Source organism: Scyliorhinus torazame, chromosome 18 (genome assembly GCF_047496885.1).
Source record: "Scyliorhinus torazame isolate Kashiwa2021f chromosome 18, sScyTor2.1, whole genome shotgun sequence".
NCBI classification, from domain to species: Eukaryota; Metazoa; Chordata; class Chondrichthyes; order Carcharhiniformes; family Scyliorhinidae; genus Scyliorhinus; species Scyliorhinus torazame.
The window spans coordinates 41668970-41813148 of NC_092724.1; the positions used below are offsets into that span (position 1 = coordinate 41668970).

The 144179-nt window shown below is 51.3% G+C and overlaps 2 protein-coding genes and 1 non-coding gene across 4 annotated transcripts; all 3 read left to right on the plus strand.

Moving 5' to 3' along the window:
* Positions 1 to 2936: 2936 nt before the first annotated feature.
* LOC140394729 (cation channel sperm-associated auxiliary subunit delta-like) lies at positions 2937 to 99645 on the plus strand. The gene is made up of 7 exons (XM_072481947.1): positions 2937 to 2944; positions 8131 to 8188; positions 25230 to 25306; positions 44858 to 44930; positions 74998 to 75112; positions 95767 to 95834; positions 99574 to 99645. Exons 1-7 carry the CDS (start codon positions 2937 to 2939, stop codon positions 99643 to 99645), a joined length of 471 nt encoding a protein of 156 aa, XP_072338048.1.
* LOC140394801 (large ribosomal subunit protein P1-like) lies at positions 42291 to 42620 on the plus strand. 2 transcript variants are annotated; one of them, XM_072481990.1, is made up of 2 exons: positions 42291 to 42361; positions 42437 to 42620. In XM_072481990.1, exons 1-2 carry the CDS (start codon positions 42291 to 42293, stop codon positions 42618 to 42620), a joined length of 255 nt encoding a protein of 84 aa, XP_072338091.1. The 2 variants fall into 2 exon arrangements, with proteins under 2 accessions (XP_072338091.1, XP_072338090.1); XM_072481989.1 differs by having other exon boundaries at positions 42291 to 42620.
* Positions 67364 to 67435, plus strand: trnae-cuc (transfer RNA glutamic acid (anticodon CUC)). Its single transcript has one exon. It is a non-coding gene; the product is annotated as a tRNA-Glu (tRNA).
* Positions 99646 to 144179: the final 44534 nt, after the last annotated feature.

Here is a 144179-nt window from a genome sequence, read left to right on the forward strand (position 1 = left end):
TAAAGAACTTAAACGCTGATGTGGTGTTTTTGCAGGAGACCCATTTGTGGATGAGGGATCCGATCAGGCTCCGGAGGGTGTGGATAGGGCACTTGTATTTCAATGGTAGAGCCCAAGGTGCAGCAATTTTGATTAATAAGCGAGTGCCCTTATCGACACCAGAATTGTGGCAGACCTCAATGGTGGCAATGTGATAGTAAGTGGGTCCTTGGCAGATACTTTGGTAGTAATGGTAAATGTATATGCTGGTAGTTATGGTAAATGTATGTGCCCCCTAACTTGGACGATGCTGGCCTCCTCTATCCCTGATTTTGATACACACCAGTTGGTCTTGGACACACACACACACACTTTGATTGTGTGCCACACTCCAATTGTGTGCTGGAACCCAAAATGGATCGATCGAAGTCTACATCTCTGGCTCCATTAGAGATGGTGAAGGTGCTTCGTACCTACATGGAGCAGATGGGGGTGTGTGGACTGTTGGAGATACCTGCACCCACAAAACTGGGAATTTTTTTTTCACACGTGGACAAGGTCTACTCAAGGATAGACTATTTTTAAGTTCCTGCTCCTGGGTGTCAGAGTATTCGGCGATGGTAATCTCTGACCATGCTCCACATTTTGTGGACCTTCAACTGGGTCAGATCCCATCCGACGGGAACTATTGCGATTAGATGGGGTGCTACTGGCCGAGAGGTGATTCTGTGAACACATAGCCATGGCCATTGAAGAGTACATTGGGTTTAACAGGAATGGATCAGTCTCTCCCTCCACGTTATGGGAAACACGATGGTAAGAGGACAGGTGATCTCGTATAAAGTGCACTCTTCAAACCCGATGGATTTATCCACTTAAAAAATATGGAGGCAACCCCGGCAGCATTTCCGGCTGGGATCAGCGTCAAGGTGGGCCCCTATTTGTACGAACCACTTGTTCGAACCGGGATCGTTGGATGCCACATTTGGAGGGTGGAAACGGAAGAGAATAAGGGATTTATTTGTGGATGGGTGGTTTGCCAACCTTGAGGAGCTGAAAAGTTGGGCTTTTGAGGGGATGCGTTGACCGACTTTAATGATGGCGCCGCCTTCAAACCTTTTTTCATAGTATTCTTTCCTATTCGGGGTCGGAAGAGGGTGATATGTCTGGCATCTATAGATGGATTTTGGGGGACGAGCTGATCTCGGTGGAGGGTGTGAAAGTGAGATTGGAGGAGAAGCTGGGACCCATGCTGAATGAGGAGATGTGGAGTGAGCTCCTCCGCAAGGTGAAAGCCACACCATCCAGTGCATAGCTGAGCCTGATCCAGCTCAAGGTAGTGTTTAGGGCGCACGTCACCAAGGCCAGAATGTGTTGTTTCTTTTGAGGGGATTGAAGATAGGTTGAGAGGGCCTGCAAATCACATGCAGGTTCTGGTCTTGTCCCAAGTTTGTGGGTTTCTCGGCCCCTTTTCTTTCAGCACCATATTGGCAATCCTGAATATTGACATGGAACCCTTTCCTTTAGTGGCTATATTTGGGGTATTGAACCTGCTGGAGTTGCAGACGGGGGCAGGTTGCTTGGAGGCGAATCCTCCTGAGTTGGAGAATGGTGATGCCCCCGTAGCGCCTTTGCGTGGCTAGGCGACTTAATGGAGCTTTTGCACTTCGAAGGTCAAATATACCTTGAGGGGGTCAATTCAAGGGATGGCAACCATTCATATTGTACTTTAAGGAATTGGTCACTGTTAGCTGTTGGGGGGGGGTGGTAGAGGAAGAGGGTTGGGGTGGTGGATTTATTGGGTTATGTTCTTATTATTTGGTTTACTGTTGTATGTAATTTTTGTACTTTTTGTATTCTTTGGGTATAAAATTATAAGTTTAGTAAAAATATTTTCAAAAATAATTAATGGTAGATATGTTCAACGACGCTTTAGGCCTGATATACTTTCGCAGGCTTCCATCTTCCTCATTTTAAGAAAGATAAAGCCCCTACAGAGTGTGGTTCTTGCAGGCCCATTTAGTTGCTGAATGTGGATACCCAGGTATTGGCTAAGGTGCGGGCTTTGCATTTGGAGCTTTATGTTTAGTTGGAAAAGACCAGACAGGATTTGTGAAGGGGGCGGCAACCCCCTTCACAACTTTGAATGTTGTCCTCTCGCCTCCTTCGGCCTCTGAGCAGGAGGTGATTATATCTCCGCCTCCGGCTCCGCCCACCTGGGATTCATATATAAGGGGCCGCCTTGAAGGCGGCACCCAGTAAGCACCCGTCTCGGCACCAGGCTAGTTCTTAGGTTATTAAATTGTTGTTCCCTCAATAACGACGCTAGAGAGTAAAACGGTAAAGAAGGCTTTAATAAGCTAAGAACTAGCCTGGTGCCGAGACGGGTGCGTACTGGGTGCCGCCTGCAAGGCGGCCCCTTATATACGACTCCCAGATGGGCAGAGCCGGAGGCGGAGTCCCCCAGGGTTCCAAGCCCAGACTTAAAGGGGAATCACCTTACATGATGATAAGGGTACAGTAATACAATAACTGTTCATCATAGGGGGCATAGGGTATCTCCATGTGATGATGACCTGCTATTATAAGTCACAGATCCGGTCTCCTCAATAGACGTGATTATGAAGCTGCTGAGGAGCTTTGGCTCCTTTTCTAGTTGTAAGTTAAATGTGGGAGAGAGTGAATATTTTCCAGTTAATCTGAGGGTATGACCCTTCTGCCGGACCAGAGGTAGCTTCTGGTATCTGGGTATCCAAGTGGCACATAATTGGCCTAGGCTTCATAAGTTAAACTTTACCAGTCAGTTGGGTAGGGTGGGATCTGATTTGAAGAGGTGGGGCAGTCTCCTGTTGCCCCTGGCAGGTAGAGTCCAGACGATCAAGATGAATATTCTGCCGAGGTTGCTGTTTTTGTTTCAATGCTTCCTTATTTTTTTTGTTAAATCGTTGTTTGCGAAGATGAACAAGTAAGTGAATTCCTTTATATGGACAGATAAGGAACCAAGAATTCACAGGGTGTACCTCCAGAGGGGCCAGCAGTTGGGGGCTTGGCGCTGCCTAATTTCCTCATGTATTACTGGGCGGCCAATGTGGAGACGATGTTGGGGTGGTATAAGGAATCGGATACCATATGGGGAAAGATGGAGGCAAGTTCGTGTAAGGAATAAAGCCTCTGGGCTCTTGATGACGCCACTCCCATTCTCTCCAGCGAAGTCTACCTCAAACCCGGTGGTGATTTCTACTTTGAAGATATGAAGGCAGCTGAGACAACATTACAAGCTGAGTGCCATGTGATTATTGGCCACTATATCTGGTAACCCATTTGTTTGTGCCATCGGGTTTAGATTCGACTTTTAAGGTATGGGAAGGAGCTAGAAAATAAAACCTGTTTATTGAGGGGCGGTTCGCCAAATGGGAGGAATTTTCTGCAAATTTCCAACCATCAGGGGCAAACCTGTTCTGATACTTTCAATTGGGAACTTAGTTTGTGCAGCTTCTCCTGCTTTTCCCTTGGCATGCGGCCCTCCTTGTTGGAGGAAATCTTACGGTTGGCGAGGGCTGGGGGGGGCGGGGGGAGGAGAAAGTTCTCAAATATCTATGAGCGGGTCATCTCATTGGAATCTGCGCCGCTTAATCGGGTGAAGGCGAAATGGGAGGAGGAGTTGAGACCCATCCTGGATGAGGATGTGTGGAATGGAAACCCTTTGTAGGGTAAATTTCACTTCCTCTTGTGCACGGCTCAGCCTGATCCAACTCAAAGTGGTACGTAGAGCTCATCTAACCAAAATTAGGATGAGCCTGTTTCTTGCTGAAGTGCAGGACAGGTGTGAGAGGTGCTCTTGTGGGCCCGGTAATCATACCCACATGCTCTGGTCATGTCCAAAGATGGTAAGCTTTTGGGCCTCCTTCTTTAGCACCATATCATCAATTCTTAACATCGATCTGGAACCTTGTCCGTTGGTGGCCATTTTTGGGGTATTGGACTTGTAGGGGCTGCAAACAGGGGTGAAGGTGGATGCTCTTGCCTTTGCTTTGCTGATACCCCAAAGTCAGGTTCTGCTGGGATGGAGAGCTTCTGCTCCGCCTAGTGCCTCGTCCTGGTTGGATGACCTCCTGGACTTTTACACCTGGAAAAGGGTCAAGTACCCTGTTAGGGAATTGGCGGAAGGATTCTACCTGTGGTGGCAGCCATTTATCTCATACTTCAGAGTTAATTACTATCAGCTGTTGGGGGAGGTAGGGTTTGGTTGTGGGACTTGGGGGAGGGGAGTTGGTTGTAAGTTGCTTTTTCTCTGATCTTTTGTGTTATTAGCACGACAAATGTACCATATATGAACCGTTTTCAGAGTTGTGTTCTAGTTTAGATCATTTTCACAGTAACTTCATTGCAGTCTTAATGTAAACCTACTTTGACACTAATAAAGATTACATATATGTCATCTATGAAATCTTTCATAATATATTTTTTTAAATCAAATTGATAAAGGTGGCAGACCCTTAAAGGAGCACTGTAACAAAAAACAAATCTGTGAAAGGAAACTTAATCAAAATGGTGTTTCCCAGTGCCAATCTTTCTTTACACTCTTTTTAAAAAAACAAATCAATAAATTAAACAAAAATGAGTGGGGTTAGCAGCCCCTGGTACAGCACTAACTAAAACTACATGTCAAAAGGAATGTTTTTTATATGCACTGAAGAAAATCAGTGAGCTACACATTTGTTACTTTAATCTTGATGTGGAGATGCCGGCGTTGGACTGGGGTGAGCACAGTAAGAAGTTTTACAACACCAGGTTAAAGTCCAACAGGTTTGTTTCGATGTCACTAGCTTTCGGAGCGCTCCTCCTTCCTCAGGTGAATCAAGAGGTATGTTCCAGAAACATATATATAGACAGATTCAAAGATGCCAGACAATGTTTGGAATGCGAGCATTAGCAGGTGATTAAATCTTTACAGATCCAGAGATGGGGTAACCCCAGGTTAAAGAGGTGTGAATTGTGTCAAGCCAGGACAGTTGGTAGGATTTCGCAGGCCAGATGGTGGGGGATGAATGTAATGCGACATGAATCCCAGGTCCTGGTTGAGGCCGCACTCGTGTGCGGAACTTGGCTTCAAACAACTGCGCAACCTCAAACAAACCATTGTTTGCAGCAAACTACCCAGCCTTCAGAACAGTGACCACGACACCACACAACCCTGCCATGGCAATCTCTGCAAGACGTGCCAGATCATCGACATGGATACCACCATTATACGTGAGAACACCACCCACCAGGTACGCGGTACATACTCGTGCGACTCGGCCAACGTTGTCTACCTCATACGCTGCAGGAAAGGATGTCCCGAAGCGTGGTACATTGGCGAGACCATGCAGACGCTGCGACAACGAATGAACGGACATCGTGCGACAATCACCAGGCAGGAATGTTCCCTTCCAGTCGGGGAACACTTCAGCAGTCAAGGGCATTCAGCCTCTGATCTCCGGGTAAGCATTCTCCAAGGCGGCCTTCAGGACGCGCGACAACGCAGAATCGCCGAGCAGAAGCTTATAGCCAAGTTCCGCACACATGAGTGCGGCCTCAACCGGGACCTGGGTCAACCGGGACCTGGGATTCATGTCGCATTACATTCATCCCCCACCATCTGGCCTGCAAAATCCTACCAACTGTCCTGGCTTGACACAATTCACACCTCTTTAACCTGGGGTTACCCCATCTCTGGATCTGTAAAGATTTAATCACCTGCTAATGCTTGCATTCCAAGCATTGTCTGGCATCTTTGAATCTGTCTATATATATATATGGAACATACCTCTTCATTCACCTGAGGAAGGAGCAGCGCTCCGAAAGCTAGTGACATCGAAACAAACTTGTTGGACTTTAACCTGGTGTTGTAAAACTTCTTACTGTCTTTAATCTTGGTAATGCATTTAATAACACTTAACAGGTTTTAGCATACTGGTCCGTTGTTGCTGATTTATTTATGCAACCAAATATCAGCAATGTAGTGCGTTTATTTATGGGTAATGAATATATTGCGTATACGTTCTAAATTTGTAACAACATAACATTTTCACATTGTGAGAAACACCGCTCACTTGATAATAATTTACACTTAGTCAAATTCTGAAGAAGTATTTATTTCAGTCGATCTTGCAAGAATGGGTGCCGCCGGTAAGCAATAGCAGACACAAAGAATTCATACAGCATCACTTTGTTATATACAATCTGTGAGAAACACATCCCACAAACTGCCGAAAGGGCAGTTTCCTTATCAGTGATTCCTTATTTGGACTTGTTATGTTCATTTTGTCTTCCCCCTTGCATAGTGGTTTCTGTTAGCTCCTGGTATATCCTTGGACTGTCAATTAAAAGATAAGAATGAGGCCTCCTGCTTGCACATGCTATCTTCCCCCTTGCTTAGTGATTTATGTTATTGTACATCCCGTTCTTCCCCGAAGGTCAGTCCTGTACATAGTTACAACAACTTGCTCACTGTAGCTTACACAGAACTTGACATCTTAATTTTCCATCAGGCATTATTGTTGACATCTTAATTGTGAACCAGAGTTATACATGTAAAAACAACACAAAATGCTCACTTCTCACAACATTAATCTCTGAGACTGAAAAGGACATTATACTAGCTCATATTTCTCGCTCCCGAAAATGTGATTGCTCAGTAATTCAAAACCTTAATTGCACTAAAATGAGACCGTAATCCTTTGTGTGATTTGAATTATAATTTAAATTAAATAGATATGATGTAACAGAAATTGGTGGATATACTTCAGTTGGATTTCCAGAAGGCATTTGATCCAGAAGGCATTTGATAAGATGTCATATTAAAGATTTTTGTGAAAAATGAAAACTTACTGTATAAGAAGTAACATTTTGGCATGTATGAAAGGTGGGTAACCTAATGGGAAACACGGGTAGCCGTAATTGGGTCTTTTTCTGGTTTGCAGGATGCAGTGGCTGATGTGCCACAGGGATTAGTGTTGGGATAATTGTTTCACAATTTATGTAATGACTTGGGTGAAGGGACCAAAGGTATGGTTGCTGAATTTGCTGATGACACAAAGATAGGTAGGAAAGTAAATTGAGAAGAAGACTTAAGGAGGCTACAAAGGGATATGGGTGGGTTAAGTGAGTGGGCAAAGACTTGGCAAATGGAGCAGTGTGGGAAAGTGTTAAATTGTCCATTTTGGCAGGAAAAATAAAAAAGAAGCATATTACCTAAATGATGAGGGATTGCAGAGCTCTTGAGATGCAGAGGGATCAAAGTGTTCTGGTACATGAAATGCAAAAGGTTAGTATGCAGGTGCAGCAAGTAATTAGGGATGCTAGTGGGATGTTATTACTTATTGTGAGGGGAATTGAATACAAAATTAGGGTGATTATGTTTCAGTCATATGGGGCATAGGTGAGACCACATTTGGAATACTGTGTACAGTATTGGTCCCCTTTTTTAAAGAAGGATATAAATGTGTTGGAAGCAGTTCAGAGAAGGTGTACTAAAGTAATACCTGGATTGGATGGGTTGGCTTATGAAGAAAGGTTAGACAGGCCAGGATTGCATCCTCTGGAGTTTAGAAGAGCAAGAGGATTCTTGATTAAAGCATACAAGATCCTGAGGGCACTTGACAGAATTGATGTGGAGAGGATGTTTCCTTTTGTGGGAGAGTCTAGCACTAGGAGCCTCTGTTTAAAAATAAGGGATCGCCCTTTAGGACAGAGCTGATGAGAATTATTTTCTCTTTGAGAGTTGAGAGTCGTTGGACTGTCTTCCTCAAAAGGTGGTGGGAGCAGAATCTTTGAATATATTTAAAGCAGAGGTAAAAAGATTCTTGATTAGCAAGGGAATGAACGGTTGTCAGGGGTAAGAGAGAATATGGATAATCTGATCAGCAATGATTTCATTAAATGGTAGAGCAGCTGAAAGCGCTGAGTGGCCTTCTGCTCCTAATTTGCATGTTTGCAACAGAAGACTAGGTTACAAAAAATGCCCACACAGTATCTTTTTGTGAAATGAAAGTTAATGGAAAAACATTGATCTCAAGGCTGAAATTGTTTAGTGGGTTTTAAAGGAAAATATAAACTTTCAGATGTGTAGTTTACAAATTGTTATTGGTTTATGTGTTTTCTTAATAGTGAAATAAAACTTGCTTATTCTTTGAACTTTGAAGATGGTGAAATCCCAATAGATCATGTAAGTAAACAAGTCTTTATTTTGGGATATCCTTTTATGCTTAATGAAATGTGTGCGGTTACTCCTGGGGAATAGAACTGTTCACGTTTAAGATATCTGGTGTCAACATTAAGTACTTCTAATTGAGCTGTAGCCTAGCCAGCCAGTTATATAGTAAAGTTCATTGTGTTGTGCTAAAACAGAGTGACTCTGCTCCAGCTGTAAAAACTCCACCGTGAAAGCAGCCACCTTTAAAATGCTAATTTTCCCACACCCTCCGTCTTGGCAATTTCAGTTTCCATGCTGTATCAACTTCATGATCTCTATCACAAGCAAAGCAATCTCCATGGACTTCTTTGCATCTCTCACCACCAACTTCCTCCACCTGCTTCCAACACTACTACCTGTAATGATATGCATAATGTAAGGAGAGTAAAGGGTTAACAAGATGATGTTCATGTATCTCAACACTAGATGGCATCACGGAGTAGTCTTATAAAAGGCTGCGTCTCTAAGCATTCTGGGAGAAGCTGATGTTGAAGGATAGTGTGAGGTTGAGTTAAGAGTGTTGGTTGTATTAGAGAGATAATAGATTACTGCAACATAGATTCAATACTATTATTTTGTTAGCCATTACCCAGTAGAGTGTGCAAACCATTTAAAGTAGTGTGAAATAAACTAGCTTTGTTTTAAATACATAGCTTGATGTTCTTTGTAAACACTATGACTTTTAGCTATCTTGGAGAACAATACAAGGAACATCACACTACCTCCACTATCTGTTTTTGGGAAAAAATTATTTTGAAATACAAGCTACTGCGCCTTGATCCTCCATTTACTACAAACTTAGCAGCCATCAATCTGTTGACTACTCTCTCGTGTTCATTTTGTAATGCCCACAGCAAAACCTTTGTCCGCTCCCATCCTAGTTGATCAATTTGGCATGTTACCATTGCTGTTCCATCATCTCCAACTGCAGATGTGAATATATCTGATGCACTGTACCATATCTAGAGCTATCCTCTGCCAAAACTATAAATATTCCAAGATTGCCATGGAGATCAAAGATAATGTGAAAATACGAACAAAGGAGGGCCAATTTCAGTACGACAAAAGAAGATTTGGCCCAGATGTGTTGGAGTAACAGCAAATGAACAATGGGAGACCTTTGAATAGGAGATAATTTGGGAAAATAATAGACACATTTCCACAAGGCAGAAGAAGGGCGTCAGAAGCCAGAGGTGCCTGGATAATTTGAAAATATAGGAAATAGAAAATGAGACTTATTAAAAATGTTTGAATCATGATACAGTAGAGAATAGAATACAGAGGGTGCGATCTTCTGAAAAAATTTCCAAGTGTTGTAGCAAGCGGGAACTGCCGCGAGTTTCCCGGCACTCGGCCCAGCGAAATCGACAACACAATTCAACGTTAATTGGTCCACATAACGAGGCCTAGTTGGCTTCTTTTCCCGAATGCCAGTTTGCCAGCTGATTCACCGGGACCGTGTTCGCCAACCCCTTTCCAACAAGGTTGAGCTGCACTTGCTCAACCAACCCCAGCCAGCTCGCAACAATGGCACCGAGGAGACCAGCCCCAAGATTTGGAGATGCTGACCTGGGTAAGGCTCCTGGACGCGGTGGAGGCCTGGAGGGATGTCCTGTTCCCCAAAGGTCCCAGAGGGTGAGCCACAAGGCAGCCAGTGCTGCCTGGGACGAGGTGGCGGCAGCAGTCAGCTCGGGCAGTGTGACCAGGAGGACTGGCCTTCAGTGTCGGAAGGTCAATGACCTATACCTGGCAGCATGTGTGAGTAGACAGGAATGTTTCCCCCCAACCCTCCTTCCACCCACTGCTTCAACCCTCCCTCCACCCAACCCTCCCTCCACCCAGCGGCTGGTTCAGCACAGTGGGCTAAACAGCTGGCTTGTAATGCAGAACAAGGCAGCAGCGCGGGTTCAATTCCCGTACTGGCCTCCTCGAACAGGCGCCGGAATGTGGCGACTAGGGGCTTTTCACAGTAACTTCATTGAAGCCTACTTGTGACAATAAGCAACTATTATTATTATTCACACCCCCTCCACCACTGTGAACCACGAGTGTGGCTAACGATACCAAATAGAAAATCTCAGCAGGTCTGGCAGCATCTGTCAGGAGAGAAAAGAGCTAAAGTTTCGAGTCCAGCTGATTCTTTGTCAAAGCTGATGTTCAGCTGTCTGGTCATGGTCCAGGGGGAGGTAGGAGGAAGTATCTGAGAGTTGGCGCTCAGTCTCTGCGAGATAGAAGTCAGTACGCCAGACGATAACAGCACCCCTTTGTCGGCAGGTTTGATGACAATGTCGGGGTTAGACCTGATGGAGTGAAGAGCAGAAAGTTCGGAAGGAGAGAGGTTGAAATGGGTGAGGGGGGGGCAGAAAAATTAAGACGGCCCGTTGACACTTCTCAATGAAAAGATCGAGGCAGGTAATTTTCTCGGCTTGGAGCCAGAATGTTGGAGGCACATGAAAGGATCAGTGGAACGGGTGAAGGACTCTTGCCCAAAGAAGAGTCAACATCATGTTGAGCCCGGAATTTATTGAGGTGGGGACATAAGGGTACAAAACAGTCCTTTGCTGTGAACAGCACGCTCATCCTCCGAGTGGGGAAGGTTGGAGGGTATGGTGAACACGCGGCAAGGGCTGGGGCTGGGAGAAATGGGGTACGAGGGATTGGGACTGGTGGAGGGCCTAGGATGGGCAGTGGGTTGATAAGTTGTTGAAGCTTGCTTTCCTTAACATCTGCAAAAAAACAGGAAAAGATTTTTGTTAAGGTGTCGCATGATGCAAAGGATGAAATGAAACTGGGGACAGGGACAGCTTTGAGAGAGAGTAAGACAGTGCTGCTGGAGAGAGATGTCAAGTGTCTTTATGTGGCGGCGCATGGCACTGAGTGTGACTTTCAGGATGCGGAGAGGGCAGCAGTTGGAAGAATGTAGTATATCCTGGAGGTACCTGTAATCCTGGAGGTTACATGCAGGTGGAATTTAAGTTGAAATCCCCGTGGGGTAATTCGGAGACGAAAACAGTCACAGAGGAAGGAAATATGGCTGTGGAAGTGGGTCTTGGTAAACACCTTGGCAGGGATTCTCCAATCCTGTGGTCAAGTTCTGATGCCGGTGTGAAAAGTGACGCGAGCCAATCGGCGTCAACGGGCCTCAACTGGCAGCTATCCACCCCTTCCTAGGGGGCTAGTACGGCACCGGAGTGGTGTCCGCAGCTCCGGTGCCCGAAAACAGGCGCTCCACGGGCGTCGAGAGTCCGCGTATGCGCGCCACGACCGGCACGAGTTCTCACGTGCGCTTGGGTTCCTGTCTCCGCGCCGGCCCCTGGGCAATATTGCGGAGCCCTACAGGGGCCCGGGGTGGAGGAACATAGGCCCCACGGAACTAACCATCCCGCCGATCGGTAGGCCCCGATTGCGGACCAGGCCACGATGGAGGCCGCCCTCCGGGGTCGGATCCTCGCGCCCCCCCACCAGGACGGCCCCCGCAGACAGGACTCCGAGGTCCCGCCGGGTGGGACCATAGGCAACCCACGCCGACGGGACTCGGCCTAACACGGTGAGCACTTGGCCCGTCGAGGCCCGGAGAATCGCCGGGGGCCGCTTTCAATGGCCCCCGACCGGCGAGGCGGTAATCCCGAAAATTGGCGCCGGAGAATCGGGGCGTCAGGGTGGCGTGGCGCGATTCTCGCGCGCCCCCCCCCGGGCGGGTCTCCGACCCGGCGCAGGGTCGGAGAATCCCGGCACTTGTCCAGCACTAAGAGAGCAATGGAAAGCAGTGAAGTTGGATAGTGGGGGAGGGACATATGGAAATCCTGTCGGAGAGAAGAGCAGTACTTCTTCATGGTAGGCGTTCCTGGAAGAGAAGTCGCAGTGAGTTAAACACTGGATAATAGCAAATTACTGCGGATGCTGGAATCTGAAACCGAAGAGAAAATACTGGAAAATCTCAGCAGGTCTGGCAGCATCTGTTGGGAGAGAAAAGAGCTAACATTTCGAGTCCAGGTGACACTTTGTCAAAGCTGACAAAGTGTGTCATCGTGCTGACTATATGTGTGGCTAACAATGCCCTCTCTGTGTCTCCTCAGGAAAAGCTCTCCGGCAGGACAGGGCCCAGACTGGCGGTTGGTTGCTGGACTTGAGAATCCTCACCTACTTCGAGGGGCAGGCTCTGGAGGTGACGGTGTGGCCAAGGACAGGGTGGTCACCAACGTGGAGGCTGGCGGACATCGCACAGGTGAGGAACCACCAGGCTCCACCCGGAGGATCTGTCAAACGTGAGTAGTGATTGCCTTACCGACTGACCCATCCTTCCCACTGACCACAAGTCCATTCTCCCGCAGGTCCAGCAGCCGGTGGTAGCAGCCTATCCCGGGCGGCACCCTCTCCCGATCCCGAGGAGAATACCTCGGAGAGCTCAGAGGGTGCAACTGTTACAGTCGTGGCACAGCTGTCATTCCCACCCTCCACCAGCGCAGATACACACAGCTCGTTGGGACATGTTAGTGGTCAGGCGTCTGGGGCACAATCTGGTGAGCATCACACTGTTGACGATGCACATCTGGTGCAGGTAGGAAGCCCCAGGCGAGACAGTAGTTGGAGGTCTGCTGGATCCCTGGACCCAGCTGATCCCAGCTTGATGCTGAGCCTCTGGAACAGGGTTACCCGGAGCTGATGGAGACAATAGGGAGTGGCTGCAACATTCAGAGGGAGATGTCAGCGTCACTCCAGCAGATCCAGAGCCACTTTGAAGAGTCCCGGAGGCTACAGGAGATGACGCCGGCAATGAGTGGCACCGAGGCCTACATTGCTGGGGTGGCGACCCCAGTGGAGAGCCTGGAGCAAGACGCAGCTCCATGAGTGAAGGTGTACAAGGCGTTGCGCAGTCGGTGCCGGCCATGGCTGAGGGTCTCAGCAGTATGTCTGCCTTGCTTGGAATGTCATCCAGTACCAGGCCGACCTTGATGAAGTTCTACGGGCCATATCCCGCTCTCAGATGGGCAAGGCCAAGGCACGGCGGAGCTTGTCCCAGTCGCAGGTGGGCATTGCCGAGGCACTGCAGAGCATGGCCCAATCACTAAGGAACATCGCCGAAGGTGTCGACACGATGGTGCGGACCTTGGGGAACTGCCAGGCCTGGCAGAGCCAGATGATGCAGTGCCAGCTGGGGCTCGAACCAGTTACCCCTCTGTCCCAAGGTGAACCCCAGGGCCCTACGGGCACAGACCGGGAAGAGAGGGTCGCTGAGTGCCAACCCGGTCCCATACCATGGGACGGTGACGGTGGCCACCAGCTCTCCCGAGTTCCACCCCTTTGTTGAGGCTGCGTCTCGGAGTCAGCATCCGAGACACGGCGGCACAGCTGTGTATGAACCGTCGACAAGTGAGCCGGGGCCCTCTGGCCCCAGAGGACACCCGCCAAGGCATTGAGGGCCATGGGACTAGGTAAGCAGGTCGCTACCGCCACCTTAGATCAGCATCCTGGGGAAACACCAAGACTTAGTGGTAGAGCTAGGAGCCAGGCATGTTGAGGAGCACTGAGGGCAGCAGGGTAGGGGGGAGGGAGTAGGAGGCAGGAGTGTAGTACTATCGAAAATGGGGTATTGTACAGCACATTAAACAACTTTTTGCATAACCATTATGATGCCTCTGTCACTTTCTTCCGCAATGCGGGCTGATCCCCGGATCCTTTGCCCATCTCTCCAGGCAATCTCTCACTTACCCACGATTGGCAATTCCCTATTAGTGATAGCCTTCAGCCGCATGTCCAGAGACCTCGGCAGTCAGTGGGCGTTATGGATGATCAGTGGGGTGGACGGGCAAGGACAAGGGATGCCCCCGGAATGGGGTTGGGATCAGTGGTTGGCATTGTAGTGCCACAAGCGATTGCCCACCACTGCAGAGGGCCCTCCCACTCCAGCCTAGGATCCCCAATCCCCCGCTGAGCACTGGGGCTCTTTGCCTGTGAGCAAAGGTGGCTCCTCACCTCTCTACTCCCCACAGAACCCCTTACGTCAGGTTCACGTTTGTAAAAAGGAATACTAATCTGCACCAGCGTGTCCACTTGCTGGGGAGGCTGCTGAATGACGGGAGGCCTTTGGATAAGGGATGGCTCTCGTTAATTGTATGGAAATGGGAGATAATTGGTTTCTCGCCATGCTACGGCGAGATTCCGATTTCGTCTATGGGAGCAGGCCGGTTGCATCGCAAACTGTTCGGTGCAAGGCGCGGTTCCCGCTTTTGGCCTCTCCTGCTATTCACCGGCCTCGTTACGGTTGAGCATCGCTGTAACGAGGCCGGAAGCTCACACCCAGAAACTACAGAAGATAACTGAAAAAGAAATTGATCAACTGGTTACCTGGAAAGATCTCTTTCAAAAGCATCAATACTAGAAATATGCGGCAGTTTAGAAACTAAAGAGATGATTTCCTACTGGAGGCACAGAACATGATTGAGATGCATACAGAGTCTTTGCATCTCTTTCATTAAAGAGGTTGTTTCCTCAGGTCTGAGAATCTAGAACTAAGGATCACTGTTTTAAAATACGGGGAGGGATTCTCTGTTTGCTGACGGCAAAATCAGCACGTGCGATCGGGCGGAGAATAGCTCCCGACGCCGAAATCACGGCAGGTGCTGGTTTGATGCTGAATCATGATGCTCCGCCTCCCCGAAAACGGCATCCATGCGATGCACACCGCGCATAGTTGGAATACCGTTTGCATATCATTAGTGGGCCCACCCGTGATTCTCCGCCTCCGATGGACCGAGTTCCCGATGGTGCGGTCCACGTGTGCTCTCCCAAATTGTGAACCTGGCTGCTGAGAGAGAGAGAGAGGACGTATGGACAGTGTCATACTTCGCCGACAGTCGTGCCGCTGGCTGGGCGGCTTCTGCCAGGGCTGGGGGTAGTAGTGGAGGGTGGCCAGGAGGTGGGCTGTGGGGTCAGGGTGGACAGTTCCGCAACACCATTACCGCAGCCGGCAAGGCAGCCGTACAGCTGTGCATGCCGCTGATAGCCCACTTTAAACCTGGTGTCCTGTGTCGTATAGGTGACCCCCCCCGCGGGCCCCAGCCAATCCATTAGCTGTATGGGCACGCTCCAGCACAACCTGTCCCATATTTTTGGTCCCGATCAGTGTGTGTAGGGGTTGTATTGTTTAAACGCAGCTGCAGCTTGTCAGCCCTGAGAGTGTCCATCATGGACCTGGCGATTCCTGCACCATTTTTCTTTGGTTTCGATGGTGTTCCACACGGTGCCGGTGCTAGCCTCTCACCAGTAGCAGAATCTGTGCAGGTGTGGCGCCAATTTTTCTGACGTGTAAGTCCACAGATTCTCCGTTGGCGTCAGCTCTTAGACTCCGAAATGGAGAATATGGCCCAAATGGTCACTCATTTAAGACCAAGATGAAGAGAACTTTTTTCTCTCTGGGTTGAGAGTCTCTGGGCCTCTTCTTCAAAAGGCAGTGGTAGCAGGTGAGTATTTTTAAGGCATAGGGAGATAGATTATTGATTAATAAAGGGGTGAAAGGTTATTGATTAATAAAGGGGTGAAAGGTTATCGGGAGTAGGCAGGAATATGGAGTTAAAGTTACAATCAGATTAGCCATGATCGTATTGAATGGTGGAGAAGGCTTGAGTGGCCGACTCCTGTTAAACATATAAAGAGAATGTACTTGAAAGTTGATCATACAGGTTGAGCGTCCCTTATCCGAAATCAGCCTTTTTTTTTGAGCGCCGACGTAATGTCGTGAGTGGGAAATCCCACAAGGCTCCCGGGCGATGCGCAGTTCCCAATGCGCGCCACACATGCGCAGTATATTCTGAAATCCAAAGAATTTCGAAATCCGATACTCACTTGGCTTCAAGCATTTCGTATAAGGGATTTTCAACCTGTACTCACAATAGATACAGTAAGAAGTCTTACAACACCAGGTTGAAGTCCAACAGGTTTGTTTGGAGTCACTAGCTTCCGCGCACTCCTTCATCAGGTGAGTCCCTAATGAAGGAGCTGCGCTTCGAAAGCTAGTGACTCCAAACAAACCTGTTGGACTTTAACCTGGTGTTGTAAGACTTCTTACTGTGCCCACCCAGTTTAAGGGCAGCATGGTAGCACAGTGGTTAGCACAGTTGTTTCACAGCTCCAGAGTCCAAGGTTCGATTCCCGGCTTGGGTCACTGTCTGTGCGGAGTCTGCATGTTCTCCCTGTGTCTGCGTCGGTTTCCTCCGGGTGCTCTGATTTTCTCTCACAGTCCAAAGATATGCAGGTTAGGTGGATTGGCCATGATAAATTGCCCTTAGTGTCCAAAAAGTTTAGGTGGGTTACTAGGTTAGGGGAATATGGTGGAAGCGTGGGCTTGAGTAGGGGGCTCTTTCCAAGAGCCAGTGCAGACTCAATGGGCCTAATGGCCTCCTTCTGCACTGTAAATTCTGTGATTCTGTGAACACCGGCATCTCCACATCATCGCAATCGATAAAACACCCAGTTTGGATGGGATGCATCCTGTGTTGTTGAGAGAAGTAGGAGATTAATTAAAGGCCACAATCTTCTAATATTGCTTGGATATGCAATGGCATCCCCTTAAGGAGTTGGTATCAGCACTCTTTTTGATATACATTAATGATCTGGACAGAGCATAATTTCAAAATTTGCAGGTGATAGGAAGCTCAAATCTAGTAAACTACAGGAGATACCACCAGACTTCAGGAGGGCATAAACTGTTTTGGGAGGAGCAATGAGAAGTGACATTGTCAATCAAATGATACAATTTCAAGGGGTGCAACAACAGAGACTTTGATGTGCATACCGTAGTCTAAATGTCTGTCATACTGCCCACAGAGTGATCCAAGAGGGTACATGACCCACACCCTGAGTCAGTGTAGTGTTGAGCAGAGACATGTATAGACCTAAGCATGGAAACAGCACCTAACCTGCACCCCTTGATGTACATGTGTAAATAGTTATAGTAGTTAATAAAAACGTAAATTAAAAAAATATTAAATTTAGAGTGCCCAATTCATTTTTTCCAAGGGGCAATTTAGTGTGGCCAATCCAACTAACCGGCACATCGTTGGGTTGTGGGAGCGAAACCCACACAAATACGGGGAGAATGTGCAAACTCCACTCGGACAGTGACCCGGAGCCGGGATCGAACCTGGGACCTCGGTGCTGTGAGACAGCAGTGCTAACCACTGCACCACCGTGCTGCCATAAATACTTAAAGTTACCTACATAAGATTACGGAGACTTCTTTAATACATATCGATCTGTAACCAATGCCCTTCTAATATGGTGATAACAAATGGGACAAAAACCCAAGACTTCCCGAAAATGCAGACAAACCAAAATGCTGGAAGACTGAGAAATTCAATGAAGCACTTTGATGTGAAAACAAGCTCCTCAAGAAGCAGAGGCGCAGAAAAATAAAATCAAGAAAACGCTTCTGAGAAAGCCCTGGAAGCTGAGGCAGATATTTAAAATTCCTTTCTGCAGCAGAAGGCTCCATCAAATTTCAGCTTCAGTGTGGCGTCGACATGAGGAATTCTGACCTGGATATTCCGTCGGCTGATGCAGGAATCGGGGAACTCAATTGGGCGGAGAATCGGTTCCGGTGCCAAAATCGCGGGGGGGGGGGCGCCGGTTTCATGCCAAATCGCAATTCCTCACCAGTGGCATCAATGCGTTCCAGAATGCACGTACAGTAAACAGTGTTGACATATCATTAGCGAGCCCGATCCGGTATTCTCCAGGGTTTCCGCGATTCTCCGCCTCCAGTGGGTCGAATTCCCGACGGCGAGGTTCCCTTGTGCTTTTAAAAATTGTGAAACTGGCACCGTGGCTGATGAGGGAGGGATAGTAGTTAGGGAGGTAGGAGACTGGCTGGGGGAGGGTCAACGGGGGAACGGGTCGTGCGGCCAAGGCGAGCCCCCACAGGACTGGGGCAGCGTCCAGGCATGGACCATTGCCGCGTCCTGCAAGGTAGCCATCTTGCACACCTCACTGACCACCCACCTTGGCCCATGGGTCTGCAGAGTGACACCGGAGTATCTGTGCCCCCAACCTCCGCCATACCAAAACCCCCCCTCGGCCGCCACCCGCCAGTGGGGCATCATGCGGCCCACCCAACGGCAACTGCCACAATAGACCCTACGGGGGCACTGGAATGGGGCCGTGGAACCTACCGCTAGCAAGGGTAGCACCAGTTGATGTTACCCCTGGCAGCAGAGACATAATCAGGACCAGAGGCCCCCATGGTGCCGGGCACTGACGGGGTCAGGGGTGCGGATGGGGGTAGAGAGAACATAAAAAGGACAGAGTCCACAATGCCAACCGGGGCCACTGTTTAGCCCGTTGAACGTGGTTGAGCACGGGGGTACACATCATGCTAAAATATCGGCCTTTCAACCCCTGCGAACAATGGATATTGGAATTCACCCAACAATGGTGTCCTTCCTGCAATTGCCGCAGCTTTGGGGGGTGCACTGCAGCTGTATGAAGCTGCAGTAGCGGAGCATACCGCAGCGGAGACTGCCCCAGGAAGAACCGGAGGCAGTCGCCCAGGGTGGAGAGCCGGCGGCCCAACAGATCGGGGAGGAGGTGCAAAGGAGGCGCCACATGAGGCCTCGCATGTACCAGCAGCACTTGTCATTCGAGGACCTGCCGGATCAGGCATGCTGTCGAAGACTGCAGCTGAACTGGGTGACACTGTGACATATCTGCCAGATCATAGCGCACTTGGCACAGCGGGGAAATGGGAGAGGACACAGGTTCCTACTGGCCGTCAAGGTGACGGTCGCGCTGAACCTTTACGCCACGGACTCCTTCCACGCGCCGAGTGCAGACCTGGCTGGACTGTCACAGAGCTTGGTGCACAGGTACAACAGCGCCGTCACGGAAGCCCTATATGCCCAGTTAGCACAATACATCAAATTCAATGTAGACTGAGCCCACCAGGATGCCAGAGCAGAAGGTTCGCCTCCATCAACTGGATGCCCTGGGTCCAGGGGGTGATCAAGGGGATGCATGTCCCCCTACGAGCACCTGCAGATGACAGGCCGCTCTCCACAAACGAAAAGGGTTCCACTCGATGAATGTGCAGCACATATGTGACCATCAGATGCGAATCATGAATGTCTGTGCCTGATACCAGGACAGCGTGAAAGACTCCTTCATCCTGGCACACGCGCGATTCTTTACTTGTTCAAGACGTCCCCCAGCTGGGGGGTTGGTTCCTGAGTGACAGGAGCTATCCACTGCGATCATGGCTGATGACGCTTATCCAGAGGCCACAGACTGACGCCTGGTGCTCTGGCCACGACAGCCGGTATTGGGTACCGGCACATGTTACTGCTGGGGGCAAACGTGCGTGGCTCCACCATGCCAACCCCTGGATCGTGTGTACCCCTTCCGGGGGCAACTCCTGTCCCTGCCTGTCTGCCCCACCGACTACCCATAACCCCCACTGGAGAGGCCTCTGGTCATCCGACTGAAGGCTATTGCTAATATGGAATTGGCAATCGTGGTCAAGTGAGCACTTCACACATTCACGTGGGTGGGCCATGTAGCATGTGGGAGTCATTCCCTAGCACCCCAATCACACCTTGATGCCTGCACACCGTGCTTGAACACTGCGGGAGGCAACACCACACACGTAACAGCCAACATCCGAACACCCATGGGATGGGACACAGCTCTGGGGACATGTCCACGGTCAGAGGGTAGGTGAGTGCCAACAGGAGGGGGAGATGTCTGGAGAGATGGGCCAAGGGTTCGGAGGTTGGGCCGCTTTGAGGAAGAAAGTGATAGAGGCATCATACTAGTTGTGCTTAAAGGTGTCTATTGTGTTTTACAATTCCCCTACCTCCCCCCATCCCCCTCCTCGATGCCCCAGTGACCTCCATGATCCTCGATGTGCTTGGTCCTCCTAGCTCTACCACCATGTCTAGGTGTGTCCCCAGGCTGCACATCTGAGTTGGAGGCAACCAGCTGCTTACCACCTCCCGTGGCCTTCCATGCCGCTGGTGGGTGTTCTCTGGCGGTTTGAGCCTCGAGGACCCCGACTCACTTGTCCTGGCACATGCACAGCCGTGCCGCTCTGTCCTGTGTGCTGGCTGTGAGACACAGCCACATCAGAGAGGTGGAACCCGGGGGAGCTGGTGGCCAACGTGGCCACTCCATGGGATGGGTACGGGTTGCCATCCATAGGGCCATGGAGTTCACCTTGAGATGGAGGGGCAGCTGGCTCGAGTCCCAGCTGCCTCTCCATCCTGGCTCTGCTAGCACTGGCGGTTCCCCATGGACTGCATCATCGTATCAATGCTCTCGACAATGCTCCTCAGTGACTGGGAAATGCTTTTCAATGCCTCGGCAATGCCAACCTGTGACTGGGCCAAGCTCCGCAACACCTCGGCCATGTCCATCTGAGAGCAGGCCATGTCCCACAGCACCTCATCAAGGTCAGCCTGATACTGGGTCACGTCACCCAGTGAGTCGGACATTCTGCTGAGGCCCTTAGCCATGACTGTCACCAACTGCGCCATGCCTTGGACATGTTCACTTATGCTGCTGACATTGTGCACCAGGCTCTCCACTGCGGTTGGCACCCTAGCAATGTTGGTCTCGGTGCCACGCATTGCCATCAACATATCTTGCGTCCGTAGTTTCTGGGACTTCTCCAATCGGCTATGGACCTGCTGGAGTGTCGCTGATATCTCCCTCTGAATGTACTGGCCTCACCCTATCGTCTCTGTCAGCTCTGGATAACCCTGTACCAGAGGTTCAGCGTCTGACTGTGACCCGGCTGGGTCCTGGGATCCAGCAGCCCGCCTACTGCTGTCTCGCCTGGGTGTTCCTGCGTCCACCTGATATGCATCAGCAGCTATGTGGTGCTCACCAGATGAGTCCCAGAAGACTGTCCACTAATGTTTCCCACCTAGGTGCATGTATCTGCGCTGGTAGAGGGTGGGGATGACACTGTGACACATCAATAGTGTCTTCCTCGGAGCTCTCCTCTGAGGTGTTGTCCTGGGAGACAGGAGAGGGGACCACCCAGGATGGCCAGGCGCCGTTGGCTGGAGGAGCTGCGGGGAAATGGACATGTGGTCAGTGGGAGGAATGGGTCAGTCAGTATGGCAATACCAACTCACGTTTGACATTTCCTCCGGGTGGGACCCAGTGGATCCTCATCTCTGCGGATTCTGCCAATCTCTGCGTTGGTGACCTCTCTGCCCTCGGCCACCCCAGTCACCTCCAGGGCATGGTCTCGAAGGCGATGAGGATTCTTAAGTCCAGCACTCTCTGCCAGTCTGGGCCCTCTCCCAGCGATTGTCCGAGAGCTTCTCCTGCAGAGACACCGAGAGAGCATTGTTAGCCACATGCCTGGTCCACAGTGGTGGGATTGGGGGGGTGTGAAGGAAGGGTTGTAGGGTGGATGAGGGAGAGAGTTGTAGGGGGGTTGAGGGAGAGGGGTGTAAAGGAAGAGGGTTGGGGTTGAAGGGAGAGGGAGGGTGAAGGGACGGTTGGGGTCGCATGGAGAATTGGGGGGAAGGATGCTTTCTTCGGGACGGAAAGATCGGGGAGGGGGCATTGATGTCAACTTGCCCGTGCTGGCCGGTGTAGGTCATTGACATTCTTACGACACTGGAGTCCAGTCCTCCTGGTCACACTCCCTGAGCTTTTGGCTGCCGCCACATCGTCCCAGGTGGCACTGGCTGCCCTGTGGCTCACCCTCAGGGAGCAGGACATCCCTCCTGACCTCCACTGCATCTAGGAGCCTCCCCGTGTCCGCATCGCCGAATCTTGTGGCTGGTCTTCTCGGCGCCATGGCTGCGAGCTGACTGGAGTTGGCTGTGCAAGTGCTGTTTAAGTGCCGCTCGACCTTGTTAGCAGGGGGCTGGCGAGTGCGGTCCTGGTGAATCAGCTGGAGAGCCTCCATTTCGATGAGAAGCCCTTGGAGTCTTGTTAAGTGGAAATTAAAGATGAATAGCGTTGCTGGCCCAGATGGGCCGAGCGCCAGGAAGTTTGCGGCAGTTCCCGCTTGCTACCACACTAAGAAATCTTTCTGGAGAATCGCGCCCTACACATCTTTCTCCCCCCCCCCCCCCCCGCTGACGATTAATTCTCCGCGAAGAAGTCAATGAATGGTTGCCACCTCCGGGCGAACCCTAACATGACCCTCTCAAGGCGAACTTGATTTTCTCTAAGCCCAGGAAATTTGCCATGTCTGACAGGCAGGCTTCCGACTTCGGGGGCTTTGAGTCCCACCAAGCTAGAAGTATCCGTCTCCGGGCTACCAGGGAAGCAAAGGCCAAGACGTCGGCCTCTCCCCCTGGACATCGGGGGCCTCTGAAACCCCAAAAATCACCACCTCTGGACTCATTGCCACCCTCAGGTTCAGTACTCTAGACATGACGTCCTCGAACCCCTGCCAGTATCTCCTAAGTTTTGGACAAGCCCAAAACATGTGGACATGGTCTGCCGGTCCTCTCAGACACTTTACACACCTGTCCTCTACGCCAAAGAATCTTCTCATCCGGGACACGGTCATGTGGGCCCGATGAACGACCTTAAATTGAATCAGGCCAAGCCTGGCACATGTTGCAGTCCCATTGACCCTGCTCAGCGTGTCCGCCCACAGGCCTTCCTCAATCTCCCGTCCCAACTCCTCCTCCTATTTATGCCTCAGCTCCTCGGTCTGCGCCTCCTCTGCCCCCATGAGCTCCTTGTAAATATCCGAGACACTTCCCTCTCCCACCCATCATCTAGACACTACCCTATCTTGGAACCCCCTGAGTGGCAAGAGTGGAAAAGATGGCACCTGCCTACGCAAAACGTCCTGCACCTGAATATACCGGAATTCATTCCCCCTCGTCAACCCAAACTTGGCCTCCAGCGCCCTCAACCTCGGGAAGATCTCTTCCAAAAACAAACCTCCCATCCGCTCAATCCCTGCCCTCGCCATACCCGAAACCCCCCGTCCAACCTCCCCGGGGCAAACCGATGGTTGTCACATATCGGGGACCAGGCCGATGCTCCCACGTGCCTCCTCCACTGTCCCCAGATCCGAAGGGCTGCCACCACTACAGGACTGGTGGAGATGTGCGCCGGCGGGAACGACAGAGGCGCCGTCACCAACGCCCCCAGACTGGTACCCCTACATGAGGCTGCCTCAACCTGCTCCCAAGCCGACCACCCCCACCACCCACTTCCTTATCATGACTATGTTAGCCGCCCAATAATAGTTGTTGAAATTCGGCAGTGCCAGCCCCCTTCCCCTCCGGTTCCGCTCGAGCATCACCCTCTTCACTCGCAGGGACTTGCCCGCCTATACAAAGCCCAAAATGATCTTGCTTACCCTCTTAAAAAAGGAACGTGGAATGAAAATGGGGAGACACTGGAACACGAATAAGAACCTCGGTAGGACCGTCATTTTAACTGTCTGTACTCTCCCAGCTAACGACAGCGGGAGCGCATCCCACCTCCGGAACTCTCCTCGCATTTGATCTACCAGCCGGGACAGGTTCAGCTTGTGCAGTCGACCCCAATCCCGCGCCACTTGTATTCCCAGGGACCTGAAACTGTCCCCAACTAACCGGAACGGCAGCTCCCTCAGCCGGTTCCCTTGGCCCCTCTCCTGAACTACAAACATTTCACTTTTTGTCATATTCAATTTGTATCCCGAAAACCGGCCGAATTTCCCCAGGATCGCCATGATTCCGTCCATCCCCGCCATTGGGTCCGAAGCGTACAAGAGCAGGTCATCTACATACAATGAAGCTCTCTTCACTCACCTGTAGCTCGACCCAATGCGGGGCATGGTCGGAAATGGTGATTGCCGACTGTAACTTCATATTTTAACTTCTCCAATCGGGTTTCCTTGCCGCAGTTCTGAAATGGCTCTAATCAAAGTCACAAATGTTACTGTCACCATTGTGCATTATCTTTCTTAATCCTCTTCCACCTCATTTCAGCCTTTGGTGTGACCTATCACACTAATCTCTTTCACACCTCTACTCAGTTGTCCATCTCTGTTGGTCCCACTCACCTCTCTGATCATATTTCGAGCCTCTCCAGCAATTACTTTTTTTGCTAGCCATGTAGCTTTACTCCTCTAAGTCCCAGATATGTCCCAGTGAGAAAGAAGGATTCTAGAAAGGGGATAAATCAACCATGATTAACCAAGGAAGTTAAGGATAGTATTAGACTGCAAAAAAAACCCATATAATGTGGCTAAAGTTAGTGGTAAGCTAGAGGATTGGGAAAGTTTTAAAAACCAACAAAAGATGACCAAAAAATAATGAAGAGTGGGACAATAAACTGAGGGTAAACTAACAAGTAATATAAAAAGACGCGCAACAACAACGACAGTGAAACGCATCCGGGAGAAGCACGTAACAACACCAACACAAAATAATGAAGAGTGAGACAATAAACTGAGGGTAAACTAACAAGTAATATAAAAACACGCGTAACAACATGTGCCTACTTATTTGGTAACTAACTGTACAGAGTTGCTGTTTTTGAGCTGGTGTACAACATCCTACCAGTTCTATTTTTTAATATACATTTCAATCTGTGTACATAACTGTAAACATACTCTGTTCAAAACCCAATAAAAAACATTTATAAAAAAAAGTAATATAAAAACAGACAATTAGAACCTCTTTAAATATATAAAAAAGAAGAAAGAGGCCAAACACAGGAATCAACATGAAGAGTGATACCTAGTGCCTGTCTTGCTGTCAGGAATGGCACACCACAGTTAATGTAACTGTTTAAAAGAAAACATTTTGGTCACAGTTATGTCATGCTGCCTATTATAAGCAGAAATGCACAGCATATCAGGTGGGTAGCCCATGAATTGCACTGACCTATCCTCAGATTAATGTAGAGGGATGATCTATGTTAGAACTAAATCATAATATTTTCCTAAAACAGGCAAACGAAGATTGACATTATTTTTTATTGGTAAAGTTTGCATAATTTTGGTGTTGGTTACTTATATTCCATCTCTATGTTTTACTTTGGGCAGGATTTATTAGAAGCGTCATATAATTTTCTACAGATAGTTAGCCATCCATGTGACCAAGATGTGGCTCTATATATAAAGTAAGAATTTATTCTGAAGTATTAAAGCTAGAATTAGATTTTGTGTATGATGTGGTGTTATAATGAAATTTTTAAAAATAAATAAATTGATGCTTGAACTTTTAGTATAAAATGGAGAGTGTTTGGTTTTAATGCTATAATCTCCCTCAATGGAAGCTACATGTCTTAACTGAAAGAGAGCAACTGGTGAGTGGAGGTCAGTTGCTTCTCAAAGGAATGGATGGTTATTGAGGATGGTATGGTGGCACAGTGATTCGCACTGCTGTCTCACTGCGCCGAGGATCCGGGTTCAATCCCTTTTTAAAATAAATTTAAAGTGCCCAATTCTTTTTTCCCTCAATTAAGGGGCAATTTAGTGGGGCCAATCCACCTACCCTGCACATCTTTTGAGTTGTGGGGATGAGACGCCTGCAGCCATGGGGGGGAATGTGCAAACTCCACACGGACATTGACCCGGGGCCAGGATGGAACCTGGGTCCTCGTCGCCGTGAGGCAGCAGTGCTAACTACTGCGCCGCTTTGCTTCCTCATGATTAGCTAATCTACTGTGTTGAAAAAGGACTTAGGGAAGTAGAGCGCGATTTACCGGCTGTTCACGCCGGTGGGATATTCCAGTCCCATGCCGGCGCATGGATTTCCCAGCGACTAGGGGTGCTGTCACCGTGAAATCCCGTTGACAATGGCTGGGTCCGCTAGGGGGCTGCCACCGAAAAAAAGTCGGAGGGTTAGTCAGCAGGTTCCTCTTGATCGTCTGCACTCTCCCTGCAAGGGAGATTGGGAGTGAGCCCCACCTCTGCAGGTCTTTTTTTAGTTTCTCCACCAGACTCGTCGGTTCCACTTGTGGATCAGTGTCCAGTCGTGGGCGATTTGGATCCCAGGTAGTGGAATTTCATCTGGGCCAGTTTGAACGGTAGTCCCCCCAGCTCTGCTCCTCCCCACTGCGGGTTCACAGGGAAGATTTTGATCTTACTCCGGTTACGTTTGTAACTTGAGAAGGCTCCGAACTCCATCAGGAGTTTCATTATTCCTTCCTTGCTGGCCAGGGAGTTGGCGATGTAGAGGAGCAGGTCACGTGCATAGAGTGAGACTCATGCTCCCTGTCTCTCCTTTTGGTACCTCCCCATCCCTTTGCCGCTCTGAGGGTGATTGCCAGTGGCTTAATTGGCAGGGCAAACAGCAACAGGCATAGCAGGCATGCCTGCCTCGTACCTCTGTGTAGCCGGAAGTATTCAGAGCTGGTGGTGTTTGTCCGTAGGCTCGCCATGGGAGCGCTGTACAGTAGTTTCACCCAGGAGGTGAACCCTGGCCCAAATCCAAACCGTTCCAACAACTGGGCGGCACGGTAATACAGTGGTTAGCACAGTTGCTTCACAGCTCCAGGGCCCCAGGTTCGATTCCCGGCTTGAGTCACTGTCTGTGCGGAGTCTGCACGTTTTCCCCGTGTCTGCGTGGGTTTCCTCCCACAGTCCAAAGATGTGCAGGTTAGGTGAATTGGCCATGCTAAATTGCACTTGGTGTCCAAAAAAGGTTGGATGGGGTTGCGGGGATAGGTTGGAGATGTGGGCTTGGGTAGGGTGCTCTTTCCAAGGACCGGTGCAGACCCGATGGGCCGAATGGCCTCCTGCACTGTAAATTCTATGATTATAAGACCATAAGACCTAGGAGTGGAAGTAAGGCCATTCGGCCCATTGAGTCCACTCCACCATTCAATCATGGCTGATTTCAACTCCATTTACCCGCTCTCTCTCCATAGTCCTTAATTCCTCGAGAAATCAAGAATTTATCAACTTCTGTCTTAAAGACACTCAACGTCCCGGCCTCCACCGCCCTCTGTGGCAATGAATTCCACAGACCCACCACTCTCTGGCTGAAGAAATTTCTCCTCATCTCTGTTCTAAAGTGACTCCCTTTTATTCTAAGGCTGTGCCCCAGGGTCCTAGTCTCCCCTGCTAATGGAAACAACTTCCCTACGTCCACCCTATCTAAGCCATTCATTATCTTGTAAGTTTCTATTAGATCTCCCCTCAACCTCCTAAACTCCAATGAATATAATCCCAGGATCCTCAGACGTTCATCATATGTTAGGCCTACCAAATTCTATGAACTCTGAGGTACCTCCATTCGACCTAGTTTAAGGCCTTTTCTGCTTCCTGGGAGATGATCACATTTGATGTTCTCTTCCTGGGTGGAGTCATGATCATGTTCAAAGAACAAAACAAAAGTACAGCACAGGAAAAGGCTCTTCGGCCCTCCAAGCCTGCGCCGACCATGCTGCCCATCTAAACTAAAATCTTCTACACTTCCGGGGTCCGTATCCCTCCATTCCCATCCTATTCATGTATTTGTCAAGATACCTCTTAAACGTTACTATCGTCCCTGCTTCCACCACCTCCTCTGGCAACGAGTTCCAGGCACCCACTACCCTCTGTGTAAAAAGACTTGCCTCGTACATCTCCTCTATACCTTGCCCCTCGCACCTTAAACCTCTGCGGGCATCTGATGTTCACTGTTAGCTGCCTACCCTTGACAAAGCCTGACTGATCCTCCACGGCTAGCACTGGCACACAGCTCTCCAGCCGCTTCGCCAGGTTCTTTGCGTCAGTGTTAAGGACTTAGATGGATCACAGTGACCTCCGTCAGACCTTTTGTCTTTTTTGGAGAATATTGGTATTGAGGCTTGATTTCATAGAATTTACAGTGCAGAAGGAGGCCATTCGGCCCATCGAGTCTGCACCGGCTCTTGGAAAGAGCAACCTACCCAAGGTCCACACCTCCACCCTATCCCCATAACCCAGCAACCCCACCCAACACTATGGGCAATTTTGGACACTAAGGGCAATTTATCATGGCTAATCCACCTAACCTGCACATCTTTGGACTGTGGGAGGGAACCGTAGCACCCGGAGGAAACCCACGCACACACGGGGAGGATGTGCAGACTCCGCACAGACAGTGACCCAAGCCGGAATCGAACCTGGGACCCTGGAGCTGTGAAGCAATTGTGCTAGCCACAATGCTACCGTGCTGGCCACTGAACCAGTGTTGATGGCAGGGTTCCCTTTGCTAATACTAGTTAATGTTTTCCATGACTTCCCTCCATTCTAATCGTGCTTCCAGGTCCTGTCTCCAAAATCCCCCATGACAGGCATGTCCAGTCATTCGAGGAACTATCTCATCTTCAAGTCTTCCTCTGGGGGCTCGAAGATGTACATTTCTCGGTAGAAGGTTGCAAAGGCTTTGTTGATCTGTTCTGGGGCTGCAATTGATTTGCTGCTCCTGTCCCTTACCTGGGCTATTTCCTTGTGGCTGCCTGCTTTCTTAGCTGGTGGCCCAGCTGACGACTGGGTTTGTCTAAAAGCTCATAAAATGTCTCCCGTGACTGGCGGAGCTGGTGCACTGCTTTCCAGCCATTTGGAATGGGCGTCTACTATCACAAAAATCATTGAACCCGTAAACGGCCCTGCAAAATTGACATGAAGTCGTGACCATGGTCTACCCGGCCATTCACATGGGTGCAGTGGGGCTGCCGGTGGCACCTTCTGCCCTTGTTGGCATTCTTGGCACCGACCTCCCAATGCTGCTATGTCTGTGTCTAGGCCCGACCGCCAGATATAGCTCCGGGCTAACATCTTCACTTTTGAGACTCCAGGGTGTCCATGATGTAGTTCGGCCAGTATGGCTCAACGGCCTTGACTTGGAACTATTACTTGTGCTCCCCATAGCACTATCCCGTCTTCCACAGTGATCTGCTCTCTTCTCCAGTAGGGGTGGAATTCCGCCTGGACTAGTCTTTCCATCTCCCCGTTACCCCTTTGTGTCCACAAACAAATATATTGTGAGACCACCAGAAGGTAACTGCAGCCTGCTTAGTGTGTCGGCGTTTGCCACCAGGGATCCTGGCCGGTGCTCCAGTTGATATTGGTATGCTGCCAGTAATAGGGCCCAGCGTTGGATCTGGACTGAAGCTGTTGGTAGCACCGCTTTGTCTTCTTTCAGCAAGCCCAGCAATGGCTTGCAGTCTGTGATTATCGTGAATTTCCACCCATACAAGTACTGGTGAAGTTTCTTCACTGCGAAGATCACAGCCAATCCTCCTTTTTCAATTTGTGCATACTTTCGCTGTGTTGTTGCTAAAGCCCAGGAAGCAAATGCTCTAGGCCGTTCCTGTCCGTTTTGTCCTCTGTGTGCCAGAACTGCCCCAACTCCATCTGGAGACGCATTGCAAGTGAGCACCAACTCTTTCCTGGGGTCATAGTGTGCCAAGACATTTTCTGAGGAGAGCCACCTTTCCTGTGACCGCTCAGCCTATCTCCGTCACCGGAATTCCCAATTTTTTTTTTATTGCTCCAATGTGATCCCTTCATTTGCTTGGGCAAGGTTTTTGAGTGGGGCAGGGAGGGCGTGATTGAGAATGAGTTATGCTTGGAAAACATGAAAGTCCATGGGCGGGATTCTCTGTTTCTGAGACTAAGTATTGGCGCCAATACAGAATTTGTGGACTTTCATGACAGCAAAATTGGTGCCACACCTCGATCGATTTTGCTATTGTTAAGGGGCTAGCACTGGCACCACATGGGGAAGGCGTTCGATCGGGTGGAATGGGAGTATCTGTGGGAAGTGCTGGGACGGTTTGGGTTCGGGCAGGGGTTTGTGGATTGGGTCCAGTTGCTGTAGCGAGTGTTAGGACAAATCAGGTGAGTTCGGGTATTTCTGGCTATGCCGTGGGACAAGGCTGGGGTGCTCACTCTCCCCGTTGCTTTTAGCATTGACTATGGAGTCACTGGCAATGGCCTTAGAGCGTCAGGGAGTTAGAGAGGGATAGTTGGGGGGTGGGGGGGGGGGGGGGGGGGGGGGGGGGGGGCTGGTGGGGAGGGAGAGATGGAGCACAGGGTCTCGTTTATGCAGACGATCTGCTAATTTACCTATCGGATCCACTGGGACGTATTGGGGGTGTTATGAACATTTTGGAGGAATTCGGCTGGTTTTCCGGATATAAGTTAATCATGGAAAAGATTGAGGTCTTTCCGATCCAGGCAAGGGGGCAGGAGAAGAGGTTGGGCGAGCTGCCGTTTAAAGTATTGAAGCGAGCTTTAGGTATCTGGGTGTCCAGGTGGCGCGGGGATGGGAACAACTACATAAATTGAATTTGGCACAACTGCTGGAACAGATGAGGGGGGAGAGGTGGGGCGTGCTCCTGTTGTCGCTGGCGGGGCGGGTGCAGACAGTGAAAATGACGGTACTCTTATTTGTCTTCCAGAACCTCCCGATCTTCATTCCAAAGTCTTTCTTCAGGAAAATTAATGCTCTGAGTTTAGCGTTTGTGTGGGTGGGGAAATCTTGACGGGTAAAGGAGGTCTGCTGCAGAGAGGGCACTTGGGGGCGGGGAACGGCAGGCTGGCCTTGCCAAATATAATGAACTATTAGTGGGCAATGAATATAGCCATGGTTAGGAAGTGGGTGGTGGGAGAGGGGTCACCATGGGAGCAGGTGGAGGCAGCCTCTTGTAAGAGCACGAGCTTAGGGGCATTGTTGACCGCCCCTCTGCCATTCACGCTGGCCAAGTACTCCACGAGCACTGTGGCGTGATGGCCCAGAGGGTGTGGGTCAGTGGCGGCAGTAGCGGAGACTGGAGGGAGCCTCGGTGTGGGCACCGATCTGCGGGAATCATAGGGTAAGGTATCCAAGATTTACAATGGACTGGGAGGGAGCCCCGAAACAAAACATAGAACATAGAAAAATACAGCACAGAACAGGCCCTTCGGCCCACGATGTTGTGCCGAACCTTTGTCCTAGATTAATCATAGATTATCATTGAATTTACAGTGCAGAAGGAGGCCATTCGGCCCATTGAGTCTGCACCAACTCTTGGAAAGAGCACCCTACCCAAAGTCAACACCTCCACCCAACACTAAGGGCAATTTTGGACACTAAGGGCAATTTATCATGGCCAATCCACATAACCTGCACATCTTTGGACTGGGAGGAAACCGGAGCACCCGGAGGAAACCCACGCAGACACGGGGAGGATGTGCAGACTCAGCACAGACAGTGACCCAAGCCGGAATCGAACCTGGGACCCTGGAGCTGTGAAGCAATTGTGCTATCCACAATGCTACCGTGCTGCCCTTAAGAACAAATAAATCTACACTATATCATTTTACCGTAATCCATGTACCTATCCAATAGCTGCTTGAAGGTCCCTAATGTTTCCGACTCAACTACTTCCACAGGCAGTGCATTCCATGCCCCCACTACTCTCTGGGTAAAGAACCTACCTCTGACATCCCCCCTATATCTTCCACCATTCACCTTAAATTTATGTCCCCTTGTAATGGTTTGTTCCACCCGGGGAAAAAGTCTCTGACTGTCTACTCTATCTATTCCCCTGATCATCTTATAAACCTCTATCAAGTCGCCCCTCATTTTTCTCCGTTCTAATGAGAAAAGGCCTAGCACCCTCAACCTTTCCTCGTAAGACCTACTCTCCATTCCAGGCAACATCCTGGTAAATCTCCTTTGCACCTTTTCCAAAGCTTCCACATCCTTCCTAAAATGAGGCGACCAGAACTGTACACAGTACTCCAAATTTGGCCGTACCAAAGTTTTGTACAGCTGCATCATCACCTCACGGCTCTTAAATTCAATCCCTCTGTTAATGAACGCTAGCACACCATAGGCCTTCTTCACAGCTCTATCCACTTGAGTGGCAACTTTCAAAGATGTATGAACATAGACCCCAAGATCGCTCTGCTCCTCCACACTGCCAAGAACTCTACCGTTAACCCTGTATTCCGCATTCATATTTGTCCTTCCAAAATGGACAACCTCACACTTTTCAAGGTTAAACTCCATCTGCCACTTCTCAGCCCAGCTCTGCATCCTATCTATGTCTCTTTGCAGCCGACAACAGCCCTCCTCACTATCCACAACTCCACCAATCTTCGTATCGTCTGCAAATTTACTGACCCACCCTTCAACTCCCTCATCCAAGTCATTAATGAAAATCACAAACAGCAGAGGACTCAGAACTGATCCCTGCAGTACGCCACTGGTAACTGGGATCCAGGCTGAATATTTGCCATCCACCACCACTCTCTGACTTCTATCGGTTAGCCAGTTCGTTATCCAACTGGCCAAATTTCCCACTATCCCATGCCTCCTTACTTTCTGCAGAAGCCTACCATGGGGAACCTTATCAAATGCCTTACTAAAATCCATGTACACTACATCCACTGCTTTACCTTCATCCACATGCTTGGTCACCTCCTCAAAGAATTCAATAAGACTTGTAAGGCAAGACTTACCCCTCACAAATCCGTGCTGACTTTCCCTAATCAAGCAGTGTCTTTCCAGATGCTCAGAAATCCTATCCTTCAGTACCCTTTCCATGACTTTGCCTACCACCGAAGTAAGACTAACTGGCCTGTAATTCCCAGGGTTATCCCTAGTCCGTTTTTTGAACAGGGGCACGACATTCGCCACTCTCCAATCCCCTGGTACCACCCCTGTTGACAGTGAGGACGAAAAGATAATTGCCAACAGCTCTGCAATTTCATCTCTTGCTTCCCATAGAATCCTTGGATATATCCCGTCAGGCCCGGGGGACTTGTTTATCCTCAAGTTTTTCAAAATGCCCAACACATCTTCCTTCCTAACAAGTATTTCCTCGAGCTTGCCAGCCTGTTTCACACTGTCCTCTCCAACAATATGGCCCCTCTCATTTGTAAATACAGAAGAAAAGTACTCGTTCAAGACCTCTCCCATCTCTTCAGACTCAATACACAATCTCCCGCTACTGTCCTTGATCGGACCTACCCTCGCTCTAGTCATTCTCATATTTCTCACATATGTGTAAAAGGCCTTGGGGTTTTCCTTGATCCTACCCGCCAAAGATTGTTCATGCCCTCTCTTAGCTCTCCTAATCCCTTTCTTCAGTTCCCTCCTGGCTATCTTGTATCCCTACAACGCCCTGTCTGAACCTTGTTTCCTCAGCCTTACATAAGTCTCCTTTTTCCTCTTAACAAGACATTCAACCTCTCTTGTCAACCATGGTTCCCTCACTCGACCATCTCTTCCCTGCCTGACAGGGACATACATATCAAGGACACGTAGTACCTGTTCCTTGAACAAGTTCCACATTTCACTTGTGTCCTTCCCTGACAGCCTATGTTCCCAACTTATGCACTTCAATTCTTGTCTGACAACATCGTATTTACCCTTCCCCAATTGTAAACCTTGCCCTGTTGCATGCACCTATCCCTCTCCATTACTAAAGTGAAAGTCACAGAATTGTGGTCACTATCTCCAAAATGCTCCCCCACCAACAAATCTATCACTTGCCCTGGTTCATTACCAAGTACTAAATCCAATATTGCCCCTCCTCTGGTCGGACAATCTACATACTGTGTTAGAAAAGCATCCTGGACACACTGCACAAACACCACCCCATCCAAACTATTTGATCTAAAGAGTTTCCACTCAATGTTTGGGAAGTTAAAGTCACCCAGGACTACTACCCTGTGACTTCTGCACCTTTCCAAAATCTGTTTCCCAATCTGATCCTCCACATCTCTGCTACTATTGGGGGGGCCTATAGAAAACTCCTAACAAGGTGACTGCTCCTTTCCTATTTCTGACTTCAACCCATACTACCTCAGTAGGCTGATACTCCTCGAACTGCCTTTCTGCAGCTGTTATACTATCTCTAATTAACAATGCCACCCCCCACCACTTTTACCACCCTCCCGAATCTTATTGAAACATCTATAACCAGGGACCTCCAACAACCATTTCTGCCCCTCTTCTATCCAAGTTTCCGTGATGGCCACCACATCGTAGTCCCAGGTACCGATCCATGCCTTAAGATCACCCACCTTATTCCTGATGCTTCTTGCGTTGAAGTATACACACTTCAACCCATCTCCGTGCCTGCAAGTACTCTCCTTTGTCAGTGTTCCCTTCCCCACTGCCTCATTACACGCTTTGGCGTCCTGAATATCGGCTACCTTAGTTGCTGGACTACAAATCCGGTTCCCATTCCCCTGCCAAATTAGTTTAAACCCTCCCGAAGAGTACTAGAAAACCTCCCTCCCAGGATATTGGTGCCCCTCTGGTTCAGATGCAACCCGTCCTGCTTGTACAGGTCCCACCTTCCCCAGAATGCGCTCCAATTATCCAAATACCTGAAGCCCTCCCTCCTACACCATTCCTGCAGCCACGTGTTCAGCTGCACTCTCTCCCTATTCCTAGCCTCGCTATCACGTGGTACCGGCAACAAACCAGAGATGACAACTCTGTCTGTCCTGGCTTTTAACTTGCAGCCTACCTCCCTAAACTCGTTTATTACCTCTACACCCCTTTTCCTACCTACGTCGTTGGTACCAATGTGCACCACGACTTCTGGCTGCTCCCCCTCCCCCTTAAGGATCCTGAAGACACGATCTGAGACATCCCTGGCCCTGGCACCCGGGAGGCAACATACCTTCCGGGAGTCTCGCTCGCGACCACAGAATCTCCTGTCTATTTACCTAACCATTGAATCTCCTGCAACTATTGCTTTTCTATTCTCCCCCTTCCCTTCTGAGCCCCGGAGCCAGACTCAGTGCCAGAGACCTGGCTGCTAGGGCCTTCCCCCGGTAGGTCATCCCCCCCCCCAACATCATCCAAAATGGTATACTTGTTTTGAAGGGGAACGGCCACGAGGGATCCCTGCACTGTCTGCCTGTTTTTTTTTCCCCTGACTGTAACCCAGCTATTCTTGTCCTGTACCTTGGGTGTGGTTACCTCCCAGTAACTCTTCTCTATCACCCCCTCTGCCTCCCAGATGATCCGAAGTTCATCCAGCTTCAGCTCCAGTTCCCTAACACGGTCTTTGAGGAGCTGGAGTTGGGTGCACTTCCCGCAGGTATAGTCAGCGGGGACACCGGTGGTATCCCTCACCACCCACATCCTACAGGAGGAACATGCAACTGGCCTAGCCTCCATCCCCTCTTACCTTACAGAATATAGCTGCCCTGTGGACCAACTGGATCTCCGCCCTCCGACTCTGCTCCCAGTCAGCTGCACTCTCTGTAAACTCCTGGCTCTCTTCTCACTCTTTGCGGAAATGTAGGAAACAAAATGAAAGGAGCACCTTACTCCCTCCTCACTTAACTCCCTCAGTCACCAAACTCTCACTATAGCACTCAAATGCACCAAATTCAGCACTCCCTCAGTCACCAAACTCTCACTATAGCACAAATCATCCACGTATGCTCGGCTTAGCCTTAGTCAATTCAAAATACTGCATAGGGCGCATATGACGGTGGTCAGGATGCCCGGAGGTGGAAGCCATTTATCGACTTCTTCAAGGACAGTTAAGATGTCAGCGGGGGGAGGGGGTGGGCGCAAGTGTGGGTAAACTCTTTGTCACCAAACAGAAGGCGGCAGGTGACATCTTGGATTTCACCAATGTCTTAAACCTGAATCTACAATTCAAAAAACTTTAAGCATGGATCTGAAATGCACTCTTCCAGATAAATTTGAACTGACTCAAAGCCCAGATCAATCACATAACTGGGGACTTTGGAGTAAAATATTCCTTAGATATATTGTCATGTAAGAGTACCCTTTAAGAAATGGGTGTTTAAGAAATGTACCTTTAAGAAATGGAGCTGCTCATGTTACTGGAGTGATGTCAGAGTGTGGGTGGAGCTAAGCTCTACTTCTGCTTTTTTTAGTTTCAGTTTGAGAAAAGCTTGGGTGTGTCTGTGAGCTGCACTGCTGTTGATCTCTGCCATCCAAAAACTATTTATGGATCATTTGGTGAATTCAGATGAAGTATAAATGTTTTCAGTCTTGAATGTAAACCCTGATGTGCTCCTGTTTGAAGGTTTGTTAAGTCTTTTGAATGTTAAAGGGACGGCATACAGATTACTTAGTGTTGTATTCTTTGGGGAGTGTATTGGATTTACTGGTTGCTAAGATATTCACTGTTTGTTTTAAAAAGGTTAACTTGAGTTCATAGAATAAACATTGTTTTGTTTTAAAAACCACTGGTCCATTTTCTGCTATACCATACCTGTTGAGTGAGCCGTGTGCTCCCCATACCACAATCTATTAAAAGTTGTGGGTCAGGTGAACTCCATGATACCCTTTGGGATTCTCTAAACCCTGGCCCATAACAATATGATTGCTTCAGGTTTAGATAAATGATAGAAGCTGCTTTACCCAATAGGGCCGATAATGGATGATATTGCCAGACAAGGAATTAATGATTCATCTGCTGAATTTGAAGAAGTACTAAATCCATTTGCCATATCCAGTAACCGGGTCAATTCATTCATGACTGATCTGTATAGGATGCCTGAAAGCTGCCAATATGAAGATCTAAAATCTGAGCTAATCAGAGATTGAATATTTGTAGGTGTAGCAGACAAGGTGCTCACAGAAATGCTATAATTGATAAAAGATCTAACCCTCGGGAAAGATATCCGGATCGTTAGGCAGTATGAACTTGTTTGAAAGGAGGTCCATTTTATGAAGAGAAAGGAAACTTTACAAAGGAAACTCCACAGGCCTGTTATTTGAACAGCACAGAAACACAGACACTCCAAGCCATGAAGCAATACCCTAACTCAGTGATCTTCAAAGTCGGGAGCGTGTCCTGCGGGAGGGTCGTGGGTGTGTTGGGGATGGTCGCAGAGACATCTGTTGCGGCGCTCCCGATTGCGCAAATTCACGTGCAACAACCGCAGTAGATGGCTTTTAATTATGCCGGCTGCAAGCGGCCTTTTTGCCATATGAAAAAAATGCGGGCGCACAACACGTGTATGTCCGCTCATTGGTGCGCATGTGCAAAGTTTTGCGCATGCACATCGATGAGCAGGCACGCATGCGCAGTGTGGCCGCATTTTTTTTATATGGTTAAAAAGGCCACTCACAGCCAGCATAGTTTTAAAAAAAATGTTTATTTAAAGTTTTTCCAACAAAAATTTTCAACCAATTAAACACCCCCCCGTAACAGAAAAGAAAAAGAGAAAAGAACAGAGCAAACCATAAACATATCAATAAAACATAACACAGAACTTATACAATGGGTTTCTCCCGCACATATTAACCCTCCCGTATGCTTTTTACAAATACCCCTGGGAAAAACCCCTCCCCCACCCGTCCAAATACCCCCCCCCTGAAAGAAACCCCCCCCCCCCCTACTCTCCCCCCCCCCCCCCCCCCCCTTCCCTCCCTGGGTTACTGCTGCTGCTGACCGGCCTCCTTCTAGCGCTCCACGAGATAGTCTAGGAACGGTTGCCACCGCCTGAAGAACCCCTGCGCAGACCCTCTCAAGGCAAACTTTATCCTCTCCAGCTTAATGAACCCTGCCATGTCATTTATCCAGGCTTCCACACTGGAGGTCTTCACGTCCTTCCATAATAGCAAGATCCTCCGCCGGGCTACCAGGGACGCAAAGGCCAGAATACAGGCCTCTTTTGCCTCTTGCACTCCCGGCTCGTCCGCCACCCCAAATAATGCCAGCCCCCAACTTGGTTTGACCTGGACTTTCACCACCTTGGACATAGTCCTCGCGAAACCCCTCCAGAACCCATCCAGTGCCGGGCACGACCAAAACATGTGGACATGATTCGCCGGGCTTGCCTTCTCAGACCCATACACCCGAAATCACCCTGGCCTGAATACTCTGTGCCGGGAGCGACGGGAATTCCCTCACCTGCCGCCTCACAAACACCCTCACTTGCATTTACCTGAACGCATTTCCCGGGGGTAACCTGAACTTCTCCTCCAGCGCCCCAAGGCTCGCAAACGTCCCATCAATGAACAGGTCCCCCATTCTTCTAATCCCTGCCCGATGCCAGCTCCGAACCCCCCATCCATCCTCCCTGGGACGAACCGATGGTTCTCCCGGATCGGGGACCACACCGATCTCACCCCTATGTCGTCTCCACTGCCCCCAGATCGTTAGCGTTGCCGCCACCACCGGACTCGTGGTGTACCTTGTCGGCGAGAGCGGCAGCGGTGCCGTCACCAGCGCCCTCAGGCTCGTTCCTTTGCAGGACGCCATCTCCAACCACTTCCATGCCGCCCCCTCTCCCTCTATTACCCACTTACGGATCATCGCTACGTTGGCTGCCCAATAATAGTCACCCAGATTCGGCTACGCCAACCCTCCTCTGTCCCTACTACGCTCCAGAAACCCCCTCCTTACCCTTGGGGTCTTGTTTGCCCTCACAAAACCCATGATGCTCCTACCTACCCGCTCAAAAAAGGCCTTGGTAATCATAATAGGAAGGCACTGGACCACAAAAAGAAACCTCGGGAGGACCATCATTTTAATCGACTGTACCCTGCCCGCTAGCGAGAGTGGCAACACATCCCATCTTTTGAAGTCCTCCTCCATCTGCTCCACCAGCCGCGTCAAATTAAGTTTGTGCAGGGCCCCCCAGCTCCTAGCTACCTGGATCCCCAAGTACCTAAAGCTCCTTTCCGCCCTCCTCAACGGTATGTCGTCTATCCCTCTTCCCTGGTCCCCTGAATGCACCACAAAAAGCTCACTTTTCCCTACATTGAGCTTATAGCCCGAGAAGTCCCCAAACTCCGTTAGGATCCGCATGACCTCCACCATCCCCTCCACTGGATCTGCCACATACAGCAACAGGTCGTCCGCATACAGCGACACTCGATGCTCCTCTCCCCCCCCCGGACCAGTCCCCTCCATTTCCTGGACTCCCTTACTGCCATGGCCAAAGGCTCAATTGCTAATGCAAACAACAGGGGGGACAAGGGGCACCCCTGCCTCGTCCCTCGATACAGCCGAAAATACTCCGACCTCCGCCGATTCATAGCCACACTCGCCACCGGGGCTCTATATAGGAGCTTAACCCAACTAATAAACCCCTCCCCAAACCCAAACCTCCACAACACTTCCCAGAGATACTCCCACTCCACCCGGTCAAAGGCCTTCTCCGCGTCCATAGCTGCCATTATCTCCGCCTCGCCCTCCACCGACGGCATCATAATCACGTTTAGGAGCCTCCGCACATTGGTGTTTAGCTGCCTGCCCTTTACAAATCCCGTCTGGTCCTCATGAATCACCCCCGGGACACAGTCCTCAATTCTCGTAGCCAGCACTTTTGCCAGCAACTTAGCATCCACATTGAGGAGCGAAATCGGCCTATAAGACCCACATTGCAGTGGGTCCTTGTCTCGCTTCAGGATCAGAGAAATCAGCGCCCCGGACATTGTCGGGGGTAGGGTCCCCCCCTCCCTTGCCTCATTGAAAGTCCTCACTAGCAACGGGGCTAACAGATCCGCATACTTCCTGTAAAACTCAACCGGGAACCCATCTGGCCCCGGGGCCTTCCCCGCCTGCATGCTCCCCAGTCCTTTAACCAGCTCCCCCAACCCAATTGGCGCCCCCAAACCAGCCACCTCCTGCTCCTCCCCCCTCGGGAACCTCAGTTGATCTAGAAATTGTCGCATCCCCTCTTCCCCCGTTGGGGGCTGAGATCTGTACAGCTCCTCATAAAAGTCCTTGAATGCCTCATTTACTTTCACCGCACGCCGCACCGTAGTTCCCCTGGTATCCTTGACTCCACCTATCTCCCTCGCTGCCATCCTCTTACGGAGCTGATGTGCCAGCATCCGGCTCGCCTTCTCCCCATACTCGTACGTCGCCTCCTGTGCTTTCCTCCACTGTACCTCTGCCTTCCCTGTGGTCAACAGGTCGAATTCCATCTGGAGACTTCGCCGCTCCCTAAGTAGTCCCTCCTCGGGAGCTTCTGCATATCTCCTGTCTACCCTTAGGATCTCCCCCCCAACCTCTCCCTTTCCCTGCCCTCTCTCTTCTCCCTGGGAGCCCGGATGGAGATTAACTCTCCCCTGACCACCGCCTTCAGCGCCTCCCACACTACCCCCACCTGCACCTCCCCATTGTTGTTAGCCTCCAAATCCCTTTCAATGCACCCCCGCGCCCTCCCGCACACCTCCTCATCCGCCAGTAATCCCACATCCAGACGCCACAGCGGGCGTTGGTCCCTCTCCTCTCCTAACTCCAGCTCCACCCAGTGCGGGGCGTGGGCTGAGATGGCTGTTGCCGAGTACTCCGTTCCCTCCACTTTCAGGATCAGCGCCCTACTCAAAACAAAAAAATCTATCCGGGAGTAGGCTCTGTGTACATGAGAAAAAAAAGAAAATTCCCTGGCCAGGGGCCTAGCAAATCTCCACGGATCTACTCCCCCCATCTGGTCCATAAACCCCCCAAGCACCTTGGCCGCAGCCCCCCCCCCCCCCCCCCCCCCACGCCTGCTGACTAGCTATCTCCTTTTCTAGGCCAGACCTGTGCCCGCGCCTCCCACACCCTCCGGTCCCCCAGACGGGGGACCCCCGTCCCGACCACCTCTTCTGTTTCCAGTTCCCCATCGGCCAATGCAGCAGCAACCCTATATCTCCCCCCGCTAGATCCATGTCTAGCTCTTTTGCTCCCCCCATAACACTCCCGTAAGTCAGCTGACTCCTGCTGACCCCGGCCTCCCCTGCCATCCCGTTGACCCTCCCCCCCCGTGTGGGAATCTCCCCTCCCCCTCCTCGCAAGCAGTCAGTGTGCGCTCCTCCATCCCCCCGTCCTTCCCTAACGCGGGAAAAAGCCCGCGCTTTCCTAACCCGGCCCCGCCCCCTCGGGCGCAGCTCCTTTTGCGGCCTTATCCCAATTCCCCCATCCCCGGGCCTCCCCTCCCTCCAGCACCGGTGCCCACATTCTCTCACAGTCTCCCCATCAGATCTCTTCTCCCATCCCCATCCATCACCCAACCCGTGGAACATTCCCTGCGCATAGTTAAAACCCTGTATACAACCGACATCCCCTCCACAACCACAGACCCTCAGTTTGAGTCCAATTTTTCAGTTTGTATGAAGGTCCAAGCCTCCTCAGGCGTTTCGAAGTAGTGGCGTCGATCCTGAAATGTGACCCACAATCGCGCTGGCTGCAGCATTCCGAACCTCACCCCCATCCGATGGAGCACCGCCTTGGCCCGATTAAAACCAGCTTTGCCACCTCCGCACTCCACTCCTGATAGATTCGGATCTCCGTATTCTCCCACCTGCTGCTCCGCTCTTTCTTGGCCCATCTCAAAACACACTCTCTATCCACGAGACGGTGAAACCTCACCACTACGACCCTTGGCGGCTCGTTGGCCTTGGGTCTCCTTGCCAGGACCCGATGAGCCCCATCTAGCTCCAGGGGACTCGGAAAGGCTCCCGCTCCCATCAGCGAATTGAGCATCGTGCTCACATATGCTCCAGCATCGGCCCCCTCCACTCCTTCAGGGAGACCCAGAATCCGAAGATTCTTCCTCCTCGACCTGTTCTCCAGGTCCTCGAATCTTTCCGCCCACCTCTAGTGTAACGCCTCGTGCGCCTCCACCTTCACCGCCAGGCCCAAGATCTCATCCTCGTTCTCCGCGTTTTCCCCCCGCACCTACTGGATCGCCGCCCCTTGGGCCTTCTGGGTCTCCACTAACGATGGTCGTCAGCATTGGCGCCAGCACCTCTTTCTTCAGCTCCTCAAAGCAGCGGCTGAGAAACTCCTGCTGCTCCTGCACCCATGCCGCTTGATCTACGCCCGCCGCCATCTTGTTTTTTCTCCGTCGCACTTTTTGCTGCTCCAAAAACGCTTTTTTGACCGCTCCACTCCTGGTCCAATCCATATACTATGGAGGGGGGACCTTGCTCACCTTCCCACACTGGAAGTTGTCGAAGAAATTGCCGTTGGGGCTCCTCAAGAGAGCCCAAAAGTCCGTTTTAGCGGGAGCCGCCGAATGTGCGGCTTAGCTCCGCATAGCCGCAACCGGAAGTCCGCAGCCAGCATAGTTGAAAGCCGGCTGCTGCTCGCTCTGCCCGGTTCGGAAGTGCTCGGTTCTTCTGAACGAAGCTAAGGCCGGGTTTCCCCCCCCAGCGACTAGAACCATTGGATCCACCTGCAGAGATCCGGCGCCATGGCCTCCACCTCGGAACTCGCTTGTGTCTACAGCGCGCTCATCCTGCACGACGATGAGGTCACTGTCACCGAAGACAAACTCAATGCCCTGATTAAAACAGCTGGTGTGACCATTGAGCCTTTCTGGCCTAGTCTGTTTGCCAGGGCACTGGCTAATATTGACGTCAATAGTCTGATCTGCAACGTTGGTGCCAGTAGAAGTGCCCCAGCTGCTGCAGGAGTTATTTCCACTGCTGCCCCTGTTGCTGCTGAAGAGAAAAAGGAAGAGAAGAAACAGGAAGAATCTGAAGAGTCTGACGATGACATGGGCTTTGGTTTCTTTGATTAGACGTGCCGTGCAACAACACTGTTACAATTTACCAAAAATAAATAAATGAATATAAAAGCCAGCTGCTGCGGCATCGGAGACGCAGAAGATTAAAAAAAAAAATTCTATGTAATCTTCTTGCCTGAGGGAGGCAGAGAGCAGGTCAAGGCCCCCGAAAGTCACCATCACGTGCTTTGGACGCGATTGCGATTCCTCCATTTTGTCAGCAGCAGACAAGGTAAGAGAAAATGGTGGGTCGCAAAGGTTGGCCAGTTGGTAAAAATGGGTCCCGGGAAAAAAGTTTGAAAAACACTGCCCTAACTGACTAGTTGAGTGATCGTGCCCATGCTGTGCAGCAAAGTGCCCCCACAGGCGAGATCAATGTCCTGCAATGCCATGCCATAGCTTTCAAAGTGATAGGAGTAGACAGTTTGGCAAACTGCAAGATGTTATTGACAGTTCAAACTGCACTGATTTCCTCCTAACACCTTCTGCATATGGACAGGTAATGTGAATTTGCTTTGAAAAGAATAGGCAATGGGATGTTTTCCCAATTGCTCAGATTTTGTGATCCAATTTTACTCCTGATCCACAGCAAAGTAGGGCGCGATCTATTGGCTTCCACAGTCTGTCACAGCAGCGGGACAACATGCTGGACAAGGAGAAGGAGGAATATGTGCTGAGGAGGACCAGGAGTTGCAAGGAGGACCCGAGGATGGAGGACAGGCGGCAGCAAGGGTCCAACGTGCCAGGAGCACCAGGGAGGCCGTCATAGCCTCTAGATTCTCATGGCATCAGCTATATATTCACCAGCTCATCACCCCCACCAACACACCACCCTTTCTCTGATCTCTTTGTTCCCCCTTCCCATATCCCCCCCTCAAGGGTCTATGTTGCATGACATCAGGATGAAGGGACTGTGTTGGCACTGTCGGCAGGTCACTCGCTGTGAGGAAATCTGTGATGCTCTTCAGGTTCTGACTTAGTTGACTTCTGTTTTTCTGCTGACAGTGTGCTCATACCCTTTCTCATGACTGATGCTGCACCGGGGGGGGGGGGGGGGGGGCACAGTGGTTAGCACTGCTGTCTCACAGAGCCAGGCACAAGGCTCAAATCTGGCTTTGGGTGACTGTCTGTATGGAATATGTATGTTCTCCCCGTGTCTGCGTGGGTTTCCTTCAGGTGCTCTGTTTTTTTCCCACAGTCCAAAGCTGTGCTGGTAAGGTGGATTGGCCGTGCTAAAATTGTCCCTTAGTGTCCAACTTTGTGCAGGTTAGGTGGGCCAAATGTTCCCCCCCCACCCCTCAAGTCTCCCATTTAGGTCCTGCCCCTTGACAGTGCCAACCTGGCACCGTGGACTCCAAGGGGGGACAAGGGGGCGAGCCTCTACACTTGCATCCGAGGTGCCGAGGGGGCTCTTTTAGATGATGTGGAGGTCGGAGGGGCTCAGACTAGGGGTCTTTCCTGGGATGGGGGTCGTGTGGCAGGTCTTCCCTTTCTAGCTCTGAAAATGATTAAACCGTCTTTCAGTATGTCACGTTGTAGTTAAAAGTCTTCCATCTGATGTGTTGGAACCCTTTGATGTCTCTCCCAGCATGTCAGGTTCAAGGTGAAGGTGAAATTCTTCCCTCTGTAACCTTGAAAGCTTTTCATGTCTCTACCATCAAAGGTTTCACTTTTTGCAGTATAAGTATATTTTGAATAATATTTCAATGTGTTGTATGCGAAATGCTGGGAAAGTTTGTGAACACCAAAATGACAAACACAGTGACTATTTAAGTAGGAACAATGAATGACATGCTCACTTTCACCTTTTAATTTGGCATTCATAATCAAGCGTTACCAATCAAAAAATCCTTGCAAATGATTTTCCCCAGTGGATCGAGTAATTTTCCTGGTTTGGAAGTGAGTTTAAGCTCCGTTCAACAAATGTCAACACTTAAACTAGTTTACTAAAACTCACATTTAGCTTCTGTACAGGGCAGGTTTATCACAGCTGGTTCATAATACAGAGCGAGGCCAACAGCATGGGTTCAATTCCTGGCTGAGGTATTGCCTTCTCAACCTTGCCCTTCACCTGTGATGCGGTGATCCTCAGGTTAACTGATCACCATCAGTCAGTTCTCCCTCAAGGGGAAAGAAGTCATCTGGGTCTATGGCGACGTTGCTTATTTTACAGGCTGCATCCTAAATCTATGCACATGTCATTGTACAATTGATAAACTATTAATGCTATTTTTCTGACCTTTTTCTCTTAGGAGAACTGTTTTCCTAACCAGAGATGGATTTCGTAGTTCTCTATATCCACTTAATTTTCCCACGGTGTTTAAGGTATGTTAGAGATTGGGATAATTTGAAATTCTAAATGTAGATTTTTTTTCAAAGTCAGAATAGTTACTTGGTGTTCAAGGAACTGCTGCGTTTTGGATTGGATTGGATTTGTTTATTGTCACGTGTACCGAGGTACAGTGAAAAGTATTTTTCTGCGAGCAGCTCAACAGATCATTAAGTACATGAGAAGAAAAGGGAAGAAAAGAAAATACATAATAGGGCAGCACAAGGTATACAATGTAACTACATAAGCACCGGCATCGGATGAAGCATACAGGGTGTAGTGTTAATGAGGTCAGCCCATAAGAGGGGAAGAAGTTGTTTTTGAGTCTATTCGTGGGTGTTCTCAGACTTCTGTATCTCCTGCCCGATGGAAGAAGTTGGAAGAGTGAGTAAGCCGGGTGGGAAGGGTCTTTGATTATGCTGCCCCCTTTCCCCAGGCAGCGGGAGGTGTAGATGGAGTCAATGGATGGGAGGCAGGTTCGTGTGATGGACTGGGCAGTGTTCACGCCTCTCTGAAGTTTCTTGCGGTCCTGGACCGAGCAGTTGCCATACCAGGCTGTGATGCAGCCAGATAGGATGCTTTCTCTGGTGCATCTGTAAAAGTTGGTAAGGGTTAATATGGACATGCCGAATTTCCTTAGTTTCCTGAGGAAGTATAGGCGCTGTTGTGCTTTCTTGGTGGTAGCGTCGACGTGGGTGGACCAGGACAGATTTTTGGACATGCGCACCCCTAGGAATTTGAAACTGTTAACCATCTCCACCTCGGCACCGTTGATGCGGACAGGGGTGTGTACAGTAATTTGCTTCTTGAAGTCAATGACCAGCTCTTTAGTTTTGCTGGCATTGAGGGAGAGATTGTTGTCGCGACACCACTCCACTAGGTTCTCTATCTCCCTCCTGTATTCTAACTCGATGTTATTCGAGATCCGGCCCACTATGGTCGTATAGTCAGCAAACTTGTAGATGGAGTTGGAACCAAATTTTGCCACGCAGTCGTGTGTGTACAGGGAGTAGAGTAGGGGGCTAAGTACGCAGCCTTGCTGGGCCCTGGTATTGAGGACTATTGTGGAGGAGGTGTTGTTGTTCATTCTTACTGGTTGTGGTGTGTTGGTCAGAAAATGGAGGATCCAGTTGCAGAGTGGGGAGTCAAGTCCTAGGTTTTGGAGCTTTGATATGAGCCTGGCTGGGATTATGGTGTTGAAGGCGGAGCTGTAGTCAATAAAGCTGTAGTCAATAAATAGGAGTTTGATGTAGGAGTCCTTGTTGTCAAGATGCTCTAGGGATGAGTGTAGGGCCAGGGTAATGGCGTCTGCTGTGGACCGGTTGCGACGGTATGCGAATTGAGGTGGATCGAGGCATTCTGGGAGTATGGAGGTGATGCGCTTCATGATCAACTTCTCGAAGCACTCTATTACGACTGAAGTCAGGGCCACCGGACAGTAGCCATTGAAGCACGTTGCCTGGTTCTACTTTGGCACCGGTATGGTGGTGGTCTTCTTGAAGCAGGTGGGGACCTTGGAGTCAAGTGTTGACAATTTACATACATAATTTGGAGTTGGGGACCAAGTGTAATGTGTCAAAGTTCACAGATGACACAAAGATGAGTGGTAAAGTGTGCAGAGGACACTGCTAGTCTGCAGAGGAATATACATAGTTTAAGTGAGTGGGCAAGGGTCTGGCAGATAGTACAATGTTGGTAAATGTGAGTTCATACACTTTGGTAGGAATAACAGCAAAATGGACTATTAATAAATTGTAAAATATTGCAGCATGCTGCTGTGCAGAGGGACCTGGGTGTCCTTGTGCATTAATTGCAAAAAGATGGTTTGCAGGTGCAGCAGGTAATAATTGCGAGAGGGATGGACTTTAAAAACAGGGAGGTTATGTTGCAGCTGTATAGGGTGCTGGTGATACCACACCTGGAGTACTGTGTAGTTTTGGTTTCCTTATTTGAGAAAGGATGTACTGGCACTGGAGGGGTTGCAGAGGATATTCACTAGGTTTATTCCGGAGTTGAGAGGATTGGCTTATAAGGAGAGACTGAGTAGACTGGGATTATACTCATTGGAATTTAGAAGAATGAGGTGGGATCTGATAGAAACATATAAAATTATGAAGGAAATAGTTAAGATAGAAGCAGGGAGGTTGTTTCCACTGGTAGGTGAAACTAGACCGAGGGGGGCATAGCCTCAAAATAAAGGGGAGCAGATTTAGGGCTGAATTGAGGAAGAACTTCTTCACCCAAAGGGTTGTAAATCTGTGGAATTCCCTGCCCAGTGAGTCAATTGAGGCTACCTCATAGAATCACAGAAAAATGCAGTGCAGAAAAGGCCCTTTGGCCCATTGAGTCTGCACCGCCGCATGAAAGGCACCTCTTAAATCCTAATCCCATTTGCCAGCCCTTGGCCCATAGCCTCGAATGTTAAGACGTACCAAGTTCTCATCCAGGTAAAGGATGTGAGGCAACCAGTCTCTACCACCCTCCCAGGCAGTGCGTTCCAGATTGTCACCATCTTCTGGGTAAAAAGGTTTTTCCTTAAATCAACCCTGAACCTCCCACTCCTCACCTTGACTTTTACATCCTTGTATCCGACCCTTCAACTAAGGGGAACAGCTGTTTCCTATTCACCCTGCCCATGCCTCTCATAATCTTGTACACCTTGATCAAGTCACCTCTCATTCTTCTCTGCTCCAACGAAAACAACCCAAGCCTATACAACCTCTTTTCATAACTTAAATGTTCCATCCCAGGCAACATCTTGGTGAAACGCCCCTGCACCCGCTCCAGCGCAATCGCATCCTTCCTACAATGTGGCAAGCGCAACTGCACACAGTACTCCAGCTGTGGCCTCACCAATGTTCTATATAACTCCAACATGATTTCCTTGCTTTTGTAACCTATGCCATGATTGATAGAGGCAAGTGTACCATATGCCTTTTTCACCACCCTCTTAACGGGTCCTGAAGGTGGGTGAAGGACTATTGAGACTGTAGGTGGGAGGGCTATGCCATCAGAATATACCAGGACATTGGGACAGAGTTGGCGAGAAGGCATGAAAAGTTTAATAAGGCCAAAGCCACACTGTAAAAGAGCAATGTGTGGTTTGGTGTGGTGTAACCGGCTCTTCTCCGGTCGACTTTCAAGCACAGCACTGTAGCACAAGTGGTTAGCACTGTGGCTTCACAGCACCAGGGTCCCAGGTTTGATTCCCTGCTGGGTCACTGTCTGTGCGGAGTCTGCACATTCCTCTCGTGCCTGCGTGGGTTTCCTCTGGGTGCTCCGGTTTCGTCCCACAGTCCAAAGACGTGCAGGTTAGGTGGATTGGCCATGATAAATTGCCCATAGTGACCAAAAGGGTTAGGAGGGGTTATTGGGTTACGGGGATAGGATGGAAGTGAAGGCTTAAGTGGGTCGGTGGAGACTCGATGGGCTGAATGGCCTTCTGCACTGTATGTTCTATGACAGAGACTACTATTTTGACGCGCCGAAGGATGCAAATGGGTTTATCAAGAAGCACAGACTGGGGGTGACCTAAAGTGCTTAAAGACCTTGGGGTTTGTTGTTTGTTCTTTGTTAAAGTTCATCTTTTAAAATATTTTTTGTGGGGTTTGTGTAATGTTGGGAGGACTATGGGGATGTGCCTGGGATGTTGATCGATGTTTTTTCTGGGCATGCTTGGGGTTTGTATTTTGCACCATTGGCGTTTTTTTATGGGGGAGGGGGTTTGGATGTTCATTTTCCTCAATTGTTCTGTATTAAAGTTTGGTTTGAGCAGGGGGGCAGATATACTGTTAGTTGACTTTGATTTTTACCTTGTACGGGGGTTACCCTGCTAGCAGTATAGCTAGTTAATGGGAGCGGAGAGGCGGAGATATTTACAGCTGGTTACCATGGGGGTGTTTTTTTGTTTTATTGTAAGGTAATGAGCTGAGGTTTTTTGTTTCTGTTTGGTTTGGGGAGGGGAGGGGGAATTTTGTTTCTCTGTTTGTTGTTTAGTTTAAGTGTGTGGTGGAGCTGGGAGGGAGTGGATAGGGGAGGGAGTGGATTATTGACAGTGACAGTTTATTTGTTTTTGGACTGGCGATATGGGGGATATGGCAGCCATTTTGGATGGGCCCGAAGCTGGCGAAGGTTGAGGCATTGCTGGATTGCCTCACAGGGTGGATATGGCTATCCTGGGTCGAGGGGGGGTGGGGTGGTCAGGGGTCCCTGTTCCGGTTGATAACTTGGAATGTGAGTGTGGTAGTATGCATTAGGGGTCATGTGGGACTGTGAAGCCGTGATGCTATTGGCTGACAGATCCCGGGTCCTGGTTGGCTGTTGATCCCTAGCTCCGCCCTGAAGGCGGAGTATAAGAACCTGGGCTTCTCCCCGCAGCTCCAGTCTGTTGCTGAACTGCGGGGAACAAGTTACGCTTAATAAAGCCTCATCGACTTAATCTCTATTCGTCTCTCTCGTAAGTCATTGTGCGCTACAATTTATTAAGCGTGCTTAAAGGACTATGGAGCTCAGGATCGCCCCGGAATGCCTGCGGATCAGCCCCCACGCAGTGAACGCGGCAGCAGTTTTTAAACACTGGCAGACTTGTTTCGAAGGCTACCTCTGAACGGCCCCCGGCCGGATCACAGAAGACCAGAAACTACAGGTCCTGCACTCAAGGGTAAGCCCGGAAAGTTACCCTCTCATCGAAGATGCAGAGGATTTCCCGACGGCGCTCGCAGCACTAAAGAGCGTCTACGTTCGCACAGTGAACCAGGTCTACGCACGCTACCAACTCGCAACGAGACGGCAAAGTCCCGGAGAATCGCTAGAGGAGTTCTACGCCGCGCTGCTAATTTTGGGACGGGGCTGCGGCTGCCCGCCGGTAAACGCGACTGAACACACGGACATGTTAATTCGCGATGCGTTTGTGGCAGGTATGAACTCTCCCCAAATCCGCCAAAGACTTTTAGAAAAAGAGTCGCTAGGACTCTCAGAGGCACGGGCCATCACAGCTTCCCTAGATGTGGCCTCGCAAAACGCCCGCGCCTACGGCCCCGACCGCGCGGCAGCCCCTTGGGCTCTGTGGACCCCCGTCGCGACAAACCCCCCCACCCTCACAGGCTTGCGCGGTTAAGACACCAGATCATCCCGGGGGGGCCCGCTGCTATTTCTGCGGGCAGACGAAACACCCCCGGCAGCGCTGCCCGGCCCGCGCAGCGACTTGCAAGAGCTGCGGGAAAAAGGGCCATTTCGCGGCTGTGTGCCGGTCCCGGGGGGTCGCCGCTGTCCCCGGAGAAGAAAGAGTCCAGTGTATCCCAAACGCTCCCCAACCCCCCCAGCGCCCCATGTGCGACCCCGCAGTACGCCTACGTGGCGTACCCCGACGGCCGACAGGACACGGTCTCCCTGCGAGACCTGGCGCCCGCCGGCAACACGCACACCCCCCCGACACCGATCACCCCCTCCCTGCCACCGGCGCACCCCGCGACCACCCCGTTCCCGGGAGGATCGGTCCTCCTCCCATGTCCGACCAGGAGTGAAACAGAAGCAGACACCGAAAAGCTCCCGGAGACGACAACGCGGGAACAAGCACCTGCACCACTACCAGGGCTGAGGCGATCGACAAGGAAGACCAGACCGCCCGCTCGACTCGTGGCATCGGTGTAACACAAGAATGTTGTGGACTTTAACGAGAATGTTCTTTTCCTCTTACGAATATTGTAAATAGTTCACAAACCCTGTACATAGCCCAATGTAGGGCAAAGTGTAGAGCATTGAAAAGACATGCCAAAAATTTTCTCCTCCCAGGACCAGCCTTGTAAACCCCTACCACCATGCGAAGCACCACCCCGCCGGGTTCATTTTTAACAAGGGGTGAATGTGGTAGTATGCATTAGGGGTCATGTGGGACTGTGAAGCCGTGATGCTATTGGCTGACAGATCCCGGGTCCTGGTTGGCTGTTGATCCCTAGCTCCGCCCTGAAGGCGGAGTATAAGAACCTGGGCTTCTCCCCGCAGCTCCAGTCTGTTGCTGAACTGCGGGGAACAAGTCACGCTTAATAAAGCCTCATCGACTTCATCTCTATTCGTCTCTCTCGTAAGTCATTGTGCGCTACAGTGAGGAGGTTAAATGGCCCAGTAGAAAGAAGTTGAAGGCAGATGTGGTTTTCCTACAGGAGATCCATTTGAAAATCAAGGATGAAACAAGGTGGAACAGGTGTATCACTCAGGTTTTTATTGTATGTCGTGGGGGACGGCTGTGTTGAGGGTGGCTTTTTCTGCAGTTAATATATTGGCAGTCCCAGGTGGGAGGTACATAATCATCAGTGGGTTGTTGACGGGCCCACCGGTGGTGTTGGTCAATGAGTATGCACAGAATTGGGAAGACTCGGTATTTATTAATAAGGTGTGGCGTCTATCCCAGACCTTGATTCACATTGGCCAATTATGCACGGGCTGGGACTTTAATTGTGTTTTGGATCCTCGGTTGGATAAGTCGAATCCCAAGTCTCGGAGTCCAGCTGGGATGGCGAAGGGGTTATTGGTACTACTGGAGATTTAAATTTCCGAGGGATAAGGAGTTTTCTTCTTTTCCCCATGTTCATTACTCCCAAATAACTTCTTTGTGGTGGGTAGGTTGCTTCTCCCTGAGGCGAGGGGGTGGGTTACTCGGCAATCGTTATCTCGGATCATGTTCCGGATTGTGTGGACTTGATGTTGGTCCCAGGTCGCTCTCAGTGCCCTCCGTGGAGATTGGACACGCCGTTGCTTGTGGATAAGGGGTTTTGCGAGCGTGTATCCTCTGCCATTGGGGACTACATTGTGTTTAACAGGGATGAGGTGGTCTCACCTTCTACACTCAGGGGAGCCCTGAAGGCGGTTAGTAGGGGGACATAATCTCTTATAAGACACATAGGGATAAAGCTGGGAAGGTGGAGAGGCAAAGGCTGGTGGATGCCATTCTCTTTTTAAAAAAAAGTTTTATTGGAGGCATTTTCAAATATATGTATAACAAAGAAGAAACAACACAAAAACCAATTGAGGCAACAGCAAACAGCCTAAACATCCATACACAACCCCCCCCAACTCTACCCACTGCTACCCCAACGCCTGCCCCCTTTTTAACTTTTAACCAAACCTAAACTGAAAAAGAACCCCCCTGCAATGCTGAAGACTCAATACTCCTAAAATAAGTCGATGAACAGCTTCCACATCGTGGTGAATCCCTCCCCTGTCCCGCTATTGGCGAACTTGATCTTCTCCAAGTGCAGGAATGCCAAATCACTCACCCACATCCCATGTCCCGCCAGCCAAATAAAATCCGTCTCCGGGCTACCAGGGATGCAAAGGCCGGTCTTGAAGCTACCGCTACCCCCAAAACTTTTGACATTGTATCTGCAAATCCCATTCAAACCCCTCTACCTTGGACAAGCTCAAAATATATGGACATGGTTTGCCGGCCCCCCCGCACACTGCCCACACCTATTGTCCACCCCCTAAAAGAACCGACTCATCCTGGACACCCTGTGGGCCCTGTGTACCACCTGAAACTGGATGAGACTTAGTTTTGCACACGGCAAGGATGCATTAGACCTCCGCAAAGCCTCACTATATACTCCAGCCCCCAGAGGCCCCCCCCCCACTCCCCCTCTTCTTATGCCTAACCTCCTCCACTGGAACACTCTCTTCAACAGCTCCCCATAAAAACCTGAAACCTTGTCCTCTCCTATTTCCTCCTCAGACAGATTTGTCTTGCAGCACCAGCGGTGGCAGCATCAGAAACGAAGGCACCTCCTTCCTCATAAAGTCACTCACCTGCAGATACCTGAACCCATTCCCCTTCAGCAACTAATATGTCCCCTCCAGCTCCTCCCGGTCTGCAAACTTCCCTCTAACAAATACATCCCTAAAGTATTCTATCCCCACCTACTGCCACCCCCAGAACCTCACATCCAACCCCGCCAAAGCAAACCTATGATTGTCGCAGATCGGTGCCCACAGGGACATGCGTTTCATTCTAAAATGACGCTAGCACTGGTTCCACACCCTCAATGCCAATACCACTACTGGGCTCGTGGAGTACCTGGCCGGCAAGAATGGGAGGGGCGCACAATAGTGCCTCAAACTGGTCCTTTTACATGAGGCCGTCTCCATCCACCCCCAAACCGACTGCACCTCCACTGCCCATTTCTTAACCATTGCAATGTTTTCTGCTCAATAATAATTTTGCAAGTACAGCAACGCTAACCGCAACCCCCCCCCCCCCCCCCCCCAACCACGTCAAGCCCTCTCCATAAACACTCCCCTAGCCCGTGGAGCCTTACCCGTCCACAAGAACCTCAAAATCATACCATTAACCTTCCTATAAAAGGTCTTGGGCACAAAGACCGAGGAGTTCTGAAACACAAACAAAAACTTCGGCAACACCGTCATCTTTACCATCTGGACCCGACCAGCTAACGACAATGGCAGCACATCCCACCTCGTAAAGTCTAACTTAATTCCCTCCACCAACCGCGCCAAATTCAACTTGAGCAGCTGAGCCCAACTCCACGCCACTTGCATCCCATGATAATGAAAACTCACCCCTACCAAGCAAAGCAGCAACTCCCCCGAACTCTTCTCCTGTCCCCGAGCATTTATTGGGAATATCTCACTTTTCCCCATGTTGAGCTTATCCTTGAGAAGAGACCATACTCCCCAAAATCCCCATGATCCTGTCAAAGCTCTCGACTAGGTCTGAAATATACAGCAGGAGATCATCCGTACAAATAAACTTGATACTCCACCCCCCTGTTCAATCCCCCTCTGCCCCCCTCTGCCTGCCAGATTCTGAGCGCCATTGCCAAGGGCTCAATTGCCAGGGCTTCTTTGCAGGGAGAGTGGACACACCCGCCTCATCTCCTAGTGTAACCCAAAATACTCCGAGCTGACCCTGTTAGTCCGAAGACTCACCTCAGGCTCCCAGAATACAACAGCCGGACCTAGTCCATAAATCCCTGTCCAATTGCCCAGCACCTTGAATCAGTACGGCCACTCCACCCGATCGAAAGCCTTCTCCGCGGCAATCGCCACAACCACTTCCACTTCTTGGCCTTCCAAAGACATCATAATGACATTCAGTAACCTTTGGTTATTTGTCGACAGCTGCTGCCCCTTCACAAATCTTGACTGGTTCTCACCTATTACCCCCGACACATAATTCTCTATCCACGTTGTCAGTACTTTCGCCAGCAGCTTCGCATCTACATTCAACAGTGAAATTGGGTGGGACATCCCACACTGCTCCAGATCCTTGACTTTCTTTAAAATTTGCAATCTGGAAGCCTAAGACAATATGTGGGGAGCTCCCCCCTCACCATCGATTCATTATACATCTCAACTAACAGGGGCCCCAGCTCTGACCCAAACTTCTTATAGAACTTGGCTGGGAACCCATCCAGAGCCTTCCCATTCTGCATTGACCCTATGCAATCCATTGCCTCCCTCAGCCCGATCGGGGCCCCCTTTTCCTTGCAACCGATGGGCCGAGTTCCCGACAGTGCGGGACATGTGTGGTCTCAGCCGTGTGGGAACCCGGCGTGGAGGCTGCGGACTGTGTCCAGCGCTGCCACACTCGACCGGGATCCGTGCGGCTGGCCGGGGGGACTTTTGCGAGGGCTGGGGTGACTGGTAGAGGGCAGCCAGCGGGTGGCCTGGGAGTGTGCTGTGGGGTTGAGGATGGCGGGTCGGGCCTGTACACGGCCGATGCCATGTTGTCATCAGCTGTGCACATGCGCGGCCAGGGACCTGGCCATTGTCCGGCCATTTTTCGACGTGGCAGCTGGGAGTTTCACCCAGTACCGGTGCTAGCCCCTCACCGGTCCCGGAATCGGTGAGGCTTTCATACAGAAAGTTTGGTCGTAAAAGACCACACATGCTCTGTTGGCGTCAACATTAGTCGCTGAATCAGAGAATCCAGTTCCCTATCACTCACTTTTCATGCACTTTGCCTGACCTGGCATTCTCTGGGGTCTCCGCGATGCTCCACCTCTGGCAGGAGGAATTACCAACAACGTGTTTTAGTTGTGGTTCAAAAACTGGGAAACAGCTGGGACTTCCGGTTGCGGCGAGGATGAGCTAGCCGCACGTTTCGGCGGCTCCAGCTCCGACGGACCTTCGGGCTCTTTTAAGAGTCCCAACGGGGACTTTGCCGGCCGAAAAACCCGGTGGGAGGTGCGTGGGAAGGGAGTCCCCCCCGAACGACGGAGGGAAAAACCGGCGGCGGCGGCTGCAGCCCGAAGAATCTTCAACCAGAAGGTCAGAGGGAGTGGAACAAAATGGCGGCGGAGGGATCGCAGGTGACATGGGGGCCTGAGCAGGATGAAGTAGTGAGACGGTGCGTGGATCTGCTGAAGAAGGAGGTACTGACCCCGATGTTGCAGGCAATGGAGGGGCTTAAGGAGACTTTAAAGACCCAGGAGACTGAGCTTCGCGTGATGGAGCAGAAGGTATCAGATATTGAGGACGAGGTCCTGGGCCTGGCAGTTAAGACTCAGACGCACGAGGCACTTCATAAAAAGTGTGCTGACAGGATTGAGGCCCTTGAAAATGGAGCGCGAAGGTAGAACCTTAGGATACTAGGTCTCCCTGAGGGTGTGGAAGGAGTGGACTGTGGAGCGTACGCAAGTAAGATGCTGAGCTCACTGATGGGTGCTGAGGCCCCTGCGGGCCCCATGGAGGTGGAGTGGGCAAATCGGATCCTGGCGAGAAGACCAAAAGCGTGAGAACCACCGAGGGCGATAATCGTGCGATTCTACTGCCTTAAGGACAGAGAAGAGGTCCTGAGATGGGCTAAAAAGGTGCGGAGTAGCAGATGGGAGAATGCTGTGGTAAGGATATACCAGGATTGGAGTGCAGAGGTGGCGGGAAGGAGGGCGAGCTTTAACCGAGCCAAAGAGGTTTTGCACAAAAGGAAGGTGAAGTTTGGGATGCTGCAGCCGGCAAGACTATGGGTCACGTATCAGGAGAGACACTATTATTTTGAGATGGCGGAGGAAGCATGGTCCTTCATCAATGAAGAGAAACTGGACTGGAACTGAGGGACTGATGCTGCAGGGAATTGTTATTGTTATTGTTTTTGTTAATGTTATGGTGAAAGTTAATCGAGAAGTAAACAGGGAAGGGGGGGGACACTGGGGAAATGTGGGCGCCGGTGAGGGGGGAAAGGCGGGACATAGCCGAAGAATAGGGAAGGGGAGGGGGAGGGGAAAGGGAGCTGCGCCATAAGAGGCGGGTCAGGTAAAGGGATGTTCCCGCGCCAGAAAGAATAAGGCGGGAAAACAGGCGGAAGGCGGATGGGAGTTCCCTCACACCGGGGGGGGGTCGAGGAGTGAGCAGGAGTAGCCGGGGTCAGTTGAAGTCAGCTGACTTACGGAAGTGATATGGGGGGAGCAATCAAGCTAGATAGGGATCTAGCGGGGTGGGGGGGGGGGGGGGGGACAACTGGGTTGCTGCTGCGGAAATCCAAAAGGAAATGGCTAAAGAGTGGGTGGTCGGGGGCGGAGTGCGACGCTGGGGGAGCGAGCGGGAGCGCGGAGGCGGGATATGGGACTGGCCTAGAGAAGGTAATGGCTAGCCGACACGGGAGGGGGGCAGGTAGCCCCCAGTGAGGCTGGTCACGTGGAACGTGAGAGGCCTGAATGGACCGATAAAAAGGGCCCGAGCGCTCACGCATTTGAAAGGACTAAGGGCAGACGTGGTTATGCTCCAAGAGACGCACCTAAAGGTGGCGGACCAAGTTAGGCTAAGGAAAGGATGGGTGGGACAGGTGTTCCACTCAGGACTGGACGCAAAGAACAGAGGGGTGGCCATTTTGGTGGGGAAACGGGTAGCATTTGAAGCAAAGAACATCGTAGCAGATAGTGGAGGTAGATATGTAATGGTGAGTGGTAGGCTGGTGAAGCAAAGAACATCGTAGCAGATAGTGGAGGTAGATATGTAATGGTGAGTGGTAGGCTGGAGGGAATGGGGGTCGTGTTGGTTAATGTGTATGCCCCAAATTGGGACGATGCGGGGTTCATGAGACGGATGCTGGGGCGTATTCCGGACCTGGAGGCAGGAAATTTGATTTTAGGAGGGGACTTCAACATGGTGCTGGACCCGGGGCTAGATAGATCCAGCTCAAGGACCGGAAGAAGGCCGGCAGTGGCCAAGGTTCTTAAGGGGTTTATGGACCAAATGGGGGGAGTGGATCCATGGCGATTTCTTAGACCCAGGGCTAGGGAGTATTCCTTCTTCTCCCACGTCCATAAAGTGTACTCCCGGATAGATTTTTTTGTTTTAGGAAGGTCGTTGATCTCTAGGGTGGAAGAAGCTGAATACTCAGCCATAGCGGTTTCGGACCATGCCCCACATTGGGTGGACCTGGAAGTAGGAGAGGACAGGGAGCAGAGAACACTCTGGCGATTAGATGTGGGACTGATGGCGGATGAGGGAGTGTGTGCAAGAGTGAGGGGGTGTATTGAGAGATACCTGGAGGTCAATGACGACGGCGAGGTCCCTGTGGGAGTGGTCTGGGAAGCACTAAAAGCGGTGGTCAGAGGAGAGCTGATTTCTATTGGGGCCTACAAAAGGAAAACAGAGGCCAAGGAAAGGGATAGATTACTGGGGGAGATTTTAAGGGTGGACAGGGAATTTGCAGAGACCCCGGAGGAGGAATTGTACAGGGAGAGGAGACGACTCCAGACTGAGTTTGACCTTCTGACCACCAGAAAGGCGGAGGTACTGTGGAGGAAGACACAGGGGAGGAGGTATGAATATGGGGAAAAGGCTAGTCGCCTGTTGGCGCACCAACTGCGAAAGAGGGCAGCAGCGAGGGAGATAGGAGGAATTAGGGATGAAAGGGGAGACACTGTGCGAAGGGCAGGAAAGATAAACGAGGTGTTTAAGACCTTTTATGAGGAACTGTATAGGTCTCAGCCCCCAGAGGGAGAGGAGGGGATGCGGCAGTTCCTGGACCAATTGAGGTTCCCGAAAGTGGAGGAGCAGGCGGTGGCAGGCCTGGGGGCGCCGATTGAGGTGGACGAGGTTATTAAGGGACTGGGAAGCATGCAAGCAGGGAAGGCCCCGGGGCCGGACGGGTTCCCGGTGGAATACTACAGAAAATATGTGGACTTGTTGGCCCCGTTGTTGGCGAGGACGTTCAATGAGGCCAGGGAAGGGGGGACTCTACCCCCGACGATGTCGGAGGCGACGATATCGCTAATTTTGAAGAGGGACAAAGATCCGTTGCAGTGCGGGTCCTATAGACCTATTTCACTATTGAACGTGGACGCCAAATTGCTGGCAAAGGTGCTGGCATCGAGGATAGAGGACTGTGTCCCGGGGGTGGTGCACGAAGACCAGACAGGGTTCGTAAAAGGGAGACAACTGAATGTTAACGTGCGATGACTATTAGGGGTGATAATGATGCCCTCAGTGGAGGGGGAGGCAGAGATAGTGGCGGCAATGGACGCAGAGAAGGCATTTGATAGGGTGGAGTGGGAGTATTTATGGGAAGTGTTAAGGAGGTTTGGGTTTGGGAACGGGTTTATTCGCTGGGTTAGGCTACTTTATGGGGCACCAACGGCAAGCGTAGTTACAGGTCGACATAGATCGGAGTATTTCCGATTAGATAGGGGAACAAGACAGGGATGCCCGCTGTCCCCATTGTTGTTTGCATTGGCAATTGAACCTCTGGCCATGGCGTTGAGAGACTCCAGGAAATGGAGAGGGGTGACTAGAGGGGGAGAAGAACACCGAGTCTCGTTATACGCGGATGACCTATTGTTATACGTGTCGGACCCAGCGGGGGGATGATAGAGGTTATGCAAATTTTGAGGAGGTTCGGGGAATTTTCGGGGTATAGGTTAAATATGGGGAAGAGTGAATTATTTGTGATACATCCAGGGGACCAGAGTAGAGAGATAGAAGGCTTACCGCTGAGGGAAGTGGAAGGAAACTTCCGATACCTGGGATTCAGATCGCTAGGAGCTGGGGAACCTTGCACAGACTTAATCTGACACGGCTGGTAGAACAAATGGAGGAGGACTTTAAGAGGTGGGACATGCAGCCTTTATCGCTGGCGGGCAGGGTGCAAGCAATTAAGATGATGGTCCTCCCGAGGTTCTTATTTGTATTCCAATGTCTCCCTATTTTAATCACCAGGACCTTTTTTAATAAAATAGATAGGAGCATTACGAGCTTTGTGTGGGCAGGGAAAGTTCCGAGAGTAAGGAGGGGGTTCCTTCAGCGCAGTAGGGACAGAGGAGGACTGGCACTACCGAACTTGGGAGATTATTATTGGGCCGCCAATGTGGCAATGATACGTAGATGGATGGTGGAGGGTGAGGGAGCGGCGTGGAAAAGGCTGGAGAGAGGTCCTGTAAAGGGACGAGTCTAGAGGCGCTGGTGACGGCACCGCTACCGCTCTCACCTAAAAAGTACACTACGAACCCGGTGGTGGCGGCAACACTGAACATATGGGGACAGTGGAGGCGACAGAGAGGGGTGCGGGGAGCCCTGGTGGGGTCCCCTATCAGGAACAACCACAGGTTCGCCCCAGGAAGAATGGATGGAGGATTTCAGAGCTGGTACCAGTTGGGAATTAGGAAGGTGGGAGATTTATTCATAGACGGAACTTTTGCGAGTTTGGGAGCATTGGAGGAAAAGTATAAGTTACCCCGGGGAAATTTCTTGAGATATATGCAGGTGAGGGCGTTTACTAGACAACAGGTGAGGGAATTTCCGCGGCTCCCGACACAGGGGATACAGGACAGGGTGCTTTCAGGGGTGTGGGTCGGAGAGGGCAAGGTGTCAGAGATTTACCGAGAGATGAGGGAAGAGGGGGAGGAGTCGGTGGGCGAACTAAAAGGAAAGTGGGAAGAAGAACTAGGGGAGGAGATAGAGGAGGGTATGTGGGCTGATGCCCTAAGCAGGGTAAACTCTTCTTCCTCATGCGCCAGGCTTAGCCTGATTCAATTTAAGGTGCTACATAGAGCACACATAACGGGGGCAAGATTGAGCAGGTTTTTTGGAGTGGAGAACAGATGTGGGAGGTGTGGCGGGAGCCCGGCAAACCACGCACATATGTTTTGGGCATGCCCGGCACTGGAAGGATATTGGAAGGGAGTGACGGGAGTGATCTCGCAGGTGGTGAATGCCCGGGTCAAACCTAGCTGGGGGTTAGCTATATTTGGAGTTGCGGAAGAGCCGGGAGTGCAGGAGGCGAAAGAGGCCGATGTCGTGGCCTTTGCGTCCCTCGTAGCCCGGCGCAGGATCCTACTCATGTGGAAGGAGGCGAAACCCCCGGACTGGAGGCCTGGGTAAACGATATGGCGGGGTTTATTAAACTGGAGCAGATAAAGTTTGCCCTGAGAGGATCGGCTCAAGGGTTCACCAGGCGGTGGCAGCCATTTCTCGACTACCTAGGGGAACGTTAGAGGGAAGACAGATGACCAGCAGCAGCAACCCAGGGGGAGGAGGGGGGGAGGAGGTTTAGTTGAGTATAGGTCAATAGCGAATGAGGTTTTGTTACTTGTGTATTATTATTATTATTGTTAAAAAGTTAAAAATTTCTGTTTTGTTATTGTTGTCGTTTCGTTTGTTTTGTAAGCGGGAAAAATGTTGTTCAGGGAAAAAAATTTCAATAAAATATATTTAAAAAAAAAAAAACTGGGAAACAGGTGCCATGGCTGGCGAGGGAGAGCGAGAAGGTTGGACATGCAGAGGCACAACCACTGGCTGCAGGCGAGTGCGGGGTGGGGGGGAGTCTTTGCCAGGCCCTGGGGGAGGGGGATGGAGCAGGGGGTGAATGTGGAGTCAGGCAGGGTGACCCCCCCCCCCCCCCATGGGACCAGGGCGGACAGGACCGCCATTGCCACAGCCTGCAAGGTAGCCATCTTGCTGTGCACCCCATTGACCGCGGTCCGTGGCCTGTGCACAGTGACATCGGCCGTATATGTGCACACATCCCACCACCGCCCGCACCGTATCCCTCACCCTCCACCCAACCAACTCCAACCCCTCCAACCAGCCACCACCCGCTTGCGGGGAATCATGTGGACTACCCAAGTGTAATGCCCACAGTAGCCCGTACAGGAGGGCGCTGGTAAAGGCCGCGGGTAATACGACGGGGGCAGTGTTGTGGAGGACAGGGTGCCGAGGGAACGGCCGGGTGTGGGTGTGGGGATAGGGGAGGAGGGGAGGGGACATTGGGGGGCAGGATCTGCAGTGCAGATTGTAGCACAATCAATTACTCACGAGACGAGATGAGAAGGAGTCGAACGATGGCTTTATTACGCAGACTTGTTCCCAGCAGCACAGTTACAGAATGCGGCTGCTGGGAGAACCTGGGCTCTTATACTCCACCTTACTGGGTGGAGCCAGCAGGTGGCTGATCCACTCAGGACCCAGTGTCTATCCACCATTAGCCTCTCGGCATCACAGGGTACCTTAATACCCCTAATACATACCATCACATTCACCCCTTGTTAAAAAAGAACCCGGCGGGGTAGTGGGCCGTATGGTGGTAGGGGTTTCCAGAGTCGGTACCTAGGATGCCGCTAACACGGCGGCTATGCTCCGATATCAACTACTAGTACCACTTACAATGCCGCTTTTACTGGGCAACCGAAAAAAATTATTTACAGAGACATTTCTTGCGTTACTATACTGATTTGATGAGTCGAATGGGTGCCCTGCTTGTCCTCGCCGATCGTCTTAGCCCCGGTGGTGATGCAGGCGCTGGTTCGGGCCCTGTCATTTCTGGGAGCGTCGCGATGCCTCTTCCTGCTCCAATACCCCTATTCGGGGCCGGGGGAAGGACCGATCCACCCGGGAAGGGGGTGGCTGTGGGATGCGCCGGTGGGAGGGAGGGGGTGATTGGTGTTGGGAGGGTGTGTGTGGCTCCAGCGGGGGGGTCACTGGTCTTGGGGGGGGGGGTGGGTGTGGAGCTCCGGCGGGTGCCAGGTCGCGCAGGGAGACCGTGTCCTGTCGGCCGTCGGGGTATGCCATGTAGGCGTATTGAGGGTTCGCGTGGAGGAGATGAACCCTCTTGACCAAGGGGTCCGATTTGTGCGTCCGCACATGCTTTCGGAGCAGGATGGGTCCGGGGGCTGCCAGCCAGGTCGGAAGTGACGTTCCGGTGGAGGACTTCCTAGGGAAGACAAGGAGGCGTTTGTGAGGTGTTTGATTCGTTGTTGTACACAGCAGCGACCGGATGGAGTGGAGGGCGTCTGGGAGGACTTCCTGCCAACGGGAAACTGGGAGACTTCTGGACCGTAGGGCCAGCAGGACGGTCTTCCTGACCGTTCTGTTCTCCTTCTCTACCTGACCGTTCCCCCGGGGGTTGTAACTGGTCGTCCTGCTCGCGGCGATGCCCTTGCTGAGCAGGAATTGGCGCAGTTCGTCGCTCATGAAGGAGGACCCCCTATCTCTATGTATGTAGGTGGGGAAACCGAACAGTTTAAAGATGGTGCCGAGGGCTCTAATGACCTTGGCCACGGTCATGTCGGGACAGGGGATGGCGAATGGGAACCGGGAGTATTCGTCAAAATCGTTCAGGAAGTATGTGTTGCGATCGGTGGAGAGGAGGGGGCCTTTGAAGTCCAGACTGAGGCGTTCAAACGGACGGGAAGCCTTTATCAGGTGTGCTTTATCTGGCTGGTAGAAATGCGGCTTGCACTCTGCGCAGATTTGGCAGTTCCTGGTGGTGGTCCTGACCTCCTCGATGGAGTAGGGCAGGTTGCGGGTCTTTACGAAGTGATAGAACCGAGTGACCCCCGGGTGGCAGAGGTCCTCGTGGAGGGTTCGGAGACGGTCCACTTGTGCGTTGACACATGTGCCGTGGGATAGGGCATCGGAAGGCTCATTCAGCTTTCCGGGACGATACAAGATCTCATAGTTATAGGTGGAGAGTTCGATCCTCCACCGCAAGATCTTGTCGTTCTTGATCTTGCCCCGCTGTGCATTATCAAACATGAAGGCAACCGACCGTTTGTCAGTGAGGCGAGGGAATCTCCTACCGGCCAGGTAATGCCTCCAATGCCTATAGTCTACGACCATCCTCTGCTTCTCCCCGGTCTTTACAACTACCACCTGAGATCTCCAGGGACTATTGCTGGCCTGAATTATGCCTTCCCTCAGCAGCCGCTGGACTTCTGACCGGATAAAAGATCGGTCCTGGGCGCTGTACCGTCTGCTCCTACTGGCGACTGGTTTGCAATCCGGGGTGAGGTTCGCGAACAGGGAAGGCGGATCGACCTTGAGGGTCGCGAGGCTGCAGATAGTGAGTGGGGGTATAGGGCCGCCGAATTTAAACGTTGAACTCTGGAGATTACACTGAAAATCCAATCCCAGGAGTGTGGCAGCGCAGAGGTGGGGAAGAACGTAAAGCCGGTAGTTCTTGAACTCCCTCCCCTGCACCATGAGTTTCGCGATGCAGAACCCTTTTATCTCTACCGAATGGGACCCTGCTGCCAGAAATTCTTTTTGATTACTCGGGTGGATCGGAAGGGAACAGCGTCTTACCGTCTCGGGGTGTATAAAACTCTCCGTGTTCCTAGAGTCGATTAGGCAAGGCGTCTCGTACCCGTTTATAAATACAATCGTTGTTGCTGTTTGGAGTGTTCGGGGTCGCGACTGGTCCAGGGTCACAGAAGCCAGTCGTAGTTGCTGCATCGGGGCGGTTTCTTCAGGCCCCGTGGGGCCGTCCATCCCGGGGTCCTTAGCCGTCAGCCAAGATGGCGGCATCCACGGGCCGCACACGGTCGGGTTGGACAAGATGGCGCCGCCCATGGATCGCACGTTGCCGGGGGAGTACAAAATGGCGGCGCCCATCCCTCCCGCATGGAGTCCGGGACCCAAGATGGCGGCGCTCGCTGGCCGCACATGGATCGCTGGGGGGGGGTTGAGTTTGGGGTTCTCCCCCGGAGATTGTGGCTACCCCCCGGGCCTGGCACACTGCTAAAACGTGCCCCTTTTTGCCGCACCCTTTACAGAGGGCCGAGCGGGCCGGGCAGCGCATTCGGGGGTGTTTCCCCTGCTCACAAAAGTAGCAGCGGTCCCCCCCCGGGTGATCTGCCGCTCTGACAGCGCAGGCCTGCGGGGGGTCCTGGGGGTTCGGTCGCGGCGGGGGTCCACGGTGCCCAAGGGGCTGCCGCGCGGTCGGGGGCGTAGGCACGGGCGTTCTGCGATGCCACATCAAACGAGGCCACGAGTGCCCGTGCCTCTTTGAGGCCTAGTGTGTCTCTTTCCAGCAATCGCTGGTGAATTTGGGATGAAAGCATACCTGCCACGAACGCCTCTCGGACCAGCAGCTCTGTGTGATCGTTAGCCGGAACCGATGGGCAGTTGCAGTTTCTCCCCAGTATTAACAGCGCAATGTAGAAGTCGTACAGCGATTCCCCGGGGATTTGCCGTCTCGTCGCGAGCTGGTGGCGTGCGTAGACCTGGTTGATGGGCTGAACGTAGATTCCTATCAGCATGGCGATAGCCGTCGGGAAATCGTCCGCATCCTCTATGAGCGTGTAGATTTCAGGGGTCACCCTGGCATGCAGGACCTGCATTTTCTGTTCTTCTGTAGGTATGCCGGGGGCCGTTCGGAGGTATCCCTGAAAACACGCTAACCAATGTTTAAAAGTGGCCGCTGAGTTTGCCGCGTGGGGGCTGATTCGCAGACAGTCCAGAATGATTCGGAGCTCCATGTCCTTAAAAGTTTGCGTAATAAATTGTAGCACAATCAATTACTCACGAGACGAGATGAGAAGGAGTCGATCGATGGCTTTATTACGCAGACTTGTTCCCCAGCAGCACTTTTATACTCCACCTTACCGGGTGGAGCCAGCAGGTGGCTGATCCAATCAGGACCCAGTGTCTATCCACCAATAGCCTCTCGGCATCACAGGGTACCTTAATACCCCTAATACATACCACCACACAGACCAGGGCCACCATGTAGCCATTGGAATTGGCAGGGCACGGGGGTACGCACTGTGCTAATAAATCTGACTCCCACCCAGTACAGACAGTCCAACTAGGAATGGTGGCCTTCATCCTAGTCGCCATAGCGCTGGGGCATGCACTCAGGCTGTACGAGTTGGAGCTGTTCGAGGGGGTCCCTGCAGCAGCGGAGCCTGTCCCAAAGGAGCAGGAATCAGCCAGTGAGGATGAAGAGCCAGCCACCCAATAGGTCGAGGAGAAGGTGGGAAGAATACACCACATGAGGCCTCGTGCAGTGCCTGACATTCGAGGACCTGCCGGACCGTGCATTCTGTCAGAGACTCTGGCTGAGCAGGGGCACAGTGTACCGCAGGATCATGGGGGAGGACATCTACTCCTGGTGGCCGTCAACATTACAGTCGCCCTCACAGAGGCCCTATATGCCCGATTGGCACAATATATCAAATTCAATGTGGACTGAGCCCACCAGGATGCCTGGGCAGGGGGGGGTTGCCGCTATCGCCGAGAAGTCCCAGGTCCAAAGGGTGATCGACGGGATGCATGCCGCCCTAAAAGTCGCCCTACAAGAACCGACCCATGAAGCGCTGGTCTACACAAACTGAAAGGGGTTCCACTCGGGGAACATGCAGCTGGTATGTGACCATGAGATGCATATCATGCATGTCTGCAAACGAAAGCGGGCAGTGTGCACAATGCTTTCGTTCTGGCACACTTGCCGGTTCCTGACCTCTTTGAGGCACACCTCCGCTGAGGGGTTGGCTTCTGGGCAACAGGGGTTATCTGCTGCGGTCGTGGTTGAAGAATTCTATTCAGAGGTAACAGACTGACACAGGTGCCTGCTACAACAATGCTGCACCAGGAGCATATTCGAGGGGTGCTTCGGCACCCTGAAGATGTGATTCAGGTGCCTGGAGCGCTTTGGAGGGGCCCTCCAGTATAGGGCAAGGAGAGTCTCCCACATCGTGGTGGTCTGCTGCGTCCTCCACAACATCGCACAGCAGAGGGGCAATGTGCTGGTGGAGGAGGATGAACACCAAGCTTCGTCTGACGAGGAGGATGCGGAGGAGGGTGAGGATGGGCAGGACATGGGGCCCTGGCAGGCACAGGAGATCGCACAATGTGTGCATCTAGCCCTGCATGCACAGGACACTCTAATCATCTCCAGGTTCACTGACTAAGGGGCTTGGCCAGTGACATGGTGAAACGTCCCAACCCCACGTCTGAATCCTGCCCACGTAGCACTTTCCAACATCCACCTGGGTGGATGCGAGCTGGCCACTCCATCATATGGTCATATGGTCCCACTGATCCCTTGGGGTGACAGAGGTGGGGACTGTGGGAGGTGGGGGTGGTGGTCATGGGATGGGTGAGGGGGGTGGGGGCACCGGTGCAGTGAGCACTGCATGAACTGGGGTTCCTGGCCCAAGCCCGCCCCACCATCTGCCCATCACCCTCCTGCCCCCAGCACACTCTCTGCAGCCAGCCCAGCCCATCCCTCACACCCGTCTGACAGAGCACCAAGGCAGGTTGAAACTTTGTGAGCAGGTATTGTGAAACGGTCAACAAATGTGCACAGGTTTGTGCCATTGCCCTTAATGCTACACTGTATTCTGCACCCATTCCAATCTAACTGGTGTCTACCTTTCTGGGCTTAAGGGCCCTAATGCTACACCTTGGTGGATTCCCAGGCAGTACATCAGGAGTGGAGGCGGCCTGCTATGATTCCTGCCCTGTGACCTGGGTCCCCTTTGGCGGCCGTTTTCTGGGGCGACCGGGCTTTGCTGGGCCTGACTGTTGCTCGGGTGTCCCAGGTGGCATGGTGCCATCCTGTTCTACCTGACGGCAGGGACAGGAGGGGGGAGTCCAAGGCACTGAGGTGTTCCGGCACCTCCCCTGTGGGAATCACCCCATTGCCTCCTCTTCCCTCGGTGTGCCCATGGCCCCTGGGCTACTCCATGGGACGGGGGGGGGGGGGTGCGAGCTGACCAGACTCTTGATGGTCAGCCATGGTGCCACATCACCTTGCGACTGTGCCACCACCTTCTGGGTCCATGCCACATCAGCCAGCGACTGTGCCACCGTCCCCTGTGCCTGGCTCAGGTTAGCCAGCGCCTGGGCAATGCCGCCAATGCCGAATAATAATAATCTTTATTCGTGTCCCAAGTAGGCTTACATTAACACTGCAATAAAGTTACTGTGAAAATACCCTAGTCGCTACACTACAGTGCCTGTTCGGAAACACTGAGGGAGAATTCAGAATGTCCAATTAACCGAACAAGCCCTGGCCCTGATGAGTAGGTTTATTGAGGAGGTGGAGGACTGATGTGGGCGGTGTGGGGGAAGCCCGGCGAATCATGTACACGTTTTGGACGTGTCCGAAGCTGAGGGGATTTTGGCAGAGATTCTCAGAAGTCATGTCAGAGGTCCTGGAAAAGAATGTTACTCCGAGTCCAGAGATAAGTCAGTTTCCCGGGTGGTCTAGTGGTTAGGATTCGGCGCTCTCACCGCCGCGGCCCGGGTTCGATTCCCGGTCAGGGAATGAAGCTTTGGGCAGCACGGTAGCATTGTGGATAGCACAATTGCTTCACAGCTCCAGGGTCCCAGGTTCGATTCCGGCTTGGGTCACTGTCTGTGCGGAGTCTGCACATCCTCCCCGTGTGTGCGTGGGTTTCCTCCGGGTGCTCCGGTTTCCTCCCACAGTCCAAAGAAGTGCAGGTTAGTTGGATTGGCCATGCTAAATTGTCCTTCGTGTCCAAAATTGCTCTTAGTGTTTGGTGGGGTTACTGGGTTATGGGGATAGGGTGTTGACCTTGGGTGCTCTTTCCAAGAGCCGGTGCAGATTCGATGGGCCGAATGGCCTCCTTCTGCACTGTACTTTCTATGATAATCTATGGCAATATTTGGAGTGTCGGAATATCCGGAAGCCCAGGGGGGAGAGAGGCCGACGTTTTAGCCTTTGCCTCCCTGGTGGCCCGGAGACAGATTTTTGCTGGGATGGAGGGACTCGGAGCCTCCAAAGTCAGGAGTGTGGGTGAGTGACATGGCAGGGTTTCTCAGACTAGAGAAGATTAAGTTCGTCTTAAGGGGTTCAATTCAGGGGTTTGCACGGAAGTGGCAGCCATTCATCGACTTCTTTCAGGAAAACTGACCATCAGCAGAAGGAGGAGGGGGAGGGAGGGAAGGGAGGCATGGCAGTGAAGAATACAGGTAGGGAATCTAATATATAGGTAATCAGGAGGTAGGGCGGGGGGAAGTTGGGTATGTTACTGTGAGGTTATTGCGTGTGTGTCGGACCGCTCGGTTGTTTAGTGTGTTAAAATTATAAATGCTTCAATAAAATGTTTTCTAAAAATAAAATAAACAAGCACGTCTTTCGGGACTTTTGGGCGGAAACCAGAGCACTCGGAGGAAACCCACGCAGACATGGGGAGAACGTGCAGACTCCGCACAGTGACCCAAGCTGGGAATCGAACCCTGGTTCTTGCTGCTGTGAAGCAACAGTGCTAACCACTGTGCTACCATGCCGCCTACAGCCATGACCATTGTGACTGGGCCACATTGGCCTTCCCTCTTGTGCAGAAAACGCAGTGTTAGACAGATGCAAGCAGCACAGTGGGTGGGTAGCTGGTGGCCTTCGTGGCCAGAGCACCTGGCCATGGCTGCCAATATGGGTGCTGGCATGTGGTGCAGGGTGGGAGTTTGGTCGCCCTCCGGGGAGCGGGTGTTACGGGTGGGTGGGACGAGGGTTAGTGCCAGGGACACAGTGCTGCCTACTCACTCTGGCCGCCCTGAGTAGTTCTTGTGCAGTTTTTTCCTGCACTGCTGTCTGGTCCTGGCAGTGGAGCCCATGATGCGAATGACATCTGCCACCTGTGCCCACGCCCAGTGTACAGCAGCGGAGGCAACCCCCCTCCCACCCAGGATACTGGGTCACCCGCCTCTCCACAGCATCAAGCACGGTCCCCAGTTCTGTGTCCCCAAACCGGGGTGCCAATCTCCATGCTGCCATCATATTGGCTGAGATGAGTGTGTGTGGGGAGTGGAGTGCTAATATGCGCCTGCAGCTTGTCAGCCTCTCGTTGTCAATTCCGACTGTGGCATATCAGACACGGTTTCTCATTGGAATCGCTCCTGTTCCATGTGGCGCCGATGCTAGCCGATTAACGGTTATTTTGCAGTTCTAGAAGTCCACTGATTCTGTTACGGCGTCAGCACTTAGGGCAGGATTCTCCGTTGGCTGACGCCAAAATTGCAAAACTGAAAACAGTGCTGCCGACTCACTCTGGCCGCCCTGAGTAGATCTTGTGCATCGGGACACAGAGCAAGTCCCGATGACACCGATTTGGAAGGGGCAGAGCATCGTGAACCGGGGTCAAACTGTCACCTGCCCCGAGTCTGGCGTCGGAAGCCATTCTTTTCCAAACCCCTGCGGTTCCAGATGCACCCTCATCTAGCACACATATTGAAGTCTCTCCCTGGTTAGCCGAAGTCTTTGGCGGCATACACGGCCCGGCAGGTCCTTGGAGGACAGATGCCACAAGTGTGCATGTGGCCTGATGCGGTGCCTCCTTTGTACCTCCTCCTGTTGGATGGTCGACTCTCCAGCCTCACTGGCAGGCCCCTGCTCTTCTCGGACAGGCTCCTCTTGTGCAGGGTCCTTCCCGAGCAGACCCTGCGTATCCAGCCTCCATGCTTCCTCAATAGAAATCAATAATAGGCCCCTATTTGTCATAGCAGGGTGTGGTAGTATGCATTAGGGGTCATGTGGGACTGTGAAGCCGTGATGTCATTGGCTGACAGATCCCGGGTCCTGGTTGGCTGTTGACCTCTAGCTCCGCCCTGAAGGCGGAGTATAAGAACCTGGAGCTCTCCCCCGCAGGCCAGTCAGCTACTGAACTGCGGGGAACACGCTTAATAAAGCCTCATCGACTTCATCTCTATTCGTCTCTCGTGAGTCTTTGTGCGCTACAATTTATTAAGCGTGCTTAAAAGAACTGTGGAGCTCAGGATCATCCCGGAATGCCTGAGGATCAGCCCCAACGCAGTGAACTCAGCAGCAGTTTTCAAACACTGGCAGACTTGTTTTGAGGCCTACCTCAGAACGGCCCCCGGCCGGGTCACAGAAGACCAGAAACTACAGGTCCTGCACTCGAGGGTAAGCACGGAAATTTTCCCTCTCATCGAAGACGCAGAGGATTACCAGACGGCGTTCGCAGCACTAAAAAGCATCTATGTTCGCCCAGTGAACCAGATCTACGCACGCTACCAACTCGCAACGAGACGGCAAAGTCCCGGAGAATCGATAGATGATTTCTACGCCGCGCTACTAATTTTGGGACGGGCCTGCAGCTGTCCGCCGGTAAACGCGATGGAACACACGGACATGTTGATGCGTGATCCTTTTGTGGCTGGTATGAACTCTTCCCAAATCCGCCAAAGACTTTTAGAAAAAGAGTCGCTAGGACTCTCAGAGGCACGGGCCCTTGCAGCCTCACTAGATGTGGCCGCGCGAAACGCCCGCGCCTACGGCCCCGACCGCGCGGCAGCCCCTTGGGCTCTGTGGACCCCCGTCGCGACAAACCCCCCCCCTCCCCCCCACCCCACAGGCTTGCGCGGTTCAGACGCCAAGTCGTCCCGGGGGAGCCCGCTGCTATTTCTGCGGCCAGGCGAAACACCCCCGGCAGCGCTGCCCGGCCCGCGCAGCGACTTGTAAGAGCTGCGGGAAAAAGGGCCATTTCGCGGCTGTGTGCCGGTCCCGGGAGGTCGCCGCGGTCCCCGGCGAACAAGGATTCCTGCGCGCTTCTAACGCTCCCCAACCCCCCCCAGCGCCCCATGTACGACCCGCAGGCGCAACCAGTTTGGGTCTCGGCCACCGCTGTCCAGCGCCCCATGTACGACCCGCAGGCGCAACCAGTTTGGGTCCCGACTACCGCTGTCCGCGATCTGCGCGTTTCTGATGCTCCCCAACCCCCCCAGCGCCCCATGTGCGACCCGCAGGCGCCGCCATTTCGGGTCCCGGCCACCACGAGGGGAGGAGGGGCGCCGCCATCTTGGGATCCCCCAGACCTGTGCGACGCATGGGGACGGCCATTTTGTCCACCCCCGCCGCCATCTTGTGACCCCCCCAGCCATGTGTGATGCATGGGGGGCGACCATTTTGTTCACCCCCGCCGCCATCTTGGACGGCAACAACGGACCCCAGTGTCGACGGCTCCACGGGGTTCGAGGAAGACGCTCAAACACTACGATCACGTCTGGCCTCAATGACGCTGGACCAAGCACGGCCCCGGACGCTCCAGACGACGACAACAACGGTGCTGATAAACGGGCACGAGACACCATGCCTGGTCGACTCCGGGAGCACGGAAAGCTTCATCCACCGCGACACGGTAAGACGCTGTTTTTTGACCATCCGTCCCAGTGCGCAAAAGATTTCCCTAGCTGCAGGATCCCACTCCATACAGATTAAAGGCTTCTGCATAGTGACCCTAACGGTGCAAGGGAGGGAGTTTAAAAACTACAGGCTCTACATCCTTCCCCAACTCTGCGCGCCCACATTACTGGGATTAGATTTCCAGTGCAACCTGCAGAGCCTAACGTTTCAATTCGGCGGCCCAATACCCCCACTCACTATCTGCGGCCTCGCAACCCTCAAGGTTGAGCCCCCATCCTTGTTTGCAAACCTCACCCCGGATTGCAAACCCGTCGCCACTAGGAGCAGACGGTACAGCGCCCAGGACCGGACATTCATTCGGTCCGATGTCCAGCGGCTACTGAAGAAAGGCATAATCCAGGCCAGCAACAGTCCCTGGAGAGCACAGGTGGTAGTAGTAAAGACAGGGGAGAAGCAAAGGATGGTCATAGATTATAGCCAGACCATCAACAGGTACACACAACTAGATGCGTACCCTCTCCCCCGCATATCCGACATGGTCAATCGGATTGCCCAATATAAGGTCTTCTCCACCGTGGACCTCAAGTCCGCCTACCATCAGCTCCCCATCCGCCCAAGTGACCGCAAGTACACAGCCTTCGAGGCAGACAGGCGATTATACCACTTCTTAAGGGTCCCATTTGGCATCACAAACGGGGTCTCGGTCTTCCAACGAGAGATGGACCAAATGGTTGATCAACACGGGTTGCAGGCCACGTTCCCGTACCTCGACAACGTGACCATCTGCGGCCACGATCAGCAGGACCACGACGCCAACCTCCAAAAATTCCTCCAGACCGCTAAAGCCTTCAACCTCACATACAACGAGGACAAGTGCGTGTTTAGCACAAACCGGCTAGCCATCTTGGGATATGTAGTGCGCAATGGGATAATAGGCCCCGACCCCGAACGCATGCGCCCCCTCATGTAATTTCCCCTCCCGCACTGCTCAAAAGCCCTAAAACGCTGCCTGGGTTTTTTTTCATATTACGCACAGTGGGTCCCCCAGTATGCAGACAAGGCCCGCCCCCTAATACAGACCACGACCTTCCCCCTGTCGACAGAGGCTTGCCAGGCCTTCAGCCGCATCAAAGCGGATATCGCAAAGGCCACGATGCGCGCCATCGACGAGTCCCTCCCCTTCCAGGTCGAGAGCGACGCCTCCGATGTAGCTCTAGCGGCCACCCTTAACCAAGCGGGCAGGCCCGTGGCCTTTTTCTCCCGAACCCTCCACGCTTCAGAAATCCGCCACTCCTCAGTGGAAAAGGAAGCCCAAGCCATAGTGGAAGCTGTGCGACATTGGAGGCATTACCTGGCCGGCAGGAGATTCACTCTGCTCACGGACCAACAGTCGGTAGCCTTCATGTTTCGATAATGCACAGCGGGGCAAAATTAAGAACGACAAGATCTTAAGGTGGAGGATCGAGCTCTCCACCTTCAACTATGAGATCATGTACCGTCCCGGAAAGCTGAACGAGCCGTCCGACGCCCTATCCCGCGGCACATGTGCCAACGCACAAATTAACCGCCTCCAAACCCTCCACGAGGGCCTCTGCCACCCGGGGGTCACTCGGTTCTACCACTTTATAAAGTCCCGCAACCTCCCCTACTCTGTGGAGGAGGTCCGTACAGTCACAAGGAACTGCCACATCTGCGCAGAGTGCAAACCGCACTTTTTCAGGCCGGATGGTGCGCACCTGATCAAGGCTTCCCGTCCCTTTGAACGCCTTGGTCTGGATTTCAAAGGGCCCCTCCCCTCCACCGACCGCAACATATACTTCCTGAACGTGGTGGACGAGTACTGCCGTTTCCCCTTCGCCATCCCCTGCCCTGACATGACAGCGGCCACAGTCATTAAAGCCCTTAACACCATATTCACACTGTTCGGTTGCCCCACATACGTTCACAGCGACAGGGGGTCCTCCTTTATGAGTGACGAGCTGCGCCAGTTCCTGCTCAGCAACGGTATAGCCTCGAGCAGGACGACCAGCTACAACCCCCGGGGGAACGGGCAAGTAGAGAGGGAGAACGGCACGGTCTGGAAGACCGTCCTACTGGCCCTACGGTCCAGGGACCTCCCAGTTTCACGGTGGCAGGAGGTCCTCCCGGACGCTCTCCACTCCACCCGGTCGCTACTGTATACTAGCACTAACCAAACGCCCCATGAGCGCCTCCTTGTCTTCCCCAGGAAGTCCTCCTCTGGAACGTCGCTGCCGACCTAGCTGGCGGTCCCAGGACCCATCCTGCTCCGAAAACATGTGCGGGCGCACAAGTCGGACCCGTTGGTCGAGAGGGTTCGCCTCCTCCACGCGAACCCGCAGTACGCTTACGTGGAGTACCCCGACGGCCGACAGGACACGGTCTCCCTGCGAGATCTGGCGCCCGCCGGCAACACACACACCCCCCGACACCAATCACCCCCTCCCTGCCACCGGCGCACCCCGCGAGCGCCCCCTTCCCGGGGGGATCGGTCCTCCTCCCAGGTCCGACCAGAAGTGAAGCGGAAGCAGAAACCGTAAGGCTCCCGGAGACGACAACACGGGAACAAGCACCACCACCAGGGCCGAGGCGATCGACGAGGACGACCAGACCGCCCGACCGACTTGTGGCATCAATGTAACACTACTATATTGTGGACTGTAACGAGAACGTTTTCCTTTTCCCCCTTTTACTGTAAATAGTTCAAAACAAAAAAAAACCTCTGTACATGCAAAAGTTTTCCTCCCAGGACCAGCCTTGTAAACCCTTACCACCATACGAAGCACCACCCCGCCGGGTTCATTTTTAACAAGGGGTGAATGTGGTAGTATGCATTAGGGGTTATTTGGGACTGTGAAGCCATGATGTCATTGGCTGACAGATCCCGGGTCCTGGTTGGCTGTTGACCTCTAGCTTTGCCCTGAAGGCGGAGTATAAGAACCTGGAGCTCTCCCCCGCAGGCCAGTCAGCTACTGAACTGCGGGGAACAAGTCACGCTTAATAAAGCCTCATCGACTTCATCTCTATTCGTCTCTCGTGAGTCTTTGTGCGCTACACAGGGGAGTTTAAAAGGCAAGCCTAACTATTAACCAAGTAGTTGCTTAACTCAATAAAATCAGAAACTTCAAATAAATTTTCATAACTTTGTAGTACCATTCCAGTTGGATAGTGCTTTGGAAGTGAAACCAAGCAGTCACACTTCTTTAGGGGGTACAGAATGATTTTCTCATCCCTTCAACAAGAAATCTACATTTTATAAACGGAGTATAAGAAAGCATGTTTTATAATTTATGCATATTGTTCAAATTCTGTAATCTAGATGTTTATTTGCTATAAACTGTAATCATAAATTTAGAAAATTTCAGTTGGATAATATCATTTTTTTGTGTCATATTGTTTGACCTGGGATCACATAGCATAAACCAATAGTTTAAAGGTTATCTTTTGGATATAGCTCGGTAATTAGCCATAGTCCATGAGGGAACAAAGGATCACTGTCTATTTGAAAGGGAATTATTTTTAGTTTGCAGGGCACCACTCCACATCAAGCCTTGGGCAGGCTAGGAGACAGATCCGACCTCTATCTCAGCTGCGACAGGAATTAACTCATGCTGTTGGTGTTATTTTGAACAATAGCCTCGTCACCTAGCTAACTGAGTTAACTGGCTCCCTTCTTTCTTGTTATGCAGCATAGAAATGATAAATTAATGTCTGCAGTGTTTGTGAAGCAGCATGTGGTGATGCTAATTGGTGTTCGTATTTTCATCTACCATCCGGGGCGGAGATTATGGATTCCTGCAGAAGGTACGTGTTGCTTAATGCCTTAGTATACCATTGGTGAATTTGCACATTGAGGGTGAAATTTGACATGGGCTGTTAAAGTTCGTGGAATTGCTTTTGCTGCCTGTTAAATGACATGGATTGGTAGTTAATACGAACATATGAACACCGAGTAGTAGCAGGTCATTCAGCCCCTCAAGCCTGTTCAGCCATTTAATGTCATGTCTGATTTGACCTCAAATCAACATCCTGCATACCCCAGATAACCTATCACCCCATTGCTTACCAAGAATGTATCCACCTCTGCGTTAAAAATATTCAATGACTCTGCTTCCACCACCTTTTTAGGAAGAGTTCCAATCACTCTGCAACCCTCTGTGTAAAAATGTTTCGCCTCATCTCCATTTTATTTAAAAAAATTAAATTAATTTTCATTTGTATTTATCACAAAACAGAAAAGGTAAGAGCACACAGGAAACATATACACAAACATGAGGCATATTAACACACTCCGAATGGTGGCTACAAGCAGGCATATTATTCTTTAAAAAAAATTTTTTTTATTAAGGTATTTGCAAGTTTTTATAATAATAACAATAATAATGACATAAACATGGTACATTAAACATTTCCACCCCCATCACAATCATCACACACCCCAACCATAAAACAACAATCTGGCCCTCTTCCCCCCCCCCACCTTTGGAATTCTGCATCTGCTGATATTTTAATTTTCCTCGAGAAAGTCGACGAACGGCTGCCACCTCTGGGTGAATCCTACCATTGGCCTTCTTAAGGCGAGCTTTATTTTCTCAAGACTGGGAAACCCAGCCATGTCACTAACCCAAGCCTCTACACTCGGGGGCTTCGAGTCCCTCCACATTAATAAGATCCGTCTCCGGGCTACCAGGGAGGCAAGGGCCAAGAAGTCGGCCTCTTTCGTCCCCAGCTCTTCTGACACACCTTGATCGCCACCTCTGGATTTGGCACCACCCGTGTTTTGAGTACCGTGGACATTGCCCTCTAAGCTTCGGGCATGCCCAAAACATGTGGACATGATTTGCTGGGCTTCCCGCGCACCGCGCACACCTGTCCTCTACCCCAAAAAACTTGCTCATCCGGGCCACTGTCAGGGCTAAGCCTGGCAAATGATGAGGATGTATTAACCCTGCTTAGGGTGTCCGCCCACACACCCGCTTCTATCTCTCCTAGCTCGTCCTCCCACTTGCCCTTAAGCTCCTCCACCGGAGTTTCCTCCGCATCCAAAAGTTCCTGGTAAATATCTGATACCTTCCCCTCTCTCACCCAGGTACTGGAGACTACTCTGTCCTATATCCTCCGTGGCGGCAGCAGCGGGAAGGCCGGAACCTGCTTTCTCAAGAAGTCTCGCACCTGCAAATACCTAAACCCATTCCCTGCTGGCAATTCAAATTTATCCTCCAAGGCTTTCAAGCTGGGGAAGCTCCCGTCTATAAATAGATCCCCCATCCTCCTAATTCCTGCCCTTTGCCATCTCCGGAACCCACCGTCCAGCCTACCCGGTACAAACCGATGATTATTATAAATCGGGGTCCAAACCGATGCTCCCTCCACTCTCTTATATCTCCTCCACTGCCCCCAGATTCTCAGAGCTGCCACCACCACCGGACTTGTGGGGTATCGGGCCGGCGAGAACGGAAGAGGTGCCGTTATCAGTGCTCCCAAACTTGTATCTTTACATGACGCCGCCTCCATCCGCTCCCACACCGACCCCTCCCCCACTACCCATTTCCAAATCATGGCTATACTAGCCGCCCAGTAGTAATTGCAAAAGTTCGGCAGCGCCAACCCACCCTCCCCCCGACTGCGCTCCAGCAACACTTTCTTCACTCGCGGGGTTTTACCCGCCCACACAAAGCCCGCAATAACCTTATTCACCCTCTTGAAAAAGGCCCTTGGGATGAAGATGGGGAGGCACTGAAGGACAAGCAGAAATCTGGGGAGGACCGTCATTTTCACAGTCTGTACCCTCCCTGCCAGTGATAACGGGAGCATGTCCCATCTCTTAAAGTCCTCTTTCATTTGTTCCACAAGTCGGGATAGGTTTAACTCGTGCAGTGCCTCCCATTCCCGGGCTACCTGGATTCCCAGATACCAAAAGCTCTTTCCTACCATTCTAAGCGGCAGCTCTCCCAGTGTCTTCTGCCCTCTTGCCTGGATCGCAAACATCTCGCTTTTCCCCATGTTCAATTGATACACGGAAAAATTATGAAATTCCCCAAGGATCCGCATTACTTCCCCCATCCCCTCCAACGGGTCTGACATATACAAGAGCAGGTCATCTGCGTAAAGCGAGATCCGGAGCTCCTCTCCCCCCCCGAACCAGCCCTTTCCAGTTCCAAGAGGCTCTTAACGCCATAGCCAATAGCTCTATGGCCAGAGCCGGGACAAGTTTAACTTGTGCAATGTCTCCCATTCCTGTGCCAAATAGCGAAAGCACCTTCCTACCATTCTAAACGGCAGCTCTCCCAGTCTCCTCTCCTGCCCCCTCGCCTGGATCACGAACATGTCGCTTTTCCCCATAATCAATTTATACCCCGAGAACCTGCCAAATTCCCCCACGATCCGCATAATATCCCCATCCCCTCTAACGGGTCCGAAATGTACAGGAGCGGGTCATCCGCATAAAGCGAAACCTGATGCTCCCCCCCCCCCCATCCTTTTCCAGTTCCTAGAGGCTCTTAACGTCCTAGCCAATGGCTATATGGCCAGAGCAAACAGTAGCGGGGAGAGGGGGCACTCTTGCCTTGTCCCTCGGTGTAGTTTGAAATACCCCAACCTCACCGGGTTCGTACGCACACACGCTACTGGCGCCTGATAGAGCAACCGCACCCAATCAATGAAGCCCTCACCAAATCCAAACCTTCCCATTGCCTCCAACAGGTAATCCCACTCCACCCAATAAAAAGCCTTCTCCGCATCCATCGCAACCACCACCTCCACCTCCCTTCCTTCTGAGGGCATCATAATAACATTTAAAAGCCTTTGAACATTGGCCTTGAGTTGCCTGCCCTTAACAAATCCCATCTCGTCTTCCCCTATCACCCCCGGGACACAATCCTCTATCCTTGTGGCCAGTATCTTAGCCAGCAGTTTGGCTCCCACATTCAGTAGAGAAATTGGCCTGTATGACCCACATTGCTCCGGATCCCTCTCCCGTTACAGGATCAATGAAATCGAGGCCTGCGACATTGTTGGGGGGAGGACTCCCTTCTCTCTTGCTTCATTAAATGTCCTCACCAGCAGTGGGCTCAATATCTCTGAAAACTTCTTATAGAATTCCACCGGTAGCCATCCGGCCCCGGGGTCTTGCCCGACTGCATGCCCTCCAGCCCCTCAATTATTTCCTCAATTTCAACTGGGGCTCCCAGCCCTTCCACCAGATCCTCATCCACCCTCGGGAACCTCAACTGACCCAAAAAGTGCCTCATCCCCTCCACCCCCGCCAGGGGTTCCGACTCATATAATTTACTGTAAAAGTCCTTAAATACCTCATTCACCCCTACTGAGTCCAGGACCGTATTCCCACTTCTGCTCTTTACTCTCCCTATCTCCCTGGCCACCTCCCTTTTTCTGAGCTGGTGCGCTAACATTCTGCTTGCCTTTTCCCCGTACTCATAAATCGCCCCCTTTGCCTTCCTCAGTTGTTCCAGCGCTTTCCCTGTAGTCAACAGCCCATACTCTGCTTGTAACCTAAGCCGCACCCTCAGAAGCCCCGCGTCCGATGTCTCCGAGTATCTCCTATCCACCTGGAGTATCTCCTCAACTAACCTATCCCTTTTCTCTGTGGGCCCATATCGAGATTAATTCCCCTCTGACCACTGCCTGCAAAGCTACCCAAACCGTCGCTGCAGAGACCTCCCCTGTATCATTTGTTTCTAGGTAGTTCTGGATGGACTTGTTCACCCGCCCACAGATAGCTTTGTCCGCTAACAACCCCACATCCAGCCTCCACAACAGGCGTTGTCCTCTCTCCAGATTAACCCGTAGATCCACCCAATGTGGGGCATGATCCGACACTGCGATTGCCGAGTACTACGTATCTACCACCCCCCGGTATTAGAGCCCTGCTCAGAACAAAAAAGTCAATGCGAGAGTATACCTTGTGGACATGGGAGAAAAAAACAAACTCCACCCTTGGCTGTGCAAACCTCCATGGTTCTACTCCCCCCATCTGTTCCATAAACCCCTTCAATTCTTTTGCCACGGCAGGCATCCTCTCTAAGTTGGATTTTGACCGGTCCAATTACGGATCAATGACTGTATTAAAATCTCCTCCCATAATCAAGTTATGTGACTCTAAGTCTGGGATCTTACCTAACACCCGCCTCATAAATTCGACATTGTCCCAATTCGGAGCATATACGTTCACGAGTACCACCCGCACCCCCTCCAGCTTCCCACTCACCATTATGTACCTACAACCCCATGTCTCACACGATTCTCCCTGCCTCGAATTCCACTCGTTTATTGACCAAGATCGCTACCCCCCTGGTCTTTGAGTCCAGCCCTGATTGGAATACTTGGCCAACTCACCCCTTTCTCAATCTAGTCTGGTCTATAACCTTTAGGTGTGTATCTCGTAACATTGCCACGTCCGCCTTCAGCCCCCCTCAAATGCGCAAACACGCGAGCCCTCTTGACCGGCCCATTCAACCCTCTAACGTTCCATGTAATCAGCCTGGTTGGGGGGCTTCCCCACCCCTGCCGACTAACCATCACCTTTTTTTGGCCAGCCTCCAGCTCGCCCCCCCGGCTTCCTCGAGCTCCCCCTCAGGCATTCGCCGTCCCCTACCTCCCATTTGTCCCCTAGTAACAGTTTCTCCCCTGTCAGCAAAGCAGCCCCCCCTCCCTCCCCCCTAGTAACAGCTCAAAAATGATTTACAACAAATCGCCACTACAATACTCTCCAAGGCTTCAATGTCTTTTAGTTCACCTCCTGTCTTTTTTCTTTGATGAAAGTCCATACATCGTCTGGTGTTTCAAAGTAAAAGTCCCGTTCCTCATGTGTGACCCACAGACGGGCTGGGTACAACAACCCGAGCTTCACCCCCTTCTTAAAGAGGGCCGCTTTTGCCCGATTAAACCCAGCTCGCCTCTTTGCCAAATCCGCGCCCGGGTCCTGATAAATGCGCAGCTCACAATTCTCCCACTTGCTGCTCCACTCTTTCTTGGACCACCGCAGAACGTGTTCCTTATCCAGGAAGCGGTGTAAACGTACCACCATCGTCCTAGGCGGCTCGTTCGCTCGGGGCTTCTTCGCGAGGGATCTGTGCGCTCTATCCACTTCCAGGGGCCGAGGGAATGTCTCAGCCCCCATCAACTTCTCCAGCATGTTCGTCACATAGGCCCTCGCATACGATCCCTCATTGCCTTCAGGGAGGCCGACGATTCTCAGATTCTGCCTCTTGGACCTGTTCTCCTGGTCCTCCAGCTTCTCCTGCATTCTTTTCTGGCGGTCATTCATCATCTCCACCTTGGTCTCCAGTATGGTTATGTATTCCTCGTGCTCGGACACCTTTTTCCCCACCTCCTGGATCGCTCGTCCGTGGGTTTCTTGATTCTGCACCACCTGATCAATCGAAACCTTGATCGGGTCCAGCGTGTTCTTCTTAAGCTTGGCAAAGCACTCTTCAAAAAACGTCACCAGCTGCTCCGTCGACCACTGTGCCGTTTCCCCGTGGCCCTGACTCTCCGCCATGCTTTCCCGCGTTGCCAGCTCTGCTCGCTTCTTCCTTATAGGACTTTGTCTTCACACACGGCCACTTCTGGTCCAATTCTCCATACACTGGAGGGGATTTTCTCCTCACTGTCTCACTCTTCACCGATTTATCCAATAAAATCCAGGAAAAAACAGGGGAAAAAGGTCCAAAAGTCCGTCATAGGCGGGAGCTATCAAATGTGCGACCTACTCCTCCACCGGAAGTTTAGTAGGCATATTATTAACCATATACCTGTTGCCCCATGGTATTAAAACATACCAGGGAAGCGTTTGAGGCTACAAAGACGTAACCTATTAATTGCTGTGGCAGCATCATTCTAGTTCGGTCTGCCCCCACCCCTCCGTCAATCCCCAATCCCTGTTCCCCCCCAAGTTAGTTGTTCCCGAACAGGTTCTCGAAGAGGCTGGTGGATTGCTTCCATGTAATGTGGAAGCCTTCTGGTCCTCTGATGACAAATTTTATTTTCTCCAATTTGAGGAATTCCGCCAAGTCAAACAGTCAATCTCCGGACTTGGGTAGTGCTGCTGATCTCCAGCCGGACAGGAATCTCCAGCGGGCGATCAGGCAGGCAAAGGCCATGTCGCTTGCCCCTCTCTGCGTAAAGAGCTCTGGCTGTTCTGACACCCCGATGACCTGCCACCAGTGGGCATGGCTCCACCCTCACTCCACAATCCTGGACATGGCTTCAAAAAAGATGATCCAGTATCCAACAAGTTTGGGGCAGGCCCAGAACATGTTGGTGTGGTTAGCCTGGCCTCTTGGCACTGTTCGTATTTGTCCTCCGCTTCTGGAAATAAACTGTTCATGCGTGTTCTAGGCAAGTGTGCCCTGTGCACTACCTTTAGCTGTGTTAGGCACAGCCCTGTGCACGAGGAGGTGGAGTTTGTCCTATGTGGTGCCTTCAATCCCGAGTCCACCTCATCTCCATGCCCAGTTCCTCCTCCCACTATTCTCATATCTCGTCCAGTGGCGCCTTATCTCCTCTAGCAGCCATCCGTACATGCAGTTACTGTCCCTTACTTTGCCCAATGCTCGCAGTCTGTCCAGTAGGGGTATCCGTGTAGCTGGGGGGACGTTGCAGTCTCCTGGTGAAGGAAGTTCCTCAGTTGCAGGTATCAAAGCTCATTCCCTTTCAGGAGCTGGAGCTTTTCTGTTAGTTTCTCCAGAGTCATTACTCTGCTGTCTACATAGAGGTCCCCTACTTTCAGTATCCTATTGTCCTATCTCCACATTTATTGTCGCTGGGATGAACTTATGAATTTTGCAGAGAGGGGCCATAACAGACATTGCACCAAAATTAAAGTGGTGTCTGAGCTGGTTCCAGGTCTTTAGTGTGGACACCACCACTGGGTTTCTCGAGTACTTGGCTGGGGGAAATGGGAGTGGGGCTGTGGTCTGTGCTCAGAGGAATGTCCACATACAGGAGGTCTCCTTCATTCGCACCCATTCCGCCTCTGGCTCTTTTACCCACCCGCGCACCTTTATGCGTTCGCCACCCTGTGGTATAATAGAAAGTTCGGCAGCACCAAGCCCCCCATATTTCTCCTACTTTGCAAGACGCTTTTACAGATCCTGGGAGTTTTTCACATCTACACAAACACCATAATTAATCTACTTTGGTGAAGAAAGCCTTGGGGATGAAGATCGGGAGGGATCTGAATAGGAAGAGAAATTTTATTATCTGCACTTTTCCCGCCAGGGAGAACAGGAGTGTATCCCACCTCCCCAGGTCTCTCTTTACCTCTTCAACTAGGCTCAACAGGTTCCACTTATGGATTTGTGTCCAGTCGTGTGCTATCAGGGTCCCCAGGTATCGGAATTTGGTTTGGGCCAGCTTGAACAGCAGCTTCCCCAGCTCTGATCCTCCGCCCTGGGGTTCACGAGGAAGATTTTGCACTTGCTCAGGTTAAGTTTGTAACCTGAGGGAAGGGGCCTCAAGTGTTGGAGACAATGCTGCAGGGTTTTGATGTCCCCAAAAGCTCATTAAACTCGACCCTGCTTATGTAATAAACGGGAGGAGATTCAACTTCATAACACTTGACAAGGGCGGATAGGGCTTCGGTTAAACCTGCCATCCAAAATACATACAGAACTCCCTCAGAATCACACTGGAGTGATAGCCCAGAATGTTGTGCCCAAATGCTGGAGTAGGACTTGAATCTATGACAACAAAAACAGAAAATACTGGACAATCTCAGCAAATATGGCAGCATCTGTGGAGAGAAAAGGGAGCTAACGTTTCGAGTCTGGATGATTGTGAAAGAGTGTGGATTGGGAATGGAACTGTTGAAGGACTGTGATTTTGGTGCTGGGGCTGGTGCACAGTTTGTTATCTGCAGGCCCAAGAGGTAAATGGACAGCTGGGGACAGCAGAAATGCAAACTGTATCTCTCTTGTGTGCTTGTGAATCGGATTCAAAAAATAATTGCAGTGTCCAGTAATGCTGTGTGTGGAAAATGCTTGTCAGGATTCCCCAGGATGACCAGGCATGGATGATTACCAGACACAGAGAGAGCAATCCTCCGGAAAAATATCTAAGTGTGCTCGCGAGCGGGAATTGCCATGAGCGTTCTGATGCTGGGACCAGCGAAACCAGCAATGCTATTCAATATTAATTTCTCCACTTAACAAGGCCTCACGGGCCTTTCGCCGCTATTGACAGCTCGCAAGCTGATTCATCGGGACAGCGCTCACCAGCCCCCCTGAGCACCCTAGTGACGCACTCTGTTGGGTTCCTGCCCTCTGTGCCCTCTGGTAGACAGATAATTCTCAGGTTCTGTTGACAGGACCTATTCTCCTGATCGTCGACTTTCACCTCGAGTGCTTTCTGGGTTGTTACCAATCTTGCTATCTCGGCTTCGAGCGAGGCGATCCACTCCCCCTGGTCGGTGGCCGCTTTTTCCAGGTCGCGCACCTTTATTTCCTCGGTCTCCAGTCTCCACTCTGTTTTTTCTATCACTTCCTTTGTGGGAGCTAGCATGGTTTCTCAAGCCGACTTCATGGCCGACATAAGGTCCTCTTTTATAGAGTCCCTGTGTTTCTGCAGTTCTATTGAGAGAAGTTCAATCAGCCACTCCATCGAGGGTGGGCCAACATTTGTGTTGACGACCTTGCACGGTCCACCATGCTCTGCTCTGCTTCACTCTGCTTCATCCTGCTGAGGTTGGGATCTTCTTTACTCGCCTTTTACTATTTTATCAGCTCCGCGACTCTTTTGACAGCATTTTGGTTGGTTGTTTGTTAGTTGGGTGATGTTGGGGGGGATTTCTGTTGTGTTTTTGCCTCTATTTAATGGGTTGAAAGGGCCTGGTAAGACATTCCCCAGAGAGACACCTTTTGTGCGTCTGCTCAACTCATGGCTGCCACCAGAAGTCTCATCTCCATTTTAAATGGGCGAACCCTTATTTTTAAATAGTGACCCCTAGTCCTGGAGTCTCTCATGAGAAGAAACACCCTCCACATCTACCGTCAAGGCCCTTCAGGATCTTATATGTTTCTTTTAAAAAAATCTTTTTATTGGCCTTTTCAAAATTTATAAACAATTTTGTGCATTGCTGGCTGTGTTCATTCACTGTACAATACAGAAAGGTTTGTCTTTTTCTTCCCTTATGTTGTCCTATTTACAATTTGCCGCCATCTGGCTTTGCATGTGGTCCCTACAGGAGCTTTCCTCCGACCCTCGGATGGCATACTGAATCTTCTCCAGGTGAAGAAATTCCGAAAGGTCAGCAAGCCAGTCTGCAGCTGTGAATGGTGCTGCCGATCGCCAGCCGAGCAGGATTCTTCGGCATGTGACTGGGGAAGCGAAAGCTAGGGCGCGGCCCTCTTCCCCATGTGTAGCTCTGGCTGCTCTGATACCCCAAAGATTGCCACGTATGGGCATGGCTTCACCTTCACCTCTACAACCTTCGACATTGCCTCGGAGAAGGCTGTCCAGAACCCAGCAAGTTTGGGGCAGGCCGGGTGTGGTTAGCCGGGCCCCTCTGGCACCGTTCACATTTATCCTCACCTCCTGAAGAACCTGCTCATTCGGGTTTTGGTCAGGCGTGCTCTGTGCACCACTTTGAACAGCATGACGCTGAGCCTTGAATAGGAGGAGGTGGAGTTGGCCCTGCTCAGTGCTTTGCTCCAGAATCCCCACCCCACTTCTGTCCCCAATTCATCCTCCCATTTCCATGTGGTCGCGTCCTGTGGTGTTCAGGCTCTGTCCAGTAGCTGTCCATACATTTTCCTACAGAGTCCCCCTTCTTTACTGTCTGTATTTATCAGGTGTAATCTCCGGGGCCCCGGGGTACCTTACTGTATCTTTGCGGAGGAAGTGCTTTATTTGCAGGTTCTCATTTCCTGTCCTGTTGGCAGTTCCCATTCCACCGTCAGTTCGTCCAGTGTCGCCAGTCTGTGCCCTACGTAAAAGTCCCTAACTGTCAGTGTGTCCCCGTCCTGCCTCCATTTGCTAAAGGTAGTGTCTAGCATGGCTGGGCGGAATTTGTGATTGCCCTGGGGGACATCCTAGTCAGCCCGAAGTGCTGTCTTAATTGGGCCCACATTTTCAGTGTGGCCGCTACCAGTGGTTTAATGTGTTTTTACCAAGGGGGATGGGAGTGCTACTGTAGCCAAGGCCGGGAGGGTTGTCCCCTTGCAGGAGGCCTCCTCCATCCGCACCCACTCTGAATTGGGTTTGTTTACCCATCCCCATGGGTTGGGAACTCTCGGGTTCTTACGCCCCCACACAAACGCCATGATTAAACTGTCTACGTTTTGGAAGATCGCTAAGGATCTAAACAGGAAGAGGAACCTCGGCAGCATGTTCATTTTGATCGTCTGCACTCTCCCCGCCAGGGAAAGTGGGAGTGCACCCCACCTCTGTTGGTCTTTTTTGACTTCCTCCACCAGGCTGGTCAGGTTCCACTTGTGATCTGTGTCCAATCTCTGGTTATTTGGATCCCCAGGTATCGTATTCTTTTCTGGGCTGTTTTAAATGGGAGTCCCTCCAACTCTGTCCCTCCCGCGTTTGGGTTCACTAGGAATGCTTCACTTTTGCCCAGGTTGAGTTTGTAACCCAATAAGGTTTTGAACTCTTTCAGGATCTGCATGACTGCCTTCAGTCCTTCCTGTGGCTTGACAAAGCCCATTTGGTCCTCTGCGACCACTTCTGGTACGCAGCTTTCCAGCCTTTTGGCCAAGACCTACACGAGTATTTTCAAGTCTACATTCAGTAGCGAAATGGGTCTATATGATCCGCATTCCGTCGGGTCTTTATCGTTTTTGGGTATCAGTGAGATTGTGGCCTGTGCTAACATAGGAGGCATCTTCCCCCATAACTGGTAGTTCCAGTCCATCGAGGAACAGTTTCATCCCCGTCGGGAGTCTCGGAGGTGTACAGCCCTTGGTAGAAGGTCTCGAATGCTCGGTTGACCTCTTTGGTTCTGCTACCAGTCTGCCTCTGTTATTCTTTACCTGTGGCTCCCTCGTGGCTGCCTGCTTTCGCAGCTGGTGAGCCAGTAGGCGGACAGCCTTGTCCCCGTGTTTATAGAAGGTCCCCCGTGTCTGGCGGAATTGGTGCACTACTTTCCTGGTAAATAGCAGGTTAAAGTCAATATTCCTCTCCGCCAGCAGCTCTACGGTCTCGGAGTACTTTTTGCCGACCTCCAAAATGGAGTCGGCCAGCTACTGCCTGGCCGCCCTCTCTTCCCTATCTCTGCACACCTTGTAGGCTATGATCTCTCCTCTGATCACGGCTTTCATTGCCTCCCAGAATGTGGAGGGTGAGACCTCCCCGTTTTGGTTGTTACTAACGTAATCGCCTGTGGCCCACAATATTTTCTGGCAGAAGCACTGTCGGCCAGGAGGTCTGTGTCCAGCCTCCACGTGGGGCGCTGGGTACTTCCCGTCTCCAACCTCACATCCATGTAATGTGGAGCATGGTCGGAGATGACGATCTCAAAATATTCCGCTCCTATGATTCCTGGAAGAACCGATTTCCCCACTGCAAAGAAGTCGATGTGAGTGTTGTTGCGACCATCAATTCACACGAGACGATTAGTAGAAGTGAACAGTGGTTTTAATAAGCGAGATCTGTGCCTGCCTGCGACTGCTCTGTACTGAGTGCCGCCTACAGGCTGCAGATCTATATACCATCCCCGAGGGGACGGAGCCGCAGGCGGAGCCCACAAGGGCATCAACATAATACAATACAATACAGTGGTTAATTGTAGCAGCAATACATTCACCCCCTGTTAAAAAATTGAGGTCTAGCGGGGGTGAAGTGGGCTCACAGATCGAGTCTGTCCGGCGCCTTGATCGTTCTCTGTGATCGCCTCAGCTCCGGTTTAGCTGCGGACACGGGTGTTGGGCTCGTTGACTCCGGGAGCGTGTCATCTGGAGCTTCATCATGGTTGGTCGGCGATGGGGGGAGGGGGTGAGTCGGCCGTGTAGGGGTGGGGGCTGTGTTCGGTGTAGGGGAGGGGGCATGGGTGATGATCGCTGGGGAACCGGCGGGTGCCAGATCCCGGAGGGAGGCTGTATTTTGTCGGCCGTCGCGGTGCGCCACGTAGGCATACTGAGGGTTGGCATGTAGGAGCTGGACCCTCTCGACCAGGGGGTCGGACTTATGGCTCCTCACGTGCTTCTGGAGGAGGACAGGCCCTGGTGTTGTCAGCCAGGACTGAAACGAGACCCCGGAGGTGGATTTTCTGGGGAAGACAAATAGACGGTCATGAGGGGTCTCGTTCGTGGCTGTGCAGAGGAGCGACCGAATGGAGTGGAGGGCCAGAAGGACGGCCTTCCATACCGTCGCGTTCTCCCTCTCCACCTGTCCGTTTCCCCGGGGGTTGTAGCATGTAGTCCTGCTCGAGGCAATGCCCTTACCGAGCAGATACTGACGCAGCTCATCGCTCATAAACGAGGAGCCCCGGTCACTGTGGACGTAAGTGGGGAAACTGAACAGGGTGAAGATGCTGTGCAGGGCCTTAATGACAGTGGCCGCGGTCATGTCGGGGCATGGGACGGGAAACGGGAGTACTCGTCAACGACGTTGAGAAAATACACGTTGCGGTCAGTGGAGGGGAGGGGCCCTTTGAAATCGACTCTGAGGCGCTCAAACGGGCGGGATGCCTTCACCAGGTGGGCCTTGTCTGGCCGATAGAAGTGAGGCTTGCACTCTGCGCAGACTTGGCAGTCGCTGGTCATGGCCCTGACCTCCTCGGTGGAGTAGGGCAGGTTGCGGGCCTTGATGAAGTGGAGAAGCCGGGTGACCCCCGGGTTACAGGGGTCATTGTAGATGGCCCGAAGTCGATCATCTTGCGCGCTGGCGCATGTGCCGCGGGACAGGGCATCGGGGGCTCATTGAGCTTCCCAGGACGATACACAATATCGTAATTATAGGTGGAGAGTTTGATTCTCCACCTCAAGATTTTATCATTCTTGATCTTGCCCCGCTGTGTGTTCAACATAAAGGCGACCGACCATTGGTCGGTGACGAGGGTGAACCTCCTACCGGCCAGGTAGTGCCTCCAATGCCGCACAGCTTCCACAATGGCTTGAGCTTCCTTTTCGACAGAGGAGTGTCGAATCTCTGAGGCGTTTAGGGTACTTGAAAAGAAGGCTACGGGCCTGCCTGCCTGGTTAAGGGTAGCGGCCAGGGCGACATCCGACGTGTCGCTCTCCACCTGGAAGGGGATAGACTCGTCCACAGCGTGCATCGCGGCCGTGGTAATGTCTGCCTTTATGCGGCTGAAGGCCAGGCGGGCCTCAGTCGTCAGGGGAAAGATGGTGGCTTTGATAAGTGGGCGGGCTTTGTCTGCATAGTTGGGGACCCACTGGGCATAATATGAGAAGAACCCCAGGCATCTTTTCAGGGCCTTGGGGCAGTGGGGAAGGGGAAGTTGCAGGAGGGGGCGCATGTGGTCGGGGTCGGGCCCTAGGACGCCGTTTTCCACGACATAGCCGAGGATGGCTAGTTGGGCTGTGGGAAAACGCTTTTCTCCTTGTTGTAGGTGAGATTGAGGGCTTGGACGGTTTGGAGGAACTTCTGAATGTTAGCGTCGTGGACTTGCTGATCATGGTCGCAGATGGTGACGTTATCCAAGTACGGGAATGTGGCCCACAGCCTGTACTGGTCAACCATTCGGTCCATCGTTCTTTGGAATACCGAGACACCATTGGTGATGCCGAAGGGGACCCTGAGGAAGTGGAAGAGGTGGCCGTCTGCTTCAAAGGCAGTGTAGTGGCGGTCGTCCGGCGGATCGGAAGCTGGTGGCATGCGGACTTCAGATCTACCGTGGAGAAAACCCGGTAGTGTGCTATCTGATTAACCATGTCCACTATGCGGGGAAGGGGGTACGCATCGAGTTGAGTGTAACGATTTATGGTCTGGCTGTAGTCTACAACCATCCGGTTCTTTCCCCCGGTCCTGACGCCCACCACTTGGGCTCTCCAGGGGATATTACTGGCCTCGATGATCCCCTCCCTCAAGAGCTGCTGGACCTCCGACTTGATTAAAGTCCTGTCCTGGGCACTGTATCTCCTGCTCCTGGTGGCGACAGGTTTACAGTCGGAGGTGAGGTTCGCGAAGAGCGGGGGAGGGGTGACCTTAAGGGTTGCGAGGCTACATACGGTGAGAGGGGGTAGGGGTCTGCCGAACGTCACGGTCAGGCTTCTGAGGTTGCACTGGAAATCCAGTCCTAACAAGAGAGGAGCGCCGAGATGGGGGAGGACAAAATCGGTGTACTTGGCGCCCTGTATCGCGAGGTTCACGACACAGTACCCCCGGATCTGCACTGAATGTGATCCGGAAGCAAGGGAGATTGTTTGGGATGCGGGGGAAATCTGGAGAGAACAGCACCTTACCGTGTCCAGATGGATGAAGCTCTCCGTGCTCCCAGAGTCAAACAGACAGGGCGTTTCGTGCCCATTGACCCGGACGGTCATCATGGAGTTCTTGAGGTGCTTGGGCCGTGACTGGTCGAGACTGACAGCGTCAAGCTGCGGGTAGCCGGCGTGGTCGGTGGTAGCGGGGTGGTCCCAAGATGGCGGCCCCCATCGGTCGCACATGTCGGGTGGCATTGAAGATGGCGGCCAAGATGGCGGCCACCGTTGGTCGCACGTGTCGGCTGGCTTTGAAGATGGCGGCCAAGATGGCAACCCCCATGAGTCGCACGTGTCGGGTAGGGTTAAGGTTGGCGGCCCCCACGGATAGCACGAAGCGGATGACGCGTCAGAAGGGGACGTTACCGGCAGGCACGCAGCCACGCTGTGGGGTCTGCGGGCCTGTGAGTGTGAGTTGGGCCTGCGATTTTGGAACTTTGGGTCGGGCCAAGCAGACTTTGGCAAAATGTCTTTTCTTGCTGCAGGTCGCGTTCTGAGCTGGGCAACGATGCCTGGGGTGCTGGTTCTGACCGCAGAAATAGCAAGGCGGCCCCCCGGGTTGGGTGGGCAGCCACGCGGCACAGGCCTGGGACACGCTCGGGTCAGGTGATGGTCACGTCTCCGGCGCCCATGAGGAAATTGCGTGGTCGGAGGGGAAAGCATTTAGGCTCTGGAAGGCTACCTCTAATGAGGTGGGTTTTACCGTCTCTTCTAGGTCAAGGGTACCCTATTCGAGCAGGCGCTGTCTGACATAGTTGGACCGGACTCTAGCCACATGGGTGTCCTGGATGGCGAGTTCCATGTGCTGCGAGCCCGTGACGTCCTTGTAGTTGCAGTTTCGAGCGAGTACCCTCAGGTCCCGTAGATATTCCTGCAGCGATTCCCCGGTGCGTTGACGATGTGTGGTGAGGAGATGCTACGCGAACACTTCGTTCACCGGCCTCACGTAATGTCTTTTCAGGATCGCGACCGTGTCTGCGTACGTGGTCGCGTCTTCGATTAGTACAGAGATTCTGTGGCTCACCCGGGCGTGGAGGAGACTCAGCTTCTGTGCCTCGGTGACGGCGAGCGAGGAGGAGGCGGCGAGGTAGGCCTCAAAGCAGCGGAGCCAGTGCAAAAAGATTCCTTTTGCTTCATAAGAACATAAGAACTAGGAGCAGGAGTAGGCCATCTGACCCCTCGAGCCTGCTCCGCCATTCAATGAAATCATGGCTGATCTTTTGTGGACTCAGCTCCACTTTCCCGCCCGAACACCATAACCCTTAATCCCTTTATTTTTCAAAAAACTATCTATCTTTATCTTAAAAACATTTAATGAAGGAGCCTCAACTGCTTCACTGGGCAAGTAATTCCACAGATTCACAACACTTTGGGTGAAGAAGTTCCTCCTAAACTCAGTCCTAAATCTACTTCCCCTTATTTTGAGGCTATGCCCCCTAGTTCTACTTTCACCCGCCAGTGGAAACAACCTGCCCGAATCTATCGTATCTATTCCCTTCATAATTTTATAAGATCCCCCCATATCCTTCTAAATTCCAACGAGTACAGTCCCAGCCTACTCAACCTCTCCTCGTAATCCAACCCCTTCAGCTCTGGGATTAACCTAGTGAATCTCCTCTGCACACCCTCCAGCGCCAGTACGTCCTTTCTCAGGTAAGGAGACCAAAACTGAACACAATACTCCAGGTTGTTTGTTTTTACGAACTCGTCGGCCTCCGCCGGGGTGCCGAAGTAATGTTCCTTCCCCTGGTATGTTACCCAGAGTTTGGCCTGGAATAGCATGCCGAATCGCACTCCTTTTTCGTAGAGCGCCGATTTTGCTCTGTTGTATTTGGCCCTCTTTTTTGCCAGGTCCGCACCAATGTCTTGATAGATCCTGATTCTGTGCCCTTACCACAAGCACGACTTCATCTGTTGGGCCCACCTCAAAATCTTTTCCTGGTACTGGAATCGGTGTCGTTTCACAATTATTGCTCCCGGCTGCTCCCCATTTTTGGGTTTCGGCTGGAGCGACCTGTGTGCCCTGTCCATCTCTGGAGGGTTTGGTAAGCTTTCCTTCACAACTAGATTGCCCAGCATTTGGATGATGTAACCCGTTGAGCCCATTCCCTCAATCCCCGGTCTGGCAGACCCACGATGCGGACGTTTGCCACCTGGATCTATTATCCAGGTCCACACCTTCCCTTTTAAGTTCCCCTGTGCCGCCACCAACCTCTTCACCTTGGCCTCCAGAGCCACGATCCTGTCGCTCTGGTCCATTGATGCCTTCTCCAGGTACAGGATTGTTTTCTCCGCCTTCCATCGCAGGCCTTCTATTGTGCACTGAAGGGTGGCTATCATTTCCGTCACCACCTCCTTCATCACCACCTGGAACTCCGTCTTGATCGCTTCCTTCATAGTGGTCAGTTCCTTTTTTAAAACATTCCTCCATCCGTCCCTCTGTGTAGCTGTGTAGGGTGGCGGGGGGGGGGGGGGGGGGGGGGGGGTGTCGTTGTCTGCTCTTGCTCCGCCGTTCGTGTTGCCGATCTTTCCCCCTCCTGGTTCGCCTGGGCCTCTGCCCTCGCCTCATGGGGCCACCGTTCCGTCAGCTCATTGCTCCTGCCCCTTTCCTCCGCTTATGCCTCTGACTTCTCATCGTCTCCTCGAGCTGCTGTTCGCGGGCATCCTCTTTCCTTCTCGCGCTGTTGATGCCTTTTGTTTTTTTGAGGGGGAGTATTTAGGTGGCTTTTAGGTCCAAAAACTCAAATAAGTTCACTGTATTGGGTCTAACCGGGAGAAGAGCCACCTGATGTGTGTCCGCTCAGCGCATCGCCACCACCAGAAGTCCAGGATCTCATATGTTTCAATCAAGTCAACATTTACTCTTCGAAACTTCAGTGGATACAAGCCTAGCCTGTCTAACCTTCACCGGGGGGGGGGGGGGGGGGGGGGGGGGGGGCTCCGATGGGGTCTGCCCGCGATAGTGGCCCACCGATCGGCAGGCCGGCCTCTTCCTCCCTGGGCCTACATTCTGGCGCGGCCCGCCCCGAACACCGACCCCATGTTGGGTCGGGGCCGGCGCGCGTAAGAAGTCCCCCGCGCATGCGCAGGTTGGCGCGGCCCAACTGCGCATTCGCGGGTTGGCGCGGCGCCCATTTGGCGCCGTGTAAGGAGGCTGGAGCGGCGTGAACCGCTCCAGCGTCGTGCTGGCCCCCTGTGGCGGCCAGAATCCGTCGTACCCGGGCCCGGTTCGTGCCGTCGTGAAACGCGACGGCGTTCACGACGGCGCGAACACTTGGGCTCAATATTGGAGAATCGCCCCCAATGTGTTTTATTCTTCCTGCCAAAATGGACAATTTCACATTGTCCCATATATTCCATTTGTCAGATTTTTGCTTACTCATTAACCTATCCATGTCTTTTTGTAGCCTTTTTGTATCGTCTGAACATTTGGCAACCATCCCTTCAATCCCTTCACCCAGGTCATTTAAATAAATTATAAATAGTTGAGGTCCCACGACTGATGCACTGTACCACTTGTTACATCCAGCCAACCAGAAAAGACCCATTTATGCCTACTCTGTGCTTCCTGTTAGCCAGCCAGCCATCTCTTCATGCTAATATGTTATTTCCTTGCCATGAGCTTTTATTTTCTGCAATAACCTTTGATGTGCCACTTTATCAAATGCCTTCTAGAAATCAAAGGTTTTTTTTGTATATCTTCACATCTACACTGTTTTATCCTTTGGGGACTAGTGGGGAAATGGTGGAAGAGGTGAATATCAGCTCGTTGAACTGCGTTATGAACGCTCCTTCCGTGGCAAGTATGTCCTGACATTGGACTTGAACTTGGAGCTTCTGGTCCAGAGATAGGGGCATGACCACCAAGCCACAATATGTCTTTTTTAAAATCTAAGTACTATAGGGAAATGATGACATAATGGTAATGTCACAGGATGAATTGAGGCTCAAGCATTGGGGACATGGGTTCAAATCCTAGCATGGCAGTTGGTGGAATTTGAATTCAATTAATAAATCTGGAAGTCTAGTCTCATTAATGGTAACTATGAAACTATCATCGATTATTGTGAAAAACATCTGGCTCACTTATGATTTGCTGTCTTTACATGGTCTGGACTACATGTGATGGTTGATTCTTAACTACCCTTAATTTAAGGACAATAAAGGATGTCAAAAAATGGTGGCTTTGCCAGTGACACCACATCTCAATATTTTTTTTAAAGTACATTTATAGGTTCTCCTTTAGCCACAGCACATGCTACTTCCTCAAAGAACTCCAGGTTAAACATTATCTCACTTGCACAAAACAATGTTGACTCTGCCTGATTACTTGAGCTATCCAAGTGTCCTACTTATAATTCCTTTAATAATAGTTTCTAACATTTTCCCAAAACAGATGTTAAACCAGCTGGCCTTTCCTGCTTTCTGTCTTCCTCACTTCTTAAAAGTTATATTTGCTATCTTCCAATCTAATGGGATCTTCCCCAAATCTAGGGGGCTTTGGACAATTGAAATCATAGCATCAACTATCTTTTAAGACCCTAGGGTGAAGTCCAGTAGGACCCAGGCTCTTGTGAGCCTGCAGTTCCAGCAATTTACTCAGTACGACTTCTCTGGTAACTAATTTTCCTGAGCTATCCCCTCCCTTACATTTCTTGGTTTCTAGCTGCATCTGGATGGTACTTGTATCCTATATAGCAGTGTTTTTCAAACTTTTTTGCCCAGGTCCCATTTTTACCAATCGGCCATCCTTTGGGACCCACACCAGCCGACCTTCGTGACCCACGCTGGCCGACCTTCACGACCCACGCCGGCTGACCTTCGCGACCCACCATTTTCACTTACCTTTAATGTGACAGATGAGCCTGCTTGGTCCTCACGATGTCACTTGCTTTGTTATTCAATGTTACATTTCTGATAATGACTTCCGCTGACGATTTAAGATCTCACTGCATCTGCTGAAAAAAATAAAGAGGTTTGTCCTCAAACTCACCATGTTTAGTCTTCAAATGTCTTTGATGTTTTGAGGGTTTTTAACTTTAATTTGCCAGTGCTTCCCTGCATATAACACACATGAACTTTAAATCCTGATTTGCAGTGGGACAATTAATAACCCATACATCAAGTAATCATCTTTATGCTGTTTTCAGTTTCTTCTTCATGGGCTGTTCACCAAAGGCCCAGGAGTTCACACCAGCACTTCTGGCAGCGGCAAAATAGAGGAACCTCTCTCGTGCCCAGAACTTGTGACATCAGCGCATGGGGCACATGGCCTGCTCTCTGCTGCCGCTTCTGGTGGGAGGATTCCGTTGTTTTCTGAAAACAAAACTGGCCCTGGACAGCATGCTGACGTCAGGAGGCGGTCCACCCCGCTCGGCTCCGGGCCTGTGCACTGCTTGCTCTGGCATGCATACGCGGGTTGGCTCGCAGTCTTAAAATGGAGTAAAATGGGCTTTTGAAAACACCAGGGAAGGTTTTTATTTTGTTAAAAGTCCATAATGGCCGGCATTTTTAAAAGCTGGTCGCGCCGTTGGCTGTTCCACCTGCGATCCGGAATGCCGCGACCAAGTGCCGCAACCCCCTCGAAACCTGCCCGCGATCCACCTGCGGGTCGCGACCCTGAGTTTGAAAACCCCTGCTGCATAGTGAAGACTGATGCAAAATACCTGTTCAATTCATCTGCCATTTCCTTTTTTCCATTATTAATTCTCTGGAATCACCCTCTATCAGACCAACGTTCACTTTGTTAACTCTATTCTTTTAAAAATATTTCTAAATGACACTTGAACAACATTGAAATTAATAGAACTGAATATTGGGTGTGGCGTATCATGTGTGAATGATGTGAAGTTGCCTGTTTTGCATCCCTGCCCATATTCAATTTTATCTTCACTATATTTAGTAATCTGTTCAAGTTTTATTGTTCCTAAATGCCATCATACTAGTATTGTTTAATTTCAAAATGTGTATGCTGGAAACTGGTATGAAGTAGAGGAGCTCTTTGTCTTCAATTGAGAAACTTTAAATATTTTTCCACTTGTTCTTTTAAAGGTATAAAGACAGAAGTAAATGGGATTTCAACCTACCAATGCTGTGTCAATCAAGAGCCTTTTTGTAAGGTATATCCTAGTTAAAGAATAACCTTTTTTTTGCCACTATCTGACATGATTTACCTTGTGTAATTAGAAGCAACCATATATTCAACAACAACTTGCATTTAGATAGCACCTCAAATGTAGTTAAACATCACAAGGCACATCACAGGAGCATTGTCAACTAAAATTTGACATCAAAATATTAGAGCTGATGATCAAAAACTTGGTCAAAGGGATACGTTTTAAGAAGCATCTGAAAAGAGAGGATAGAGGTAAAGAGGCTTAATGAGGAAATGAGAGAGCCCAGGACACTGACAACCAAAGATCAGCGGCAATGGTGGAGCAAATAAAATTGGGTCAAAATTCACAAGAGGTCAAAATTGGAGGACTATTGCCATCTCTTAAGGCTGTAGAACTGGAGAGGTTATGGAGAAAGGGGGCAGTGAGGCCATGAAAGTATTTTTAAAAAAACAATGTACCCAATTTTTTTTTTCTAATTAAGGGGCAATTTAGTGTGGCCAATCCACCTACAATGCCATCTTTGGGTTGTGGGGGTAAGACCCATGGAGACACGGGGGGAATGTACAAACTCCACAAGGACAGTGACCCGGGGCCAGGATCGAACCGGGGTTTTCGACACCATGAGGCAGAAGTGCTCACCACTATGCCACCGTGCCCCCCACCTCTGTGAAAGTATTTGAAGATGAGGAGGTATTTGCAACCATCCTCAGTCAGAAGTGCCAAGTGAATGATCCATTTTGGCCTCCTCCTGAGATTCCTAGCAGCATAGATGCCAGTCTTCAGCCAATTCGATCCACTCCATGTGATATCAAGAAACAGCTGAAGGCATTGCATTCCAGCTAAGTGTATGGATTCTGACAACATTCTGGCAGTAGTACTGAAGACTTTGTGCTCCAGAACTAGTCATGTCCCTAGACAAACATTCAAGTGCACCAGAACACTGGCATCCACCCGATTATGTGGAAAATTGCTCAGCTGTATCCTGACCACAAAGCAGGACAAATCCAACATGGCAAATCACCATTACATCAGTTTATTCTGTTGCTCAATTAATAATGTTGGTGAACCACAAGCCTTCCCTTATATCGATCAAATGACCACACAACCAGTTAGTTAGTTCAAAAGATGGTTTATTTACATACACAAGAGCTATGTCAACATGCAAACACAATATCTACTACGAGTTAAACTACACATATCAGCTACAATAACCTATACTTAACTTCAGGGCGACCGGCACTGTGCATATGGATAAGGCCTTTATCTGGATTTCACTTGGCTGGTTCGAAGTGGCTCTGTCTCTGCTGGGCTCATCCGTCAGGTAACGATCATTGGTCTTGAACTTGGCTGGCTGTTCCTGCTGCAATTGGGTTGGCACAGGCTGGATCCAAAAGAGACAGAACACATGGCTATGCTCTCTTTTATCCCTCTGGGATTTTGTGCTCTTTGGGGCAGTCCTTAACCTTGGACCCAATGGTTCGACAGGGCTCTGATCACTGTCTTCGATTTCGGCCAATAAAGGGGTGGGTGCCTTGGTGGCTGGGCAGGTCCTTAGTGGCTGTTGACCTTGGCAGTTGGGCTTTCTGATAAAGGGAGTGGCGCCGATCAGTCTGTGGCTGTACCGGTTGCTTGATTGGAGTCCTATTGTCCTGGGAAAATGGGCCATTAAAATGCAAACGAACGGGGGGGGGGGGTTTCGATCAGGTCTGGTTCCCTGTGTTTCAGATACACATAGGCTCTGTATCTGCCTGAGTCCTGGGTTGGCCATAATTCCCATGGTCCTTTGCAGGTAGCCATCTTAGATGGCTACAATTCTCAATCATCAACAAAATATAGAAGCTGTCATCAAAGGTGCTATCGAGTGACTTCCGGTGATGGCGGGCGGGAGGCGGCCGCACAATGGAGGGCTCCCGTTCGGGAACGGCATTCTCGGGGCTTTAAGCCCGGTCCCAGGGTCCACGGAGGCGGCAAAAGCAGGAAGAAACAGTGAAGAAAAATGTCAAGGGTAAGCAAAAAATCATCCGTGAAGAAAACAGCTGAAGGTCCGTCGGGGAGTGGAAAGGTCACCGCGGGGTCACCAAGGAAAATGGAGGCTGGAGCACCAGTGGAGGCCACATTGCTTACAGCTGAAGAAATAACTAAGGTGATGGCTGCGGAATTCGAAAGGCAGTTTACAAGATACATGGAGACAATGAGGAAGGAGATGAGAGAGGTTTTGAGTGAGCTGGTGGAGGAGGCGATTCCCCGGTGATGACGGCGGTGGCGCGCAGTGGTGGAGGTGCGAGAGCAAGGGGAGGCGCTGAAGGAAGTGGAGGAGACATTATTGCAGCACGGTGATCAACTTGCCTCGATGGGGAAGGAGATGCGGAAGGTGATGGACATTAACAAGGATCTGCGAGGAAAAATGGAAGACCTGGAAAACAGATTCAGGCGACAGAATTTGAGGATTGTGGGGCTGCCCGAAGGAGTTGAAGGACTGAAGCCGATTGAGTATTTTGCCGCGATGCTGGCAAAACTATTGGGGGAGGGGGAGGATCCCTCCCGATATGAACTGGATCGGGCTCATTGGTTGTGGAGGCCTGTACCAATGGCGAGTGAGCCGCCAAGGGTAGTGACTCTGTGCTTCCGTAGATACAGTGTGAAGGAGAAGGTCCTGAGCTGGGCCAAGCAGAAGCGGGCTGGAGCTGGTATACATGTATACCAGGACTTTACGGTGGAGCTGGCGAGGAGACGGGCTGCCTTCAACCGGGTGAAGAGGGCACTGTACATTAGCAAGGTGCATTGTGGCATTGTATATCCAGCGAAGCTGAGGGTGACTTACAAGCTCAGGGACTTTTATTTTGGAATGGCGGAAGCAGCGGAGGAGTTTGCGAAGGCAGAAGGACTGTGGCAGAACTGAGAAATTGAGAAATGGCCATGTGCCGATGTGACTTCATGACTGACTGTATTTTTTTTTTTTTTTGTTTCACTGCGTGCGGGTGTATGGGCTAAAGGAGCCAATGTTGTATATATTTGGACAAGGGAAATGATGGGACTTTCACTCGAAATGAGGGCTCTTTGGGGTGTAGGTGGATATGCGGGGTTTGTATGCTAAGAGGGGATTTCTGGGCTTTCCTAGGGCCGGGCAAGGGGGAAAGGGACCTGGGCGGGGGCCTCCACGCTGGCCGGTTTAAGCTGGCCAGTGAACGGGAGTGAGGTGGGGGGAGGGGCTGCGGCCATCGGAGCCTGGCAGAATAGGTCCGAGTGGTCTAGCCGGGGTGGAAAGTTGGGGGGAAGGAACCGAGGTTGGGGGGAGGAGTTTTACACGAGGCAGTGGACGGGTGGAGTTGGAGACTGAGGGGGGGGGTGTGTGTACAACTCTTGGGTGTCATGTACGGTACTTTTTCAGAGGTTGGATGGCGTTGAGTGTAGAGGGGGGAGGGGGAGTGGACTCTGTAGGTCAATGGTGACCATGGGCGGTCCCGGACTCCTTTTTCTTTTTCTCCTTTGTTTTTTGTTGCCACCGTGGGAGTGTTTGTTTTATTGGATGCATATATTGACAGGTGGGCCGTTGTTTGGGGTGGTGGGAGGATGGGATCGTTGATATTGTTAAGGGGATTGATTTTGTATTTGTTACCGTTTACTGTTTGTGGGTGGGATGTAAATTTTGAAGGAAAATGTGAAAGTGGAGAATAAAAACATTTTTAAAAAAGGTGCTATCGAGTAATACCATCAATAACATGCTCACTGTTGCTCAATTTAGACAAAAGAGCTGAGCTCAAGTGATGAGATGAGAGTGACCGACTGTGATCTCATTGAGTCTGAGCAAAACTGAAATCAATGGGAATCGGGAAAACCTGCCACTGATTGGAATCATATCTAACATGAAGGAAGATAACTGTGGCTGTTGGAGGTCAATCATCCCACTCAGTGGACATTGTTGCAAGAAATGCTCAGGGTAGTGTCCTAGGCCCAACCATCTGCAGCTGCTTCACCAATGACCTTCCCTCCATCATGAGGACTGCAGTGGGGATGTTTACTGATGATTACACAATGTTCAGTACCATTCAACATTTCTCAGATACTGAAGCACTCTGTATTCATATGCGTCAAGATTGGGGCAACATTGTGGTTTGGAGTGTCAAATAATATTCATGCCACAGAGGTGCCAGGAAATGGGAACTTTCAATGTGATATGTAGGAAGGAGGTGGTGCGAAAGGTGACTCCCGCTAAGGTCCCAATACGTCTGTCTTTTTCTCCTGTTTTTGTCATAAAACTTTTGTGTTTTAACCTGATAGCTTGGGGAGGACATTTAAGTTGTTGAGGGGATGTCGAAAGCGACATTGAAAAAGGCTGCAGGGAAGAAATCCCAGGCAGGTAGCCTGGTCAAAAAACACGAGGGAGACAAAATGGCTGAGGAAGTGGTCGTGTCCGTCACGTTGGAAACACTGATGAAGACGATGGTGCAGAAGCTGGAAAAGTTCGGAAATCGGAGAATGATAGATTTGAGCGGCAAGGCAGGGACTGATGGAGATATTCAAAGCAACCGTCGAGGAGGAGCTGGGTCCGCTCCGGGAGCAGCTTGACTGATGTACCTTCAATCCACAGAGAGGCAGCGAGAGCGAGTGAACATGAGGCTTTATTAGTCATGAACTTGCCTAGCCAGAGTCAGTAGTACAGATGAATGCCGCCCACAAGAGGCCGGCCTATATATGCCCCGGTGTGGGCAGAGCCAGAAGCGGGGCCATACCGGGTTTTGTAAGGGCCCCGAAGAATCCAGCACGAGTTTTAAGGATACAAAATAATAAAGTTTATTTACTATAACAATATATACATAGCAGTAGCAGTAACTTCCCTTGCTACCTTCTTCCTGCTGGTTCCTGAACTGGCCAGCTTATTTATACTAGGAGTTTCTCCGCCCCCCTCATTGGGGAAGTTCATACTCCCATAGGATTGTGGGATAGTCATTAGTCCCCAGCCAATTGTCAGTAGGCAGGTTATAACATCCCTCCCCCCCAAAGTCCAAGGAATCCACCGTAGGCCCTGGCGAAGGAAGGCGTCGAACTCGTTTGGCCGCAGGCCGGACGCCATTTGCACGCGGCGCTGGATCAGGCGGCGTATAACGAGACGGAGACCGGCGCTTCCGTGATGAACGGCACGGTTGTACATCCACGGCCTGTGGACCCGAGGATTCTCCCTCTGATTCATCCTGTGTCTCCATCTCGGAGTCAGAGTCTGCTGCCTCCGTCATGTCAGCGTCTCTGTCCCCATTCGGTCCCGTCATGACCTGCGCAGGCTTTGAGTGAGGCACCAGTGGAAGATTTGGAGGACTACCTTCCCTTGTTTCTGGTCTTTGCCGCTGTTGAACTGAGCTCCGGGGCGGGGAATCTTTTGCGGGGATGATCTTCTGGACCGGACGTGGTCTACATGTTTTCGCTGGAGACGACCCTGGGCTTGCACTTGGTACGATATAGGGCCCGTTTGGCGAAAGATTACCCCAGGAACCAATTGGGCACCACCAGCAAAATTCTGCACTAATACTGGGTCACGGGGCGCAAACTGCCGAATCGGACGATGCTGAGACAATCCCGGTCCCTGCCGTTCTTGTGTGCGGCGTACTTTTGCGCCAATGTCCGGGAAGACCATACTAAGGCGGGTGTGAAGTCTCCGGCCCATTAGGAGTTCTGCGGGAGCTACCCCAGTCACTGTATGGGGGGTGGCCCTGTACGTAAACAAAAACCGAGCCAGTCTCGTGTCTATTGATCCGGAAGACTGCTTCTTTAGGCCTCTTTTGAATGTTTGCACTGCACTCTCTGCCAACCCATTTGAAGCCGGGTGGTAAGGGGCAGTGCGGATATGGCGGATGCCGTTCATCTTTGTAAACCTAGCAAACTCCTCACTCGTGAATGGAGTGCCATTATCCGTGACCAGCACCTCGGGGAGGCCATGCGTGCTAAATGATAAACGCATTTTTTCAATTGTTGCGCAGGACGTTGTCCCCTGCATCTTATGCACCTCCAGCCATTTGGACTGGGCGTCAATTAGTAGAAGGAACATGGATCCCTGAAAAGGACCTGCGAAATCTGCATGTAAGCGTGCCCAAGGCCGCCCTGGCCATTCCCAGTGATGTAGGGGCGCGGCCGGCGGGAGCTTCTGATGCTCCTGGCAAATGGAGCAGTTTTGGGCCACCTTCTCAATGTCGGTGTCGAGGCCTGGCCACCAGACATAACTCCGGGCCAACATTTTCATCTTGGTCACGCCCGGATGCCCATTGTGCAAGTCTGATAATATCAGCTCCTGGCCTTTTTCCGGGACAATCACACGCGTCCCCCACAAGAGGATGCCGTCTTCCACGCTGAACTCTGACAGCTTGGAGGAAAATGCCCGTAACTCGCCTGGGAGCTGACTATGCTGCCCACCATACAGGACTATGTGCCGAACCTTTGACAGGACTGGCTCCGTCTGGGTCCACTCACGGATCTGTGATGCTGTGACAGGCAAGATGTCCATAAAATTTAGGGTTGCGACCACCTCACCGGTCGTGGGGGTCGACATGGGGCCGGTCGATAAAGGCAATCGGCTCAGTGCGTCGGCATTTGCTATCTGCGTTCCTGGTTTGTGCTCCAGAGAATACTCATATGCAGCAAGCAACAAAGCCCAGCGCTGGATCCGTGCAGAAGCAATGGGCGGTATCGGCTTATCCTCTCTGAAGAGTCCCAGCAGGGTCTTATGATCAGTCACGATAGTGAAATGGCGGCCGTACACATACTGGTGGAAGCGTTTCACCGCGAAAACCACTGCCAGGCTCTCCTTCTCGATCTGCGCGTACTTTTTCTCCGCTGCAGTCAATGTGCGGGAGGCGAAAGCTATCGGTCGCTCGGCCCCGTTCTCCATCTTGTGGGACAGGACGGCCCCAATACCATACGGGGATGCATCACATGTGACGAGCAAAGGCTTTCCCGGATCATAGTGGGTTAGTAACCCAGACGACGACAATTGTTGCTTTACCCGCCGGAAAGCGGTTTCTTGCGGCTGACCCCAAACCCAGGTGTGATTTTTCTTTAGCAGCAGGTGCAAAGGGGCCAGCGTAGTTGCCAGATTGGGGAGGAACTTCCCGTAATAGTTTACGAGACCGAGAAAAGAACGAAGATGCAAAGTGTCAGTCGGGGTGGGGGCATGTTGAATTGCACGCACCTTCTCTGCGACGGGGTGCAGACCCTCGCGGTCCACCCGATAACCTAGGTAGACTACTTCTTTTGCCTGAAATACGCACTTTGTGTGACGTAAACGGACTCCAGCCTCCGAAAGGCGTTTAAGGACAGCCTCCAGATTTTCCAAATGCTCTTGCTCCGACGTCCCTGTAATCAACACGTCATCTAGGTAGACAGCCACACGTGGTAAACCTCTCAAAATGCCCTCCATAACACGTTGAAAAATTGCGCAGGCAGAGGATACTCCAAAGGGCAACCGTGTATATTCATACAGGCCCCGGTGTGTGTTAATTGTTACATATGGTCGGGAGGCAGGGTCCAGCTCCAACTGCAGGTAGGCGTGACTCATATCTAATTTTGTGAATGAGAGTCCGCCTGCAAGTTTCGCGTAGAGATCCTCTATGCGAGGCATTGGGTATCGGTCGAGTCGGGAAACTGTATTCACTGTAAGCTTATAGTCACCACACAAGCGAACTGTGGCATCTGGCTTCATTACTGGCACAATTGGTGCTGCCCAGTCAGCAAAACGGACGGGCCTGATAATACCCAAACTCTCCAAACGAGTGAGCTCCCCTTCTACCTTCGAGCAAAGCGTAAGGCACTGGGCGCGCCCGGAAATAGCGCGGTGTGGCTCCTGGTTCAACTTGGATACGGGCTACGGCCCCTTTTTTCCCCAGACCAGGCTGGAATACCTCTGGGTATTGTCCTAGCACCTCAGTCAACCCTCCAGAAACTGTTTGGAGGATGTGCTGCCATTGCAACCGCAAATGGCGCAACCAGTCCCGACCCAACAGGCTGGGCCCATGGCCACGCACTACGATAAGTGGGAAACGCCCCTCCTGGCGTCCATAGACAACAGGGGTCATTGTAGTTCCTGCAATGTCTAGTGGTTCCCCCGTGTAGGTGGCCAACCTGGCCTGTGAGTCAGTTAGTGTAAGGGTCTGTATACCCTGCTTGATGCGGTCGAATGTCCTCTGGGCGATCACGGAGACTGCTGCGCCAGTATCCAACTCCATCTCCAGCGGGTGGCCATTGACCCGTACTGTCACCTTAATGGGGGCCACACGGGGAGCTGCCACACAATGCAGCTGCAGGCAGTCGTCCTCCGTCTCCACGTCCTCAGGAGTGGTCGCCGCAGGTTCATCCACATGGAAGGTACGGCCTCTGGGCTGGTCCCAGTTACGGCCCCTGGGCTGGTCCCAGTTTCGGTCGGAACGACGGCGCCTCTGGCGTCCCCAGGACCGCCGTCCGCGACGGGGTCGGCGCCTACAAGTCTGACACGGACATGGCTCCTCATCCATTGGCTCTGGAGAAGGCTCCCTTCGGGGAGGAATGTCCGATGGCCACTGGCGTCGGTCTGGTCGTTGCCTCGCCCAAGGTACCGCAGGAGTGTGGGGGGACGTTTTTGGGCGGAAAGGGTTTCGCCCCAAGGCATGCACTTCCATTCCCTGTAGCTCCTGTACTCCTCGCTCTGCGCTCTCTCGGGACAAGACTATTTGTATTGCCTGTTGAAAAGTCAATGTTGGCTCCGCTAACAAATTTCTCTGGGTGGCTGCATTGTTAATACCGCAAACCAAACGGTCGCGTAACATTTCTGACAAGGTCTCACCATAGTCACAGTATTCCGCAATCCCGCGTAGCCTGGATAAAAAATCGGCAAGGGATTCTCCAGGGGTCCTCTCAGCGGTATTAAACCGGTAACGCTGGACTATCGTGGACGGGGTTGGGTTAAAGTGTTGCCCCACTATATTCACAAGTTCGTCAAACGTTTTGGTGTCCGGCGCAGCTGGGTACGTAAGGCTCCTAATCACCCCAAACGTAAGCGGCCCGCAGGCGGTGAGCAATATGACCACCTGGCGCTCGTTTTCAGTGATATTGTTTGCCCGGAAATAGTAACGCATCCGTTGCGTGTACTGGTTCCAGCTTTCCAGCGCAGCATCAAAAACATCCAAACGTCCGTACAGAGGCATGGTATAATAGAAAACAACTTCCAACCTTTATCCAACAAAAATCCAAGGAGGTGGCTTCAGCAGTGTAGACAGCTATTCACTTTTACCTTCGTCGCCAGTTTTGTAAGGGCCCCGAAGAATCCAGCACGAGTTTTAAGGATACAAAATAATAAAGTTTATTTACTATAACAATATATACATAGCAGTAGCAGTAACTTCCCTTGCTACCTTCTCCTTCCTCCTGGTTCCTGGACTGGCCAGCTTATTTATAGTAGGAGTTTCTCCGCCCCCCTCATTGGGGAAGTTCATACTCCCATAGGATTGTGGGATAGTCATTAGTCCCCAGCCAATCGTCAGGAGGCAGGTTATAACACCGGGGTTACAGTACAGTACCTGGAAGCAGTTAATATCACCACCTCCAGGTCATAGGTCACAGGTTATGGTATCATGCATGCATTATGGTGAATACATTCACCACATTGACAAAACTGCCAGGGCTGTGAGGGAGCAGGGTGTGTAATTGAAGGAGGTTGAGGAGGCCCTGTCAAATCATGAGGACCAACTGGTTTTGTTGAAATACAGATTCTGGCAGATAAAAACAAGGGCCTGAAAGCCAAGGTAGATGATATGGAGAACAGGTCATATGAACCTTGGAATCGTGGGCCTGCCAGAGGGAGTGGAGGGTGCGAAGCCGATCGAATATTTTTTGACGATATTTTCTCAGTTGGTGGGAAGAGATGAGGGGCTGGATTCTTTGTCGACGGGATCCTCCGCTTCGCCAGCAGCACACTCACACCCACGAATTTCCAGATGGCGTGGGAGTGCCCACAATGGGAAACGCCATTGGCCGGCTGCCGGGATAGAGGACCCCAGAGGAAGGAACGGGTCCTCGAGTGGGCTAAGCAGCATTGAAAGATTGACTGGACGGCAACATGTTGCGCACATACCAAGATATCGGTACCTAGTTGGTGAAAACGGGGGCAGGGTGAAGGTGGTGCTGTACAAAAAGGGTATACAGCTTGGAGTGGCATATCTGGTGAAGCAGAGGTTCATGTTAAGTTCGAAGAACCATTATTTTGACCTGTGGAGCAAGCCAAGACCTTCGTCAAGGAACACGGGCTGGGAGTAGTTTGAGGAGGATTGCTGGGTGTTTTTTTCTTTCTGTACAAGCTAGGCTGTGGTTATTGTAAACATTGTAATATTGTGGGTTATGTTTGTCATGCTCTTTGCGGCGTGTCATTCATTTATTGATGATGGGGGGGGGGGTGTCAATGCTTTGTTTTCTGTTTTTTCTACAGGAGATTAGATTAATGGAAGATGGTAAGACGAGGGACATGGGCGGGGGTTGGGAATCACAGGTCTCAGGTTTAATGGTGTTTAAGGGTTGGACCTTGGTGGGGATGGGGGGCAGTCACCTTGCTAGCTTTAAGAGTTAAGCTAGTTAATCGGAATGGTGTGGGGGGTAGGGCGGCAACTTGTTGAGCCAGTTAGACAAGGCTTGATGGGTCTAGTGTGATAAGTTGGGAGGGCAACAGGGTTAACAGAGACAGCAGGTCATCTGCTGACCTGGGGGGGAGGGGGGGGGCAGGGCTAGCAGTGATCAGCAGATCAGCAAATATAAATAGGCTAGGAGATTGGGCCAAAATTTGGCAGATGGAGTTTAATGTGGATAAGTGTGAGGTAATCCTTGGCCGAAAAAGTCAGGCAAATTATTATCTAAATGGAAAGGAGATTCAAAATGTGTCTGGACAGAGGGATCTGGGTGTCTTTGTCCATGAAGTCTGCATGCAGTTACAAAATATAAAAAGAAAGGCAAATGGAATGTTAGCTTTTATTATGAAAGGACTGGAGTATAAAAGTAGAGAAGTATTGTCACAATTGTACAGTGTGCTGGTGAGACCACATCTAGAGTATTGTGTCTAGTTTTGGTCTCCTTATTTGAGGAAGGATGTGGTGACATTGGAAGCAGTTCAAAGGAGGTTCAGCAGATTGATTCCGGGGATTAACGGGCTGACATAAGAGGAGAGGTTAAATGTTTGGGGCTTAAACTTGCAGGAATTTAGAAGGATGAGAGAGGATCTGATCGAGGTAGAAAAATATTAAAAGGGATTGACAAAGTAAATGGAGACCAAATGTTCCCCCTTGTGGCAAAATCTAGAACAAGAGGTCACAGATATAGGTTGAGAGGCGGTAGATTTAAAACTGAGATGAGGACGCACTACTTCTTGCAGAGGGTAGTGAATTTGTGAATCTCGCTGCCCCATAGTGCGGTGGAATCCGAATTATTAAATGGTTTCAAGAGGGAGATAGATATATTTCTGATTTAAAAATCAGATTAAAGGGATATGGGGGACAGGTAGGGAGGTGGCTTTGAGACCAGAAAGAGATCAGCCTTGATCTGATTGAATGGCAGAGCAGTCTTGAAGGGCTGAATTGCCCACTTCTGCTCCTAATTCCTATGTTCCGAACAGTTTTTCTTTGTCTCATCTTCAGAGTGGGGCAGGTTGTCATCTATGGTGGGCCAGGAGACTTCCGGTGGTGGCCATGGAGTAGGAGGTCGCACATTTGGTAGCTCACGCTTGTGATGAAAATTTTGGACCTTTTCTCCCTTTTTTTTCAGAATTTCACTTGATAAATCGGCGGAGAATGAGACAGTGAAGAGAAATCCCCCACCAGTGTATGGAGCAGTGGACTAGAAGTGGCCGTGTAAGGAGATATAGTCAAGCAAGGAAGAAGCGCGCAGAGCCGGCAGCGCAGGAAAGCATGACTGAGTCGTAGGATCCTGGTGCGGTGGAACAGTGGTCGATGGTACAGCTGGCGAAGTTCTTTGAGGAGAGCTTTGCCAAGCTAAAGAAAGATACGCTGGACCCGATTAAAGCATCGATCGATCGGGTGGAACAGGATCTAGAAACCCACGGAGGGGCGATTCAGAAGTTGAAGGAATAGGTGTCCGAGCAAGAGGACCATTTAACCGCTTTGGAGGTCGAGGTGGGGCTGATGAAGGACCACCAGAAAAGGTTGCAGGAGAAGTTGGAGGACTTGGAGAACAGGTCCAGGAGACAGGACCTGAGGATCGTCGGCCTCCCTGAGGGCAGTGAGGGTTCGGACGCGACGGCATATGTGGCAAGTATGCTGGAAAAGTTGATGGGAGATGGGCATTTACGCGGCCCTTGGAAGTGGACAGAGTGCATAGAGTTCTTGCAAGGACGCCGCGAGCAAATGAACCGCCGAGGGCGATGGTGGTGCGAATGCACCGGTTCTTGGACAAGGAACAGATCTTGCGGTGGGCCAAGCAGGTACGGAGTTGCATGTGGTAGAACTGTGAGTTGCGTATCTACCAGGACCTGGGCGCAGAACTGGCCAGAAGGCGAGCCGGATTTAACAGGCCAAAATCGGCCCTCTTCAAGAACGGGGAGAAGTTAGGGATATTATATCCAGCGCGTCTTTGGGTCACGTTTGAGGGCCAGGAACTTTATTTTGAATCACCGGACGATGTTATGAACTTTATCAAGGACAAAAGGCTAGCAGGGGATTAAGGTTACTGAACCCTGTGGGAGGGCATTGCGGTGGCGATTTGGTCAGAATCACTTCTGTGTTGTTTTGAATATGCAGTGGTCTCTGTAACAAGGGGTTATTTTTTATTTCCCCTTCCTTTTTTCTTTGGTTTTCGTTGTGATAAGATGTTTGAGCAGCTGCTCAGAAATGTAAGCTAACTCTGTTTCATTGGAAGGTGGGTGGAGGGATTTTTTTCTCCTGTTTGTTTACTGGGGACTGTGATGCTTTGAATATGTATGTCCAAGCGAGGGGGAGGAGGGAGAACAATGGGGAGATAGGATGTCTGGTGTCATGGGCGGGAGCTACCAGTCTGGCTAGGTGAGCTAGCTCACGGAAGCAGTGTGGGGTGAGCAGGTGATAAGTTTGATATGGGGGGTTGGATTTCTGGTGCTGTTACTAGGGGGGAGGGAGGGGTGGGGAGGAGCTGCTCTGCTGACAGGGGAGGAACTGTTGCTAGGGGACAAAAGTGAGGTCGAGGACGGCGGAGGCCCGAGGATGTGAGAGATGCGAGCTGGCGGCTGGCCTAAGAAGGGTGATGGCTAATCGGCGGGGGGAAAGCCCCCCGACTAGGCTGATTACTTGGAACGTCAGAGGGCTAAATGGGCCGGTTAAGAGAGCTCGCGTGTTCAGGGGGGTCGCGATTCTGATTAACAAACGGGTGGCATTTGAGGCAGGGAGAACCGTGGCAGACGCGGGGGGCAGGTACATTATGGTGAGTGGGAAGCTCAAGGGGATGCGGGTGGTACTCGTGAATGTATATGCACCAAATTGGGATGATGTGGAATTTATGAGGCGGGTGTTAGGTAAGATCCCGGACCTATAGTCACATAATCTGATCATGGGGGAGATTTCAATACAGTCATTGATCCAGGGTTGGACCGGTCAAAATCTAGGACAGGGAGGGTGCCAGTCGTAGCGAAGGAATTAAAGGGGTTTATGGAGCAGATGGGGGGAGTAGACCCATGGAGGTTCGGACAGCCAAAAGTGAAGGAGTTTTTTTTTTCCCCCATGTCCACAAAGTATATTCTCGGATCGACTTTTTTATCCTGAGCAGGGCTCTGCTGCCGGTGGTGGTGGATACCGCAAATCGCGGAGTCGGATCATGCCCCACATTGGGTGGATCTACGGGTTAGTATGGAGAGAGCAGCACCCGTCATGGAGGCTGGATGTAGGACTATTAGCAGATGAGGGGGTGTGTGGGCAGGTGAGCAAGTCCATCCAGAACTATTTGGAAAGAAATGATATGGGGGTAGTCCCGGCAGCAATGGTGTGGGAAGCTCTGAAGGCAGTGGTTAGAGGGGAGTTAATTTTGATACGGGCCAATAGAGAAAAGGTGGAACGAGCAGAGAGGGATAGGTTGGTTGGGGGGCGATACTCCAGATGGATAGGAGATATTCCGAAGCCCCGGACCCGGGGCTATTGAAGGGGTGGCGGAGGCTACAGGTGGAGTTTGGGCTGTTATGTACAGGAAAGGCGGTGGAACAACTGAGGAAGGCAAGGGGAGAGGTTTATGAGTACGGGGAAAAGGCGAGCAGAATGTTAGCACACCAGCTTAGGAAAAGAGAAATAGGGAGAGTAAAGAACAGAGGTGGGAATGCGGTCCTGGACCCAGTGGAGGTAAATTAGATGTTTCATGACTTCTACAGTAAAATATACGAGTCGGAACCCCTGGCTGGGGTTGAGGGGATGAGGCAGTTCTTGGGGCAGTTGAGGTTCCTGAGGTTGGAGGAGGAACTGGTGGAAGGGCTGGGAGCCCCAATTGAAATTGAGGAAATAATGGAGCGGCTGGAGGTCATGCAGTCGGGCAAGGCCCCGGGGCTGGACGGCTACCCGGTGGAAATCTACAAGAAGTTCTCGGAGATATTGGGCCCAATGCTGGTGACGACATTTAATGAGGCAAGGGAGAGAGGAGACCTTCCCCAACAATGTTGCAGGCCTCGATCTCATTGATTCTGAATGTGGATGCCAAACTGCTGGCTAAGATACTGGCCACAAGGATAGAGGATTGTGTCCCGGGGGTGATAGGGGAAGACCAGACAGGGTTTGTAAAGGGCAGGCAACTCATGGCCAATGTTAGAAGGATCTTAAACGTTATTATGGTGCCCTCAGGGGAGGGGTGTGTGGTGGTGGTGGTGGTGGGGGGGGGAGGGGGGGGGGGGGATGAAGGCGATGGTTGCGATGGATGCGGAGAAGGCCTTTGATCGAGTGGAGTGGAATTATTTGTGGGAGGTGTTAGGAAGGTTCGGGTTTGGTCAGGGCTTCATTGATTGTGTGCTGTTGTTGTGTCAGGCATCAAAGGCAAGTGTGCGCACGAATCGGCGGTTGTCGGGCTGTTTTGAACTGCACCGAGGGACAAGGCATGGGTGTCCCCTGTCCCTGCTGTTGTTTGCTCTGGCCATAGAGCCATTGGCTATGGCGCTAAGAGCTTCCAGGAACTGGAAAGGGCTGGTCCGGGGGCGGGGGCCTTGGAGCATTGGGTTTCGCTTTATGCGGATGACCTGCTCCTGTACATTTTGGACCCGTTAGAGGGGATGGGGGATATTATGCGGATCTTAGGGGAATTTGGTAGGTTCTCGGGGTATAAATTGATTATGGGGAAAAGTGACATGTTCGTGATCCAGGCGAGAGGGCAGGAGAGGAGACTGGGAGAGCTGCTGTTTAGAATGGTAGGAAGGATCTTTCGCTATTTGGGAATCCAGGTGGCACAGGAATGGGAGACATTGCACAAGTTTAACTTGTCCCGGCTTGTAGAACAAATGAAGGAGGACTTTAGGCGATGGGACATGCTCCCACTGTCACTGGCAGGGAGGGTACAGACCGTGAAAATGACGGTCCTCCCCAGATTTCTATTTGTCTTTCAGTGTCTCCCATCTTTATCCTGAGGGCCTTTTTTAAACGGGTTAATCAGGTGATTTTGGGCTTTGTGTGGCGGGTAAAACCTCACGAGTGAAGAAAGTGTTGTTGGAGTGTAGTCGGGGGAAGAGTGGGTTGGCGCTGCTGAACTCTTGTAACTGCTACTGGGCAGCTAAGATAGCCATGATTAGGAAGTGGGTAATGGGGGGGGGGGAAGAGGGCGCCGGTGTGGGAACAAGTAGAGGCGGCATCGTGTAAGAACACAAGTTTGGGGGCACTAATAATGGCACCTCTGCCGTTCTCACCAGCCCGGTACTCCACAAGCCCGGTGGTAGTGGTGGCTCTGAGAGTCTGGGGGCAGTGGAGGAAATATAGGAGAGCGGAGACAGCATCGGTCTGGGCCCCGATTTACAACAACCATCGGTTTGTGCCGGGAAAGCTGGATGGAGGGTTTCGGAGATGGCAGAGAGTAGGAATTGAGAGGATGGGAGATCTATTTATAGACGGAGCTTCCCTAGCTTGAAGGATTTGGAGGAGTAATTTGAACTGCCAGCAGGGAATGGGTTTAGATATCTGGAGGTACGGGATTTTCTGAGAAGGCAGGTTCCGACCTTCCCGCTCCTGCTACCACGGGGGATACAGGATAGGGTAGTTTCCAGAACATGGGTGGAAGAGGGGAAGGTATCAGATATCTACAAAGAACTTAAGGAGTCGGAGGAAACCCAGATAGAGGAACTAAAGGGCAAGTGGGAAGAGGAGCTAGGGGGAGAGATAGAAGTGGGTCTGTGGGCGGATGGCTTAAGCAGGGTTAACACATCCTCATCATGTGCCAGGCTTAGCCTGTTACAATTTAAGGTAGTTCACCGGGCACACATGACGGTGGCCTGGATGAGCAAGTTCTTTGGGGTAGAGGATAGGTGTGCGAGGTGCGCAGGAGATCCAGCAAACCATGTCCATATGTTTTGGGCTTGCCCGAAGCTTGGAGGGTTTTGGCAGGGTTTTGCTGAGGCTGTGTCCACGATACTTAAAACACGGGTGGTGCCGAGTCCAGAGGTGGCGATCTTTGGAGTGTCGGAAGAGCCGGGAGTCCAGGGGACGAGAGAGGCTGACGTTTTGGCCTTTGCCTCCCTGATAGCCCGGAGACGGATATTGTCAGTGTGGAGGGACACGAAGCCCTCAAAATTAGATACCTGGCTTAGTGATATGGCTGGGTTTCTCAATCTCGAGAAAATAAAGTTCGCCCAAAGAGGGTTCGTACGGAGGTGGCAGCCGTTCGTCGACTTTCTCGGAGAAAATTAAAATGTCAGCAGAGGCTGAAATCTAGTCGGGGGAGGGGTTAGGTTATTGTTTCATTGATTAGGGGTGCGAAGAGCGTGATTGGGATGGAAATGTTTTATGTACCATGTTTATGTTGCTGTTACTGTTATTATTATAAACACTACAAATACCCTAATAAAATGTTTTTAAAAAAATCTATGGTGGGCCAGTGGCTTGGGTATGTTGAGGAATGTATGACCTACCACAGTGGCAATGGCTGACTCGAGGTTGCGGGATTGGTGGTTGTGGGGGGAGGGGGTGGTTGAAGCCCACGACTCGGCTGGGCTGGTCACTTGGAACATGCAAGGCCTGAGGGGGGCAGTTTAAAGAGTGAAGGTTTTTGCCCATCTCCCAGGGTCTGGAAGCCGACATGGTGTTTTTACAAGAGACTCACATGCGGGAAAGAGATCTAATCAGGCTCCAGAAGGCTTGGGTGAGCCAGGTGATCCATTCGGGCTTTGACAGTATGTCCCGAGGGGTGGCGATCCTCATCAACAAGGGTTTTGGTTCCAGGTGGAGAAGGTGTTCGCAGATTCGGCAGGGGGGGGGCGTTATGTGATAGTGGTAGGTGTTTTGGACGGGTGACCAGTGGTACTGATGAAGGTGTATGCCCCAAATTGAGTCGATGTGTCATTCATGAAGCGATTAGTGCCAGCAGTGCTGGACCTGGTCAAGAGCACTGAAGGGGTTGGCAGTTAGATGTAGGGTTGTTGACAGACTTGGGTGTCAGTGTGAGGATCTCGAGGGCCATAGAGGTATACATTGCAAATAATGATAATGGGGAGGTTTCACCCTCGATCCTGTGGGAGACATCGAAAGTGGTGACCAGGGGAGAGTTTATAGCAGTTAAGGCACATGAGGACGCATGCGGAAGCTAGTGAGGAGCAACAGAAATTGGTAGATAAGATTTTAAGCGTGCATTGTAGATATGCGAGGGATCCAACCTGGAATTATTGGTATGCATGAAGGAACTGCAAATGCAGTTCTAATTGATGTTAATGGACAAAGCAGTGTGGCAGTTGAGACGAGCAAAAGGAGCAGTTTATATAGCATCAATTAAGGCGGAGGGAGGCGGATAGTGAGATTGTTCAGGTTAAGGACCGGGAGGTCTCCAATCCGAAGAAGGTGATTGGTGTGTTCAAGATTTTTCATAGAACATACAGTGCAGAAGGAGGCCATTCGGCCCATCGAGTCTGCACTGACCCACTTAAACCCTCACTTCCACCCTAGCCCCATAACCCAATAATCTCTCCTGACCTTTTTGGACACTAAGGGCAATCGGGAAGCTCTGTACCTCCTTCCTGGCAAAATCCCGGAGCAGCAGATATCTAAATATCTCCCCCTTCCCACTCCATATTTCTCCCCTAACTCCTCCAGCCTCTCGAAACAGCCCCCCAGAAACAAATCCTTCAATACCCTAACTCCCCTCTCCTCCCATCTCCGAAATCTCCCATCCCACTTCCATGACTCAAACCTATGGTTCGCCCTGATTGGCATCTCTCTTGACCCTGCCCTCAACTTAAAGTGCTGCCTCAACTACCTCCAGATCTTCAACGTCGCCACTACCACCGGACTCCCCGAATATTTACTCCCCCCTCCAATCCCCGCCCCCTCTGACCCAGCTCCTCACCTTTTCAGCATTCGCCACCCAGTAATAATATAATAGATTTGGGAGATTTGAATTTCGCTTGTACACTGAAAAGGACCAAAGACTGGGAGCAGATCTAGTATACCCCACTTCGACGCACTCGGCTTTGACACATACAATAATGAATCATCCACATACAAAGACACTCTGGGCAGGTTTCTCTGTCCCGCCGCACCAGAAATCTGCCGCAGGACGCCTTCGGGATTCTCCGTTTCGCTGACTGGTCAATGGGGTTTCCTATTGTGGGGCAGCCCCACGCCATTGGGAAACCCCTGGGCTGCTGGCAAAATGGAGAATCCCAATGGCGGTGAATTCAGCCCCCTATGACCCACCCCCCCTGCACTATTCCCTTCCACACCCCCAAACTCCTCAATGCGATGGCCAAAGGCTCGATCGCTAGCGCAAATAACATAGGACACCCCTGCCAGGTGCAGGGCAAAATATCCCAAACTCATACTGTTTGTGCGAAAACTCGCCCTTGGCTCCCTATACAATAACCGTACCCACTCCACAAATTGCGGCCCAATCTCAAACCGCTCTAACACCGCCATCAAATACCCCCACTCTACCCGATCAAATGCCTTTTCTGCATCCAGTGCAACCACCACCTCTGTCTCCCTGCCTTCCGTCGGTGCCATAACTACATTCAACACCCTCCTAATATTCTAAAATAGCTGCCTTCCTTTCAGAAACCCCGTCTGGTCCTCCCCTTTCACTTTTGGGAGCCACTCCTCCAACCTCACCGCCAACACCTTCGCCAATATCTTCGCATCCATATTCAATAGCGAGAGAGGCCTGTACGACCCACATTCTGTTGGATCCTTATCCTTCTTTAGCAGCAAGGAGATCGAGGCCTGCCCCAACGTCTGTGGCAGCATCCCCCTCTCTATCACCTCAAACATCCCCACCATCAGCGGCAACGTATCCCTGAACTTCTTATAATATTCCGCCGGGAACCCATCCGGCCCTGCTACCTTCCCCAACTGCATCCTCCCTGCCTAATACATCTCGTGCACCCCTATCGTCCCCTCCAGTGTGGCCCTATCCCCTTCCCCCAACCTAGAGTATTCCAAACCGTCCAGGAATTACTGCAGTTCCCGCTCCTCTCCCGGAGTTTCACTTCTCGTGAAACTCCTCGAACACCCTAGTAATCTGGTCCGGGGCTACCACAATTTCCCCGTCCTATCCCGCACCTGAACAATTTCCCTCGCCGCCGCCACCCTCCACGTTGACCTGCCAACATGCATCCGCCTTCTCTCCATATTCATAAACTGCTTCCCTCGTCCGCCTCAATTGGCACAACGTCTTCCTTGTGGACAACCGATTAAAGCTCGCCTGTAGCTCCCTCCTCCTCTCTAAAAGGGCTGGATCCACGTCCTCTGCATAGCTCCTGTCCACCTCCAACATCTCGTCTATCAACTTTTGCCACTCCACCCTCCCCTCCTTATCCACCTCGCCTTAAACAATATCACCTCCCCCCGCACCACCGCCTTCAGAGCTTCCCATACCACCGCCTGCGAAACCTCCCCCGTGCAATTCAACCCCACATATTCCTCAATTACCTCCCCAATCTTGTCACGAAAACTTCGGTGCCCCAACAACCCCATATCCAATCTCCACCCCTGCCTCTACCGTCCCCTTCTCCAAAGCCATGTCCACCCAATGCGGCTCATGATCCGAAATTGCTATTGCCGAATATTCCGATCCCTTAACCCCAGCCAACAGCGCCTCCCCTTCCACATAAAAATCTATCCTCGAGTAGACCTTATGGACCGAGGAGAAAAACGAATACCCCTGCTCCCCCGGGTGCAAAAACCGCCAAGGGCCCCCCCCCCCGATGTCCAAGGTGCTGACCTGCGACCTGTCCAACCTTGGCTCCTGCACCAAGTTCCAGTCCCCACCCATTATCAGATCATGCGTATCCAAGTCCAGGATGGCCCCACATACCTTCCTCACGAACCCTACATCATCCCAGTTAGGACCATTCACACTTGCCAACGCCACCACCCTCCCCTCCAATGCCCCTGTCACTATCACTTACCTACCTCCGTGGTCCGCCACCACCTTCTCCATCTGGAACCTCGCTCTCTTACTAACCAAAACCGCTACCCCCCGCGCTCTACTGTCAAACCCCGAATGAAACACTTGGCTAACCCAGCCCTTCCTAAGCCTCACCTAATCCTTCACCCTCAAATGAGTCTCCTGCAGTATAGCCACATCGGCCTTGAAACTTTTCAAGTGCGCGAGCACCCTCGACCTCTTCACTGGTCCTCCCAACCCCCTCACGTTCCATGTAACTAGCCTAACCGGGGATTCCCCCCCCACCTTCCTATCCACCATCATCATAACTCTGGGCCCTGCCCACTGGACCTGACTGCCCCTATCCATTGTTACCATCGAACCCCTCTTCTGTCCCAGAATCCCCCCATCCACTTTCGCTCGAAAACACCTCATCCAGTATCAATCCCCCCCCCCCCCCCCCCCCCCCCCCCCCCCCACCCTCTTCACACGTCCTTGGCCCATCAAAACCTTCTCACCAGGCTCCAATGTCCACTGCCCACCCCCCACCACACTAGCTAACGTTTTAAGCTTGCTAGTGCTGGGGCCCCTGCCCAGGCTCCCCTCGCCTTCCCTCCCCCGCGTCCTGTCCCAGGAAAACAACCAGAAAAAACATACCCCACACAACCCAACTTGTCCCGTGCAACATACAAATCTCAGAAAAACCGTCGCTACAAAAACCAACAAGACATAGCAGCATGAAGTAAAAATATAAAACAGAATTATATACTCTTCTAACTCCCCTCCACACAGTCCACGACCAATCTTCAGTCCCATATATATTCTTTTAAAAAAAATATTTTTATCAAGGCATTTTCATATATACAAACAAAATCAGAAGAACAACCAAACAATTCAAGAATTCAACCAAATAAACAACAATCCAAGCAACCCCCATTCCACCTGCTTCCCTGACGCCAATCCTTCCCCACATCCTGCCTTACCCATTTTAACCCCCTTACTCCCCCGCTTGCTGACCTCTCAAACCTCCTTAAAGAAATTCATAAATGGCTTCCACCTCCGGGTGAACCCATCTGCCGACCCCCTCAAGGCGGACTTAACCTTCTCCAACCTCAGGAATTCTGCCACGTCACTCACCCACACCCGCAATTTCGGCGGCTCCAATGCCCGCCACCAGAGCAAAATCTGTCTCCGGGCTATCAGGGAGGCAAAGGCCAAGGCATCAGCCTCTCTCACCCCGTGAACTCCCGGGTCTTCCGACACCCCAAATATTGCCACCTCTGGACTCAGGACCACCTCCACACCCAGCACCTTGGACTTCACGTCCGAGAACCCCTGCCTGAACTCCCTCAATCTTGGACACACCCAGAATATGTGCTTTACCGAACATGAAAGCAACCGACCGTTGGTCAGTGAGGAGAGTGAATCTCCTGCCGGCCAGGCAATGCCTCCAATGTCGCACCGCTTCTACTATGGCCTGGGCCTCCTTTTCGACTGAGGAGTGGCGGATTTCGGAGGCATGGAGGGCACGTGCGAAGAAGGCCACGGGCCTGCCTGCTTGGTGGAGAGTGGCAGCCAGAGCTACGTCAGACGCGTCGCTCTCGACCTGGAAGGGGAGGGACTCGTCGATGGCGTGCATCGTGGCCTTTGCAATGTCCGTTTTGATGCGGCTGAAGGCCTGGCGGTCCTCTATCAACAGGGGAAAAGCTGTGGATTGGATCAGGGGACGGGCCTTGTCTGCATAGTTGGGGACCCACTGGGTGTAGTAACTGAAAAACCCTAGGCAGCGCTTCAGGGCCTTGGAGCAGTGAGGGAGGGGGAACTCCATAAGGGGGTGCATATGATCAGCGTAGGGGCTTATAACTCCATTTCGCTCTACGTAGCCGAGGATGGTTAGGCGGTCGGTGCTCAACACGCATTTATCCTTGTTGTATGTAAGGTTAAGGATCTTTGCGGTCTAGAGGAATTTTCGCAGGTTGGTGTCGTGGTCCTGCTGGTCGTGGCCGCAGATGGTGATATTATCGAGATACAGGAATGTTGCCCCTAAACCGTACAGGTCAACCATTCGGTCCATCTCCCGCTAGAAGACCGAGACCCCGTTGGTGAGACCGAAGGGAACCCTTAAGAAGTGATAGAGCCGCCCATCTGCCTCGAAAGCAGTGTATTTGCAGTCACTAGTGCGGATGGGGAACTGGAGGTCGGCGGACTTAAGATCCACCGTGGATAAGACCTTGTAATGCGCGATCCTGTTTACCAGGTCGGATATGCGGGGAAGAGGATACGCGTCCAGCTGCGTAAACCTGTTGATGGTCTGACTGTAGTCGATGACCATCCTATGCTTCTCCCCGGTCTTTACCACTACTTGAGCTCTCCAGGGACTGTTGCTAGCTTCAATGACTCCTTCCCTCAGTAGCCTTTGGACCTCTGACCTAATAAAGATCCGATCCTGGGCACTGTGCCGTCTGCTCCTGGTGGCGACGGGTTTGCAATCTGGGGTGAGGTTCGCAAACAGGGAAGGCGGGTCGACCTTAGTGTCTGCGGCCTCGCGACCCTTGAGGTGGGTATAGAGCTGCCGAATTTGAAAGTTAGACTTTGGAGATTACACTGGAAGTCTGAACCTAGGAGTGTGGCCACGCAGAGGTGGGGAAGGACGTAGAGCCGGTAATTTTTAAACTCCCTTCCCTGGACTGTGAGGTTTGCTACACAAAACCCCTTTATCTCTACTGAGTGGGAATCGGAGGCCAGGGAGATTTTTTGATTAGCGGGGTGGACGAGGAGAGAACAGAGCCTTACCGTGTCGGGGTGTATGAAGCTCTCCGTGCTCCCAGAGTCGATTAGGCAGGACGCCTCGTGCCCGTTGATCTAACGTGGCGTCCGCGGGACAAGATGGCAACGCCTGGAGTAGGTAGATGGCGGCGCCCGCTGACCGCACTGGGACCGTGGAGAGGTTTGTGGTGGTGGTCCGCCTTCGCCGCCGGAGACCGTGGCAACCGCATGGGCCTGGCATACCACCACGAAATGGCTCTTTTTACCGCATCCCTTGCAGGTGGATGCGCGGGCTGGGCAGCGCTGGCGGGGGTGCTTGGCCTGCCTGCAAAAGTAGCAGCGGGGCCCCCCGGGGTTGCCAGGCCGCCTTGCAGCACAAGCTTGTGGGGGGATGGGGGATGTCTCGGGGTCGGCTGCGGAGGGGTTCCACGCTGCCCAGGGAGCTGCCGCACGGTCGGGAACGTAAGCGCGGGCATTTCTGGAGGCCACATCTAGGGAGCCTGCAGGGGCCCGTGCCTCCTCGAGACCTAGAGTGTCTTTTTCAGCAATCGCTGGTGGATTTGGGAGGACAGCATACCAGCCACGAAAGCGTCTCGGACCAAGAGTTCTGTGTGTTCGCTCGCCGAAAGTTGCGGGCAGTTGCAGTTTCTCCCCAACACCAGGAGTGCACGGTAGAATTCTTCCAGCGATTCCCCAGGGACTTGTCGCCTTTGTCGGGCATATACCTGGTTTACCGGGCGAATATAATGTCCCTTTAGCAGCTCTATTGCTGCATCGAAGTCTTCCGCTTCCTTGATGAGGGTGTAAATCTCCGGGCTCACCCTCGAGTGCAGGACTTGCATTTTCTGTTCTCCCGTGGGTGTGTTTTCGGCCGTCCCGAGATATCCTTTAAAACACGCCAGCCAGTGCTTGAAGATTGCCGCTGAGTTCGCCGCGTGGGGGCTGAGTTGCAGACACTCCGACTTGATTCGGAGCTCCATCCTTCTAATTCTAGCTTATTAAATTGATGCACGATCAATGACCACTAAAGCAAGGTTGTAGTCCAACTGAAAGCTTTAATCAGCTAGATATTTCCCCCAGCAGCTCATGTACAGAATCTTAGGCAACTTTAAATGCTTAGCCACCGCCATAATGACCTCATCTTTTCGCATTTTGTCAGGCAATGTTAACTACAGTCAGTGCAGGGATCCCCTGCGGTCGTTCCCCTGAGAAACAAGTATACCGCTTTGTATACTTGTGGGGGGGACGACTTACCAGGGGTAAGCCATGGGGTACGGGCCTCTGGCACGGAGTCTGTCCCTGTTGCTCAGAAGGGAAGGGGGGAGAGGAGCAGAGCATTAGTAATTGGGGACTCAATAGTCAGGGGCACAGATAGGAGATTTTGTGGGAGCGTGAGAGACTCACGTTTGGTATGTTGCCTCCCAGGTGAAAGGGAACGTGATGTCTCGGATCGTGTTTTCTGGGTCGTTAGGGGGGAGAGGGAGCAGCCCCAAGTCGTGGTCCACATTGGCACTAACGACATAGGTAGGAAAGGGGACAAGGATGTCAGGCAGGCTTTCAGGGAGCTAGGATGGAAGCTCAGAACTAGAACAAACAGAGTTGTTAACTCTGGGTTGTTGCCCGTGCCACGTGATAGTGAGATGAGGAATAGGGAGAGAGAGCAATTAAACACGTGGCTACAGGGATGGTGCAGGCGGGAGGGATTCAGATTTCTGGATAACTGGGGCTCTTTCTGGGGAAGGTGGGACCTCTACAGACAGGATGGTCTACATCTGAACCTGAGGGGCACAAATATCCTGGGGGGGAGATTTGTTAGTGCTCTTTGGGGGGGTTTAAACTAATGCAGCAGGGGCATGGGAACCTGGATTGTAGTTTTAGGGTAAGGGAGAATGAGAGTATAGAGGTCAGGAGCACAGATTTGACGTCGCAGGAGGGGGCCAGTGTTCAGGTAGGTGGTTTGAAGTGTGTCTACTTCAATGCCAGGAGTATACGAAATAAGGTAGGGGAACTGGCAGCATGGGTTGGTACCTGGGACTTCGATGTTGTGGCCATTTCGGAGACATGGATAGGGCAGGGACAGGAATGGATGTTGCAGGTTCCGGGGTTTAGGTGTTTTAGTAAGCTCAGAGAAGGAGGCAAAAGAGGGGGAGGTGTGGCGCTGCTAGTCAAGAGAAGTATTACGGTGGCGGAGAGGATGCTAGATGGGGACTCATCTTCCGAGGTAGTATGGGCTGAGGTTAGAAACATGAAAGGAGAGGTCACACTGTTGGGAGTCTTCTATAGGCCTCCAAATAGTTCTAGGGATGTAGAGGAAAGGATGGCGAGGATGATCCTGGATAAGAGCGAATGTAACAGGGTAGTTATTATGGGAGACTTTAACTTTCCAAATATTGACTGGAAAAGATATAGTTCGAATACATTAGATGGGTCGTTTTTTGTACAGTGTGTGCAGGAGGGTTTCCTGACACAATATGTTGACAGGCCAACAAGAGGCGAGGCCACGTTGGATTTGGTTTTGGGTAATGAACCAGGCCAGGTGTTGGATTTGGGGGTAGGAGAGCACTTTGGGGACAGTGACCACAATTCGGTGACGTTTGCGTTAATGATGGAAAGGGATAAGTATACACCGCAGGGCAAGAGTTATAGCTGGGGGAAGGGCAATTATGATGCCATTAGACGTGACTTGGGGGGGATAAGGTGGAGAAGTAGGCTGCAAGTGTTGGGCACACTGGATAAGTGGAGCTTGTTCAAGGATCAGCTACTGTGTGTTCTTGATAAGTATGTACCGGTCAGGCAGGGAGGAAGGCGTCGAGCGAGGGAACCGTGGTTTACCAAAGAAGTGGAATCTCTTGTTAAGAGGAAGAAGGAGGCCTATGTGAAGATGAGGTGCGAAGTTTCAGTTGGGGCGATGGATAGTTACAAGGTAGCGAGGGAGGATCTAAAGAGAGAGCTAAGACGAGCAAGGAGGGGACATGAGAAGTATTTGGCAGGTAGGATCAAGGAAAACCCAAAAGCTTTCTATAGGTATGTCAGGAATAAGCGAATGACTAGGGAAAGAGTAGGACCAGTCAAGGACAGGGATGGGAAGTTGTGTGTGGAGTCTGAAGAGATAGGCGAGATACTAAATGAATATTTTTCGTCAGTATTCACTCAGGAAAAAGATAATGTTGTGGAGGAGAATGCTGAGACCCAGGCTAATAGAATAGATGGCATTGAGGTACGTAGGGAAGAGGTGTTGGCAATTCTGCACAGGCTGAGAATAGATAAGTCCCCGGGTCCTGATGGGATTTATCCTAGGATTCTCTGGGAGGCCAGGGAAGAGATTGCTGGACCTTTGACTTTGATTTTTATGTCATCATTGGCTACAGGAATAGTGCCAGAGGACTGGAGGATAGCAAATGTGGTCCCTTTGTTCAAAAAGGGGAGCAGAGACAACCCCGGCAACTATAGACCGGTGAGCCTCACGTCTGTAGTGGGTAATGTCTTGGAGGGGATTATAAGAGACAAGATTTATAATCATCTGGATAGGAATAATATGATCAGGGATAGTCAGCATGGCTTTGTGAAGGGTAGGTCATGCCTCACAAACCTTATCGAGTTCTTTGAGAAGGTGACTGAACAGGTAGACGAGGGTAGAGCAGTTGATGTGGTGTATATGGATTTCAGCAAAGCGTTTGATAAGGTTCCCCACGGTAGGCTATTGCAGAAAATACGGAGGCTGGGGATTGAGGGTGATTTAGAGATGTGGATCAGAAATTGGCTAGCTGAAAGAAGACAGAGGGTGGTGGTTGATGGGAAATGTTCAGAATGGAGTTCAGTTACAAGTGGAGTACCACAAGGATCTGTTCTGGGGCCGTTGCTGTTTGTCATTTTTATCAATGACCTAGAGGAAGGCGCAGAAGGGTGGGTGAGTAAATTTGCAGACGATACTAAAGTCGGTGGTGTTGTCGATAGTGTGGAAGGATGTAGCAGGTTACAGAGGGATATAGATAAGCTGCAGAGCTGGGCTGAGAGGTGGCAAATGGAGTTTAATGTAGAGAAGTGTGAGGTGATTCACTTTGGAAGGAATAACAGGAATGCAGAATATTTGGCTAATGGTAAAGTTCTTGGAAGTGTGGATGAGCAGAGGGATCTAGGTGTCCATGTACATAGATCCCTGAAAGTTGCCACCCAGGTTGATAGGGTTGTGAAGAAGGCATATGGAGTGTTGGCCTTTATTGGTAGAGGGATTGAGTTCCGGAGTCAGGAGGTCATGTTGCAGCTGTACAGAACTCCGGTACGGCCGCATTTGGAGTATTGCGTACAGTTCTGGTCACCGCATTATAGGAAGGACGTGGAGGCTTTGGAGCGGGTGCAGAGGAGATTTACCAGGATGTTGCCTGGTATGGAGGGAAAATCTTATGAGGAAAGGCTGATGGACTTGAGGTTGTTTTCGTTGGAGAGAAGAAGGTTAAGAGGAAACTTAATAGAGGCATACAAAATGATCAGGGGGTTGGATAGGGTGGACAGTGAGAGCCTTCTCCCGCGGATGGATATGGCTGGCACGAGGGGACATAACTTTAAACTGAGGGGTAATAGATATAAGACAGAGGTCAGAGGTAGGTTCTTTACGCAAAGAGTAGTGAGGCCGTGGAATGCCCTACCTGCTACAGTAGTGAACTCGCCAACATTGAGGGCATTTAAAAGTTTATTGGATAAACATATGGATGATAATGGCATAGTGTAGGTTAGATGGCTTTTGTTTCGGTGCAACATCGTGGGCCGAAGGGCCTGTACTGCGCTGTATCGTTCTATGTTCTAAGATACAGTTTGACTCATTGGAAATGGCAAAAATTCAGTTACAAATTAAACAAATGGAACATGAGAAAGAATTAAAGCAGCTTAAATACGAAAGAGGGAAAAAAGAAAGAGAGAGCGGAAAAAGAAAGAGAAAGAGAGAGAGGAAAAAGAAAAGGAGAGAAAAGAAAGGAGAAAAGAAAGAATACCCCGTGCAGAACAAAAAGAAAGAGTAAGGGAGATACAGATCAGGGAAAAAGATAGACAGAGTTTGAACTTCAGAAAATGGCATGAAACATGACAGTCAGTTAAAATTGGCAGATGTAAAGGGAAACATACAGTTGGATGATAGTGATGAGGATAGTGAGAAAGATTGTCAAAGTCAACGGTTTGGTGGGGATCTATTTAAATATGTCCAAGCATTGCCAAGGTTTGATGAGAAGGAGGTAGAAGTTTTTTCATTTCATTTGAGAAGGTAGCTAAACAAATGAAATGGCCACAGGACATGTGGGTGTTACTGATTCAAACAAAACTAATAGGTAGGGCTAGTGAAGTGTTTGCATCACTACCGGAGGAGGTATCTGGGATGTATGAGGAGGTGAAAAAATCCATCATAGGTGCATATGAACTAGTGCCTGACGCCTACAGACAAAGGTTTAGAAATATAAGGAAAGAATTTGGTCAAACATACATGGAGTTTGAAAGGATCAAACAGAGAAATTTTGATAGGTGGATAAGGGCTTTGAAAATAGACAAAACGTATGAAGCTCTCAGAGAAATTATACTTTTGGAGGAGTTTAAAAATTCAATTGCTGATGTAGTGAGAACTCATGTGGAAGAGCAGAGGGTTAAAACTGCGAGAGTAGCAGCAGAAATGCAGATGATTATGAATTAGTTCATAAATCGAAGCTTGGTGTCCGACATCAGTTTCAGTCTGTGAGGGATAGTTTTGTAAGGGCCACGAAGAATCCAGCACGAGTTTTAAGGATACAAAATAATAACATTTATTTACTATAACAATATATACATAACAGTAACAGTAACTTCCCTTGCTACCTTCTCCTTCCTGCTGGTTCCTGAACTGGCCAGCTTATTTATACTAGGAGTTTCTCCGCCCCCCTCATTGGGGAAGTTCATACTCCCACAGGATTGTGGGATAGTCATTAGTCCCCAGCCAATCGTAAGTAGGCAGGTTATAACATCCCTCCCCCCCAAAGTCCAAGGAATCCACCGAAGACCCTGGCGAAGGAAGGCGTCGGACTCGTTTGGCCGCAGGCCGGACGCCGTTTGCACGCGGCGCTGGATCAGGCGGCGTGTAACGAGACGGAGACCGGCGCTTCCGTGATGAACGGTGCGGTTGTGCATCCACGGCCCGTGGACCCGAGGATTCCCCCTCTGATGCATCCTGTGTCTCCATCTCGGAGTCAGAGTCTGCTGCCTCCGTCATGTCAGCGTCTCTATCTCCATTTGGTCCTGTAACGACCTGCGCAGGCTTCGAGTGAGGCACCAGTGGAAGATTTTGAGGACTACCTTCCCTTGTCTCTGGTCTTTGTGGCTGTTGAAATGAGCTCCGGGGGCGGGGAATCTTTTGAGGGGATGATCTTCTGGACCGGGCGTGGTCTACATGTTTTCGCTGGAGACGACCCTGGGCTTGCACTTGGTAAGATATAGGGCCCGTCTGGCGAAAGATTACACCAGGGACCCATTGGGCACCACCAGCAAAATTCTGCACTAATACTGGGTCACGGGGCGCAAACTGCCGAATTGGACGATGCCGAGACAATCCCTGTCCCTGCCGTTCTTGTGTGCGGCGTACTTTTGCGCCAATGTCCGGGAAAACCATACTAAGGCGGGTGCGGAGTCTCCGGCCCATTAGGAGTTCTTCGGGAGCTACCCCGGTCACTGCATGGGGGGTGGTCCTGTACGTAAACAAAAAGCGAGCCAGTCTCGTGTCCATTGATCCGGAAGACTGCTTCTTTAGGCCTCTTTTGAATGTCTGCACTGCACGCTCTGCCAACCCATTTGAAGCCGGGTGGTAAGGGGCAGTGCGGATATGGCGGATGCCGTTCATCTTTGTAAACCTAGCAAACACCTCACTCGTGAATGAAGTGCCATTATCCGTGACCAGCACCTCAGGGAGGCCATGCGTACTAAATGATAAACGCATCTTTTCAATTGTTGCGCAGGACGTTGTCCCCTGCATCTTATGCACCTCCAGCCATTTGGACTGGGCGTCAATTAGTAGAAGGAACATGGATCCCTGAAAAGGGCCTGCGAAATCTGCATGCAAGCGTGCCCAAGGCCGCCCTGGCCATTCCCAGTGATGTAGGGGCGCGGCCGGCGGGAGCTTCTGATGCTCCTGGCAAATGGAGCAGTTTTGGGCCACCTTCTCAATGTCAGTGTCGAGGCCTGGCCACCAGACATAACTCCGGGCCAACATTTTCATCTTGGTCACGCCCGGATGCCCATTGTGCAAGTCTGATAATATCAGCTCCTGGCCTTTTTCCGGGACAATCACACGCGTCCCCCACAAGAGGATGCCGTCTTCCACGCTGAACTCTGACAGCTTGGAGGAAAATGCCCGCAACTCGCCTGGGAGCTGTCTATGCTGCCCACCATACAGGACTATGTGCCGAACCTTTGACAGGACTGGCTCCGTCTGGGTCCACTCACGGATCTGTGATGCTGTGACAGGCAAGGTGTCCATAAAATTTAGGGTTGCAACCACCTCACCGGTCGTGGGGGTCGACATGGGGCCGGTCGATAAAGGCAATCGGCTCAGTGCGTCGGCATTTGCTATCTGCGTTCCTGGTTTGTGCTCCAGAGAATACTCATATGCAGCAAGCAACAAAGCCCAGCGCTGGATCCGTGCAGAAGCAATGGGCGGTATCGGCTTATCCTCTCTGAAGAGTCCCAGCAGGGTCTTATGATCAGTCACGATAGTGAAATGGCGGCCGTACACATACTGGTGGAAGCGTTTCACCGCGAAAACCACTGCCAGGCTCTCCTTCTCGATCTGCGCGTACTTTTTCTCCGCTGCAGTCAATGTGCGGGAGGCGAAAGCTATCGGTCGCTCGGCCCCGTTCTCCATCTTGTGGGACAGGACGGCCCCAATACCATACGGGGATGCATCACATGTGACGAGCAAAGGCTTTCCCGGATCATAGTGGGTTAGTAACCCAGACGACGACAATTGTTGCTTTACCCGCCGGAAAGCGGTTTCTTGCGGCTGACCCCAAACCCAGGTGTGATTTTTCTTTAGCAGCAGGTGCAAAGGGGCCAGCGTAGTTGCCAGATTGGGGAGGAACTTCCCGTAATAATTTACGAGACCGAGAAAAGAACGAAGATGCGAAGTGTCAGTCGGGGTGGGGGCATGTTGAATTGCACGCACCTTCTCTGCGACCGGGTGCAGACCCTCGCGGTCCACCCGATAACCTAGGTAGACTACTTCTTTTGCCTGAAATACGCACTTTGTGCGACGTAAACGGACTCCAGCCTCCGAAAGGCGTCTAAGGACAGCCTCCAGATTTTCCAAATTCTCTTGCTCCGACGTCCCTGTAATCAACACGTCATCTAGGTAGACAGCCACACGTGGTAAACCTCTCAAAATGCCCTCCATAACACGTTGAAAAATTGCGCAGGCAGAGGATACTCCAAAGGGCAACCGTGTATATTCATACAGGCCCCGGTGTGTGTTAATTGTTACATATGGTCGGGAGGCAGGGTCCAGCTCCAACTGCAGGTAGGCGTGACTCATATCTAATTTTGTGAATGAGAGTCCACCTGCAAGTTTCGCGTAGAGATCCTCTATGCGAGGCATTGGATATCGGTCGAGTCGGGAAACTGTATTCACTGTAAGTTTATAGTCGCCACACAAGCGAACTGTGGCAACTGGCTTCATTACTGGTACAATTGGTGCTGCCGAGTCAGCAAAACGGACGGGCTTGATAATACCCAAACTCTCCAAACGAGTGAGCTCCCCTTCTACCTTCTCGAGCAAGGCGGAAGGCACTGGTCGCGCCCGGAAATAGCACGGCGTGGCTCCTGGTTCAACTTGGATACGGGCTACGGCCCCTTTTATTTTCCCCAAACCGGGCTGGAATACCTCTGGGTATTGTCCTAGCACCTCAGTCAACCCTCCAGAAACTGTTTGGAGGATGTGCTGCCATTGCAACCGCAAATGGCGCAACCAGTCCCGACCCAACAGGCTGGGCCCATGGCCACGCACTACGGTAAGTGGAAAACGCCCCTCCTGGCGTCCATAGACAACAGGGGTCATTGTTGTTCCTGCAATGTCCAGTGGTTCCCCCGTGTAGGTGGCCAACCTGGCCTGTGAGTCAGTTAATGTAAGGGTCTGTATACCCTGCTTGATGCGGTCGAATGTCCTCTGGGCGATCACGGAGACCGCTGCGCCAGTATCCAACTCCATCTCCAGCGGGTGGCCATTGACCCGTACTGTCACCTTAATGGGGGCCACACGGGAAGCTGCCACACAATGCAGCTGCAGGCAGTCGTCCTCCGTCTCCACGTCCTCAGGAGTGGTCGCCGCAGGTTCATCCACATGGAAGGTACGGCCTCTGGGCTGGTCCCAGTTACGGCCCCTGGGCTGGTCCCAGTTTCGGTCGGAACGACGGCGCCTCTGGCGTCCCCAGGACCGCCGTCCGCGACGGGGTTGGCGCCTACAAATCTGTCACGGACATGGCTCCTCATCCATTGGCTCTGGAGAAGGCTCCCTTCGGGGAGGAATGTCCGATGGCCACTGGCGTCGGTCCGGACGTTTCCTCGCCCAAGGTACCGCAGGAGTGCGGGGGGACGTTTTTGGGCGGAAAGGGTTGCGCCCCAAGGCATGCACTTCCATTCCCTGTAGCTCCTGTACGCCTCGCTCTGCGCTCTCTCGGGACAAGACTATTTGTATTGCCTGTTGAAAAGTCAATGTTGGCTCCGCTAACAACTTTCTCTGGGTTGCTGCATTGTTAATACCGCAAACCAAACGGTCGCGTAACATTTCTGACAAGGTCTCACCATAGTCACAGTATTCCACAATCCCGCGTAGCCTGGATAAAAAATCGGCAAGGGATTCTCAAGGGGTCCTCTCAGCGGTATTAAACCAGTAACACTGGACTATCGTGGACGGGGTTGGGTTAAAGTGTTGCCCCACTATATTCACAAGTTCGTCAAACGTTTTGGTGTCCGGCGCAGCTGGGTACGTAAGGCTCCTAATCACCCCAAACGTATGCGGGCCGCAGGCGGTGAGCAATATGACCACCAGGCGCTCGTTTTCAGTGATATTGTTTGCCCGGAAATAGTAACGCATCCTTTGTGTGTACTGGTTCCAGCTTTCCAGCGCAGCATCAAAAACATCCAAACGTCCGTACAGAGGCATGATATAATAGAAAACAACTTCCAACCGGTATCCAACAAAAATCCCAGGGAGGTGGCTTCAGCAGTGTAGACAGCTATTCACTTTTACCTTCGTCGCCAGTTTTTGTAAGGGCCACGAAGAATCCAGCACGAGTTTTAAGGATACAAAATAATAACATTTATTTCCTATAACAATATATACATAACAGTAACTTCCCTTGCTACCTTCTCCTTCCTGCTGGTTCCTGAACTGGCCAGCTTATTTATACTAGGAGTTTCTCCGCCCCCCTCATTGGGGAAGTTCATACTCCCACAGGATTGTGGGATAGTCAGTAGTCTCCGGCCAATTGTAAGTAGGCAGGTTATAACAGATAGAAACTGGGGACATGAGAAATACTCAAGTGGTATAGGTAAAGGTGATCTGATGGGGGATAATAAGGAGAGTGTACCTCAGATTAAAAAAGAAATCCAGGAGGGTGGAAGAGACATGAAAAGTTTCAAATGTTTTCACTGTAATAAACTAGGTCATGTAAAGTCACAGTGTTGGTGGTTGAAGAAAAGCACTGGGAAGGCTGATGTGGTAAAACAGGATAAGACAGTGGGGTTTGTTAAAGTGGTAAAGGAAAGCCCAAGTGAAGCGAAGGAGGTGGAAAAGATTAAACAGCCTTATCAAGTGGTACTTGATAAGAAGGTGCCAGATGTCTTCAAAGAATTTACTTGTGTGGGTAAAGTTTACTCATGTGCATCAGGAAGTGCAGGTAAAGAAGTCACAATTTTAAGAGATACAGGAGCTAGTCAATCTTTAATGGTAAGAGATGAGGAGTTATGTAGTTTGGGAAGAATATTGCCAGAAAAGGTATAATATGTGCAATTCAGGGTGAGAAGAGTAGTGTTCCATTATATAAGGTGAGGTTGGTAAGTCCAGTGAAGAGTGGTGAAGTGGTAAATGGTAAGTGGTGAAGGAGTAATAGAGAAACTATCTTGTCCAGGAATACAGTTTATCTTGGGTAATGATATAGCTGGATCGCAGGTGGGAGTGATGCCTATTGTGGTTGATAAGCCAGTGGAAAATCAGCCAACTGAAGTGTTGAAGGATGAATATCCTGGGATTTTTCTGGATTGTGTAATAACAAGCTCGCAAAGTCACAGGTTAAGACAAGAGGAGAAATCAAAAAGTGAAGATGACGTTGAAGTGCAATTATCAGAAATGATTTTTGATCAGATGGTTGAAAAAGAACAAGAACAGGTGGAGGATGAGGCGGACATTTTTAGTTCAGGAAAATTGGCGGAGTTACAACAAAAAGATATAGAAATGAAATGAAATGAAAATGAAATGAAAATCGCTTATTGTCACAAGTAGGCTTCAAATGAAGTTACTGTGAAAAGCCCCGAGGCGCCACATTCCGGTGCCTGTTCGGGGAGGGTGTTACGGGAATCGAACCGTGCTGCTGGCCTGCCTTGATCTGCTTTCAAAGCCAGCGATTTAGCCCTGTGCTAAACAGCCCCTATAATAAAACGGATGTGTCAGAAAGCATACACGGAAGAGGAATCTGAGTGTATACCAGAGTGTTCTTACCGTAAAAGTGATGTCTTGATGAGAAAATGGAAACCTTTACATATGCAGGCGGATGAAAAGTGGGCAGAAGTTCATCAAGTAGTATTGCCGGTAGGGTATAGAAAGGAGGTGTTGCGAGTTGCACATGAAGTACCAGTGGGAGGTCATTTGGGAATAAGGAAAACTCAAGCTAAAATCCGGAAACATTTTTATTGGCCTGGACTACATAAAGATGTAGTTAAATTTTGTCAATCATGTCACACATGTCAAGTGATAGGGAAACCTCAAGCAGTGATAAAACCAGCTCCCTTAATACCCATTCCAAGCATTTGAGGAACTTTTTACAAGGGTCCTAATTGATTGCGTAGGACCGCTTCCTAAAACAAAAAGTAGGAATCAATATCTTTTGACGATAATGGATATGTCTACTAGGTTTCCAGAGGACATTCTAGTACATAATATTACAGCTAAAAAGATTGTGGAGGAGTTACTTAAATTCTTTACTAGATATGGACTACCCACAGAAATACAATTGGATCAAGGATCAAATTTTACCTCAAGGTTATTCAAAGAAGTTATGGATAGCTTAGGAATAAAACAATTTAAATCAACTGCATACCATCCAGAAACGCAAGGAGCGTTAGAAAGGTGGCATCAGACATTAAAGACAATGTTGAGGGCTTTATTGTTTCAGCCATTTCATTTAAAAATAGTACATGTGGAAGGACAAGAAAACGTGATAGCCGATGCTTTGTCACGAATGTGATGAACAGAAGCAGGTTCAGTTGGAGGAAGAAGAACAAAAATGGACTATATTATTATACCTTTTTGCGTGTGTTGTTTTTTGAAACAAAAAAGTATATTTACTGTGTGCATTTCATTTTTAGATATGAGTCACACCTACCTACAGTTGGAGCTGGACCCTGCCTCCCAACCATATGTAACGATTAATACACACCGGGGCCTGTATGAATATACACGTTTGCCCTTTGGAGTATCCTCTGCCTGCGCTATTTTTCAACGTGTTATGGAGGGCAGTTTGAGAGGTTTACCGCATGTCGCTGTCTACTTAGATGACGTTTTGATCACAGGGACGTCGGAGCAGGAACAATTGGAAAATCTGGGGGCTGTCCTTAAACGCTTTTCGGAGGCTGGAGTCCGTTTACGTCGCACAAAGTGCGTATTTCAGGCAAAGGAAATAGTCTACCTAGGTTATCGGGTGGACGGCGAAGGTTTGCACCCCGTCGCAGAGAAGGTGCGCGCGAATCAACAGGCCCCCGCCCCGACTGACACTTCGCATCTTCGTTCTTTTCTCGGCCTCGTAAACTATTACGGGAAGTTCCTCCCAAATCTGGCAACTACGCTGGCCCCGTTGCACCATCTGCTAAAGAAAAATCACACCTGGGTTTGGGGTCAGCCGCAAGAAAGCGCTTTCCGGCGGGTAAAGCAACAATTGTCGTTGTCTGGGTGACTAACCCACTATGATCCTGGAAAGCCTTTGCTCATTACATGTGATGCATCCCCGCATGGTATTGGGGCCGTCCTGTCCCACAAGATGGAGAACGGGGCCGAGCGGCCGATAGCTTTCGTCTCCCGCACATTGACTGCAGCGGAAAAAAAGTAGGCGTGGTTCGAGAAGGAGGGCCTGGCAGTGGTCTTTGCGGTGAAACGTTTCCACCAGTACTTGTATGGCCGCCACTTCACTATCATGACTGATCATAAGCCTCTGCTGGAACTTTTCAGAGAGGATAAGCCAATACCGCCCATTGCTTCCGCACGGATCCAGCGCTGGGCTTTGTTGCTCGCTGCATACGAGTATTCTCTGGAGCACAAACCAGGAACGCAGATAGCGAACGTTGACGCACTGAGCCGATTGCCTTTATCGACCGGCCCCATGTCGACCCCCACGACCGGTGAGGTGGTTGCAACCCTAGATTTTATGGACACCTTGCCTGTTACGGCATCACAGATCCGTGAGTGGACCCAGACGGAGCCAGTCCTGTCAAAGGTTCGGCACATAGTCCTGTATGGTGGGCAGCATAGACAGCTCCCAGGTGAGTTGCGGGCATTTTCCTCCAAGCTGTCAGAATTCAGCGTGGAAGACGGCATCGTCTTGTGGGGGACGCGTGTGATTGTCCCGGAAAAAGGCCAGGAGCTGATATTATCAGACTTGCACAATGGGCATCCGGGCGTGACCAAGATGAAAATGTTGGTCCGGAGTTATGTCTGGTGGCCAGGCCTCGACACTGACATTGAGAAGGTGGCCCAAAACTGCTCCATTTGCCAGGAGCATCAGAAGCTTCCGCCGGCCGCGCCCCTACATCACTGGGAATGGCCAGGTCTGCCTTGGGCGCGCTTGCATGCGGATTTCGCCGGATCCATGTTCCTTCTATTAATCGACACTCAGTCTATGGCTAGAGGTGCATAAGATGCTAGGCACCACGTCCTGCACAACAATTGAGAAGATGCGTTTGTCTTTTAGTACGCATGGCCTCCCTGAGGTGCTGGTCACGGATAATGGCACTCCATTCACAAGTGAGGAATTTGCGAGGTTGATGAAGATGAACGGCATATGCCATATCCGCACTGCCCTTACCACCCGGCTTCAAATGGGTTGGCGGCACACGCAGTGCAGACATTCAAACGAGGCCTAAAGAAGCAGTCTTCCGGGCCAATGGACACAAGACTGGCTCACTTTTTGTTTTCGTATCGGACCACCCCCCATGCGGTGACTGGGGTAGCTCCCGCAGAACTCCTAATGGGCCGGAGACTTCGCACCCGCCTTAGCATGGTGTTCCCGGACATTGGCGCAAAAGTACACCGCACACAAGAACGACGTGGACATGGTTTTTCTATGCATCAGCCGATTCGGCAGTTTGCGCCCGGTGACCCAGTGTTCGTTCGGAATTTTGCTGGTGGTGCCCAGTGGGTCCCTGGCGTAATCGTTCGCCAAACGGGCCCTATATCTTACCAGGTGCAAGCCCAGGGTCGTCTCCAGCGCAAACATGTAGACCACGTTCGGTCCAGAAGACTATCACTTCCAAAGATTCCCAGCCCCCGGAGCTCATTTCTACAGCCACAGAGACCAGAGACAATGGAAAGCAGTCCTCACAATCTTCCTCTGGTGCCTCACTCAAAGCCTGTGCAGGTCGTTACAGAACCGTGTGGAGATAGAGACGCCGAGATGATGAAGGCAGCAGACTCTGACTCCGAGATGGAGACACAGGACGCATCAGAGGGGGAATTCTCAGTCCCACGGGCCGTGGATGTACAACCGTTACGCCATTCATCACGGAAGCGCCGGTCTCCGTCTCGTTACACGCCGCCCGATCCAGCGCCTCGTGCAAATGGTGTCTGGCCTGCGGCAAAATGAGTCCGACATCCTCCTTCGCCAGGGTCTTCGATGGATTCCTTGGACTTTGGGGGGGAGGGATGTTATAACTTGCCTGCTTACCATTGGCTGGGGACTAATGACAATCCCACAATCCTGTGGGAGTATGAGCTTCCCCAATGAGGGGGGCGGAGAAATCATTAGCAGACTCCCTGTATAAATAAAGCTGGCCAGTTTGGAACCAGCAGGAAGGGAGTGAGCAGCAAGTGAAGTTGTTGCTGCTGTTGGATATATATGTTATTGTAAATAAATGTGATTTCTTTGTATCCTTAAAACTCGTGCTGGATTCTTCGTGGCCCTCACAAACGTAATCCTTAAACTTTCCTTTTAACATCCAAAAGACATTAAAAAACATTTTAACAGAAGCACATCAAGATTAAATTCACTACTGAAAACAGTTAGCACTCTGAATTCACCAAATGATCAAGAGATAGTCTTTACATGGCAGTGAGAACAACATTACACCTTCTGTGGCTGACTGCAGCTCCAACACTGAAATGAAACCAAAAAACACACAGGTACACCCAAGCTTTTCTCAAAGTGAAACTATAAAGCAGAGCCAGAGCTCAGCTCCACCCACACTCTGACATCACTGCAGTAATTTTAGCAGACTACCATTTCTTAAAGTGACATTCTCGTGACATCTCCTCCCAAGAAAAAAACCCCATCAACTTGAAGATGGTTTTATTTTTCACCTTTTCACTATCCTTTAAGAAATGCACACAGTAAATATACTTTTTTGTTTCAAAAAACAACACACGCAAAAAAGGTATAATAATATAGTCCATTTTTGTTCTTCCTCCAACTGAACCTGCTTCTGTTCATCACATTCGTGACAAAGCATCGGCTATCACGTTTTCTCGTCCTTCCACATGTACTATTTTTAAATGAAATGGCTGTAACAATAAACTCCAGCGAAACAGCCTTGCATTGTTATTCTGGAATGGCTCCAAAAACATCAACGGATTATGATCAGTATATATAATCGTGTCAGACGGATTGCTGGTCACATAAATGTGAAAATGTTGCAAAGCCAGCACCAAACTCAAAGTCTCCTTCTCAATCGTGGAATACTTTTTCTGGTGAGAATTCAATTTCTTTGAAAAATAACCAATAGGCTGCTCTAGCCCTTCATCGTTGTCCTGTAGAAGCACCGCACCTCCACCCACATCACTCGCATCAACCGCCACTTTGAATGGTTTGGTGTAATTTGGGATGGCTAACAGAGGAGCAGTGTTTAAAACAGCCTTCAGGCCGTCAAATGCCTGTTGACACTCCGCTGTCCACTGGAATTTGTTACGCTTCTTGAGCAAGTCCATCAGTGGGGCGACCACACTGCTAAAATTGGGGACAAATTTCCGGTAAAATCCACTCATACCAAGAAATCACATTGTTTCCCGTTGTGTCCAGGGTACCGGAAACTCCCCAATAACTTTTGTTTTCACATCCTGTGGGACCATCCGACCCCCCTGACCCCCCCGACTGACCCCCCCCACCCCCCCTCGACCCCCCCGACCCTACCCCGAACCCCCCTGACCCCCCCCCCCCCCCCCGCGACCCCCCCCGAACCCCCCACTCCCAACCCCCCCCCTCCGATATCTTATTGCTGGTCTGGAAGACCCCCCCACTGCCTGTGATAACCCACTGAAAACGATGTTGTGCTGCCTGGGAAGCCATGAACGCTATGCAGTGCAATGTAGGCAAACTAACCTCGAAGTGAGGAGTGAGGTGCTGGTCACCAGGTGAATATTGCTTATATACTATTGTGAAACATGTTGTTCCAATTGAATGCTGATGTGCCTGGATTATCCAGCATGGAAAGATGATTCGGGAGTGGAGACCTTATAATAACATGCAAAAATATTGAAATGTTCATAGGGTGTCCTGATATGCCGATGACTTGCTGTTCTACGTGTCGGAACTGAGTGTGTCAATAGGGGGAATATTGGAGCTGCTTCGGGTGTTTGGGTCTTTCTCGGGGTACAAATTAAATCTAGACGAGTGAATATTTTGTGGTGTCTCGGCTGGGGGTGGGGGAAGGGGCGGGGGGTTGTCATTGCGTAGGGCAGGAATTCACTTTAGATACCTAGGGGTGCAGGTTGCCCGGGAGTGGGGGGGGGGGGGGGGGGGTGCTCCGCAGATACAACATTTCTAGTTTGGTGGGGAGAGTGAAAGCTGATCTGGCAAGGTGGGATGGTCTCCCTCTGTCACTGGTGGGTCGGGTACAGGCAATTAAAATGAACGTGTTGCCGCGATTCTTGTTTATTTTCCAATGCCTGCCGATTTTCCTGCTGAAGACATTTTTCAGAGAGATTGAAGGAATGATTACCTCGCTCATATGGGGAGGGAAGGTGGCTAGAGTCAGAAAGGTGCTACTACAGAGGGGAAGGCAGGCAGGGGGTTTGGGTCTTCCGAACCTAATGTATTATTACTGGGCGACGAATGTGGAGAAGGTGCGGAGCTGGGTCAGAGGGGTTGATTCCCAGTGGGTCAGAGTGGAGGAGAGTTTGTGCAGGGGGTCGGGATTGAAGGCACTAGCAACAGCGCCGTTTCCGATGGCCCCGGGGAAATACTCAGGGAGTCCGGTAATAATAGCTTCATTGAGAATTTGGAGGCCGTTTCGCCAACACTTCGGGTTGGGGGCAGGGTCAAGGGAAATGCCAATTCGAGGGAACCACAGATTTGAGCCAGCAAAGTAGGATGGAAATTTTTGGAAATGGGAGGAGAAGAGGATTAAGACACTAAAAGATTTGTTTCTTGGGGGTCGGTTTGCAGGATTGTAGGAGCTGGAAGCGAAGTATAGGCTGGAGCAGGGGGAAATGTTTAGATACATGCAGGTTCGAGATTTTGCCAGAAAGGAGATACTGAGCTTCCCGGTGGAGCCGGCCTCCACATTGCTGGAGGAAGTGCTGACGACAGGGGACTGGAGAAGGGGGTAGAGTCAGCGGTTTACGAAGCTATTTTGGAAGAGGAGAAGGCACCACTGGAAAGGATCAAAGCAAAGTGGGAGGAAGAGTTGGGAGAGGATATGGAGGAGGGGTTCTGGTGTGAGGTGCTCCAGAGAGTGAATGCCTCCACCTCGTGCTCGAGGTTGGGGCTGATACAGCGGAAGGTGGTATTTTGAGCACACCTCACGAGGGCGAGGATGAGCCAATTCTTTGAAGGGGTAGAAGATGTGTGTGAACGTTGCGGGGGGGGGGGGGGGGGGCGCATATGTTTTGGTCCTGTCCAAAGTTGGAGGATTACTGGAAGGAGGTTTTTAGGGTAATCTCTAAAGTGGTGCACGTGAAACTGGACCCGGGCCCTCGGGAGGCCATATTTGGGGTGTCGGACCAGCCGGGCTTGAAAACGGGTGCGGAGGGAGATGTTGTAGCCTTGGCCTCGTTGATCGCCCAAAGGCGGACCCTGATGGGATGGAGAACAACCTCTCCACCCTGTGCCCTGGCATGGCGGGGGGACCTGTTGGAATTCTTGACTCTTGAGAAGGTTAAGTTTGAACTGAGGGGAAGGATGGAGGGGTTCTACAATTCATGGGCATTATTCATTATGCACTTGCAAGAACTGGATAATATCAAACATTAATTGGGGGGGTGGGGTTGGGAGGGTTGGGGGGAGGGGGACAGTGTGTGTTAATGGTGACTATGGGTGATTCCTGATTCCTTTTTGTCGTTTATTTATGTGAGCATGCAGGCTAATGTTTGGGGTTTGGTGGGAGGATGGGATTGTTGTTATTGATATGGGGATTGACATATTTGTTACTGATTATTGTTTATTGTTGGTGGGTGTTAATTTGGGAGAAAATGTGAAAAAGGAGGAGAAAAAAAATATTTTTAAAAAAAAATGAAATGTTGTTCCCAACGTGCTGTGAAGGGAGATGCGGCTTCTATTCAAGGCTCAAGTGCACAATAGTACCCTGGCTTTACAACACCCTAAAACTGATTCTTGGCTTCTCATGATGTTTTCTGCTCCTGTCCACCATGACATCTGTCGTGAACAGGAGCAGAAAAATCCCAGCTGGAGTATCACACACTGTATCGAAAGAAATTGAACTGTATGTGTTATGGGCGAGGGTTTAGAAAACTCCAAAGTATATCATGGAGTTCACCTGACCTACAACCATTTATTGATTTTAGTTACGATGAACAAGGGCCTCCATTTCAGGTGTTATTCAACAGAGGTCTTTGTCATGATATCCATATTAACATATCATGGTGCAATCACACACACACACTGATGGACAGGTAGACAGACCAATCAACACACACACAACATCGCAGCCAATCACCAGTGAGAGTACACGCACTATAAAACAGGGAACACCACAGTTCCCGCTCATTCTACCAGGAGAAAGCTCAGAGCACAGAGCTCACAGCGTGCCACTCAGACATACACCATGTGCTGAATGCCTCTCTAAGATAGTGCTAGGGCTGGGTCCACAGGTTAACTGGTGAAGTACGAACCACAGCCAGAAGTTAACAGTTGTTATTGTACAGAATAATAAAACAGAGTTGTACCATCTACAACCGTGTTGGTTCGTTTGTGTATCGGAACACCCAACACGACATGATACCAGGTCTGGAAACTCGCCAGCGACTGTGAGACCTACCTGCACCTCTTCAGAGATCCGATATCCTGCGCCATGGACACCATCAGCCCGCCGCAGCCGCTCCAAATCGCTGGAAATCTCGGCATCAACTGGAAGCTGTTTAAACAGTGCTTCCAGCTCTTCTTAGAAGCCACAGACAGGGAGAATGCATCGGACACCAGGAAGATCGCCCTCCTCCTCTCCACGGCGGGGCAACACGCCATCCACATCTACAACTCCCTGGCATTCGCGGAAGGCGAGGACAAGACGACGTACAAGACGGTCCTTCTAAAATTTGAGCAACACTTCAGCGTCAAAGTGAATGAGAGCTTCAAGAGCTACCTCTTCCAGCAGCGCCTGCAGGGTAAGGATGAGCCTTTCCAATCTTTTTTGACACACCTCCGTATCCTCGCGCAGTCCTGCGGCTATGAGGCCACCTCCGATGCCATGATTCGGGATCAGATAGTTTTTGGGGTCACCTCGGACACCCTACGCCAGCAGCTCTTCAAAATAAAGTGCCTCACCGTAGCCACCGCAATCGAAACCTGCGTCCTCCACGAAAACGCGACCAGCCGCTACTCCCAATTCCAGGCGGCCGAATCGGCACGGCAGGGGTCCTACGAGGCCGAGCGGGTCCAGTCGATCGAGTTCCTCCCGGCCCGCGGCCCGGACGAGGGCGGCCATTTTTGCCGCTTTCCGAGGCCTCCTCGCGCCAAAAGAGGGGACGTCGACGCAGAGGGACGTGATGCGCAGGCGCGCTCTATGCAGGACCGCACTGCGCATGCGTGGTGGCGCAACGAACGCCATGACGTCACGACGTGCGGCAACTGTGGATCCGCACACTTAAAGCGGCAATGTCCAGCCAAAACTCGACAATGCCTCCGCTGTGGCAGGATGGGCCACTACGCTGCCTGCTGTCGAGCAGCTCAACCTGCCAACGCTCCGCAATTCCGCCAGCCTCGCAGGGACGTGCGGGCCATTAAGCCTCCATACACCGAGTCATACCCTGACGACATACAGACCGGTAATACCGACGACCGGGAACCCTTCCGCGTTGCGATAATAGACAGAAATTGGATGTCCCCAAGTAGGACCCACCAGCCGATGCCAGTGCACAGCGTTAATCCGGGCGATGAATGGTGTGCCACCCTAACGGTCAACCGATCACCAATCACATTCCGCTTAGACACTGGTGCCTCTGCCAATCTCATTGCATGGTCAGCCTTCCACACCTTGAAGGTCAAACCACCAATTCGGCCATCCCACTGTCAGTTGGTCGATTACAACGGTAATGTTATCCCGGCCATGGGGTCCTGCCAGCTCGAGGTTGCACACAATTCATACACAGCCAGACTATCTTTTGAGATAGTTGGATCCTCGAAGGACTCTCTGCCAGGTGCACGGGCGTGCAAGATCCTCCACCTCGTTCAGCAGGTACACACTCTTGTCTCCAGAAGGCACGTCCGATTTCCCAGATGCAGAGTTTAGGGCGCAGCTCCACTCGCTCCTCGCCCACAATCAGGAGGTTTTCGAGGGCATGGGCACACTGCCCTACACTTACAGAATACGGCTCAAACCGGATGCCACCACGGTCATTCACGCACCTCGCAGAGTCCCAGCACCACTCAAGGACCGCCTCAAGCAGCAGCTGCAGGATCTGCAGGACCAAGGAGTGCTTTCCCGGGTCACGGAGCCTACACCATGGGTCAGCTCCATGGTGTGCGTAAAAAAGCCCTCTGGCGAGCTCCGGATCTGCATCGCCCCGAAAGTCCTGAACAATAACATCATGAGGAAACACTACCCCATACCCAAATGGGAAGAAATCACGAGCGAAATGGCCCGGGCTAAAATTATTACCAAGCTTGATGCCTCAAAGGGTTTTTGGCAGATTCAGCTGGATCAGTCCAGCAGGAATCTGTGCACTTTCAACACTCCCTTTGGCAGATACTGCTACAATAGGATGCCGTTTGGCATCATCTCGGCATCCGAGGTGTTTCATCGAATCATGGAACAGATGATGGAGGGCATCAAAGGGGTGCGCGTCTATGTTGACGACGTCATCATCTGGTCCACCACAGCACAGGGCTAAATCGCTGGCATAGAAAGCAGACTGAGGCAGGCCAGCAGCACAGTTCGATTCCTGTAACAGCCTCCCCGAACAGGCGCCGGAATGTGGCGACTAGGGGCATTTCACAGTAACTTCATTTGAAGCCTACTTGTGACAATAAGCGATTTTCATTTCATTTCATTTTTAATTTCACAGGAGCACATCAGTCGTCTCCAGCGTGTCTTTGCTCGGATACGAGATCACGGCCTGCGCCTCAACTGAGCCAAGTGTTCTTTTGGCCAAACTGAGCTAAAGTTTCTGGGGGACCACATATCCCGGTCAGGGGTGCGCCTGGATGCCGACAAAGTGGCAGCTATTGCAGCCATGCCGCAGCCGGCAGACAAGAAGGCAGTGCTACTCTTTCTCGGGATGGTCAACTTCCTGGGGAAGTTTATTCCCAACCTTGCCTCGCACACAACGGCTCTTCGCCTCCTGGTAAATACGACTACGGAATTCCAGTGGCTGCCCGCACACCAGAAGGAATGGGAGGAGCTCAAGATCAAGCTCACCACCGCCCCGGTATTGCCGTTCTTCGACACTACTTGAGACACAAAGATCTCGACTGATGCCAGCCAGTCCGGCATTGGGGCGGCACTCCTGCAATGGGACGACACTGCATCATGGGCCCCGGTCGCCTATGCCTCGCGGGCCATGACCCCCACAGAACAGCGCTAGGCGCAGATTGAAAAGGAGTGCCTGGGTTTGTTAACCGGCATCAAAAAATTCCACGACTATGTGTATGGCCTTCTGCAGTTCACCGTGGAGACCGACCATCTCCCCCTGGTCGGCATCATACAAAAGGACCTCAATGAGATGACCCCTCGCCTCCAGCGCATTCTGCTCAAGCTCCGGAGGTACGACTTCCAACTTGTCTACACCCCGGGAAAGGACCTCATCATCGCGGATGCCCTGTCCATAGCAGTGAGCACACCGCCTGAATCGGGGGGGGGGGGTTCGTTTGTCAGGTCGACGCACAAGTAGCCTTCACATCGGCCAATCTGCCGGCTACTGATGCAAGTCTGGCCCACATTCGCCGTGAGACGGCGGCTGACCCCATTCTACAACGTGTGATGCACCACATGACGGAAGGGTGGCTCAAGGGGCAGTGCCCACAATTCTACAATGTACGGGACGACTTGGCCGTCATTGATGGTGTCCTCCTAAAGTTGGACCGGATTGTGATCCCACATAGCATGCACCGGCGTGTCCTCGAACAATTGCACGAAGGCCATCTAGGGGTTGAAAAGTGCAGGCGGAGGGCCCGAGAAGCTGTGTACTGGCCGGGCATCAGCGACGACATCGCCAACATGGTGTTCAACTGCCCCGCCTGCCAAAGGTTTCAGCCGGCGCAACCCCCTGAGACACTTCAGCCCCATGAGTTGGTAACGTTCCCCTGGGCAAAGGTGGGTGTGGACCTTTTTCATGCGTTCGGCAGGTACTGCGTCATTATAATTGACTATTTTTCCAATTATCCGGAGGTCATTCGCCTGCACGACTTGACATCATCAGCTGTAATCAGAGCATGTAAACAAACCTTCGCTCCCCATGGCATTTCGCTTACCTTCATGTCGGACAATGGGCCCTGTTTTGTGAGCCAAGAATGGTCTTCTTTTGCCGCTTCATACGGCTTCACACACGTGATGTCCAGCCCGTTGCATCCCCAATCGAATGGCAAGGCGGAAAACGGCGTCCATATCGTGAAGCGGCTCCTCTGCAAGGCTGCTGATGCCGGATCTGACTTCTGTTTAGTCCTGCTGGCCTATCGCTCGGCCCCACTGTCCACAGGCCTCTCACCAGCCCAGCTGTTGATGGGTCGCACCCTCAGGGCCACTGTGCCGTCCATTCATGTTCCTAAACCCGACCATGCTCCAGTACTGCAAAGGATGCGACAGCAGCGTGCTCAGCAGAAGGTGGCACATGACACTCGGGCAACTGATCTTCCTGCCCTGGAGACAACGTCCGCATAGACCTACCAGAGGGTGGCTGGTCGGCAACTGCCAAAGTTCTCCGCCGCGTGGCTCCCCGCTCGTTCCTGGTTCGCATGCCTGATGGCTCCATTCGCTGGAGTAATCGGCGGGTCCTTCGGCTGCTTCCGTGCTCGCTACGTGTCATGCACCGGTGCCACGCCCTCCTGTTGTCCCTGATGTTGACTTCGTGGAGCTTCCTGCCACTCTGCCTATTCCTCTATCGCCCGTGGCCAGGCCCATTCCTCAGCCGGTGGATCCTGACCCACCCTTGAGGCGGTCAACCCGAATTCGTCGCTCACCTACTAGACTGGACTTATGAGCCTGTTTGCACATTGGGCTCACTGAATTGTTGTGCAATAATGGTAACGTGTTTCTTTTTTTTGTCGTTCCAGGAGTTCTCTTTCGATACTTGATGATTGCACGTAGGCACATATCCTTGTGAAAAGGGGGGAATGTCATGATATCCATATTAACATATCATGGTGCAATCAGACACACACACTGATGGACAGGTAGACGGACCAATCAACACACACACAACATCACAGCCAATCACCAGTGAGAGCACACGCACTATAAAACAGGGAACATCACAGTTCCTGCTCATTCTACCAGGAGATAGCTCAGAGCACAGAGCTCACAGCATGCCACTGAGACATACACCATGTGCTGAGTGCCTCTCTAAGATAGTGCTAGGGCTGGGTCCACAGGTTAACTGGTGAAATACGAACCACAGCCAGAAGTTAACAGTTGTTATTGTACAGAATAATAAAACAGAGTTGTACCATCTACAACCGTGTTCGTTCGTTTGTGTATCGGAACACCCAACACGACAGACTTGGGTTCTTTTAATCAAAAAAACAAGCTTATTCTACGAATTTAGTTAACATTTTTATAAACACACACAGTAAGCATTTTTATCAATTACAAATATAAATACCCCACACAGCTACAGCACTCTCTGCATAACCCTTAATGAATTACCCCCTTTACTGTTCCAATTTAATAACAAGATCCAAGTAAAAACCAGTACCCCCTTTCAAAGGTGTGGCCCAGCACACGGCATTCAAGACCCGGTATTGATACTCTTGTTTCCTTTCCAGAACAGCAGGTTTGAATTCCTTCCAGAAAACAATTATTTCTTTTAAATTATCAAGCAGTCTAGAAACAGCTTTTAAAATGCAGATAGAGAAAAACTTTCTTTCAACCTGTGAAGAACAAAACCAGTTCAAACTCAAAAGCGAGAAGTCAAACCAACTCCCAGAGCCATCGCCCAGCTCCATCCACACAATGGCATCACTGAAGCCA

What these genes read in the sequence shown, in the direction of transcription:
- LOC140394729 (XM_072481947.1), top strand. An exon ending in GTGAAATCCCAATAGATCAT is followed by an intron (nt 8,189 to 25,229) that starts GTAAGTAAACAA and finishes TACTTTGGGCAG; the next exon opens with GATTTATTAGAAGCGTCATA. An exon ending in GATGTGGCTCTATATATAAA is followed by an intron (nt 25,307 to 44,857) that starts GTAAGAATTTAT and finishes TTTTTCTCTTAG; the next exon opens with GAGAACTGTTTTCCTAACCA.
- LOC140394801 (XM_072481989.1), top strand. Translation starts at nt 42,291, where the DNA reads ATGGCCTCCACCTCGGAACTCGCTTGTGTCTACAGCGCGCTCATCCTG.